Genomic DNA, 121,896 nt, shown 5'->3' with positions numbered 1-121,896 from the left:
GGGGGGGATTTTTGAGTAGGGGATACCAGCTCTGCCTAGGGATATACCTCAGAATAATTCTCCAAATGTAATGTACTTTACACACGCTTCCTGGACACTCCCATTTCTAATCCATAAAATCCCCAAATGCGTGGAAGCGTTTATTTTGTTTTTTAACAATAGCACCCGTGGTGGCACCAGCTGTGGTGGTGACTGGTAAATCTGAAAACACCTTGAACACTCTTTTTCATTAGCTTCGTGTATGACGCAAAACAGAAATATTTCAATTACATGTGACTAAGAGTAAGAAAAATATACAACTATATTTAAAACACTTTAAATTAATGAGATAGTACTTTTCCATTCTAACAAAATATCATACATTCAGTTTAAACAAGAGTTAATATATCCAGACACACTTTTCCAAAATACCTGATGCTAGTTGAAAAGTTGTGACCGTGAGACTTCCCAAGATATTTCTCATTAGCAAAACGTATACAATTTTGAAGACCTGTCTGTTCTTTTCTGGAAGATAGACATTGAATAGACCAATGTGCAAACTCATGTATCTCTCATCAACCTAAGCCTTGTTGCTCCACTTTTCTGAATAACACTTTGGCTGCCAGCAAATCTTACAGCTTCTTCTCCTTTGAAGACAATAATATATAACAACAACACCACCCCTCAGAAGCATCAACTTCTCTTTGTGTGTAATAAACCCTATCTCAGTGTGTTCCTGTCTTTCTGTATTGATTGACCTACACTGAGATTGTTATGAACAGGGAATTAACCAAGTGTAACATGCCTACACTTACACGTGTCCTGAAAGAGAGGCAGACACTTCCACATGTTCTTTCAAAGTCAAAGCTGCTACAATTACAAATATGGGGTGTGGCTTGAAAAATCAAAACCAAAATGCTTCTCCACTGCCTTTTACAGGTGAAGAAGTTGGACCGCAAACCAATACGTCTGTGTGACAATGGCCACCAATCTTATCCTGCCCCCAGAATGAACAATACCCCAGTTCCTCCTCATAACTCCTGGCAGAGGCTCAGGTTCGTAGAGTGTGACTCTGCGTCCCCACTCTAAGGAAACAAGAGAAACAGACCCTACCCATTTCTTTCCTTCGGCCTCCACAAGCCATCACCTAAGGCTCTCTAGATTTGTTCCCACCCAATTAATTCAAAATTCTCAGAAGGGTGGCATACAATTCTCCCCCAAAAAAATTTTTTTTAAAGAATTTGCATATGGTCTCTACATAATACTGTGGATGAAAATGACAACAGGTAGTCCACTGAGGAAGCAAGGCACTTGGGAGCAGGAGACAGCAAAGGGGTCTCCAGGAGGGCAGGGCTCAGTGAGTCAACAATTTCAGGCGAGTAAACCAGCTGACCAGCAGGGACGGTTCTGTGGAAGAGGACTTGGCCCCCGAGGACACGGCTTTCTTTTTGGTCCCTTCCTCCTGGAATGGAATGGTGGCGCTGCTATGGAGATCTGAACTGATGTAGCACCTGCTCCCTCGGATGTAGTCTGCGCCTCGGACCAGCTGCCTCTCCGTTGTGGGCCTTGAGAAGCGGTATGGGGGAGAGGAGCTTTCCTCGATGATCGGAGGGATCCGTTCATTGCTGAAATACCGGCAAAGAGCGTCCTCACCTGTTTTCAGACAAAGCCCATAAGTCCATTAAAATAATCATCCGCCACGCAGCGCTGTTCAGTGAGCAGGCTTCTGATGTCCCCTGAGAGTGGGCACCCAACCCTACCCTCCTCCCGGGGATGGGCTACAAGCTTCGCAGATGGCCAAGCCCACCCCACTAGGTGTTCAGAAAGCAGAAATGGAAGAAGGCCATCATACTTCCAGCTGCTTTCGCACCTGAGAAGTGACACAGGGCAGAGCAGATCAGAGAGCTCGCCCTTCGTTTACCACTGTGAGAATTCTCATAACTTCACTTGAAATCAAAACACAGACAGAAAGCTATATAATTGCATTATTCCTTCCCCATCTATCTTTCTCAGTGCCTGCCACGTTGTAGCACATGCTTCTAGAGCAGTGGTTCTTATCCTGGAGTGTCCCTAAGGACCATTTAGAAAGGTGGGGGTGCCTTCAGTTGTCACCCTGAGTGAAGGCCAGGCACTATTCACCTTTAATGGATGGGGTCCAAGTCCAAAGATTTTAATGCTCTGCAATGCTTGGGACATTTCGGAACAAGGAAGCATGATCCTACCCTAGATGCCAGTAGAACCCCTCGGATGGGGGTGGGGGTGTTTACAAAACTGAATAGAAACCTACAATGCATGGCATTCTTTTGACCCAGAAATCCCACTCCTAAAAATGTACAAAGATCTATGAACAAGGGTGCTTACTAAAGCATTATTTACAATTGGGGGAAAAAACAGAAATAACTGGAATGTCCAACAACAGCAGACTGAATAAATAGGAGCTATACCCATAAGATGGGTCACTAATGCAGCTATTTAAGAAAATGCTCTAGATAATATTCACCTTACATAGTATTGCTGAACATCTGTTTCTTCCATTCTGCACATTTTTTCCAATCAAGTGTATGATATGTACATACAGGAACAACGGGAAGATACACGAAACATTCAGAGTGATTATTTCTACACTGGGGATGCAGATTATAGCTGAATTTTATTTTCTCATACCTTCTGCATGTTTTTCAATGTACTGGTTTGGTTTTGTCATCAAAGAGAAAAAGTTACTTTCAGAAAAGGCCCATTGTCAAAAAGCCACATATTTATATGAAATGTCCAGAATAAGCAAATCCATAGAGACAGAAAGTAGATTAGTGGTTGCCAGGGGCTGAGATAGGAAGGAATGTGGAGTGACTGCTTACCGGTCTGAGATTTCTTTTTGAGAATAAAATGCTCTAGAATTAGATAGTGGTGATGGACACACGACTCTCTGACTATGCTAAAACCACTCAACTGTACACTTTACCAGGGTGAGTTTTATGGTGTGTGAGTTATATCTCCATAAAGCTGTTTATTTTTTTTTTTAAGTGCCCACTGTGCAGACACCTTTTTCATTCTAAAAAGATCATACAAGAAAAATATGGAAAGTAGGACAGGGGCGTCAAATATGTTTCCATTTACTGATTTCACACTCCCCACCCCACTCCCCTCTCTCAATATGTAAAGGAAATGAAAGGCTAAATTGGGGCTTAAAAGGCTAACAGAATGGCAATGAAGAGGTTGACATTTTTAGATCTAAACAAAGGACAGCCCTGCCACCTGCTGACTGCTCCACAGATTTTCACATGCCAACTAGAGGCATCTTGGACCTTAGACACTTGTCTTCTCCCTTTGCCACATTAGCATAGCCCAGGTGACACGGGTACTTGGGTGACAAACTTTATTTACCAAGTCCCAGGGAGATGCCAAGGTTGATCACTTTGGAAGTTGGACCTCCAGAACGTTTTTCTTCTTCCTTTTACTATATGAGGCCTGCTGGACTTGAACTTTTCACCTGCTTTGTGTCAGCACTGCAAAAGCAAAGTTATAATGCCCTGCCAGTGTTGATAATCAAATATAAACTGGCAAAAAAAAATTATAATATTTATAAATTTCCCTCAAGACCAGTGTAATAACCAGTAACTGATTCCAGGGTGAATTAAACACAAATTTCTTTTCCAACAGTAATGACTCTCTAATACAACAAGGATTCGGGAGGGGGAAAAAATCTGTATCTGGTCATAAAAAAAAAAAAAATCAGACTCCAATAATCAGTCACAAAATTTAGGATGAGATGGTTTAATAATTTCTTTCTACTTGCTTAGAAATGGGACCGTTAGTGTCTACGGACTTTTCAAAGCACATAATACTAAATTAGGAGATTTACAATCACTAACTAGGATTGCATAATTGTGCCATTCTAAAAATAAGTAGGATCCAAGAGACCTTCAGCAGATGAGAAGATGGGACTCAGAAAAGCTAAGTCCTCTATCCAGTTATCATACGTTTAGGAACAGGGCTGAAACTAGAGGCTGGGTCTTTCGACGCCTTATATGATGCTATTTGCTTAAACTTACCTTTCTTCCCATGACCTCGAGGTCTGGCGAAAGGGTCCACAATCCCCATCCAGCTCCCATCCGCAGGCATGGACAAAGGCCGGGGCTTGCCTTCAGGGGAGTAGAAAGAAGGTGACAGAGGATGAGTTTGGGGACTTAGAGAATCCTTCCCTTTATTTGTAACTTAGACCGCCACCTCCACCATCTCACACTCACTTAAGCAGAAGCAATAACATATTTTAAAATAAGGAAAGTATTTTAAAGCATCGTATTTCCGTAGCAAGCAGTCAGGACAGGGGCGTGCTGAACTTGAGTTTGTGGGTGTACAGAGCAAAGCAACTCCAAAGTTAAAAACGCAGCCTCTGAAAGTTAAAACTGTAACATGATCTCACCCACGGGGCTTTGGGGCCAGGCAGAGCAATGACTCAACAAGGCTTTGCTTTAGAGAGATGAATAAAGGTCTCATACTTAGAATTTCATTGAGGTTTATGTTTTCCTCGGATTACCCTTGGAGTCTGCCAAATTCATGCAACGATTCCAAATAAGGAAGGGGGTGGGGAAGAAAAGAACAGCAAACAGCAGAACAAAACAAACACTCGGAAACACACCGTAAGATGGTGTTTTCTGCCTCATTTTCGTGAGCAAAACACTGGTTTCCACCGAATAGCCAGGCAATTGATCAGAGTCAGCAATGGTAAATCTCCGTCTTCTACTTTCCTGGTCCAAGAAGGAATTTGGGGACTCCGAACCCTTAGGACCAGGCAATGGTTGTTTACATTTACTGAATCCGCCATAAACAGAACTCCCGTTCTCATCCCTGGAAGACAGTAGGCAGTAATGAAGTAGCTTACAAAGCTCCTCTCCTACTGAAGAATTATAGGAGACATAGACATAAAAGAAAATGTACATCCCCTTTTCCACTGCAGGGAAAAAGCATTACTTTCTAAGTCCCAGTTGCCCCTCAAATACATACAGATCCTCTTAAATAGAACTAAATACCACGATCCTACTGAATTAGGGGAAATGAAATTATTTTCTTATGTGTTCAAATGGTACTAATATGCCTTTAAAAGACATCCCTGGTTTCCCAGTATAGCTGTCCTGAATCAATCGCCTGTTCACTACAACTGAAGGGGTGATCTGTCGAGAGTAGCATCTTTGCCAAGGTCCAGCAAAGAAGACACTTGATGCGTAATGGAGTTGTCAGATCTGAAAATTGTCAAAAAAGACAAAGGGGCCTTTGCAGTCCCCAATGGGGAGTGTCCGTTTTCTGAACTAAGTACGGAAACTGGCAGAAATTGGATCACCCATTCCAACTTCATTCTTTCTAAATGTCAGTTTATAATAAAAAGTTTGAATTAATTTTAGTTGAGTCCAACTTACCAGAGTTAGTACAATTTTCTGCATCTAGTAAATTCCTTTAAATGATCACTGTAACAACTACTAGACAGAACACCGAATCAACTGCGTTCAAAGCAATCGGAAGCTCAGCCTCGCCTGTGTGGTGTTCCCAGCGAGCCGGCTGCCTGCATACCTCTCCCCCTTGAGTGCACCCCCTCCTACACTCTTAAACGTGGCATATGACTTCCCCATTCACAAAGCTTTCATGACTCACCACACGCACTCTGTAACCATTTGCATTTCTCATTGCTCAGAAAATATCCTTCACTAATGTTGTGTGTGTGTGTGTGTGTGTGTATGTGTGTCTCCCCCAGGTAGATAAAAAGCCCCAGTTCTTCTCCCTCACTATGAACATTACCTTTTTTTCTTTACCACTGCTTCTGGGACCCATCACTGAGACCCAAATAAGAATATTCAGGGTTGGGGGATTCTCCCCCCCCCCCCCCGCTACAGTTTCTGATAGAACAACCCACACACTGGTCATTGGTGAAAATGTCTTTTCCATATGAAAAGGCAACTACCTATCACTTTAAACACACTTAAGATCCCATTGCCACATGACTCTGGTCTGTGACCAAGAATGGCCCTGATCACCTACGGTAACTACTCTACACACTGTAATAAGTTCTGGGCAAACCCAAGACTCACAAAAGAAGAAAATGACATTAATTCTTCTTTGTGCCCAGAGCAGAAACACAGTAGAAGCAAACAGTTCAGCTAACAACAAAAACAAATAAAAAACTCCACTATAAAGTGAAACATCATTCTAAGTTCTGCCTGAACTTTGTCTTCTGAAATATTATAGCATAATTACATATTTCTCAATTTATTCTTGACCAGTTGACTAAGACATTGGAAGTTCTCTGGGGGCAAAAACTACATCTGTTTTGTGTAAGATGGTAACCGAGGCCCAACACTAAATAAATGCGTGTTGAATAAATGAGCCAGATTCTCTAGTTTTACCAACATCTGTAAATATGTAAGTTGATATAAATAAGCCTATATTTCATACCTAAACCATCCCTAGGTACAACCATTCTCAGTATATTATATCACATTTAAGATAGCCATTAAGAAAGCAATGGTCTTTAAGAATTTAGAATACACACACATAAATACACATGCATGTACAAATATAGTGCCCCCACACCTACAGTCACATGGTTTTTTTCAGTGCTATGAAGAACACATGTCCTTCAGCAAAATAAAGCCACAACTTTAATCTCCCAAAAATATTTATTATCTTCCTCCCCAGAGATGAATTTACTACGTAGTTCATGAAACTTCAGCTTTAGGGACCCCCAAACAGCCTCTTACAATGTCCGGGAGGAACCAAAACAATTTCCCAAGAGCCTTCTTTGCTTTCGTAAAGAGCCCCTGTAAAGCTGTAAAGCTTCAGGACCCACAAAACCCAGATCTGTTTCCACACTACCCCCTAAAGTATCACCATTTCATCGAGATATAATTGACATAACACTGTATTAGTTTAAGATGTACAACATAGATATGTCATTTAGATATGTATGTATTGCGAAATGGTCACCCCAGTAAGTGAACATCCATCACCTCACATAGTTACAAATTCTTTTTTTCTTGTGATGAGAACTTTTAAGATCTACTCTCTCAGCAAATTTCAAACACAAAAACATGGTATTGCTAACTACAGTCACCATGCTGCCTATTACATTCCCAGAACTCACGAATTGCATAACTGGAAGCCTGTGCCTTGGACCAGCTTCACCCACCCCTTCCACTCCCGCACCCCACTTCAGGATCACACCTTTTAACAGCCATTTCAAGACTCAACCCTGTGACACTGAAATTCAGCAACGTTTCCTCTCAAGATCCTCGTGATCTTCACACCACCCTTAGAATCTCCATGGACAGGAGACGAGCACAGCACGAAAGTGGACAGTGACATACCGGGGAGAGTAGGGAACGGCTGGTGGGGGAGGGATATAAAGATCCAGGATGGCCGGCTTCTCCTTCTTCAGAGAGGTATCCATGGTGCTTTCAGGAGACTGGGTAGTCGTGGGAGGAGGCGAGGTCTGAAACGGGAGCACGTGTGAAAGGGTAGAGGTTACCTCGGAGATTACTCTTGGTGCACGTCTCCCCTTCCCCAAAGCCAGCACCAGCCCTGTGTACACAGGGGGCAAGGTCACGCCCATGTTTATAGCTATTAGCAACAGTCAACTTGTATTCTTCTTTGCGACACTCAGCATTAACTGGGAGTTCTGAAAGACTAGATGCATAGTGAGAAACAGAGGCTTGGGAGCCAGGTGCCCGGTTAAAATTCTAGCTCCAAGCAAGTCATTAAAACACCTGTGCCTCAGTTTCCTCCTCTGCACAGAGCGATACTGACAGTACCTCTTGCATAGGGTCGCAGTGAGGATGAAATGAGTTAGTGTGTACAAATCACTAACCATGCGACCACTGACCAGGAGTGTGGGCTCGGGACTCGGATTGCTGGATGCACTCCTGGCTACGCAGCAGTCCCACTTATATGCAGGGGGTGCATTCCAAGACCCCCAGTAGCTGCCAGAAACCACGGATAGTACTGAACTCTATATACACTATGTTTTTTCATACATATAATCAAGTTTAATTTATAAATAAGGCACAGTAAGAAATTAACAATAGCTAATAATAAAATAGGACAACTGTAACAATATGCTGCTATAAAAATTAAGTGAACGTGGTCTGTCTCTCTCCCTCTCAAAATATCTGATAGCCAATCAGATCACCGAGATGGGTCCCAAGGGACTAAAGGGCGCCTACAACGTGGATACGCCGGACTAAGCGATGTTTCACATCCCAGGCGGGAAGGAGCAGGACAGCAAGAGATTTCACTGCGCTACTCAGAAAGCGAGCAACTTAAAACTGAAGAACTGTTTATTTCTGGAGTGCTTCATTTAATATTTTTGGACCATGGTTGACCACGGGTAACTGAAACCACGAGTAACTAAAACCACGGAAAGTGAAACCGCAGATAAGGGGGAACCACTATACCTCTTACTAGCTGTGTATCTCTGGGTAAATCACTGAACTTCTCTGTGCCTCATCTATAAAATGGGAATAAATGGGGGCAAGCAAAGCACCAACACAGGGTAGCCATGAGAATTAAGGGAGCTAATATACGTAATGGGCTTAGCATACTGCTTGTCACGTATGCTGTTTAATTTTGTATTATATACATATACACATACATACATACAAGTTAATTTTTAAAATATGAAATCCACACAGCTTAATGTTAATTATGTTATTGGTGTCAAAAGACCAATTTTTTAAAATCCCATATGAGAATCTTTTCTGTAGACTCACAAAAACAACGACAAACTTTTTCTGGTTGGCAAAGAAACAGCAAGGGAATCTCAGAGACAAGGCACGAAGATGTTTGGCGAAGGCCAACGGCAGGCACCACATGAGAACCGTGCTAGGCCCTGGGCAGACGTAAAAAGGCACCTCAACCCTATGTAGCCCAGATGGCAACGGATGACCCCAGAGTCTCCCCAAAGTGAGCTAGACTCTAAGGGCTGGAAGGACTGGGATGGCAAGTGCTCACAGAGTGGCAGCCCCATTCTCAGGGGAGACACCGAGGCAGAGAAAAACGGGCTCAGTCTTTCGCCTCCTGTAGCGTAATCACCACATCCGGGATGCTGGCCATCAACTGATGTTCGTCAACTACATATTGAGTACATCATCTGTCACGTGTACTCAATGTGTAATTGATTAACATCTCAATCTGTTAATCTCGAACAATGTCTGAAAACACGGGGCCGGGATCCACGCCCTCAACAAGTAGAAGGAAAGTAAACTGGAGCATTTTCCCAGATCAGACACTCAACAAAAATTTCAACATTGATGATTACTTCTGGATTGACAGCTCATTTACCACGACTGTGACCTAAAAGCAGAACGATGACGGTGGCAGGATAACACTAATGATGTTGACAAGAATTAAAGAAGCTCTCTTTGCTTGAATTTTCCTTTATCACTTCAAACTCAGTGATGCTCAAAAGACCTAGTATCATCTCTGCCTTCCAGATGGCTCTTTTTTGACGTTCGGATATCACCACCCAGGTTCACTGCCACGTTTCACACCTGCTGTGCTTGTTTTCCCCACCCCCCACCCCCCACCCCCTACCCCAGAACCTTTTCTAGCAGTCAACACTAGTAATTAGAAAGATTAAATACCTTGTCTAAGGTCCCACAGCTAATAAGTGGCAGAGCTGGGATTTGAACCAGAGGAGTTGAACTCCGAGCCCCCCTCCCTACCACTATGCTGTGCTGCTTTGTGAGTCTTCTTGACCCGTCTTCTGAATAGCCTCTTGCATTAGTCTTTCACTGCAATCACCCATCACGAGCCTTTTCCAGAACCACATCACACACCAAGTAGACATGCAACAGTTCCTACCTGGTGTTTCTTCTGTTTAGATAGTGTCACCAGCTGAACTGTGACCCACCCCCTACCCCTCAAAATTCCTATGTTAAAGCCCTAACCCCAAGTAGCACAGAATGTAACTGTATTTGGAAATAGGATCTTTAAGACATAATTAACTTACAACGAGGTCATTAGGTTGGGCCCTAATCCAATATAACCAGTGTCCCTATAAGAAGATGACATTAGGACACAGACACACAGAGGAAAGACCATAGGAAGACACGGGGAGAAGGCGGCCATCTGCAAGCCCAGGAGCGAGGCCTCAGGGGAAGCCAATCCTGCCAACATCTTGATCTCAGACTTGCAGCCCCCCAAAATTGTGAGAGAATAAATTTTGTTTTAGTTACCCAGTTTGTGGTTCTTTGTTGTGGCAGCCCTCACCAACTAATTCAGATATTAATGTGAAAAACAACTGTCAACCTATTACCTGTGGAATGAAGTTCATGCTCCTTAGCCTGGTACTCTATATGGTCTTTGCCCACCAGTCTTCTCTCCTACCCTCCGCCCTGGGAGGGTCTCATCTACGTATACCTGCAGTAGGACTGTGGTGCCCATATACCACAGCCCCTCTGCCAGCCAGCGAACCCAGCTGCCATGAGTGTCAGCTGCTGAAAGCTCATAGCTGTCCCCTTCTCTGGAGAATAACCCTCAGCTGACAGCTGCCCTCCTGAGTACAGCTACCGTGTAGCCCCAAAAATAAGACCTAGCCAGACAGCTCTAATGCGTCTTCTGGAGCAAAAATTAATATAAGACCGGAATGTTATATAAGACCCGGTATTATATTATGTTATATAAGACCCGGTATTATATTATGTTATATTATATTATTATTGTATTATATTATACTATATTAGATCCAGTCTTATATTAAAATAAGATGGGGTCTTATATTAATTTTTGCTCCAAAAGGAGCATTAGAGCTGATGGCCCGGCTAGGTCTTATTTTCAGGGAAACTAGGTACGAGAGCCTGTCACTTTGTGGTTAATACCTGTACAACAGGCCAAGGCTAGACTTTACCTAAGACACCACCTCGCTGGCTTCCTCCTCCTTATTCTGCCTCTCTCCCTCCCTTATAAGTTCTACCTGAAGGACACACCCTCAAAAATCATCTTCACAAGAATCTGTGCCACAGCTGCTGCTTCTAGGAAATCTAGCCCAAGACACCGCCCTTCCCTGATGGCAGCGTATAGACAGTTTGCGGGCGTGTGTCTAAAGAACTGAGTCCATCTCCTCTGTGCAGTGCCTTCCCATCTGCCAAATCCCACCCTGCCGTCCAGACTCTAGAGTGGGGATTAGAGCAGGACATCTTTGGGGGGTCACCTCCACGGGAAGAGGCACCTTCACCTACCCAGCTCACCCCTATCACTCCTTTTTCAGAGCCCAACGTTTACCCCATGCGCTGGGTAGCTGGAAGAGCCAGCATGTAGCAGGCACTCCCTCAACTACTGATGATGAAGTAAGACATCTACGATGCTCAGTGACACCTTCTCCCCAATTTTAAAGATGTCACACCTGCACTGAGCAACGCAAACAGAAGTAGCTAGGGCATGATCGACACACACAGTTATTATTTAAGAAAAGTGATTTTAATCCCATGCCCCTCTTTGCTGCACCCTCCACCACTAAGCCACACAGGTAGGCATATTTCTAGTGCTCTGTGCATTAGGAAGTGTCCAAACAGATGGCTTGAGGTTACCCCTGTTCCTTCCATTTGAAGATGGCCAATAAAATCACAGACAGTTACATATAAATTGCAATCTCAATCTTACAAAAGGGCATTAAAATGTCATGGCTTTTCATCCAATGGTTTAGAAAATAAACACTAAGGAACGAAGGTGTAGCAAAGCATTGGTCAGTGAGCATGGTCTACCCAGGTGCAGGCAATAAAGGAGTAGACTGTTTGTAGAGAATTTAAATAACTCACTAAAAGGCAGTCTGTGTTTTATCATCACCCAAGGCTGGCAATTTTAAACAATGTCTAAACAACAGCCATAACAAAGAACCACCTGCTCACCCCTGTGTGGCTTATTCCCACTGTCCCGAGCCCCGCCTCGGTAAACCAGTGCCAAGGCCTCAACCCCACGTAGTCTCTCTAAGGTTAGTGTTCAAAGTGGATACATTTATATATAAGTATGGGTTTGAAATGAAGAAAGAAGGACTAGAATGAACTTTCTGAAGTGATGGCAGCTACTAGCCACATGTGGTTACCAAAGATCTGAAATATGGCCAATGAGAGTGAGGAACGGAGCCTTTCATTTTATTTAAATAGTCACATGTGGCCAGTGGTTACCATACTGTTCAGTGCAAATCTAGAATGTATATTTTCATCTAAGTAGGATAATAGGAAAATTATGCATACACAAACTCCTGAAACCAATCTCCTTCCAATTTTCATCTTTCTTTTTGGAGATCAATCAGACACTTGACATTGTTCGTGCACTGATACCAGAACACTTATACAGATAGTGGAAATAGACCAAATACCTGCACAAGTGGTGGCTTCCACCGTAGGTTTTTCAGGGGAGCAGGAGTGAAGTTGAAAGAACCTGTGGGGCGCTTCTTAAGCAGTAATACAACTCCTGTGGGATTCTCTCTCAATTTTCTCACCAGATTTTTTAGCTGCCATCCCACCTTCAAAGAAAGAAAATGAGGAGAGGGGACTTGCTCATGAATAAGGAAAAATCAAACTTGTGAATGTATCTCAAGGAAATCAGTCGTGAGCAAACAGGTAGACAAATAGACAAATATAATACAAGTATGTTCATCTTAGCACTGCTTAAAATTATGGAAAATTGGATATAAACTGCAAATTTAAAAAATTCAAGCAAAATGGTGTTGGGTTTAGTCAAAAGTTCTCGAGGGGACTATTAGGTTTTAAGTCTCAATCAGAAACTCACCACAGTTTGCCGATTAACCTGAATGACTTCATCGCCAGCATGAATCTTCTGAGATTTGTCTGCAGGAGACTATTAGAAACAAACAGAGAGACCTATCTTAGTTTTTAACCTTCTATTTCTTTCTGCTTCTATTTCTTCTTCCTTCTATCTTCTGTAGACAATGAGCAATGGAATGTAATTTTACTAACAATTGTCACCCCAATAAATTTTAAAAAAAAAGAAATATAATTTTCTCAAGAAATATTACAAAGTGTACATGAGTTCGCTGAGACTACCTAGTTTGTAGAAACCTGTGTTATCTATTTAATTAGTGGTCTGTTATAACAGATAATCTGTCAAGTGGGACAGCCAAGTTCATCTCACCTGTCAGGGAGAGTGGGACACACTGTCGCCAATGATGAACTGAAAAAAGCCACTAGTTCATCTAAAGACACCTTACATGAACCTTATCAAAATTAATCTTACAGAAGCTGACCAACTGTTTAACATGAAAAGACTCACTGTAACTCTGTCATTCCATTTCCTTTTAAGCAATTATTAAAACGATCTTAGTTTTTACTCAACCTTGTTTTTCTTTTATCACAATGCTACTAAAATAGATAGATGGTGAAAATAGAAATTGTATTTCTTTAGAGAAAATGAATGCAAAATTTTTCCATTTCAGGTTGAATTCAAAATAAATGAGTTTTCAGTAACAAAACAAACTTCCAGACTTTGTTTTCCCAAAGAATACTTTGCAACAAATTTGCAAGTAGATGTAGATATAGATATATTCACGTGTGTATATATAGATATATTAATGTATTTGTCAAATATTTTGCCCATAGTATTCTTGTTCATTTAGTCAAACTAGAACTCTTTATGACTAAGATACCCCATCTGAGCAAAAGAGAAGGGAAGGATAAACCTTTGATTTCAAATTATAATCAAATGTTATCTAGGCCAGACTATTTTATTTGGTAACTTACGTAACTGGCTGAATCTTCAATTTACAACTATCCTCAAACAAACAAACAAAAAAGAAAGAAATAGCACCTTTGAACATGTTGAGGGAGGTAGCAATTAAAGCCAAGATACACTTGCTGAATTTTCTCACTCAACTGTTGTGACAGTCTCAACAAGACGTGAGCAAGTGACATTAAACTGTAGAAACATTCCCACTGATTTATCTAGGTCCAACACAAAGCACAGGTGTGACTGTTATTTTTTAAAAACATTTAACCTGCCGCCATAACAACCAGCAGTGCCTCATCTGAGAGACTAGTATCATGGGTGCCGCAGGGCTATGGCCTAACTCAATCTCTCTTAGACACTTAAAAAAAACAAAAACAATGTATCAGTGCTCCTTTTCGATATTGTGTGTCAGATACTTAACCCATAGCTTTCCAGTTAATCTTCCTGGTCTAAGGATTCATTTATGGTTGGCTTCACATTATAAAAGATGGCCCTAAGGCCAGGAAGTCCCCCTATTTACAGATGTGCAATTAAAAAAAAAAAAAAAAAAAAGCCCCAGTGTCCTGAATTGACTTCGTTTCCTAAGGATCCTCATGCATTCATTTCTCAAATGTCCTACCAAGCGATTAAGAGTTGTGCTTGGCAGAACACTGGTAAAGAGAGACCTTGATACCAAAATTCTCCCTAGGGCAGTAGCTCTTGCCTATGTTCACCATGAGCCAGACTACTGAAAAATGATGCTCATTTTGGTTTGGGGCAGAGGGGTGATGACCTGGAGAAGAATGCGGCCATTCTTCAGAGCCTAATCTGATTCCCACCTCATCTTGCGGGTGGAGGATAGCAGGACGGATGGGATCCTGTCGAGATCCTGTCAAGGTCTTATGCATCATCAGAAAAAGAAGCCAGATAGAGGAGAATTTCTAGATACTGTTTAATCTGACGTTGGAATGATCCTAGCTTCTCAGATAACCTCAGAAAAGAACAAAGAAAAAAGCAAAGGACCAGAGGACGGAGATGGCCTCTGGCATTGCTTCAGCCTACAATCCAAGACAGAGGATATGGAGGCAGCTGGCTTGGCAATGCAATGACTGATTTCCCATCCACTACCACCCACCACACTAGGTTTCCACGAAGACATTCTGACTCTGAAGTCTTAGCAACCTTAAATGATAGCTGGAAAGCTTCCCTGGTTCTGGCATTCTCTTTCGTCATTTAAGTGTAAAATATCCAGCATGAAATATAAAACATCCAGGTTAATCCCTGGATAGGCTTAGGTAAGAAGTGGGTTCTTATTTAACTTCCCACCCTCATCTGTGAGACTTAGCAAATGTTCAGCATATTCCGGGTATTTAGTGAACACAGCTGAATGACTGAAAGGATGAGTGACATTTTCCAATGGATTACCAGAGGCAATAAGACAAGTTTTCCTTTTTCTGATCTTTAACTGGATGGGATGACTTATACACAGTCCTTTCTGGGAGTACCAGGGTCAACTACATTCAGGTCAATCACCCAGTCTTTTAAATCTGGTAGGAATTCTAGGAAATGCATCATTACATTTGACAGACATTTCATTTGATTCAAAGCAGCTTGTCTAGTCTCTCATTCAACTCTCATCTTTAAAATAAAATGGGGGGCAGGGGGAGGGATGTTTTGAAGAGGAGAAATCTGTGTGCCTTCTGATAGCTATATTAGTGTTCTACACACTTGCCAAAGACTGAAATTGCTTCAAGAAGACCAGCGAGAATCTAGAACCACAGAGGTCTGCTTATTTATGCAATCACCAAAAATTGCTAGATGCTTATATGCAATCACCAAATTGCTAAATGACATTCACCATCCTTCTGAATCCATCCAACTCCAAAATAATACACTGGGTGGCTACTACGTGTGTATATTCTTGTCATGGCTCAGCTGAAATATATTAAGTCTATGACAAGAATAGGGAATGAACTGTGTAATGCATTATGCATTTTTTCTTTTACACCATCCCCAGCCTAAGAGGCTGTTATTGCCTCTCAGGTGAGGCGATGTAAAATTTCCTGCAGTTCTCAGTGTGTTCTCATTGTTGAACAACAAAGAATGCTTAAAGACACTACCATCTACTCATTTGTCTGCCACAACCACACAACTTATTTATAAGTCATTGATTGCCTTAAGCAATGTCCTTTTTTTCTTACTACAAAAATCAAGTGTGTATAACAAACCCTCAGCAAAGATCATGCCCTTTTATTTTATCAAAAGACCAAGCAGCTGAAGCTCAAAATGCAACACGTATTTCCACCAAACAGATTAGAAAAATAGGTACCAATTTCTTCTATTTTAAGGAACTCTTTCCTCTTGTCTTAGTTGATTAAACAGATTAATTCCACAGACACATGCTTCTTTGACACAGATCCTGGAAACTATTCAAACATTTTAAGCTTCATATCAATGTCATTTAAAAGCTAGCCATCTTGTAAGTTGCAAAAAGAAAGCACTTAATTAGCTCTACTTTTCACAAATTCAAAGAGCCAGGAGAGCAGTTTCCAGGCTCTCGGCCTCACGTGGAAAGGTGCTGGCTCGGTTATTCGAAGGCCATCAACTGTGGCTGGGAGGCATCTGCTGTTGCCGGTTAGCCATGGGCCACTAATACAACTGCCGTGACTACGCTAGTGGGTTGGCTTGGTTGGTTGGCAGAGAAGCAGACTGCAGATCAAAGCTAGTAAGTGCTGTTAGCAAGCAGATTATGGATTGTGGATCGTATTGATCCTACTTCCTGTCTCGCCCAGCTGCCAGCGAGACTGCGGTGCAGGAAGACCCCTTGTTGGGGGACTGGTGGATGTCTGCTTTTGTGTCTCGACCGCCGCCATCGGGAATATAGTGGTATGACTCCCCTATCTGTGGCTCCATTGTTGTTCCTTTTTGAACTCACCATATTCTGTGTCCACCCACCGAGAGCGGGACCAGAGACCCTGCATGACACACACCTTTCGTGTAGCAGAATTTCCAAAAGAAAGATAACAGAGTACAAAGTATCTCACCATAGAAACAGCCCTGCTTTTTCTATTCAGAGGATTAGAGGAGGGAAAAAACTAAATTTCAATATCATGCCAAATATTATGAAATACAACCCTACAAAAAGAATCTATGTCATGCAAAAATCCCAAAATAGTTGCTCCGGTGACACATAAATTCCATGAGACAAACAAACAAAAGATATTTACACATTTGGCTAACAATTACAGTACTTCTAGGAGTGATTCTCAAAGGCAAAGAGATCATTGTTTTTGTATTTATGGATTAACACTTCCCAGACGCAAAAGGAATAATTAACACAAGGGTGGGGGTGAAAAACTAGGCAAGGTGCATGAGCAATAAAGGACAATTTAAATAATAAATTGACAACAGCTGGTGATAAGCAGTGTCCTAGCAACAGAAATAAACAAAACAGGCACCCTTGCTCTCACTAAGGATAATAAAACAGCATGCATACATTTAAATGAAAAGCATGGGGACTCTGTCAAATTTGTTTAAACATCCAATACCTTTTACATTTAACGAACAGGCACTTACATTCTCTGTCGTTCCAGTAATCACGTGCAATCCATCATAGGTTGATTTGATGTACATGCCCTAGAGTGAGTCACAAATATTATTAACTCTTTACACCAACATGTAGAAATACAGCCACCAAGTGAGACTTGAACTTATAAAACATTAAAGGCAGTCCCTGCAGAACAATACTCATTTTTAAGCCTCCTAAAACATTGTGAAACAAGATCCAAAGAGAGGTGAAGGGGAACTCAACAAACCAAAATACTAGTGAAAGAAATCAGAAACGAGATCTCTTTGATATTGTCATTTGTGTGCCAGGCACACCGAATTTTGCCATAACTCTGGGGACTCAGGAGGCATCTTCTCAGCCCTGAAGAATGAATGAGGCCTTTCAAACAAGGACTGTTCTCTTCTGACCATCTCTTTGTCTAGTGACACAATATAATCAGTTAACTTTGGTATCAGCAGTCATTACAGGGTGAGTTATTCAAGCCACTCATAATCCAGACCAGCATGTATGAACGAAGGTTGTTAAATAACACAACATAGGAAATAGATGAGAAACAGGTACTTTTCCCTTTTAAGGGAAGCATAAGAGACATACGCTCCTTCCTAAAAGGCCTGAGAAGCAAACTCAGGGGTGAGTGCCCTATCGTCGAAGAAATATTTCTGTACTCTGGCATATCATGTATGAAAAGTGTTTAATAAATTTTTATAAGATGAGGAAAGATAGCAAAAAGTAGATTGGGCAGAGTAGTTGCTCACCTTGGTATCAATATCACAATAATGCATTCTCCTAAAAAATCATTTTGACACCGAACTTGCCCCTACACCACTCTACAATGAGAATCTCCTCACATACTGACACCTCCAAGGTTCTCCTTCTTCCTCTCCTTTCCGGCTAGAGGGGGGGTTAGGGGGACCACTTCATTGCCAGAGCGATCAGATTCTCCCGCCATGCAGTACTCCCCTACCCCGAGCATTTGCTTGTACAACTTTACCATCCGAAATGGCAACTCCATTTCTGCTCACACAGGCATTTCTCTGCTTCTACGTGACTATAAACTCACCTCCAAAAGCCTTCCCTGTCGAATCTATTATAATCTATCATTTACTTTGAAGCCGAGCAGCCTCCATACGCATTTCTCCACTTACTACGAATGCAGCCTGGTCATCATTTGGTTGCTTTGTTTTCCTGTCTGAGAGCAGAGACTGTCTTGATGTCTCCCCATAGCTACCGACATGCTAGGCACACCCCTCGTCATACCCCTCATCAAAGCAGCTACAGCAGCTGTGGCCACCAATCACTACTGCACATGTCCTGTGCAGTCCCACATCGGCCACTCAGCATCCATCATCTAAATTAACACTTTCAACGACCCTGGGAGACAGTTATTATTATTCATTTTTGACGGATGAGGAAATTGACACATAAAGCGGTTAAGTCACTTGAGGGCTGAGATTTAAACCTTGACTCAACGCCTCTAAGTTTATCAATGGGCCTCGCAGCTTCTTCACTTAAATGTCAGCAAATTCATCTCATTGGCTGCATGCTAGGGACTGGGAGAGCTAGGTGTCTGGGTGCTGATCTAGGTAGTCAGGTATCTACCTACCTGTATGTATTCTCAGGGCTTGTTCTCACAGAGCTCGTACCTCACTAATGAAACATTTCTGAACATTTTTTCAGAATCATGTCTTCCAAGGAGACGCTTCTCATATTCTTCCGAAGTGCTAACAGAGACTTTCAGAGCAGATGTTCTTATGTACCCAGAGACCATGTTTCCTTTGTGTAAATGCTTTATATTTCCTTCCATTGCTAAGTCCTAAAAATAAAACTGTTACGATAATTCCTTCAAGATATGAGTGTACAGTTTTTAAATTGTACTTATTTTTATACTTTGAAGACATAAAATATGTCAACAGTTCAAGATGGTAAATTTCTCACTATATGGTGGAAGACGGCCTAATTTAATGCTATTCAGAATTACAGTGAAAGCAATAAGGAATTATGGGGGGGGAAAAACTTTAATAAATGACGATGTGTTATTATTTGAAAATAAAATATGTGTAGTCAGAATTCTTACCAGGCCTTCACCAGGTTTAATGTTTGGTAAGTGAACTTCCTCCAGACAGGCACACTGGCTCATAACAGGGTCCCTGGTAGAGCGGATTGTTCTGTCACAAATGCCATTTAAAACCTTGACCTAGAGTTGGAGAGGCAAAACGTCAGGAAAGGTTCAATCATTAATGAAGTTTATCTCAAGCTGAATTTTAAAGAAATGCACTTGACCTATAATCTCTAGCTCTGGCTGGCAATCATTTTGATAATACTGCTCAACGAACACATAGCACTTGGACTCCATATTTGTAATCTGTACAAATGGTACCAGGCATTTCAACTTTGTTTAAAACGTGCAACATTTATATTATCTCATTTACAACCACTGAAGAGCACAGGCAGGGGAGAAACAGAAACTTCCTTTTTGACAGTTAAAGAGAATCATGGATTCCCAGCCACCTGTATTTTTTGTAGTGATCACTCATGTTCTCTACATACCAAATATTGACAAGATTATCTTGCCTGCACCTGTCTTTTTTTTTTTCAATAGATTTCATTTTTTAAAGCAGTTTTAGGTTGACAGAGAAAATGAGCAGAAAGTGCAGAGTTCTTATATACTTTCTATCCCACCCAAACACAGTTATAGTATTATAATATAGTTAATAATAACAAGATATTATTAACACCTTGCATTAGTGGTGGTACATTTATTCAAGTTCATAAATCCATATTGAGAGATTATTATTAATTAAAGACCGTAGTTTATATTAGGGTTCTCTTTTGTGGTGTGCAATTCTATGGGTTTTGACAAATGCCTCCTGTCATGTATCCACCACACAATATCATACAGAATAATTCCGACACCTAAAAATCCCACGCTCCCCATGTTCATCTTTCTCCTCCTGCCCCACTGTGAATTCCTTTTTTTTTTTTTTTTTTTGTCTCTGTTATTTTGCCTTTTCCAGAAGGTCAAATAGTTAGAATCATACAGTATGTAGCCTTTTCAGATTGGCTTCTTTCACTTAGTAATATGCATTTAAGTTTCTTCCAGACCTTTTCATGGTTTGAGAGCTCATTTCTTTTTTTTGGTGAATAATATTCCATTGTCTGCATGGACCACAGTTGATTTATCCATCACCTACTGAAGGACATCTTGGTTGCTTCCGAGTTTTGGCAATTATGAATAATCGTGCTATAACACTCTGTGCAAGTTTTTGTGGCTATAAGTTTTCAATTCATTTGGGTAAATACCTAGGAGTGCAACTGCTGGAATGTATGGTAAGAGTATGCTTAGTTTGTAAGAAACTGCCACGCTGTCTTCCAAAGTGTCTGCACCATGTTGCATCCCCACCAGCAACGAATGAGCGTTCGTGTTGCTCTACATCCTTGTCAGCATTTGCTGTTGTCGTGTTTTGAATCTTAGTTATTCTAACAGGAATATAGTGGTACTTGTTGTTTTAATTTATAGCACCTAATGAAACATGATGTTGAACATCTTTTCATATACTTATTTACCAGTTGTATATCTTTTTTTGGTAGTGTCTGTTCAGATCTTTTGCCAACTTTTTAATTAGATTGTTTGTTTTCTTGTTATTGAGTTTCCTGATTATTGAGTTTTATGTATTTTGGACACAAGTCCTTTATCTGATATGTGTTTTGAAAATATTTTCTCCCTGTCTGAGGCTTATTTTTTCCTTCTCTTAATAGTACATTGCATGGAGCCAAGTTTCTAATGTTAATGAAGTCTACCTTACCGATTTTGTTTTTCAATCAATCGTGCTTTTGGTATTGTATCAAAAAACCCATTGCCAAACCTAAGGTCACCTAGAATTTCTCCAATTTTCTTCTAGGAGTTTTACAGTTTTGTGTTTTAAATTTAGGTGTACCATCTTTTCAGTGATGGTGACATTCACATTCTCTGAATGCAAACACTAACAAAGTAAAACCTTAGAAACGATGTGAAGACCCCTATTGAGTAATCTCTGTGTAGAAATCCCAGTGGTTACGTGTGGTTACTTCCGCCAATCAGATTCATCTAACCTTTCAAAATTAAACAACCAAAGAAATCAGGAAATTCCAGAGTGACTTTTTTTTTCCAAGGGGGAGAAACCAAGAAGTGACATTTTGCACATTCCTCCAATTAGTTTAGCCTCCCTATTTATGGAAAATATATTTATAGCAGTTTCATTGCTAAATTCCTCAACATCAGTAGGAGGAAGGCCTTATCAAAAGAGCACAGGCTGGCTTATGTCAAAAGGAGGAAGCGATGATGAATAGTTATAAAATGCCTTTAAACAGTCACAGTACATCTCCCCCTCCATCATAAGGTTTTTGCCAAGAATATTTTTTTAATCAAAATGGTCCTAAAGTGAAATTTGCAGATCAGTTCATCCATTATTAACAGGCTAGGTATCAATTTAAGTATAACGGCACTCTGATGAAATGTTCAGAGGATAAAAAAACCAAAGCAAATGAGAAACCCCAATATATCCAATTTCAGCACAGGAATTTTCACAGTAGTTGGTCTTGTTGTTAAACGACTTTATTCTTCCTTTTCTGTCTAAATTAATAGACCCATATCCCAAAAACCAACATTTCAAAGTATATCCTGAAGTAATTAACCACAGTGAATTTACTTTAAGTAATGTGATTCCCACTGGTTTGGGGAAAGGAATTTTACGATAACTTGCAGAACATATACTTACTATGGTTAGGACTTTCTCTTCCATTTCTGCTACAGGACAATCCTAAAGAAGGGAAGAAGAAAAAAATGAAAACTAAATTTAAAAGCTTAAAACTTCCAAAAATTGTTGGCTTGCCTGTCTGGATATTTCCTGGAGCCCAAGATGGTCCCTGACATACCCCCCACCCCTACCCTGCAGCCTGAACAGTTCTGGATGGAACGAGACCTGGATGGAAAGAGACCTGGACAGAGAGTGCAGCATAAGAATGGAGCCACCATTTAACTCCTCCTGAGGCTCTGCTCAATCCTGACCCCAGGAACTTATCATCCCAGGAACCCATCTGACCAATTATATAATCTGAAAACCTACAAAAATCATCAAGCTGAAATCCACCTACTGTCCAGACTATGCAGAAGGTAGTAAGCCAGAAGTCAAAGTCCAAGAAACCTGACAATGGCTCCCAAATGGGATCCCGGGCTCCACGAGCACTGGGCCAACATGCCAGGCGTCTTTAGCTCTGGACCTGCCTATAAGAATAGCTTTCAAATGAGGGCTTAAATAAGCTCAGCCACAAAAGTTTATTTTAAGCACCACTGAGATTAAATCAGATATTTCAGTCCTTAATAGATGAAAAAGATTCAACAAAACATTCATTTAACACACTGCCAAAAAAGTGGTCTTGAGGTATGCTATTGATGACATTAAATAAAGGGCTGGAACGCAAAGCATTATTTACTCAGCTTAAGAACAAAAGACTGGGAACTGTTAGCTGATTATAGGAATCACCCTTGTCCTGTCTAGAAGCAACCAAAGCAAAACTGCCCCTGTGAAATTCTCACAGTTAACCTAGAACTTGCCTGCAGCAGAAGAAAAGGGAGACCAACCACATTCTTCAGAGTGTTTTTAGCACAGTTAAGTATAATCCTAAACTGGGGCTTTCCAGAGAAACTGCTGATTATTTTATGTACATGAAGGATATCAATCAATTCTGTTGAAATTGTCAGTTTCACTTCAATCAAAAAGTCATTTTAGGTCATGAAGGGGGGTAGAAATAGCTAACACTTTCTACCCTATGTGATTTTTTATAATCAGATTTTCAGTGTCTTTAAATTTTTAAAAAATTTTCTCTACTAGGTAAAAATCTGAGAAACAATTGTAGTTTCTCACCACTCCCAAAATTTACACTGACTCTTAGGAAAAAAGTAGCCAAGTAAGAAAATGCTTAAAAAAAAAAAAAAGAAAAAGTTATAAATTTAAACTACAGGAACAACTTCCATAAAATATGAGTGATTAACGCTCAAAAACATGCTTTCCTTCCTCCAACTTGGCACTAAACCATCAACTACCATGATGGCTCGTCCCTTATTAACACCATCTGAAGGACAAATTTATTAAACAAATGGCAACTTTAGAAAAACAGAACACTAAGGTGGTCCTGTGCTAAAAATAAAACTAATAATTTGTATTTATGATCTTTCATTACAAATCTCTGAATCATATGAGCATTGTCATCATCGTCAGAGAGCTCCAGGGCCCAAGATTCAAGGTGGATGTGTGACCTCACAGTTCCTGATACTTGAGTCTTTGATGGATCCAAATCACTTAGAAAACGGGTTCCTCATTGTGGCGATGGAGGCCCTGGGTGAGGGGAACTCTGCTGCCTCCCTGAGTGGTTCGAGTCAGCATGTGAAAGGGCTCACTTTTTATTTTACCTTCCGCCACCATGAACGTGGAGGTTCCCACACCCATTCCTACCAGCAGGAAGCAGCTGCAGGCGTGACTTAGTGTTGTTTGGCATGAAGGCCATGGAATGGAAAAAAAGGAGCCCTGGAAATAAGTCACCCCCTCATGAGTCAGACGGTAGGAGGAACTTTGCCACATTCCTTGGTCACCCTGATCCGCACACTCAAGCCAGCCTACCTGGCACAGACCTAGCCTGGGCGGCTATCAGGTGCCGCTTCCCTCTGCCGCTGCTCTTCCTTAATCTACCTTCTTACTACCTAAGTAGCCCTGGACAGTCCATTTAACTTCTCCATGCCTCTGCTTCCTTCTCCATAAATCAGGGATGATCAAATCTACCTCAGAAAACTGTTGAGAAGTAAATGTGGTAACACGTGTCAGCACGTAACACATAACTGATTCACAATCGGCACTCACGGCTTTTTCCTCGTCTACTTTCATGGCTATTCTTTCCATTCAGTTTTCGTGGGCTTGACATTGCTCATTGCCCTCATTTCTTTCCACACTAGAATTCAGCACCTGTCACTGTCATTTTGTCTCTTGCCATTGCGATTCCAGTTTTCATGTCATTGCAACTTTAGGAGGAGAGATTAAAGATAGAGACCACAGTCCCTTCCCACCTCGGTTTCCTTCATCTGAAATTATAGCCTGAAATCTGGACAGAATATCAGTCCGTGGACTGAGTGTGAGGCTGTGGCGGAAGCACGGTTAAAAGCAGTGTGCACTTTCCTCACAGGGGAGAAAAGCAGCAAATATTTACCCTTCCAATGGGGAGACTTACATGTTATCAGCAGAGGGAAAGGTGACAAGAAAGTGACAAGAAAGAAGTAGGGGACAGCACCTATGTTCTCTGATTACTACAGAAAACACACATTCACCAAGAGCTAAACATGTTTTTTCAATCTAAGTTCATAAAATGATATTCCCACATACCGTGTTTCCCTGAAAATATCACCCAGCCAGACAATCAGCTCTAATGCATCTTTTGGAGCAAAAATTGATATTCGACCCTGTCTTATATTATATTATATAAGACCCAGTCTTATATTATAGTAAAACAAGACCACGTCTTACATTAATTTTTGCTCCAAAAGACGCATTAGAGCTGATTGTCCGGCTAGGTCTTATTTTCAGGGAAACACAGTATTTTTATATATTGCCAGTCTTAATCCTTAAAAATTGTTCAAATTTACATAAACAACAAAAAAAATACCAGAATGTAAGAGTAACATATTTGTTAACTTCTCCTTAAACCATCAAGTCTGGTTCTAGAAAACTAGTACAAGGCAAGATTTTTATATTCCCTACTATCAGCAACTATTTCACGGTGCTTTGCATATATTATATCATATTTAATCTTCCTAATGATCTTTTGAGGTAGATATTATTTTTTTAAAGTTTATATTACTTCTCTATTTTTAATTTTACATGAATTCATAAATGTGATGATACACACACTTTTTGTAAATGAAAAAACTTTTTTTTTTTTTTTTTTTGGCTTGGTGCTCATGTGCGTGCCTTCCCCACTTCTCTCCCTGCCAAGATAAACTCATTCTTCTTCCAAATTGTCCATTGTACTTATGTATTCCTTTGTGTATAGTTTTTTTTGGATGTATGTGTGTATTACAAAGACTTACATACAAACATTTAATATATTTTTGGTCACCACTTGTCTTCATGTTATACTTTTCTCTCTTTTTTCTTTCTCAACAATAACTTGCAGAAATCCCACCAAATCACCTGGTAAGGTAAATATTAGTATTTCCATTTTATACATGAGAAAATTGAGGCTCATAACTTTTCAGTGGCTTGTCCAAGGTCCCAGGGCTAATTAACGGTAGAGGCAGGATTTGAACCTATGGCTGCCTGTCTCTGAAGCACATGCTCAATGAACACCAAAGGCAAAACAAAAACAAAAAAACCACAAACAAACAAAAAACAGGGTTAAATTTCTCCGAAGAGACAAATTCTCATCAGCGAATTTGTCAAAAGCATTATCTCATTCATTTAAACACATGTTTAAAAATCACCATTAATCATGTGCCAGGTGTCGTGAAGACCCCGTAAGCAGGGGCGTGATGAGATGGTACAGTGGGCACTACGTGACTGGATCCAGATCTCCAACTCCCGGGGGTAGATTTTCTTAATCATTATTCCTAACAATCAACACCTTTATGACGACAAGGAAAACATCACCTGACAGCGCAGTTAAGCCCATTCCTTCGAGACAAGCACTGAGTCACACTGGTCGGATCACTCAACATCACCTTCTCAATGAGGGTTATTCTAGCCACATATCTAAAACTGGATTCCACTCTCGGTACTTCCTGTACCTTCCCTCTTCAGCACTTCTCTAACTTGATACATAGTTTGCTTATTTATCTTTTAATTTTCTCTTTCCCCCAAAGACTGTATGTTCCATGAGGTCAGGGATTTTTTTTTTTTAATCTGTTTATTCACTCTAGAATCCCCACTGCCTAGAAAAGGGGCAGACACATAGTAAGCGCTAAATAAATATTTATGGAAAGAATAGTCCAAATACCTACACAGCCAACATCAACCTGCTTAGGCAAAGCAGACTGATCTTGTGAAAACAAATACTACCACCTCCACCCTGGACTTCATCACTTTCTCCTCCTCTCCCTACACTACAGCAGGAGCAGGCTGAATCAGTCACACGTCTAAAGACCCTTTAAATAACACAGAGAAACACCTGTGAGCAAATCTTGCCCGTTTGCTAATTAACATGTTTAACTCTTATACTGTCATTTTAATTGATTGCAAGTAAATTCTTTTAAAAATCAAAACAGAAGGCAGAAGGAAGAAGAGAAGGAAAGCTCAAGGTATCAGAAAAATAAATGCCTTCCACCACAAGTGCTAGGACTTGGTGGCTGTCTGGTTAATGTGTCACTATTGGTATCAGACGCTTTTGGTGAAATTTCTTTACACATCATAAAAAAAGCAGAAATGCAGATCCACTTTGGTTGCTCTGAGGTTTTTTCTAAGAACATGGCCTCAAAAGCATGTGATGAAGTCACATGTGCCTTAAGTTTGATGGCTGCTCAGGACTGGACCTCAAATAGCTGCCACGTGCAAAGCCAAACTTCACTCTTCATGTTCCAGAAACAGGAGGAAAGCACATGGATTTTCAGAACTGCATGAATTATATGGCATGGTCAGGATTGAGGAAAGGACATTCTTTACTTTTTGCCAAATCAGCAGTGGAAACAAATGTGAGATCACAGAATTTTGGGAGCAAGTGGGATGTGAAAAAAGAACAAGCTCTTCCTTACATTTTATAGCCTCAATTCAATTCAAAACTATTTTACAAGTGTCTGCTAGGTGCCAGGTAATGTGACAGGAAGTGATCTTAGGAGCCGATGGTCTAATAAGAAATATTTTTAAAGTTCAGATGACAGAAACTAGTTAAGTTACAGGTTGACTGATATCAATCTTCCTGGCCCTTACTAAGATACTTGGGGCTGGCCAACGAGCTGCAAGGGAAATTTCCAAACCAGAACATTTGTCAATGTTAGAACCTCCAAGTTTCTTGTCCCTCTGACATGGGGACAGGGAATGAGATACTGGTTGTTCTGTCAGCCTACATCCTAAACAAAGATTATAGTGATATTTAGTTACTCCAGAATGAATTTCTATTAAAACAAAATTAGGTGCTCTTAATATTTTAGAGAAAGTACAGGATGATTAGCTCAACTATTTTAAAACCAAAGAAGGTAATCTTTCAGATAAAGGCCACTGGTCATTTTTCAGAAACCATCTATACAATGCATCTAATTTAAAGCCTTTCCTCTCTCCCGAGTTCTGCTGGGAAGGAAAATGGAGAGAGAGAGAAAGAATGGCACTTCATACCTGCATGTAAACCCTTTGATGAAGAGGAAAAAGGGGAAAAAAGTTCAGGAAGCGACAATAATGCACTCACCTTCTGGACTGTAGTGGTCAGGTCCAAGCAAAGCTGAATGATTTTGTTCTTTGTTACTGAGAAATCAGTGATCCCTGTAAATGGAGCCCTAGAAAGCAACAAAATTCTCTTTAAAAATAAGTGTGAGGGGGTGGAGGAGGAGAACCCATGGGAACGCCACTGTCTGCTGACAAGCACAGCTACACAACAGGCTCATTTAAATTATTTGTTATGTAACTGTTTCCTCTCATGTAACACACAAATGAGGAATCTGAATGAGACAGAAGTGCTAGATTAAAAATTAAAAAAACACATTAAATAAATGAGCCAAGAGAATGAACGTCCCTTCAGGAGCTGACTAACCATCATACAACCAACTAATCATTCACAGTTAACCTCAGTAAAACATCGTTAGCAGCCTTGCTCTTCTCTAAGCTGAGGTTAACTTCTTCCTGCGAGTCACTTCCAAAGAGACCCTACAATCTACCACTGATCCAGAACTACCGGGAAGGCCCCATGGAAGGGACAAGAGACGATGGTTCCTTTTCCTGAGACAAAGTACAGGCCTCTGTGCATCGCGGGCCCTCCTTTCGTGGGACAGTAGAACACGCAGCAACTCACCGGTCCAGCCAAGATAGCAAGGCCTTGGCAGCGTGTATAAGCTCCATCACAGAAGTCAGGAACTCATTGGGGGGCTTGTGGGACGTGTTCCCATCATAAGCCGGACTCTTCCGTCGACTACTTATGTAATTCTGTAAGTTGTGGGAAGATGCTCTCAGTTTCAGAACCAAGTTCTTCATATTATCGGTTTCAAGGCCATAATTCTGTGGGGGTAGGGGGGAAATCAAAGGGGAAAAAATCAAAACAATGTCCAAACTCTCACAATAATTCAAAAATCCCACTGAGTCACTTGAATAACTCCTACAACAGCCACAAAACCCTACATGATTTACCCACAGGGCTGATCTCACCCACTATGGCCACACTGGCCTTCACTCTGTTCCTCCCACAGCCTACTTGTGCCTCAGGGACTTTGTCCTTGTTAGTTCCTCATCCCAAAATGCTCCTCCCACAAATTTTGGTGCAGAAAGCTCCTTCTCATCACTCACATCCTTATTGGTCCAAACATCACCCCTCATCCTTGAGGCTTCCAGGGCCATTTAGAGCAGAGGTTCTCAGCTTGGACCCTACTGACATTGAAAGCTCAATAATTCTTTGTCTGGGTTGTGGGGGGAGGATTCCTGTATGTTGCAGGATGTTTAGCTGCCCTCTACTCATTAGGTATCAGAAGCATCCCCTCCCCAGTATGACAACCAAAAATGCCTCCAGCCATTGCCAAATACCTCCTCCGGTCACTCTTTAGCACCTCACCTATCTGTCATCTCCCTGAACCATCTTGCTTGCTGCTGTCTTCCTCGCTGGGATGCAAGGTCTGTGAGGGCGGGGCACTGCACACTGCTCACAGCTGCATCTCCAACACAGCAGACAATAAAATAGTGATTGAATAGATGGATTTCCATCGGATGCGATTCACACAGAAACAGAGCAGAAGTGACTACACATCAATTCACCTAAAATGTAATTTCCGTCTTGGGAGCTTCTAACCTGTGTTCTTTCTGAATAATGTTCAACTTACTTGGGTGCTTCCAAAAAACCAATTTCATGTGACAATATTGCCTAGACTCACTTTCAGATAAAGAACAAATCCCAGGAAACGACACATAGATCTAAGATGACTTTTACGGAAGGCAGGAGGTGAATTTCTGTGTTATCATCTGTTTTATCATTTTAACAAAAAGTGAAGCTATTTCTGGGGTATATTATACTGTGTTGGTAGCACCCCAAGGCAAGAATGTGGTACCATTTTAAAACTGGGAATAAGATAGTGGCCCACATGACTGAACACGTCCTCTATGCCGGGAAATGGGTTAAGTGCTGGACAAGCATTATCTCAGGTAAATAGCCTGTGAAGCTCATAATGATATTATCTCATTTTATAGGTGAAAAATCTGAGACACAGAGACATTAAATAAATTCTCCAGACTTACACAGCTAATCAGTGATACGGGTGGGGTTCTAATCAAAGCAACCTGCACTGAGGGCACGAGCTTTGGCTCACAATGCTATATGTCCCTCCTTCCACACTCCCTGCCCAAGGAAGGGCAACATGATAAGACAGAAACCAGGGTGGGCAGTAGACAAGAAAAAGAAAAGTGGCCAGTGAGCCTGGATCTAGCTTAAACCAACAAGCTGGTTAACTTCCCCAAATTCCATGCTGACCTGCTCCATGCCCTGTGAAGTGTTAGCAGCTTCTTTCAGCTGTCTGTAGCCATCCAGACCTCATTTCTGAGAGGCCAGTAGGTCATGTTTAGATCTGAGCACTGCTTTTGTCCCCTGCATCTAGCCTGTCCCTTAGCCCTTCCTTTCTCACAGCCCCCATCTCTAATGCCCCAGGGAGGGTGAGCCATGTCCCAAAATCAAGATACATAAAGCATATCAACCTGAAACATAAATATAAATATACCATGAATATAGGGAGTTTGGGAGAACTTTTTTGGGTAGGAAGGGGCAAGATGTTAAGTAATAATAACATGTTAGCCCTAATGAAAACCATCCTCACTTTACTAGATTTTATCTGAAGTTTAAATTTATGTTGTTTCCTAGCATAATAAAAAATCTTTTTTAAAAAATTTAGATAGACATTTTTTACAGTTAAGTTAGTATAAATATTAATAAAATCTTCCCAGATCTATTAACTGAAAAATGTTTTCTTCAAGCTTTAAAAAGGAATTTCATTAAAAAAATGAGTGTCCTGTATGTATGTTCTATCTAAACCTTACATTTCTTTTTTTTTCTCACTGTCACTTTCTAGAGATTAAAATATAGTATTGTCCTCCAATACAGAGGCAAAAATTTTAAAAAATGGATTTTCATCATGGCTTTTTCAATTCAGAGAATCAAAGACTCACGAGTGAATGGCTAAAGGGCCATGTGACACAGCTTGCTCTAAAAGACTGGTGCTATGATTAAAAGGAACTGGCCCCTCCTTCAGTATCACGCAGCCTGTCAACTTACATCAAGAGTTCTGAACTAAAAGCAGGAAAGTCAGCTTTCTAGATAGTCAACGTCACCATAAATTACTTGGAACTTTCATTGCTATACACGTTTACTTCTTGAACTCAAGTAGGATTACATGCCTGTCAGTGTTGCTAGAACGTTTAAACTTCAATCTACAAACCCACCACTTTTAATATTAAAATAAAGGGGAGTGTAGCTTCTTATTAACTGGTTCTTTTCATTTCCACTCAATTTGCTCTGATTCTTTTTATTTTCCCCCCAAAACAAATCATGGGACTGGAAAGATGGATAGATATAACTCTAATAAAGAATAATTTTTAAAAGGAGGAAGGAAGGAGCAAAGTAAGGAAGGAAAATTCCTTACCCTTGCACCCCGTTCCACAATAACAAGGGAACAAGAAACTGATTATATTAGCTCAAATAAACCTCTACTGTAGAAACATAATCAGGAAAGGATTATTGACTTAAGTGCCCCACAATGAAAGACAGAAAAGGAATAATTTCTCAGGCCAGATTTGATTATTTTCACTCATCTTTTCCCTTCTGTCTCCTTCAGAAATTGCTTTAGGATAAGGTATCAAGAAAATACAAACTAGGTAAGAAATGAAGTGAGTCTCCAAAAATCTACAAACATACGAAAAATTTTCCACCGAGATCTCACTTCATGAGAAGTCGGCCATCAGCGGTCATATCCCGGTCTAGTAGAGAAACAACACAGGGGACAGGAGAAAAGGAAACATAGATTCTCCCCGTTCTGGTGCCTTCAATTGTACACATTTCAGCTGAGGACGAATCTGACACAACTTCTCTTGTACCTTCTTTTCCCATTCCTCCTAGTTCTGTTCATTATCTAATATATGCAGTTAAGGAATGTCAGAGACACATAATCAAAACCATCTTATCGACTTGGGTCAATTAAGTTGCAACCTAAGAAATACACTTCACAGTTTCCCTAAAGGCATTTAATAAGCTCATAAGCAAGATCCAGTTAAACACAAATTGCCAGCAAAGATTACTCCTCCTGCATGGTGTCTCCCCGTAAGAAAAAAAGGGTAACAGTTTTCAATGATTTGCCATGTGGGTAAATGATGAACAGTGAATACTCTTAGGGGTACAGAGTGTACAGAAGTACTCTGGGCAGGTGGATACATTATAGGTGTTTCATTTAATCACACATTTAGGTGGCATCACTTAACACATGGACTGATTCAACCTTGTTCACTTTCTTAGACTACTTCAACCTGAAAAACACATCTGCCCCTGCCTTGGTCTTCAGGTAACTAGGGTCTCATTGATTTGGCAAAGAAAACAGGTGACAATCATACTTTCTTAAATCTCAACCACATCGCCTAGACCAATGCTGTTCCCCAGACCTTGCTGCTCTGACGAACACATTCTCTATTTGCACTGTCCAAATATGGCAGTCAGTAGCCACAGGAGCTACTGAACACTTGAAATGTCGCTACTGTGACTGAGGAACTGAGTTTTATTTCATTTGAATGTAAATAGTCATATGTGGCAGATAGCTCTCCTACTGGACAGAACAACTCTTGAGTCTGTCCCAGCTGGCCACTGCCCCAGAGATAGAGGGGAAAACACTGGGCTCTGACTCTGAATTTAATACCGGGAAGCAGTCTTGGTTCTGCCTCATCATGCAAGTGACTGTGTTAAGCCACCACTCCAGCCCTCCAAGGTCAACATTCACCAAAGGCAGCTTCTCTCCTTGCTCTCCATCCACGCGTACCCAGCTATCTGTGGTCCATCTGCTCACTGGTTTTGGAGTCTTAACCAATACCCAGCCCCTCTTTTAGGTTCCTATGCATTCTATCTGTCCTTTTCTTTCCAAAACTTTCCAATGGTTTTGTTTTTCCCTCCCCCTTCCTTACTTCTAACTCTATTCATTTCCTGTCCATCATAAAATTAACATCCGCTAAATTCAGTTTACATAAAAACCTCTTTTATGACACCAGGACCAACTGCAATACACATTAACTAGCCAGGGGATGGACTGTTCAAGGCAAAAAACTTATCACACACACAAAAAAAATTACCAACTTACATATACAAAGATCTATGTGATCTAAGTGGATCAAAGAGACAGTGTAATTAATATATACATTATAATAAGACAATTTTAAAAGGAGATTAGATCAAGACAAAAAGCTATTTTAGTAAAACTCTCTAAAATCCTCCCCAGCCCAGAAAAGGAGTCTTCGTTTGTGAACCCTCCCGTCGTGACCCTCCTGTCAGATGCATTCACTGGCACTCTCCTGCACAAAGCATGTCCAGAACGAGTCTGAGGTCAAAACTTTGTCTACAAAGGAAATGAGAAGGAAATTGTAGGAGATAAAACACAGCTTTAGGTTCTGGCGTTGGTCCAGCTTTGTTCATTTTAGTTCTAATATTTTAAGAGGTAGGGAAGGGGGAAAGCAAAGAGAGGCAGCTGTTACATGTATTATCCCACTCGCTGTACACAGCATGCCTCCTGTCTGCCCTTCCTCCTCACCTATTGTGGATTTCAAAGTGATTTACCTGTCCTCAGAGTCCTAGCGCAAAGTTCAAAGAGACGATTCAAATTAGCAGAAAAGACCAAAAGGCGTTGTTCCCAGGGAGCATAATAAAAGTCAACTCAAACACGTTTCACTGTATAAAAGAACATACAGTTTTAAGAATACACTGGACTCTTAGACATCTTCTGGGCAGTGCAAAACACTTGCACGCTAATACACGGCCACTTCCAGGGGAACGTTACTGTACAGATGAGGAAAACAGACACTACCGTTGCCCTGGAGGTCGCAGAGTGAAAAGCGTGTAGCAGAGCCAGGATGAGAAGGCAGAAAGCCTGCCTCCAGGGCCAGCACTCACACCACTTGGCCACGGCGTCTCCCCTGTGGCAGCTCATTTATCAACCACAAATAATTTCCCCATTACTTTCCTAAACAAGAGCAGCGCATCTCAGAGCCAAAGACAAGCCTCTGTCCATTTTAAGAAAAAGAACAGGCACAATGCAGCAAGTGTTATACAATCAATGGAACGCAGACCAGCAATGGCAGAATAATCGGGAGTGCATTCTTTCCCACCATTCTCAGTGATGTATTGTCTAGACCCCTGGCTCAGGTTCATGGCGTTACTAACCCAGCTTGAATGCTGCCCAGTCTGTCCAAATCCTGACAGTTTAGGAAACTCCATCCTTAGCATGGCACCATGACAGGTAGAGTGGATCCCACCGTATGCCAACCAGTTTATAAACACAATGCCCTTACAGGTGTTTTTTAGCCCACACCTACAAGAGCTCCCCCTACAGCCACAGGTGTTCATACACGAGTCAGCATCTGGCAGGGTTTAACTTAGTCCCAGTCAAGCCAAAGCTCAGACATCTGCGAAATGGAACTGAGTTCACATTTTTCCCCATTGAGCTACCATTTCATAGGTTATTTCAAGCATGAGCATCAGTTATTTAAATATCACAAATAGCTGTGAAACATAAAAACGCTTTTTATAGTAACAAAAACGGACACGAAACTCAGAACCCATTTCTCACCTCAATTTAGAGGATATTTTCATTCAGGACTAGTTCCACCTTTTTAATTTTTATAAAAGATAAAGAAGACTAACACAGGCTTCGTCCATAAGAGGCAAACTTTAACCACTAAGGGCAAGATAGTAAGCATTTTAGGCTTTAGGAGACCATAGAGCCCTGGTACAAACTACTCAATTCTGCCATTGTGACAAAAAGCAGCCACAGACAACATGTAAATGAATGGGCATGGCAGTGTCCCAATAAAACTTTATTTACAAAAACAGTGGGCCAGATTTAATCACAGGCCACAGTTTGCCAAGTCTTAATCTAGAAAATGCTTTCTTTTCTTCCCTTTCTATGTTGTCTTCAGCTCACTTCAATGGATCATTAAGAAAACGACGATACGTTAAATTGCAAACGATGATTTAAGAGCAAAAGTTCTAAAGCACGTCATCATGGTACAGCTCCCCTTGTCCTGAACTAACCAGTGCACAGAGAAGGTCGACGGCCTCCAACACAAGTTCCTGGTGTCCAATTCGTGTGACACCCAGCATCTCAAGATCCTGATGGGAAATCTGCAGCAGCTGCTCTCCATTTATCTTCTCCCGTTCAAACTTGTGGACATACTGCTGCAGGCAATCATCTAACCCTACCAAAAAAGCAAAAAAGGCCATTATTGTCATTTTGTTCCTTTACTCACAAAACTGCCCACATTTCAGTCAACCTAAGAAATCACCAATTACGTTCCACTCTTTGAGAGTCTGCATAACACGTATCCCACTTGATGGACACCATTCAAGTGTGTCCTCATCGTTTCATCTCATACAGATTTTAAATGTGCAGCTTAAAATTTCCAAATGGATCTGGCAGTTTCGTGAGTTACCGTCCCATTCCCTTTTAGCTAAATGAATAAACACCAAACCCCTGTGGACTTGAAATGCTAGTTTTCTGTACTAGACATAGATGGCTGTTTGCTAAGCAACTTTTCCTTTGGGAAACCATCCCTCTCCCAGCCCATGTGATCCCAGTGGGCCTACCGTCAAGATGCTTTGCCACAGTGGTTCCCCCAATATTTCATCTACCAGACAGTACTAGGTTCTGGGTTGACTATGTGACTCAAGCAGGACCAATTAATATCTTCTTGATATTTGATATATGGACACAGGAAGACAGAGGGTCTTCCTTTCCAAATGGAAGTCACAAGGACACAACCTTGGCAATGCTGGCAGTCATTTTTCTGATCAGTTTTCTGAATATAAATCCGTTTGAGAGAGAGAAAAAAAAGCCCCAGTAATGTCCTCTATGCCTGTCCCTTGCACCTGAAAAATTTCTAATGAACACAGAATCTAAAAGAGAAGGTACCAGCAGCAGTACCAGAGAAAGACAACATTAAATGGGTTAGCTTGTGGGATTTTTCCAGGCCACATACTACTGCCAACAGTGTTGCATTCTGGTGTTCCTACACAATGATTAAAATAGGACAGCCACAAACAACTTAGGAATCTGTATTCCTGACCAGGGAACTCTCTGGTCAACTTGTTTTAATGGTTTTGCTGGAATAAAATTTTATCTGAATTAATTGAACTATTGAAGCCAAAAATAAAAGCCATCATAGTGTTTTAAACGACTAGATTTATACAAATCAATCCCAACACAAAGGATAAAAACACAATTTAACTAGAACAATGTATGTAGAAGGCATGCTGTTGTATCCTCCCCGCCTCAAACACACACACACACACACACACACACACACACACACACACACACACTCTCTAACACTCTATCTACCCCGCTGCTATGTGGGTACCCTCTGGACTAGGAAACGTAGACACAAGTCTAGCACTTACTTCTGGCAATACTGAAGTCCACGGATCTTAAAATCTGATGCTAGGCTAAACGACATCTCTGTCCCACAAACCTTCCGCATTTGCCTCCTGGTAAGATATAGCAAGAGGAGCAATTTCCTGATAACCATTTGGGGCTATTAAATATCGGAAGAGGAGGTAAGAAATAACTGTATGGTAACCAGATGAATTGGAACCAACTCATGTTCCCTGAAGTGACATCTGTCTAGCAGAGGGGCTCTGTCAGACACTCAGCACGTGAGGTTGGGGACATTGATATAAACCCAGCTCCACTTTGATGGCCTTGAGCCACAAGTGAATTCTATGGCACAGGAGTCAGGCAGGCACTGGAGGCCACACAAGTCAGCAAGTATTGACAGCAATGCCCCATGTGGGCTGCAGAAGCTGGGTCTCAGCACCCGGAGCCAACCAGGGTGTCTGCAGAGGGCCAGTAGCCATCTGCGCAGGTAATAGTGACAACGGCCAAGAGCCAAGGCGAGCCTCCTAACAACTCTATTCCTACTTCATAGATGACTGAATTAGGGCTACATAACCTGTCCACATTCAGAGCTTGCAAAATGCTAAGAGAAGGATGTTTATAGCCGTTTTCTTCCGCTTGATAAGGAAGAAAAGAGATCGAATCCAAATCAAGGTCTATCTGACACAAGTCCTGCTCGTTTGCATCCCAGCTGGCAAGCACAGGATTATGAAAATGCCTCTCCAAGCATCTCCCTAAACAAGCAGTAAGGTCTAATTATAAAAGTTATTAAAACAGAATCATGGAATCTTAGAGGTATTTAGAAGGTACTTCAGATCTCACTGAGTCCAAAAAATTGGGCAAGTACGGACAAAAGACTAATTACTGTAAATTTTACCCTGCAACACTTAGGCAGTTCTGAGCCAGATCACAACAATACCCTATAGTCTCCCCGCCCTCAGGATGTTGTCTTCCCTTGCCTACTTTTAACCCTTGTTATGGCTGAATTGTGCCTCCCCAAGATTCAAATGTTGAAGTCCTAACCCCCAGTAGCTCAGAACATGACTTCTGGAAATAGCATCTTTAAAGAGAAGATTAAGTTAAAATGAGGTCACATGGGTGGACCCGAATCCAATATGGCTGGTTTCCTTATAAGAAGAGGAGACACACAACGAGGGAAGACCATGTGAAGACACAGGGAGAAGACGGCCATCACAAGCCAAGGAGAGAGGCCTCAGAAGAAACCAACCTTGCCGACACTGTGATCTCAAACCTCTGATTTCCAGAACTGCAGAAAATACATTTCTGTTGTTTCAGCCACCCAGTCTGTGGGACTTGGTTATGGCAACCCTAGCAAACCAACATAAACCTAATAACATTTTATTTCATATTCATCCACATGTGATAAACTCTTTCCTAAACAAAATAAACAAGGCCCAATGACCAACTTAACTGAAATTCATGTTCCCTATGCCAAGCAAGTTCATTGCTCAAAATATAAACATAAAACTAAGAGACCCATATTAGCTTTCATGGGCAGAATAAATTAGTCCATTAAAATTAAAGTGAAGAAACCATGCACAGTGGATGTTCATTAAACTTCATCCCTTTATAATAAGTAGAAATAAAGATGAGGCCGGATTTCTCTTTTAACTAACTGGGGAAAGTTTCACCGAAGAAGCAGGATTTCAGAAGTAGCTTTACAGCATTAAGGAATTATTTTAGACAGACAGAAAAAGGTTGAGATGGGAGGTCTGGTGAGGATTCTACATAGAATGAAGGGTGAAAAATTATCAGAGATTGAAAACTGAAGAATACAGAACATTTCCCCGAAAAAGAGGCCACAATCTCCTTGAGGATTCTGAGGGAATATAAATGATCTAACCTCAAATAATCAAAAGATCCCTGAGATGTAGAGGAATTATCAAGCAGAAATATCCTGGTGCTACCTAACTCAAAACAGAATCCAGAGTGGCTTTTTAAAGACTTTCCCCTCAAGGGACACATATATTGAGTATGCTAAGTTTTAAATAGTATTGCTCCTAGTTTTATTATTCCAATACATTATGGTCCATTGTTCAGTTATCCTATTGTTTAGAATACAATTAAAAATTTATAAACAGCTAAATCAAACTATTATGCAGTCCCACAAAGGAGGGGGAAAAAATTGCCAATTTCAAGAAAGCCAGTTTTAGAATTTGCAATAAACCAAACACTTTTAACTATTTGTCAAATAGTTAAAATAGTGCCTATTTGCCAGTTCTTTGCTTCAAGGGGAACTTACAGAAAGTCTAGCAGGACCAAGAGAAAAACGAAATGAAATCAAATGAGATTTAACACATTCCATTTACACAAATTAAGTTAAATAAATAATTCAATGTGAAAAGAATTGTGGAGGAAAAGGAGAGGGGGCTCCCACAGAATGGGAGCCAGAGAAACAGAGGGCACAAACTCCCTCCACTGTCACCAAATCGGGCTGTAAATAATCCTAAACTTTCAAAGAAATCCCAAATGCAAAAAGGATAAAAAGAAATCTTTTATGGTTTTAAAAAAATACTGTTTTATGATTTATATCAGAAAGTGGCCGGGCAGTGGCTAAGAGCCTGAGTTCCAATGCCAGTCTTAATTTTTACTAACTGTGCACCTACATAGGGCAAGTCACTCATTTGTGGCCCTGGCTGATCCCAGCATGTAAAGGAACCCCATAACCTCTGCCCTCCCTGTGCGTCCTGTTGGCTCCCTTCACAGGACTCAGCAAATGTGTGAGTATTTGTTCATGATCCTGTATGTGCCTCTCCCTTTCTCTAATACATAGGACTGCAACCATGCCTGTCTTGATTATTTGTCATTACACTTTGTACATTACAAGGCACAGAGGAGGCACTCAAATACAAGTTGGATGAGAGAGAAAAAAAGAAGGAAAACCCAGTTGAGGTTGAAGACTATAGTTTAGAAGCTATAAATCGATGAGGTTGTATGATCCCCCCCTCAACCTGTCAGAATTCTTCCTAGTGAAGCTGTCCAACTCTCACCTTCTCCCTTTGTTTCATTAACCCTGTGACAAGAACTGTGGACATTCGCAATGGGAAATTAGGAAGGAAGGTCCCAGCCCTCGCAGCTTCGGTGTACGCAGTGTCAGGGGAAGAGTCATTTACATTCCTCAACACAAAATTCCCACAAGGTTGACATAATCATATCTTGATAGGACATCAGCTCTCATTTCTGGAGTGATTAAAGTGAAGCTTTTCCCTGATTTTCCAGAAAACCCAGGCTTTACTACACTCTAGGGGCCAACACATGCCCAATGTCCTATGCTACTTGAGTGACATTACTCTCACAGGTTCTCTCCTCTCATAAAGTCACCTTTATATTGTGCAGGAGGAAGAAGAGCATGGGGGCCTATAGCTCGAATTCTTTCCAGCTATGTGACCTCAAGCAGGTGACTTCACCTGTTCACTAAAGTATGAAATGCGGGGGCTAGGAAGTTGATCCCATAGTCCCACCAGTGCAACATTTCTATGATGCTGCAATCTCAGGGTACTTACTACCTTCTTCCCATCTTCAAATTAATAAGACACCACAGTCACCCAAATCCCTGTGAACAGAAAGGTCAAGGGCTCAAATATGAAAGCCAGTTTCCATCAACAGGGCAGGTAATTGGCACTAGATATGTATAGTCACTGACATGTAAAAACTAGGACTTCTGAGGTTATACATTATAAGATCGTAAAGGCCCAGGATTAGAGCAGAATTTTAAAGATCATACTCTTGCTTTTTGTATCATACTTAACAGAAAACCAGGTCTTCTGCTGACTCAGCAGGGACTGACTCAGGACGCAGAGCCATCGGAAGAGCAGATGAGGAGATGTCCGGAGAGCTTTCTGAGCCACTCAAAAGAAAAAAAAAAAGTTCTACATGCACAAACATTGCCATTGACATACAGTACAAAGTATAGACCTTCTAAGTACACTAAAGAAAGTCACAGGCCTGAATGAACGACAAAGCCTAAGCTGCCAACATCCTTGCCTGAGTGCTATCATCGTACAGGAGCAAATTCAGGTGAAAAACCACCAAGAGTTCCTCATTGGGTGAAAAAAACACGAGCGTTTTGGTCTTAGACCTGCAAAATTGATGGCTTCAAATACATTCTAACATCTTTAATGCGAAAATCAATAGGATTGATAGAGTGTACAAAATACTATGGATAAGAAGAAATCACTTATATGTGGGATATAAAACTGAAAGCAACAACCAAATCAGATAAACAAACAAGCAAAAACTCATAGACACAGACAACAGTTCAGTGGCTACCAGAGGGTAAGGGGGAAGCGGGGGTGGTAGATGAGGGTAAATGGGGTCACATGTGGTCATGGGAGGAGAACTGTCTCTGGGTGGTGAACACAATGCAATATATAGATGATACGTTATAGAATTGTACACTTGAAACCGTTACAATTTTACTAACCAATGTCCCCCCAATAAATTTAATAAAAATTTTTAGAAAAGAAAGAAATCAAGTTTTCTGTGATATAAACTTAATAAACTAGAATATAAACTAGGGGAAAACAAAAATGTAAAATGACACACATAATAATAGCAAACGGTTAAATGTTACTTACTACATAGCAGGCACCTGTCCAAAACTGAACATAAACGCCTTAATCTTCCTAATGTCTCCAGGAACATGTACTATAAGGTCCCGCACTGGAGATGAAGGGCTGAGGCACAGAGAGGGGACGTGACTGGCCCAAGGCCACACAGGCCAGGGCTCACACCCAAGGGGACTGGCGCCGGCGTCTCCGCTCTTCACCACCAGATACTGCCTCTCCATCCTCCATTGCAGAATGTTCCCAGATGTCCCTTGAACTCATCTAAGGAAAGTACGGTTTTATATAACAGGAAATTACACAAGTCATTAAGCTGACTTAGTTAATGGCCTATGGTTGCCCTCAGACATTTTAATGGCCATGTAAACACCAATGGCTCTCCCACCCAGATGGGTCAAATGAGAAAATTAAAGCACTGGGGACACAACTGCTACACTCAGGTCGTATATTATCAACAAGTTGTCTGCAGGAGTTGGTGGCCCACGTTTCTTAGTAACACTCTGAAGTATAGGTGAGATGGATTATTTTTCTTTTTCCCCCAAGAAATCTGAATAGAATTCTTCTCTAACTCTTTCTCTTTTGAATGTGCCTCTAGAAACTGGTCCTTTGGGCCAGTGGAGACCACATAGGGTAGCGATACACCAATGAAATTGGCTGCCTTTAAAGGATTGAATATCTGTGGAATTCATAAAACTCGCTACCCACATTTCCCAAAGTTATTTTTTAAAAACTGGAATTTAGAAAAAGACAAGTTTTCTGTATGCCATTAGCATCCTAGCAAAAGATGGAGGCAGAGAGAGAAAATACTACAAAAAAAAAAAAAAAAGACAGAGAAAATGAGAAGTAGCTGACAGCGCAGGTCCACACCTATCTGTATATCCTGAGGCTACAGGGGGGAAAAAAAGAAACAAACAAACCCTGTCTGTGGTTTGCTGCCTAAGCAGAGAACAGTCCAGTTCCTGCAGCTCATGTACCAACTTGCATTTTACCACAAACAAAAACAAAGGACGCACCTGCCCTCCAGGAGCACACATAAGCACCAGCAAGGAGGCTGCAAAACTGGGAAACCGCATAAAACTGCAGGATTCACTCTGCCACGGTCTGAGACCCAGGTTTTGCCCTCAGAGAAAGAACTGAGAACTCCCTGAAAGAAAACTTGTGCGGGGAAAGGGAGAGGAAGGGCGAGTGAAGAAAGCTGTCTTAAGCTTTTCTCCTCCACTTGTTTGTTTTGTTTTGTTTTGTTTTTTTACAGAGGGGAAGTCAATGTGGGAGGGCTGCTCTATGAAAAAGAGTTAACCAGAGAGAACAAACAGGGTAAGAAGGTAGGAAGCAGGTACAGAACAGCGAGGAGGGAGGTAAAGCTTTGGGGAGAGTAAAGGCAGACTAGATGGCTACTCTGTTTCCTCTGAGAACCCAGACAATCATTACCAAGACCAGTCCTGAAGTGAAACAGCTACTGAAGCCTTTGCCATGGAACCTCCTACCTACCCTCACCAAACACGACCACCACCACCCCACAACTCACTGGTATCTGCCTCAAATCACCCCCATCCTTTTCTCTGTTTCTTATTTTGGAGAAGCACGGCACCGTCAACAAAACAAAAGCTTTCTGGTCGGGAGTTCTGAAGAAAAGCGACATTTTCCCCATAATAAAGAATTCATTCCATCTGAACCAACTTCAATATATTTATTTAGCACCAACCAGACGCTGCCCTGCAGCACTTGTGTGTTTGGGGTGGGAAGACTTACAAAGGGCCGACAGCTGAAAATGCCGTCTTCTTCTTATGATCATCAAAACATCTTATGACCTAGAAGAAACCATAGGTCATATTCCTAAGAGGTAACCTCTCAAAGTAATTTTGCATGAGGCTTATGCCTGATAGGAAAAGCACACATCTAGAGTGATATTTTTCTACTGAAAAAGAAGTATTTAATTTGAAATTTATTTTTATATTATTTATACTATATGTAATATAGTATACGTGTATATAGATACACACCACACCACACACACACACACACACACACACACACTCTCAAAAAGTAGAAAATGACATGTGTATACAGAAGACCAGAACAATGGTTTAAACTCAAGTCTCAAAATTTGATCCTGTAAGGAACACTGGATGTGCTGAGGGTATGCACTACACTGTATGTCCATCTTCCTAGAAAAGTCTTCAGCTAGATCTTTGCCTGGCTGACTTCCTCAAGTACATCTAAAAAAAGTCCATCTATATATCAACCAATGATTGTTGGCACCAATTCAGTGCCAACAGGAATCCCCAATTTGAGGTGCGGTGCAGAAGGGAACTTCATTCAGTAGAGACAGCATTTAAGTGTGCTACAGGAGAACTGTGAGAGTTGTAACACTATTGAACTGTTCCCTAGCAGTGCTGTTCCCTAGCAGTGCAGGAGGCAAGGCAATTCCGTGCAAGCAGCAAGCAGACAGTTTAGTGTAGGCTTCTCCCTAAAGTGTGGCTTGCTTGAGAGGTCCGTTTAGAAACAGCTGCTAGGCTCTGTTGTTAAATTTGAGCCAAGTTAGCCACCAGGAACCCTTCTTAGTAGCTATCTTGTTTATTGGGGTCCACATGTATCACATTCACTTCTATCAAACCACCTTCTAATCTCCCTCTTAAAGGAAATTACTATTTGAAATTACCTTGCTTATTACACTATTATCCTCCTGTCTGTCACCTCCCTCTAAACCAGGGGTGTCAAAACTGCAGCCCAAGGGCAACTGTGGTCCGCAATCCATTGTTAATTGGCCCGCAGCAAATTCCAAAAATATATTTAGTTTACTTAAATAAACCAGGTGAGGCAATATGTTCTTCACCTTGAGTGAGTGGCCGGCTTTTTGTGTATTTTACCGCATATGGCCCTTGGTGAAAACCGTTGAAAAAAGTTTGGACAGCCCTGCTCTAAACTGTCTGCAGCGTAAGAGTGAAGGGTCCTCATCTATCTTATCACCTTCATATCTCCAGCTCCGTGAACCGATTCTGGCTCATAGGAGGCACTCAGGAAGTAACTGTTCAATGAATGAAGAATGAATGGATCCACACCCTCCAAAACAACCAGAGGGCAGATGACAGAATGACAATCAGGTAGATGTGGCATCAACAACCTGGTTTAAAATCCAGCTTGACTTCTTAATTTCCTGTGCTTCTAGGGACAATGACTTACTTTTAGACCTCAGTTTCCTTAGCTTTAAACTAAGATGACGTGAAGGACTGTGTTTGAGGGTGCTTTTTAAATTATGAAGTATTTATTGTTGCTATTAAAGATATCTTGAGTCAATATTTGTAAGTGGCATCAATGAAAAGGTAAACTGGAATACAGCCTTAAGTAAGTGCAGTCATCTGGCGAGAGTCAACTTTCTCATCTTCAACCCCATTCTGCAACTCTGACCTTGGTCAGCTACCTCTCAACTGTGTGACAACTTGTTTACAAATTATTGTAGAAAGCGTAGTATAAAGATCCAGGTTCAAGGCCATACTCTATCATTCAATTTCTTTCAGTCTCCACCTCCTCTCTTACATACGAGTAACCCACATACCTTAGAGTGCTAGTGCGAAGATAAAAACGTACAGTTATGCTTTGCACAGCAGGTCAGAGCCTACCCATATCAGTCTGTTAGACTCTGGTTCCAAAGGCCACGTGGCACCATGGGGAAAAGCACGATCCTGATAGCAAAGGGGCAATGGCAGGAGTCCCATTCCATTGGCAGTGGTGACACCGCCACGTAAAGCCTTCTCTGACAAATCACACGTTTTTATGCTGCCTGATTTTTTTATTAAGACATAATTCCTATACCATAAAATTCACCCTTTTAAAGTGTATAATTCAGTGATTTTCAGTATTTTCACAAAGTTGTGTGACCACCATCTAATTTGAGGACATTTCTATCATCCCAAAAGAAACCTCAAACCACTGAGAGTCATTCTCCATTCCCCACTCTACCCAACCCTACAATAATTAATCTACCTTCTCTCTCACTGGACTTGCTCATTCTAGACATTTTCTATAAACGGAATCATACAATATGTGGCCTTTTGTGTCTGGCTTATTTCACTCAGCATAATGTTGTAGTACATATTAGTACTTCATTCTTTTCTATGGCTGATATCTGTTGTGTGGGTCTACATTTGTTATTCCCTTCATCAGCTGATAGACACTTGGGTTATTTCAATCTTTGGGCTTTTATAAATAATGATGCTGTGAGCATTTCTGTACAGGGTTTTATGTGACCATGTTTTCAATTATCTTGAGTATATACCTAGGAGTAGAACTGTTGAGTCAAATGGTAACTCTATGTTTAACTTTTTGGGGAACTGCCAAACTATTTCCCAAAGGGACTGCACCATTTTTCATTCTTACCAGCAATTTATGAGGGTTCCAACTTCTCTATATCTTCACCAACACTTGTTATTATCCATCTTTTTTCTATTAGAGCCATGCTAGTGGGTGTGAAGTAATATTTTATTATTATCAGATTTTAGCAACCAAATTTTAAATAGGTCCTCAGAAATAGAAACCAAATGCCAGCTAGCAGGAAAAAAAATCCAGTTACCAAAGCATTATTCCCAAACTGCAGTTATTCCAGAACTACCTTTATGATTTTTCCAAATTTGAGTGTCATTTCTACTATACTTAGTTTTTAAAAATCAATTCAATTTTAAAATCATTTTTGAAAGGATCTTTAAATCATGGCTAAAAGTAGTATCTTGCCGTAAATAGCATGTATCATGAACATAAATATAGTGAAAACAAAGCAAAGTGAGCTAGATATAATTGTCTCCCAGGGCCTGCTTCTTCCTGTTAAAAGAAAAATCACAAGTGACAGGTGTGGAACAAATGCTAGCTACAAGCAGTCTTCCCTTGACCTAGTCAGATAACCTAAAACCAACTCTAGTTCTATCACAGGCTGCTCACTTTGGAAGTCCCTACTATAACATTTTAGGACATACTCTTCCTGAAAGAGGTCAGAAAATGAATTCCATAGTGATGATTATACTGGGGGGTTTCAAAGGACAATGCCCTAAGCAGCTGTCCTATGTTGGTAGCCTGTTACACTTGGCTGAGGGGCGTCCCTTCCTCATGTTCAAATTTCCAATAAGTCAGTCCATACTCTAGCTGCAAGCACCTGGCCCTTCAAGTTTCAACAAAAACAACTTTCAGAGCAAATATATGTAATACAAATTAAAATAAAGAGCACCTGCCTTTGGGTAGGCAAGCCCAGACAACACGACCTGTAATGTGACAAAGTGCCTGGATGGGCCTGACTGACAGCACTGGCCCCGAGTGTAATAAAAAAAACAAACAAAAAAAAAAAAAAAAACAATGCCTGATTGTGCTCAAATACTTTCAGCCTCCCTCACCCAGCCCAACACACATACTATTTGTATACAAGTTAGATAAAAACAATCAGTGACAGCATATTTGGGCCTCTCCAGAGTTGAAGACTAGTTATCATCTGTCATCATCCCAGCTTAGTAAAATACTAAATAGGGTCTTACATTAAGAGAAAAGGGGTGAGTATTAAATCTGAAGGTATTCTACTGCCTCTTTATTTGGGCACTCCCACTCAGCCCTCAGCTCTTGGTTCAAACATCCCTTCCAATGGGAATACTTCCTGGCTCTCAACACCCCTTATTGTGTATCTCATGGCACCTATGCTTTCCCTTCATAACATGTCTTGCTTTATGATTTAATATTTTTATGGTTGGTGTGTGTTTCCCCAACACAGCAAGCTCCATGAAAACCACAACCGGGTTGGTTTTGTCTATCATCATACCCTCAACAGCTAGGTCAGTTCTTGGCACAGAGCAGGTATTCAAGAATGATTTGCTGAATGAATTAATTCAAAGGATGTCTAATTGTATTATACAGTATAAGGGTTGGCCATGGTTATGGTTAGAACGACTACCAAGAGTACATTTCAAAAAAGGCAAGAGCCACAGGGCAAGGCTCTTCCACTTCATGAGTTTCCTGCTAATGGACCACAATCCAATATAACAGAAGCCTCCCTTTCTTCCACGTAACTTCCAAAGAACCAAGTAAGACACTTGAGTCTATTGATGAGCTTTTATGGAGAGTCTGCTGATTAGTGGAGGAGTTGGTGACAATGGAGCGGGAAAGGAAAGAAAACTAAAGTTTACTGAGTGCTTAGAATGTGTCACATAGTCCTTATTTAATCCACAGAAACCCTTTTTTATCACCAGGATACAAATGAGACTTGTAAAATTTAGTGGCTTGCTCAAAGCCACACAGATAGTAAGTGATCAAACAGGAAAAAGTATCTGGTTCTTTGTGAGTTGAAGAAATTACACAAATGCCGTAGAGACAGACAAGTTGGAATGGAACAGACAAGCTTAAAAGAACAGACAAAAGTGAGCTGAAAGAGGCAGGGGAGGGCGTTGTAACGCAACCACTTATAAAAGCCCGTGTTCATTGACCATTTTCCATACGTTAGACACAGAACTAAACCATCTGACGTGCTTCATATAAACTCTTTGAGGTGATCATTGCTATTATCCCCATTTTGCAGAGCAAAACTGTGGCTTAAGAGAAGCAGATCAATGGTAAGTGTCTGCGAGCTGAACCCCAGGCTGCATTAGTCACAGGCGAGCACTTACCCCTTCCTCCACCTCCCACCATGAACTAGGGTTCAGAGGAGGGATGAGGAAGTTATGCAGTGCATACATTCAGTTAAGTGTGTGCTGCAGGTCAAGACGAGGCACGGAGTGTGGTGAGCAGAGAGGAAGGGCATCGCCCCTGCCCTCTAAGAGTTTATATGGATGAAAGACAAGAAAGACAGAGCAGGTCTTAAGAGTGTAGGGTCTGGAGCCAGGCTGCCTGCGTTCAAACATTGATTAGTTGTGTACAACCTTGGGCAATCACTTAATTCCCGTGTGCCTCAGTTTCCTCCACTACAAAATGGCAAGAATAATAGTACCTCATGGGCTGTTACAGAGAAAAACGGGCTAACACAAATAAAGGCCTTAACACGTACCCGGCACACAATAAGCACAAATAAACGTTTCCTATTACTAGGCTCAGAACTAATGAGAAACAGGGTTAAATGGAACAGGTATGGCCAAGTCAAAGGAGTATGCAAGGAGAGAGGCGTTCTGTCGTATCTGAAGAATGTGCAAGATGGACGGGAGCTAACTAAAGTCACAGACTCCCTCAGGAGAGCTCTGAGCAATCCTTTCATGAAGTGATGTGAGCCCAGCGCAGATGGCATCACAAGAGAAAGCAATGAACAGGATCAGATGACAAACTAGAAACGTCACATGAAAGGCAAAACTTAATCAAAGACAACAGCAAGAGTTTGAACTAAGTTGATTGTGAGAATTCAAACTCTAACCAGACAGAAAACGGCAACATAAAAGGGTGAACATATCTGAAAGGGAAGTGTAGGAAGAAGATGAGGTCATGCATTTCCTCCTGCACCTGCTGAGCTGACTGTACCTTTAAGTGAGTCAGTCAGTGGGCACAGCCTGTGGGCATCACAGACTCCAGACAGGGGCTCTGAGTGAGAGCCAGTCCAAGGAAATTACCATTTACCGAGCATATACTAGATTTATATAGTGCATGGTCAAATACAAGTCTCATTTATTTTTCTGAAGAGTCCACAAGATCAGTCTTATTATCTCCGTGCCTTTTATGAGGGAGTTGATGTAAGAGGGACTAAGAAAATTGGTATAGATGACACCACTAGAAAGTAGTAGAACTGGTCTTGAACTCCAAGTTCATCCAACTCCAGAACCCATTGTCTTCCCACCAGGAGGCTCAGAGAGAGAAGCCGGGTGGATGACCATGCTTTCTTGAGAGCAGAAGAGATCAGAGTTACAACACACACCTGGCCCTTTCCCTCCTCTCCCATCCTCAGCATTATTCTCCTCTTGGTCAGCCCTCCCACACCTTCTCTAACACAGCAATTGCACTCTTCAGACAAGATTCAACACTAATCCTTCCCACTTCATGAACCGCCCATAGCCACGTGGAAGTGATCACCTGTCCCGACTCCCACTGTCCACCCCACCCTTCTGACATGCACAGACAAGTTTTAACTTAGGTTTGCTGATCTGGCCACCATGTGCTACACCTCTGACGAACAGAACTGACTGCACTGGGGCACCTTCCCTGGGGTCTCTTCCTCTCAGTGGCATCTGCATTATCTTGGAAGCTGTCCCCTCAATCCAAGGTCAACCTCCCAAAGGAAGAGACTCCTGTTCAGCCATGGGCATCCTTAGGGCTGCACTGCTCTCCTGCGCCTCTGACAAATTCCAAGTACTGTAGCTTTCTCCTCCACTACTTCCTCTTCCAAACTAGAACTTGAATTTTTAGGAAGAAGCCATTTCCTGTGTTGTTCACAATGCCTTACATGTGGTAGCTGCCCAATGAACAATCGTATTGTAAAAGATGGTGAAAAACCACCTTCAGTATAGTAACACCTCCAGCAAGCTCACCTCACACACCTTGGAAGCCAAAAAGGTAAGGGAAGAGCCATCTAGACAAACAGTATGAGAGGCTTGGGGACTTCTTTTTCTTTTCACTCTGCACACCCAGCAGCATGCTCAGTAGAAATAATGATATTATAATCTTTTTTTTTTTTCAGCTATGGATGCTTTAATATTAAGAAGATTTGAAAAATGTAAAATGAGTCCTCTTTCTTTGAAATGTTAAAATATAACAAATTCTATGTGATCAAGTTCATTTGTCTTACACAGGATGTCTCATATAGAGACTCACCCAAAGCCTATTTACTCTCCTTTTTTTTTCAATTAAAGTTTATTGGGGTGACAATGGTTAGTAAAGTTACATAGACTTCAGGTGTACAATTCTGTAATACATCATCTATAAATCCCATTGTGTGTTCACCACCCAGAGTCAGTTCTCCTTCCATCACCATATATTTGATCCCCTTTACCCTCATCTACTACTCCCCACCGCCCTACTCTCCTTTTAGAAAGCAAATAAGCTACTATGTTTCCCAGCCTCCAAAAAGACAAACTGAGTAAATTCAAGAAAGGTACACCGCTGGTAGAAGCATCTGCTACCTAAAAACCAGGGGCATTCTGGGCTCACTCCCCAAGAAAGTCACAAGTATCAATAGCTTACACACTAATATCAAATGGAATAAGGCATATCTTGATACTATATAGAGTCCTCCTTTGAATGAAGATTTTAAAAAAGTATAAGGAAAAATTTTGGAAGGCACATGTTTAACTCAAATGCAGGTTCCCCTTCCCCTTATCAGAAGCCAGATAAATATAAAACAGAAGGGTTAAAATTCCCACCTCCTCCGTTTTTGTTTTTTACAACAGTTATGTCTATTGTGATCATCTAGTCATTTTTTTTTCTATTTATTATGAACACATTACTTCAATAATACAGGACGCAGATATCCTACAGATAACTGAACAAAGCGTTTTCTTTTAAAAAAAAAAAAGCCTTACATTTAAGTTTAAAATTAAGGGTTTAGGTTAAGATGATTAAGTCTTAAAGTAATAAAGTTTGGCTATCAAGAAAATGTATATATGTGGAACAGTTCATTCCTTCATCAAGCCCAGTAAACAAGATGAGATACCATATCAGTTCTCTCAAAAAATTTCCAGAATGTCCACTTTCTCATCTTTCTTAATTTTGTAGACAGCTTAACTGCAAGACGCAAATAGCTATGAGGTCAGCTGTCTTGAAGCCTATGAAAACCTATTTTTACGTAAAGAACCCATTCTATATCAAAGCATTCCATGCATTTCAAAGAAAGATAATTCATTAAGATTTCTCAAATCTTTCTATTACTCAACTAATCAATAAACGAAGAAAATGACTACAGTCACAGGCCACTTAACAGTGAGATACGCGCTGAGAAATGCACCGTTAGGCCATTTCATCACTGTGAGAACGTCGTAGAGTGCACTTACACAGTCCTGGAAGGCATGGCACCACACACCTAGGCTATGTGCTACAGCGTATTGCTCCTAGACACAAGCCTGTGCAGCACGTCACTGTACAAAACAACCGGAGATTAAATCAAGGACAAGGGACAATGATACATTCAACAGATGTGGTAAACAGGAGATAGATGTATGTGAGGCTGCTGCCGGCATAACACAGCATACTGTGTTAGAGCAAACATTTTTTATCTGAGTAGAAACAGTCGCATTCTAAAAGAATGTTAAAAAGTATAGTATAGTGAATATACAAATCAGTAACATGGTCATTTATCACCATGTTGAGTATTATGTTCTATACGTAACATCTATACTTTTATACGACTGGCAGCGCAGTAAGTTTCTGTACACCAGCATCACAAACACGTAATACATTGCCCTACAATGTTACAACAGCTATGACGTCACAAGGTGACAGGTCACTGCAGCATATGTGGCCTGTCGTTGACTGAAATGTCGTTACATGGTGCAGGACTGCATAACATCATGACATCATGACATCTACTGGAATGCCTGGGGAGCTATTGGCTTTGTCGGGCAGGATAAACAAATTCTCGGAGCGTCTCTGTAATTTCCAGTAGTTTTAAAACACCTCCAGTAGAATGGGATTGATACGAGCTATTGAACATGAACCAGGTAAACAAAGCTTGGGCCCATCCACCACTGTCCGAGGAGCAGAACCACTGATATGCTCCCTTCCCTTGCCGTCCACACGCACCACGGAGCTCCCGCCCTAAAGACCTGTCGTCAGCTCTGCGTGTCAATCACACTGCTCATTCCAACACCCAAATACACTCATGTGACCCCCACCTCGATTTAGCACTCAGAGGATCAGGTCCAAACTCTGTAATGTCACTCAATGCCAGACACTGTTTGAGGCACTGGGGATACAGCCAGACCCGAAGAAAGTCTGTGCTCTCGTGGGTCTTCCACCCTAATGACAAGACACGGGCATCAAACAGACTAACCTGTAAAAGATCAGGTGCTAAGTGTTATAGGAAGAAAGCTCAAGCAGGGAAAGGACATAAGGAAAGATTCTAATCAGAGAAGACCTCTCAACTGAGGGGAGTGAGGTCTGAAGGAAATAGCATGACCATGTGGCATGCAAAGGCCCCCCAAAGTTGGCCACAGGCTACCTGGCCAAGCTCCTCACCTGCCTGCCTTTTTGCCTCCTGCATCCTACAGCTCCTCTGCATTAGGATTCATTCTCCTCACACACCGTGCTGCTTCCCACTTTCATGCTTTTGCATTTGCTTTTCTTCTGCCTGCAACACCTCCCACACTCCTGTCTGACCTGGCAAACTCCTCCTGTTCCTCCGAGACTCACCTGAAGCTTGTCCCCCTTCAGGAGGCCTTCTCTGCACACCGGCCACACACCACTCCCCACCTCAGCCCTGCTTTCTGCCACGTGGGCCGTGTGCTTTTATTCACGTCTCTGACTCCTTGGGAACACGGAGCTCCCTAAAGGTGGAACGTGAGTCTCGTCCCTGTGTCCCCAGCACATGGTCCTTCAAGACAGCGTCAGTTAATGAATGATGAAGTGCACGTCCTCTTTTTCTAATGCCATCTTTGAGAAGACCTGCCCATGAAGAAAGCATAAACCCATGAATGCCCTTTTATTTAAAACTCTCTTTGTAAAACTGACTCTTTTTTTTTTTCCTGAAGGCTGCATGCATGTTTTAAAAGTCTTTTTGAGTGTTTTTCCCCCTATAAAATTATCTTGACACCTAGCCATGTGTCATGGAAGCAGCTATAACTCTGCAGTTGGAAAAACACTGTGCTGGGAAGGAAGAAACCTTATCTTCCAAGACACTAAAAGGATTGCTCAAGATATAATGAAATGTAGTGCTGGACGCAATGAAAGCAGCTTATACTCTCTTTTTATGGTCTGGGATCATTTTCACAAAACTTTCTTTTTTAGGAGGATAAATTGTTTAAAAGCGGGGAGGAACACACTCGTTTTTGGCTTTTCTTTTTCTACAGCTGAACTCTGGACCTTTAACAACTCAGCCTACACCTTTCCCATCCTCATGGGACTCAAGCAGAAGAGCAGTCAAAGAAGAAAAAGAGAATGAAAAAAAAAAAAAAAAAATAGCAGAAACCAGGACACAAGACATATGGGTCTCAATAAAAGAAACAAATTCGGGGTAAGAAATTCTTCCTTCAGGACCGAGTTCTCTACCATTATTTTATTTTGTTTTCAGTGTTGGGCAAGTCAAAGTTTTGGAAGGGGGAGCCTCCGCAGTGGGAAGATGCTGGGTTCTCAGTCAGGTTTTAACTACAGGAATATGTGAGAGCTCGTGAGGACCAGCCTGGGCCATGCTGCCAGCTGTCCCTCCTCAAGCCCAAACTAGAGTTCTGAAACTGAAGATCCTTTAAAAATAACAAAGGAAAAATTCAGCTGCTCCATCCAAACTCCGGCACAAAAGAAAGAGGGGGGAAAATCGTTTCCATATTTCACATAAACACAGATCTTACTGCAGCAGCAAGGAATGCATGAGTCAAACAAGGGCTGACAACGATTACCGCACAAATCGAGCCCCTGCTACAAATTAATACAGGAATGTGCAACGTAGAACTATAACGATGGTCAACCCTACTGTGAAATGTTTGTGTTTACGTATTTCAAAATGGCTGTTTTCTTTTTTTTTTTTTTTTTTAGTAACGTGTCCTTTCCCATGGAATTCTAACTCTTCTGTTCAAGAGGAAGCACCTGGGAGAGACTTTCAAATGTAAAACTGGTGCCAAAGTAATTTGAGATTTTGTACTTGGAACTTACTGTAACTGTATCTTGTTGCTGCTCCCCCTCCCGTCCACCCGCCTCCTTCACACTGTGGTCAAGATTCGTTCTGCCTTTGAACAGATCTGGGTTTACGGCCGTGCAGTGGTCATGATGGGGGAGGAATGGAGGCAAATAAATCAGAGAATGGCTGCAACTCCAGAAGGGTAGTTTTCGGAGAAAGTAACTCTCTCTTTGTTGGCTGTCAGCAACAGAAAGTTATTCCTGGTGAACAGTGTTGAGAACCAAGCACCAGCACGTCTGGGGCTGGGCCATCTCATTTCACGAATAGGAATACAAAAGAAAAAGAAATAAATGCATCACAACTCCCATTTCCTGAGCCGTTCTGTACTCCATAACATGAGCTGGGCACTCACTCCCAGTGTGTCACTAACCTTCATAATAACCATATGATGTATCATTATCCCCATTTTGCAGATGGGGAAGCAAGCGCTGAAGGGCTAAGAGCTCAAGGTCATACCACCAGTAAGCAATGGAGTGAGAACTCCATGGTTTTCTACTCTGCCCAGGGCAGGCTCTGCCTTCTCGCTACTGCAGGTGAAGCCATTATGCCCCAGTTTTCTTGAATGCCAGATTGAAATAATGGACTGTGTATATGGCATCATATCCAGACATGATGACTTCTTTATAAAGCCATGATAGTGATAGGCCCACACCCGCAAGAAATTGGAAGTTCCTTCTACGGCTTATTTGATAACAGTTCCAATAAAAGTCCATCTCCTCTCTAGAATTTTCCTCTTTAAGGCAGCAACTGCCTTAAATGCGAAATATAAGAGACCTGATGCCTTCCAGAACAGGGGAGATTGGGAAAATCATCACATATTGCCCTGTGGCCTTCATATTTTCTTTTTGTTTTTGTTTTAGATTTTACGATTTTGTGCACTTTTAAAAGAGATCTGAAGACCAGGTTCTGGTCATTTTCAAAGCACTAAAGATAAAGAATGTCAGCAGGTGACTGGCATATTGTCAAACCATTAAGGCATCTTCCCCCTTTGTCTAAACAGTATGTACTGAGGTCATAATGACAGCATTCCAACAGCAATTGCTGTTCCTGAGACAACTGCTATCGCACTTGGGGAAGTAGCTTCAAATGCCCATGGTCTGTTGGGGTTTGGTAAGCTCAGACACACAATACGATTTTAGCAAGTTGTCATCAAATGCTTCCCATGATGTCAGCAGGCCATGAATGTATCAAAACAATGGCCTGACCCATTTCCTCTTCCAAAGGGTCCTCTTATCAATTCTGGGTCCCACTTCTCTACGTTAAAATTCAAAGTCACCTTGTTCTTTGAGTCAAAAATCGATCAGTCTCTCTCAGACTTCGCAAAATTATGAAGCAGGCTTTGGAGAAAGATACAAGTCCCACATTCTCCCTACATCACAGAGGTCTCAAAAATTTTATACGACAGGCCTCTCCCTTTGATATGATCCTGGCATAAGGAAAGGCTAAATGTCCGTTTGAAGCAGAACTGGTGACCCAGTAATAAGCTCTCATAGCAAGAGATGAGTTCTCCCTTGTCAGGCTGGCCCGAGGTCCTCTGCCAGGGCCCAGCCCGCCTGCATTCTCAGTCTGCTATTGAGCGGGCGAACGGCAGAACAGCCAGGTGGGTGGAGCAGGACACGCTCCTGTTCCTAAAACGCCCCCAGATTTTCATACAGCCATTCCTAAATTCCTGGTAAAGTCAATTATGTCTGATTGTATAAAAATCATTTGTAAAATGTTTGAGGCTTAAGTAACTAGAGTGATGTGGAGACATCCTTAAGGCAGTGTTAAACGTAAAAAAAAAAAAAAAAAAACTATGGATCAGATTCAAGCCATGCATGAATCCATTTACATAAATGAAAATAATTATATGTGAATATGTATAAACTTTTATGCAAATGCTTAGGAAGGGTTCTGGGAGATGCTCACACTCAACTCTGAAAAAGGAGAAGGGTTTAGCCAGGGAAGAAACAATTAGGTAATTAATTACCTAAAGTTATAATGTTTAAATTTTTTCACCAAAAAAATGTATTTCTGTATTACTGAACAAATAAAACTAAAATCTGCAGGCAACGGAAAGACAATGAGGAGAGAGGTAAGTACATGAAAACAAATCATATTCCATAGCTCCCGAATGTTTAATCAGAGAGGACTTTCCATTAATATTCTTGTGATGACCACGTTGCTCCATGAGGCTGCATTCATTTCCGCCTGCCACGTGAGGTGCAGCTGTTTCCTATCCTTCCTTATCTGTTTCCTCCAAGGCCATGAAAACTGAAAGGCAGTTCTGTCTGGTTCCAGAAACTGAACATGTAAATCTGCATCCACACCTTCTCCCCAATGGCATCCTGGAGGAAAGGCAGGAAGGCTTCAGACACAACCTACTGCCTTTATATTTCTGAGGCCACGGCAAGGCATTATTCCTGAACCTTCCTCCTTGACACCATCTGAGTCACGGAGCCCCCAGGCACCTGACCATCCACACTCATCAGGACCTCTGCATAGTCACACCAGCCATCATATTCAAAGACATTAATGTCCTTTACCCTACAAGAAAACAGAGGCTCACTGACGCACTTTTGACACGACACCTCTCTCCATTCCGAAGCAGGCTGGAGACGGTAAGCAGGCTGGAGACAACGTAAGTACAACCTATTGATTTCTGCAACTGGAAGGGTTTCCACTACCAGCTTCCCCTCCCGGCACTGCTGGTGGACTGTTTGGTTGCCTAGGTCTCTTCACCTAGAGGGCCGCACCCTCAACTCCCATCTGGTTGGCAAACGCCCCTTTATCCTTTCAAACCATCCTCAAACAACTGTCCCCTGAACTACACACGCACACACACACTGCATTCTGTGCTCCTCTGAACAGCTCCTAGACCTGTAAACACGTCCACTACTGAATGGAACACACCATATTGTGTAGTAATTACATAGTGTTGGCATCTCCCTGCTAGACAGATTGAAAGCTCCTGATTGCTAGATCCCCAAAAGCTGACAGTGAGTCGCGTACGTCACAGATGGCTACCACAGGCTTATGTCTGGACTGCAGCACGGACGCGAAAAGGGCTGTGATGCCCACACTACTGCTGGTGAGGGGGACCAAAAAGGCCATAAATTTTAGAGGATTTGGGGGAGAGGGGCCATGATGGCGAGGCTGGGAAAACAGTATAATCAGAAACATTCAGAACTGGGAGTCTGGAGAGTTCAGATCTAATCTAGGTCCTGCCACTGCATCTTAGCCATGGAACTCTCTCTGGGCCAGTTTCTTTAACTAAAAGAAAAAAAAAAAAAGGAAATAATTTATTCACTCAAAAGAACATTTATTTGGACTGCACGATCTCCAGTTTTCACCAACCCTCAAAATTACAGTTAGTGATGGGAAAAGACATGGAAATCACAGCACTTGAACCACAGTCCTAATAGAAGTCAAGAAACACCCCAATTTTCCTAATACGCAGGCCATCTTCTTGTTCACAAACCTGAACAGGAGTAAACTCTGAGCAGTGCCAACCACCTAATGTTCCTACACTGTAAGGATCCCCCTGGTCTCCCCGATCTCAAACCTAATATGACTTTTCCCTACAACCTCCCCCAAATAAAAGGAACAAAAATGTGAAAACTAAGTTATTACCTTAATTGAGGCAAAGGCATCTGTTGCAAATTTAAGCATCGAAGGCCACTGACAGCACACGCTGGGTGCTTTAGGTTTGTGAACAGGTGGTACTCGGGCAGCCCTGGCCCCGTGGCTGCTCCTGACCCGACTGCTTCAGGCCTTCGGAGGCGGGACTTTTAGCTTGGCTCATCACCCCTGCTTTCTTAGAAAGCAAACCTGCCAGTCCCACTGAAGACCGTGCTGCCGATTAGCTTGGATTTTTAACTCTCTCCTTATGGAATTTATGGATTTTTTTTTTTTTTTAATTCAGTGTAGCAATTCGTTTTTGGTTTTTTTTTTCCAGTTTGAAAATTAATAGCATCTAAAATATACAGTGCCCTTAATCCATTCCTTATGGATCATATCTCTCTCTACGGAGTTCTAAATCTATAATGTTGTGAGAGGGAGGGTATAGATCTCTTACAATTGTAGTTTTTAAAAGTAATGCATAAGCTGATTAGGCAAATAGGTGACATTGGAAACTGATCTAGAGGAAATTGGGTGCCAGTTTCTCAAGGGGGAAAGGATCTTCTTCGGCTAATACAGATTTATCAAGTTTTACGGCAACTTTCCTACATCGTTACTGCTGAAATCCTACTCCAAAAGCAGGCACACATGGACTAAACTATAAAAACTCCCCTCTCCATCCCCACCACACACACATAAAGGTGCTTTACAAAAAGTCGATAAATCAGGTAAATGCTTCAGCTTTTTATTTAACCCCTCCCCATGCCACCCGGCATAACCACCAGGTGTGATGTGTCTTGCTCATCACCCAGGTCTTCTCTGAGCACTGAGAAGACCGGTAGGTAGGCATGTCTCAGGTAGGTAGGTAGGCAGGTGCCTGCCTACCTGCCCAGGTGCCTCTTTGAGACCTGATGGGGATCATTCTTTCTCCGCTTTGCTCCTGTAACCTAAAGTCCTCTGAGGAGTTTGCAACTTTCTGTGACTTTAAAACCGAGGGAAGAGACTCTAGTAACTAAAGAACAGAAGTAATCCCCATTCTGATAGCTATTCCCACAGTGCTTACAGGAGCAGCTATTACGAAATAACTTCTTGGCTCCCAAGAAGAAACCAGACGGATTTCCATAATTGGGCTCGGTGAGACCGAGAGTCTTCCACGTGGGGCTGATGGGCCAGATGATGACAGCAGAGTATTACTCAGTGGAATACTGTGGGCACACCCAAGTTTGATTGTCACACCCACCAGTTATCAAAAGCCACAGTAAAGCAGGAAATGTGACAAGTGGTGGAAATTAACTGTGATAAAACAAGAAATATGACCTTGAAGGGCCTGCCTTGGTGACAACCTCCCCTCTGGCTTTCAAGACTATACAGATCACTGTTTACATCTGTCAAGTCTCAGAGCACTGTTCGTGGATTTAAGAAATCGTCCACATCTGGAAATTTATCAGGTAGAGTTGACATCTCTGGTCAATGTCGTTTTATATGAACACACTCCCCAAAGCATTTGATCCAGTCTTCTCTTTACCATTCTTTGCACCAACTAGTAATTTACCACTTGTAAAAGGCAGGGTATCTTTGTTTAATTTGAAACTATTCTGTTGGAAATATGAATTCCTCCCCACCCCCAGAATATCCCTATAATCTATACAACAAAACAACAGCTAGGGTTTTATTAAGCACTTACATTTACTGCGGTAAATGTTTCACCTGTATTCTCTCACTTAATCCTCAACATAAACCCTAAAAGTTTCGTAATAGCATGACTCCAAATTTCAAAATAAGCTAGCTGACTAAACAATGTACAAATTGGCCAACATCACACATTTACTAGTAAGTAATAATAAAGAATCCAAACTTACCCCAGTCTTAACCACAATGTAATACTATAGGCCTAAACTAAAGGTTTAGATTGAGGAATGGCCCACACACAAACACACAAATGTATACAAGCATAACAAAGACAGACAGACACACCATTTATGAATGGATACATGAATACATTTTCTTTCCAGGCAAAATCCTTAAGAGTAGAACAATTATTCCTCTGTTTCAGGCAATTAACTTTAGGCATATGCTCCTACCTTCATCCAAAGCTGATACATTCCACTGAAAGCCATAATTTTTAAATGCTGATTTCAACTTTGTCAGAGAGTCATTCAGGTTTTACCTTCCTCCCTACCAAGTATCTACCCAAGACCTTTACTGCATAGCCTAGCCTTGATTTGAGTAGATAAAACAGACACCATCTGACCATCTCAAGTGCAAATGTTAATCCTATCATTTGGCTTTGCGATAAAAATGATCTTTTTAAAAAGAGATAAAAAATGTTAACTACAAGAAACAAACAAAAAAAAACAACAACAAAAAACCAAAACTCTATTCCTTACATCTCATTGCAACAATATGTCACTTTCATTATAACTTTGGATCTGTAAAAAGCAAATAAAACCAACAATTACAGTAATACACAGTTTGCTTTTATAAGAAAAATAGTTTTATGTCTTTGTAACATTATAGTTACATAGTTATCTCCAGGGATGATAATTACCTACCTACCTTAACCTACAAAATTGTTTTCATATCTTGTGATGACAATTAAAGTCATTACAAAAGACTGGTTTCCCTTCATTTATCACTTCCAGGAAGTCTACCACAATTGCATTTAATAAGATAGATTTTTCTCGGATCCTTAAACCTCTCCCTGAATTCCTAACATTGCTTATAGGCATTTATACGTTGTTGTTTTTCCCTTTTGTTTATTAATTAGTCTTAGAAAAATGTTCCTTTTCTCCTTGATTCATTAGAACATGATTTTAGGAGACTGAATTTCTATGGCAGAACTGGAACAAGATTTATTACCTACTGCAAATAAAAGTTAACTATAAAATCAGAAAATAGACAAAGGTACCAATAGGAATGTTACCTTAATAAAAATATTTTTGCAATATCCATTCTGGGTCTTTTTAAGAAAAGATGAAGAAAAAAAAACACCCTCAGGATGTGAAACAAGCCCACTGAAAGAAAAAGTTACAAAACAGAATTTCAAATTACTTCAATATACAGAGAAGGGTATTAAATTGATGAAGGTAACAGCTATAATTGTCCCCAAGGGATCACATACTCTGAAATCATGGGGTGGGGGAGGGCGGAAAACTGGCTTTTTTTTTTTTAATGGTAACTATCAAAAACTAAAATTTTACCATGTTCAATTATTTTAAAAGCCACATTCCTCTGAATTATAATTGTGGACTGCGGAAGATGGAAGCGTTCCCAGACTATGTGTTTGACCCTGGGAATGATGTGGCAATGTCAACCACCCACAACCAGATGGGAAACAATGCAAAGCAAGGGAGAGGGCAGCCACACCCCACAGAGGTGGGTCCTCATTTTGTTGCTTTTCATCCTACCATAATCAAGCTCCATTAGTTTTAAGTATAATCTGTGTGTTCTTCCCGAGTTCAGGACCTCAGAAATGAATACCCACGTGGCTGCTTCTGGAGCTGGTATAGCAAGTATGAGTCAGCTGGGCCTGGGTCTGAAATGTTCCCTGGTATGTGTTCTCAAGATTTATGAAGAAATTGCACCAAGCTAAAAGTGGAAATGGGGGGGCGGGGGGCAGTATGTCTTATGCTTGCTCAGAAGTCCTTCTGGGGTTGGGGGATGGAGAGGCCTCCTAACCCTTGAATGGTATTTCTGACCACTTCTAGAGAATAAATTCCTACAAAGGCTAAGCTACGCTCTAGTTCACCCGGCTAGAGTAACGACTCTGAACACATAAAGACGACATTATATGCAGAGCTAGAAACAGTGATTAATGATTAATCAGCTACGGGGAGCAGATTACAGGTGATAACACACAGAACACCCACAGCTCAAGGTGTGACCTGCAGGCTGCACCCCCCTCACATTGATTGCCTCAGTCCTCTGTCCTCCCTCTCCCCGGGCTCTGCTCCTCTCACTGCCTTCCTTTCTCTCCCACTCACTACCTGGCAGCCCAGCTCCAATCTCCTTTTCAACTCCAGTCAATGTTTTAGTAGTTGCTTCTTTTTTTAATGAAAAGTTTTTATGTTTCCTTGTGCTAAAAGTCCTATCAGTGTCACATTTCACAGATCAAAGGAAATAAATACACAGGAAGTCAAGTTAATTTTTGCTCAGAGCCTTTAACTATTTCTCTTGAGATTCAGAGGCTCCCCTGCAGTAGTGACAAGTTCACTCTGGGTTTAAAACCCCGCAATGCTGTGTTCCACAAAGAGTGACACAATGCATCACTAACAGACTCCTGAATCACGTAACATATGGGAACCTTCAAAAATGCATACACATATATGTATAGTTATATGTATGTGTGTGTCTGAGTGTGTGTGTGTGTGTGTGTATACATACATACATATACACATACTGGGGGTGCCAAAAAAACGTATACAAGTGGACACTTTGGTCAACGTTGCTCAAGCAGCAGTTCGCCATAATCTGAAGTGTCTGGACACTGATGGTAACCACTCTGAGCACCTCTTGTAATTGCAGAAGTCAAACGTGACTTGTTTTCATCTTTTGCTATCAGTATACATTGAGTATTACAATTTTAATAGTTTTCCTTTCTTAAAATGTGTATACATGTTTTTGGCACCCTCTGTATATGTATATATTACGTACACACACATATACTTCCTCCACATAGGAAGGCCACTCAAAGATATGTCCTTCATTGGTTTCCAACTGTTCAGAGGCACCAACAGGGCCCTGGTGATCTAGCCTCCTCCCCACACACCATCTCTCCAGCCTCATCTCTGTTCATGCCACCTCATGATAAATTTAGCATAATCAAGTTCTTTCAGTTGCTAACAGGCCATGCTCTCTCTTGCCTCCCAGTTTTCTGACCAATATGTTATTTCCCCTACTCTATGCCTGACTTCCTCCTGCTCATCCGATAGGCCACAATTTGGATGTCGCTTCCTCCAAGAAGCCCTCCAGGCTGTGCCCTTTTAAATCTGAGTTAAATATTCCTCTGCTGCACTTCTCAGATGCCCTGCAGCTTAAACACCTGTGGATGTGTCTGTGTACTCCACTGGAGAGAAGGTGCCAAAGACACAGGGACCCTGTCTTGTTCACTGCACCTGGAAAAGACATTACAAATGGTAGGTGCTCAATAAATATTTGATGATTTATAAGGAGTTGGATCCATCCATAACAAGTCTTTTCTACCCAAGTGGGTAAACTATGGGATAGCACAGAATTCAGATAGAGGTTGGTTTACTCTCATTTCCAAAAGAAGAAAACTGTAGTAGAGGGAGAGAATTTCTGCTGTATAACTCTTCTCTGTAGAAACCACCAGTGCACAGTCATTCATTAAATGAATGGCTTTGTTAGTATTAAAATAAGAGATTGCATAATCTCCAGTATACTGTTACCCAGTTCAGGGAGGGTGTAACATGTCCAAATTTATCAAATATTTAATTGCCAAACAGTTATCTATTTCAAAAGTTGACTAGCGATCTTAAGCAACTAAAGTAAAAGGCACTCAGTACTTAAGTCCTACTGAGAATAAAACAGTGCCATCTGTGTCCCTTCACAGATATGCTTTAACACTGGGTGGCCTCTTGGAACATCAATTCCTCTTCTCCCATTTGCTCTTGAATTTACTTACTTCGTCCCCTGCAACCCACCAAAACTACCCTGTCAAGTTCACCAATGTCCTCCACACAGCTCAACGCAATGGCCCATTCTCAGCCCTCTCCTTATGGCCTAACAGAGTATTCGGCCGGTTGATCACTCCTCCTTCTAAGGACCACAGTTTGAGAGAACCACTGACTTGTAAGAAGCTTATGCTTAATTCACTGAATTTTAGGGAAATAATATAGGGGTTTAAAAGGAGGCATATTGCTACAGAACTGTGGAAAGTGGGGCGCAGTGATTACAGGCTGAGAGACCAGCTCTAGGAAGCATTTGGGGTGGTCTTTCCGTGGGAGTTGAAGAGGCCTAAGCTATAGCAGAGGCCTTGGGAAAGAGAGGAGAGAGGAAATGCTGAGAGGCAGCCTTTGCAGGGTCTTAATGTCCAGCGTTTGTGCCTCAGTGTCTTAGCACGACAGCACCATTACAAAAGTGTTGAATTTTGGGAGGAGCTGTTTTGCGGGTTCAGGAATGGGCACAACTATAGATACCAACATCAAAAGCTGGTCTAGTTTGTAGACGATACATCTTACATGGTACCAACATCTTGCATGATTTAAACACTTTAAAAAAACACCCTTTAGAAAGTGCCTTCTCTGACTGCAGCAGTATAATTGTCTCATGTTTTAATGAGGTGCAAATATCATGCAGTTTGGCACATGAAATGTGTTAAAATAGGATGGTGTTAGATGAAATCCAGGTCCTCACCCTTGAGTGTGAAATGATGCAATATACATGAATATGACACCCAGAATTATTTCCCCATAGCGCTTTCTAAGCCATAGAACATAAAATAAAATGGAGAGGATTGGAGTCCTACAGGATAGCGTGTAAGTGGAGATAGAAAATCAGTGCTGATAAATGCAAAATGCATCTTGGAATAAGCCCTGGAGTCTTGTCCGGTGCTTGAGGAGATAAGCAGTCCTGGCTTGCAGGTCTGGCTACAATTGCTATGTGGGTGGGTGAACCGGTTCCCTGAGATTAGTGCCTCCTTGGGTTGCCAAAGCAAGCGGGAGAGTAGAAGGACAGACCGGTAGAGTGCCAAGGGTGTGTAGGGCTCTTCATGGGCTTGGCATGAAAGGGAGGGGGTGGCAGGTCCTTCCTGAACAGCCATGACGTGGCCCATTTTCTTATTCATCACTGGCCCAACCAACCCTTAGAAGGAGATGCGGGTTCTCCTGTGAGTTCCCTTAGGTCAAGTGAACCTGATTCTTTCATTCACAGTAACAGGATTCTTTATTCAATAGGCTCCGCTATAAAATGATAGATTATTTTTCTCAAAAAAATCTTCCGCAGTGCTCTGCATGGTGATATTTCTATTACAACTTGCTAATTTTTCGTCTATAATTTTTAAATCAGTAGTAACTCCATATACCTGGTATTCTGAAGTAATGCCACTTGCCTTCCACACTGATTCTAGCCCTGGAAAGGAAGTTTTCCAGGAAGCACTGTATCCCAGGCCCCATTAGGAGAAATAGAACTAACTCTTTGCAACTCTCAGTCTGTTCAATAGAAAGACTCGTTAACCGTCCCCTCTGCCAAGACTGGTGAGGGTCGGTAGTTGCCATGCCTTCATTCAATAGGTATTTGTTAAGTGCCTACTGTGTGCCAGGCACTGTCCCAAGAGCTGATAAAACAGCCGTGAATCAAACCAGAAATAGTCCTGATCTTCCTGGTACTGATATTCTGGTGGGGGCAGCCAGACAGTGAGTAAAATTCATAGCACACAGGAAGGATCTGTGCTGTGGGGACAGGCCACGGGTGGGTGCAGGAAGGGAGTGGGGATGCAGTTTGGGTGGGAAAGAGTTCAGTGAGCAAAGCGGCTGACATGTGGAAGAGTGTTCTTGGCAGATGGAGCAGCAAGTGCAAATGCTCTGAGACAGGAGATGCCTGACACACCGAAGGAGCAAGGAGGCCAGTATGGCTGGAGCGAGTGACCAAAGGGAAGGGCAGCAGGAGAAGAGATGGAAGAGGAGAGGGAGATCAGACAATGCAGAGGTTTTGGGCTCTGCTATGTATTTTGGCTCTCATTTCGTGTTTTGGGGATCTGCTGGAGGGTTTTGAGACGAGGGGTGATACCAGATTTATATTTTAAGATTACAGTGGTTGCTGTGTTGAGAAGACTGAGGGGGCAAAGGAGGAATCAGGGAACTGGTCAAGGTGCTGTATCAATAATCATATGAAAAGTGACACATCGGACCAGGCGGTAGCTGTGGCCACTGTGGCCACATGTTCTGAAAGGCCAATAGTATTTACCAAGAGATTAGATATTGCTGAGAGGATACCCACAAAGGGTCTGGTCTGGGGAGCTGGAAGGATAGACTTGCCATGTACAGAGAGATGGAACAGTGTGGGAGGAGGAAGTTAAGGGAACATCTGGATTTTAAATTTGCAATGCCTGTTAGTCCACCGAGTAAAGTTTTATAGGTTGTATATTGGAGTGAGTACGGCACTCCAGTTTCAGTGCTTTTCTTGTTTGTTTTGTTTCCCAAGTCAGAGCAGCAAGAAGACAGGAAGACCTGAGTCAACTGGTAACTTACTAAATCAAACAGAACCCCACAAATTAGCACAGGAATTTGGAACATCTACCCTAATTTCAGTTACACGTGAAATCTTTCTGTTACAAACAGAACAGTTCTGCCAGGGGCCAATACCACACAACCAATGGCAAAGTAAACTCAATCAAGAGAAGACTGTTTCTACACTGAAAACTAAGTACCCAATGGTCTGCTGGGTTCATCGACATAGATGAGTATTTCTGCCTTAACAGCACCTGCATGGAATTATATATTGCAGTTTCAGAAATAATGGAATTAAACAGCAAAATGAAATTATAGACAGCAAACAGATTTCCTAAATAGTTGATGAATTACTACACAGCTCTTTAGCTCTTTGTAGTCATAAAGAGGTATCTTTATAGGTATGTTTCTCTCTTGGACAACTAACACCTAACTGTGGCTGTCCATAGAAGGAACTGCAAACTGGCCCACAGATATATTTGTTTTATGCAAAAAAAAAAAAAAAAAAAAAAAGAAAGAAAGAAAAAACTTGACGGTTTTCTAAAAACTGGGAAATGTCACATAGAAATCCAGATTTCCAACTTCATTTGAAAACAGCAACAAACAAAAAGCTGAAGACCTGGAAACGGTAGGTCCACCAGAGCAGAAACTGAGCAATAAACATGTACAAGAGTATTTGCCACAGTTCTCGCCATTCCCTGTTGTCTCTAATGCCCCACATTTAAATTCCTGACATCGCCTGCCTGGCCACTGAGTGTGCAACTCTTGTTGCAAGTCTTGATGCCATTCCTGGTCTTCAGCACTGACTTCTGTAAGCCTCTTTTTTTATTTTAGACTTTCTTGGCTTTTGCCAACTGCAGAGGGGGGGTTCAGGGCGGTCTCAAGCACCATCTGCACTGATCCAACGTCCATATACTAAAAAAAAAGAGCTGTCACCTTGAGCTGCAATATACTGTGTTTTCCCGAAAATAAGACCTAGCTGGACCATCAGCTCTAATGCGTCTTTTGGGGCAAAAATTAATATAAGACTCGGTATTATATTATATTATATTATATTATATCATATTATATTATATAAGACCTAATCTTATATTATATAAGACCTGGCCTTATATAGTACCATATAAGGCCAGGTCTTATATAATAGTAAAATCAGACCGGGTCTTATATTAATTTTTGCTCCAAAAGACGCATTAGAGCTGATGGTCTGGCTCAGTCTTATTTTCGGGGAAACATGGTATTTGCCACTGAGTACTTCTCTTTCCTGTTTTTTCTTTCCCTCACTTCTCTTTGCATCTGCATGCATTGTTCAAAGCCAAAACCTGAGTGCTGGTGAGAGAGAACTATCCACCCTCTCTCAAAATGGAACGGGGGAGAGGGTGTTACATTCTGCTCCTCTGCTAGACCAAAGTCTGGAAATTCCACACAAAACCTAAACAGATCGCTTCAGACCCTGAAACATTCCCCTCCTTCTGTGTTTTCCTGAGGCTGAACACTCACAGAAGAACACAACCAGAGGACCCAGGGCCTGGGGTGGAACAGCTAGCTAGGAGCCCCTGGGGGGTGACAGCTTTAACTCCTACCTGCCTGCTTTGTGGAGAGGGCACTTACAAACAGGTGCATTAACTCATCCACTGAAATACAGAACAGCTGTCCCTAATGGAAAAGTCCTTACTAATCAACCATTACACATTAGCTAAAATCCAACTCTCGACAGGAATTATGGGGGACAGTCTGACTTATACCATTTATTTTTGTACAGTCCACATGAAGTATAAGCCAGTGGTTCTCGTATGTTAGCCAGTACCAGAATCAGCTGAGGGACCTGTTAAAACACAGTGTCCTGTGTCCCACCCCCAGTTTCTGATTCTGCGAGCCTGGGGTGGGGCCCAAGAATTTACATGTCTGAGTTCCAGGGTAATCCTGATGCTGAAAAACTAAGTTCAAGAACAACAGTGACAAGATGTTGGGAGGCCCCACATATAAGTGGATGGGAAGGGACCTCTTGAAAATCTCAGTTTAAAAATATCAGGAGTCGGGTACAACAGTCGTATCTTTACAGGTGCTCATTAAACATCCCCATCAGACGGTGCCAAGTAAGAAGGAAGAATCTCTCCACCTCCAACAAGGGTCTTTCTTTACAGATCAGCTTTTTATGATTCTCCAACTTGGCCTAGGGGTGCTTACACCCAAACCACTTCATACTATATATCTCTAGACGTCTTGCTAACAGGGAATATTTATGGTTTTTTAAATACTTACTATGAACAATTTTAGACTTCAGTGTTGTCAGTCATTTTTCACAAGTGCTACTCACAGTCGTGTCATCTGCCCATGGTTAGTGTAAGACTCCAGCTGGAACTCGTGTTAAGACAGTGCTGACAACTTGAACAGGTGGTACCTTACATGAAGTCTGGTCTACTTTACATAGTAGGCTAGTTTTCGTCTATGTCAAAGATCATGCTCCGATTAGTCTTTGAGACATTGTCATATAAAATTACTCTGAGAACATAAAGGACTGTTCGATTAACACAGGTTAAAGGTGGAAACACACACACACACACACACACACACACACACACACACATCCACTCCTAAACCCAAAAGCACTGAATTTCCCCTCTGCTGCAAATCTCTGAAAATAGGAAATAGAATGTTTCCTTTCACTAAAAAGGTTTTCCTCAGGAAAGCATGATTCAGATTATCATACTCACTGCCTTTGCTGACAGATAACACGTAGGGGTTTTCCTCTACGAGGGCTGACAGATATTATTCTTAAGGGGGGGAGGGGCTAGGTGTGTGTACTGAGAGAAAGCTTCCGGGTTATTCTAAGCCTACCCACCTTCAATTCTTCCCCGCTCCCTCCTCCCCTGTTGAGAAGTGATGCATTGTTTAAAAAATGTGTGCAACTCTGACTTATTGAAAATTTCTCCAAATACCAAAAGTATTGTGGTTCTATTTCCTAAGGCAAAATTAAGACAGTCTGTTAGTGGAATAAACTATTTCAAATCAGATCTATCGATCGGTTCCTTTGACTCACATGTCTTTTAAGTTTTCATATAGAAAAAGTTTTCTGATGTTCCCAACCTACGGACTGTATTCTAAGGACCTGTTTTGTTCCAATAAACACAACTGCATTTGCCCTTGTGATCCCAGGTTAAAACACTGTTCAATCAGCCATTTGCTGTCAAAGAAAACAAACTAGGCTAAGTCCACTTTCACAAAAACCCTATTCATAGATGAATAAACAGCTTCAGAAACTGTAGCTCCCAGTAAAATGTGCCAGAAAAGAACAATGACGTGAACAAAGCATGTGAATGCAAAAAGACAGATTGCCGCTCTCCGTTTTAAATGACGAGAGTATCAGGATGAGGGGAGGACGGCAGGGAGCTCTCTTAACCCTGGCAGAGAAAGAACAAATCTATACACACGTAGCTCCATCCCCATCGCAAATATAATTTGTATAATTCCTTGGATGCAAAGCGACCCAGGAGCCAACTGTACTTAGAACTTGACTTCTCAGATGCTGGCGCCATCACTACCTTAGACCCCGATAGCATCACCTCCAGAAGACTGCAGTGCCTTCCTGCAGGACTTCCTGAATTCATTTCTGCCCCAAGAATCCAAGTCAGATCGTGTCATTCCCCTGCTTTCCAAAACAACTAAAAAAATAATAATAATTGCAAATGCCTGACCAAGACTTGGAAGACCTCACACGATCTGGCCTCTGTGTGTCTGTCTCATCTCCACCCACCACGACCCACGTCCTTGCTCTTCATGCCTCTGCCACCGTTCCTGTCCTCAAACACTCCAGGCTCATTCTCACCTCAGGGCCTTTGCACTAGCTGTTCCTTCTGCCTACCATGCTCTTCCCCCTCATTTTCTGATGGCTGGTTCCGTCATTCATGCCTTAATGTCCTCTTCTCAGAGAAGCTTCCCTCATGACACCATCCAAGAAGCACCCCCACCCAGTCATGCACCTTCACATCTCTGCTTTACTTTCTTCTTCACGCTTAACCGTAGCAGGTATTTTCTTGTGCATTTGTTTTGTTGTGGTGGTTATTGTTTTTGTAGTTTGTCATCCCCACATCTACCATAATAAAGCAGAGGTCCAGCTGGTCCCCTGCACCTAGAACACAGCTAGATTTCCAGCACCCAGGATGATACCTGGAACTCAGTAGGTCCTCAGTAATTATTTGTTGAGTGACTGAAATTCTCTTCTTACTACAGAGTGGAATTTGTCATCAACGTAAGTGTTCCTCCTAAGCCCTTTCCAAGAAAGCTACCACTAAACCTTTCTGCAACTCGACCTTCATCTAAAACATACAAGGTCCTTAATGGAAGTGAGAGGAAAGTGTCAAACGCTGAGAAACACAGAAAATGAAGTTTGATTTAACTTACCACCTATATACTAATAAAAGGGAGGAGAGAATTGTCATAAAGTTTTAGGAAGCATGTGAAAGGTGACGATCAGCCAAAACAGTGTTAAATATTTAAGGAAGAATAATCCAGTTATACTATATATTAACTTGGAGTTATTGTGAATTAATCAATAATTAGTTTGTGAACATTTATATGCTGTGCATTATGCAAAATGCTGCCCCTGTATTACCTCTTTCAATTCTCACTAAAACCCTGTGAGTTGGTTATAATCAGTCCCATTTTACAGATGAGAAAACTAAGGGAGGTTTGAAGACGATGTTACCCAAGCTTTCAAACCAGTTAGTGTCAGATATAGAATTTGAATCCAGATCGATTTTATTCCAAAGCCTATATATTGTTCACTATAGCTGCCTGAACTTCTCTCCCAAACAGTTAAAATGAAGACGTTATGAAGAATCAAAGGCAAGCAGGAAATAGGGCCATAAAAATTGCAGGTGTTGTTTAAGAAAGTTAAATGTATTTGTGTGTGTGTGTGTGTGTGTGTGTGTGTGATTCTACTAAACAGAAATGTTAATTATAGCAGAGAAAAAATTATAATCTGACACTCAAAAATAAAAATTAGATCGAGTCAAAATGATAAATAATTCATTCCATTACTGAGTTGCATTCTGAAACAATTAAAACACAACAGGCTACAATAAAAACAAATAATTGGCAGACAGTATCTCAAATGCTAAAAGGTCGGGTCCAAAATATGCAGGGTCCTGCTGAATAATTTAAAAAAAGAAAAAAAGAAAGAAATATAAAAGAAAGAAAAGGTATGAGTCCCATGAGTATAAATCCTGAAGAAATACTCAGGAAAGACAAAAGTCTGAAGTTCTTTAAAGTTGCCCTCTCCCACACTTGTCCATTACGAGAGAACTGAATGCACCCACCTCACCCAGAGGAAGACCCAGGAGCTGGACAGAACAACAGAACAGAAGCCTGTGGACTCTGGTCCCAACTCCTGGCCTTTGACCTTGGACAACTTATTTAACCTCCAAAAGCTTCAATACCCTCATCTGCAATGGAGATGCATCTCTTGGGCTTATGAAAAGAGTCAAACGGGAACAAATATGAAAGACCTCTACAGAGCGCATATAAACAAAACTGGCTTTATTCATTAACAGTCTAGATTATGGCTAGCTAAGCCAGTGGTGAAAACTGCAGAAATGGCATGAAATGAGAGTAAAGAGGGAAAACAAGGTGTGAACATGAATGTCCCAGAGCTAGAACACAACAGGCCAAACATGGTCAAAAATCGAAGCAGCGACACACAAATAGTGAGACAGCAAAGAGAAGCCCTCACAGCTCTATGCAATGAGGTGAACACCAAAGGGAGGCATACAGGTAAAGCCTGAGCATGAAGAGGTCACCTCCCAATCTCCAAGGACAGACAACTGAGACACCTGGCCTCTCGGTACAATTTGTTCTTTCACATTTTGAAAACTGCCCTGGCTATTTATTCCTGAAATGACATTCAGTGTCATTTTCCATCATCAATGAAATCTCCCCCCAAATCAGCTAAGTGTGGAGAACCCCACATAGTCACAGGAGAGTGTGACTGGCCAAAATCCCATCTCATCCTCCAAAGTCGACCTGAAGACCCTGAGACTGAACTTCAACTGCAGTGACCATCCCACAAAACACCCTTCTTACTATGTGTCTTTAAAAAAAAAAGAATAAAAAAAAAGAATGGTTGTTATAAGAATACTCCAAGTCCCAACAAATATGTAAGAAAAATCTCAAGGGAACTGTCTCATTTAGTTTGCTGAGAATTACCTGATACTGTGATACTGTTGCTAGGTGGTGCTTATAAATATAAGCACACACCCTCAGATTGCCTCTTTGCTTTTATTAGTGGCTAAGTCAAGCATCTTCAAATTAAGTGTTGTCACTGGAGAACTTAAATAGATTGCACCCATGTCATTCATACCAGATAGCAGGACCTACCAACAAAGTGTGAAAACCTGTTCGCAGCTGTGTGCTAGAGCAGTGCTTCTCAAACTGTAATGAGCACACAGATCGCTTGGGATCTGGTTAAAATGCAGATTCTGGCTCAGCTGGCCTATAATTCTGCATTTCTAACTATCTCCCAGGTGACACAGATGCCCAGTCATGGACCAGGTGCCAGACAGGGGTCAGCCATCGACAGCAAGAGCCAGTCCTAATGCCATGCTCCCTGAAAGTCCAGTTACGATAAGAAGAAAGTTGAGAAAATAAGGTTTAAATTTATTTACGCAAAGAAGGTTCATGAGGGGCAGCCAGATGGCTCAGTTGGTTCGAGCACGAGCTTTCAACAACAGCACCGCCTACAACTAAGACTGAAAACGGCAACTGGACTTGGAGCTGAGCTGCACCCTCCACAACTAGATTGAAGGATGACTTGACTTGGAGCTGATGGGCCCTGGAGAGACACACTGTTCCCCAATATTCCCCAATTTTTAAAAAAAAGAAAGTTCATGATATTAGCAACAGGCCTGTCACTGAGCTAACCAAGAACCCTCCTGACCAGCCCCTCTGAGTGGCAGGAAATCTCCTCGGCACTCACTGGTGCCCCTGAATGGTAGGAATCAACCTTATGACAGACCTGACTGCTGGGAGAGAATAATGTATGTCCTGGAGCTTTAAGATAAAAGAGGAGAGGAACCAATAAAAATAAGGAGTGGTAATTTATTAACAGCTTACATAAGATCGCACAGTCAGGGGTGACACTGGGATATAAACCCAGAGTCTGCTTCCAGAGGCCACATTCTCACCACCAAGTTCCACTGCCTGGTACAGGCCATGGAAACAACGAGGTGACAGAGAGGACGAGAGCATTTAAGAGCTGCATCGCTTATAAATATGGAACGCTGAGACATTTTCTCTCGCTTGCTCTCCTTTAGTTTGTTTTTAATACAGGCTCATAATGGTTCGTACACCTCATTGGGTTTTCTGAGAATTAAATGAAGAAGTTTAAACAAAGCACTTAGCCCAGTGTCTGACACATAATAAATGCTCAGTGAACGTTTTTCAATTTTTATAATTAGGAAAATTCTGTGGATGGAGCCTAGGAGATAGAATAGAACTGGGAACAGGGTGAAATAAAAAGAAGAGTTCTTGACCTATGGCCAAACGGTGGATCTAAAACTGAAAAAGACCTTCCTTTTTCAGTGACTATAAAGAGGAAAGGAAAAAATATAACCTAACTGGAATCAGGATGACAGAAAGAACCAGCCTCCATATGGATGACGGCAGGAAGGGCGCAGGAGCGAGGTGATACACTGCAACTGACCTGCAGCGTATCAGATTTCTATAGTTAACATGGAAATTCAAGCCCCTCCATGACCAAATACTGAGGCTGCTGACATGCCCCAAAGTCACAGACATGACATGGCCAGACTACAGAGAATGGGCAAATACCCTGAATCGCATAGGCACACACCTTTACTCTTGGTTGGTGATGGGGAAATGGTACCCACGTTAGCAGCGCTAGAAGCTGGTCTGAGAGACTTCTGTTCTGGGACTAAAGCCGGTTTTATAGACATGTTCACTTAACACAGTTACCAAGAGCCTGCCCATTCCAGACAAAAAGCAGGATGGATGGGGCTATTGAGACAAACCAGTAGCCTTTCCTCCTTGTAGAACACACTCCCCAGTGGCCTGAAAGTAGAAACACAACTTGGGTAGCTGCATTTTACAATGCAACTTCTAATATTTAAATCAAGCTTAGACACGACGACCTCATATAAGTTATGGTTTTGACCTGAGAATGAGAATAGAACACTATTTCTAAAACAGAACAGGACTGACCATAGGCTTGATGTAAGTAGGAAAATGTGACGTGTTCAACTTCGAGAAGTAATCTGAATATCAGTACCTGCAAACTACTGAGTGTCAGACACTACTGGCTGCCTATGGATATCTAGTCTCCCCTTTTTCCTCACTGAACAAACTCCAATGTTTTTCAGGGCCACAGTGTACCCAACTTAAAAAAAAAAAATTGCAGCATGAGATGACCATGTGACAGCTCTGGCAACTAAAATGTGAGTCAAGTCACTTGATGGAATTTCTAGGACTCTTTAAAGGGGAGACGTGGCTGCCCCCAATTCTTTTGTCTTCTCTGGGTCTCCTTTCTCCTGCCTGGAACAGGAAGTGATCCTGGAGGGGGAGCAGCCATCCTGCCTGGAGGCATCACTATAAAGATGAATACCACATGCCAAGTAGGGCTGAACAGGAGACGGAAGGAGCTCAGGGCCCTGACAGCACCAGAGTCCCCACATCGTCCTGAATTCCCAATTTCCAGACTACTTTTACAAGAAAAATCAACACTCCCATTTGGTTAATCCACTGTAAACAGCATTGTCTGTCATGTACAGCTGCCCCTACTCTTACCTGATACATATGATAAGAGACTATCTGCTGTGCAAAAGCCTTTACTGAATTACTTGAATGGCAAGGCACTATGAACTATGACTTAATTTAATTTACAAACAACTTTCCTGACATATACCAAATATAGCGGACGACTCTCCTCCACTAACCCATGGTATTAACAACTCATATCATGGGAATCCTGAGGGTCTATTCATCAATGTGGTGAAGATTCTGAGTCTTCTAGGCGTGACCCTGGTAAGAACCTCCTGAGAAGATGGAATGGAGTGAAGCCAAAGATCCTGACGTCAAATGCTGCTCTGTCACTTCTCAGCTGTGTGACATTGGTCAAGGTACTTAACCTTGCTGTGCCTCAATTGTGAATTGGAAATAGTTCCTAGCTCAAAGGGTGGTGGTGCATATTAAATGAGCTAATACTGGAACAATGCTTAGACCTGTGCCTGATACATTGCTAATAGTTAGTGAGGATCTACTAGTTATGATAAATTGGTAACAGTATAGCTAAAGACTAACACATATAAATCATAATATGAATAGTAAAAGTCAGAGGAATTAATTTATTCTATGTAATTAAAAGGTTACACATCAACCTTTTTCCTATTGCAAGCATCTACCTAACATCAACATGAGAGCAAGCTGTAGACTGTGGTCAGATTCGGATAGTTCTAAATTGAAGCCTTTCTACAGCGCTCGTAATCACCACAGCCATACTCGGGCGATACCGAGAGTGGCAAAGTCTACATGAAGAGCTGCTTATCAGTAGGATGTATTTATAAAATGCGGGTTGAGTATCGAGGTTAGCAAAGACCGCTAAAAATAGTCCTATAAGCAAACAAGTTTGCATACGTCAGCAGTTAATGTAAAAGTCAATACTTTCACATCATTACTATGAGAAATATTCAAGTAATGTATCATGCAACATGGGAGCATGTCGCCTCTTGTCATCTAAGAGTTAGCCATGAACTTGCTCCTTTTATCTTTTCTAGATTCTAACACAGAAAGTATCCAGGTCATTCTATGAGGCGGTACGTAAGGGTCCAAAAGGGCACGAGCCTTCAGTATAAAGTTGCCACGTGCTAACCACAGGTATGTAACCTAATCAGTATCCTGTGCTCCGGGCACCAAGATACGGAACCACCAGTAATCGCTCTGTCAGGTCAGTAGGAAACTTTCCCTGATGAAAGAATCTTGGCCAAGTCATAACATCAAGGCAACTGGACACCAAAAACATTTTAATCTGCTCTTCCTTTTAAATGCTAAGCAAACAGAACAGGATATGAATTTACATTTCTCTCCCAATCTCAAGAGGGCCCTCTCCCCCCCCAAAAAAAAAAACAGACAAATCTTAAGGGTGTGAAGATCTCACTCCATAATCTTCCTGTGTGCCTGTTACCATTTTTCTGGTTGTACATTATCAGGTAGGCGGGCAGAGGTTCAGGAAAGCCAAAGTGATAAGCTGTAACCCTTTCTTTTACTGGGAAGCAGTACACTGCAATAGCAGTGTAAGCCACCAATGTGCGCCACAGGTGTAACTTTTGACTTTTTTAGGAGCCACATTTATGAAAGTGAAAATAAACAGGTGAAGTTCATTTTAGTAATAAACTTTATTTACCCCAGTATGTCCAAAATACTATCATGTCAACATGTAGTAGTATAAAAATGTACTAAGGGGATAGTTTACATGCATGTCCCATGTGTACTTTACACTTACAGAACATCACAACTCTGACCAGCCACTTTCCAAGGACGCAAGAGCCGCGTGTGGCTGCCATAGTGGGCAGAGCAACTCTCAAGGCCAAAGATTGCAGAAATCATCAGTTTCTTAGGTTGCTTCCACGATGGGCTTACAGGTACAATAGATCAACAAACTCAGTCTGGACAAGTCCCTAGATGGGGACCTGGTAGTATCTTGAATGGGAGAACAAACCCCATTTCAAAATAGGGCCTGGGTATTTATAGCTGAAGTTAATGTTTTGTACCAAGCACTGACAATGCTATTAACATCTACTGTTTTACCCAATGTACAAGTTTCATTTTTTCATCTTCATTTTAAGCAAGAGACCTGGAAATGTTGGTCCCTGGACAAACCTCTTCTCAGGAGAGAGTGTATCCCTTCCCTTTCCTTTCACATCGTGTAATGACGTGAGGAGCAGGAAATGGTCAGACATGCCCCACAGACATGTCCCATCCATCCCATTCCATCTGGGCTATGGGTACCGCAGGCAACAGAAAGGAGATGCAGAGATGATCAGTTATGCTCCAGCCAATGGTGAGACAGTTTGACAGATGATCTCATCTTACCAGTATTACCTACCTCCCAGGCTCACTGTGATGACCAAGGGCAATAACAGAGAGAGAGTTCTTAGCAAACTGTAAAGCGCTACACAATTTTAGTTACTATTATTGAGAAAGAACATCATTCCTCACCTGGAAGAGCAGACAGAAGAAAGAAAAAAAGCAGTAACTTGAAACAGAGATGCTGAGCTGAGGGGGATGGGGTAAGGGACCCATGAAAATATTGGTTGTTCTTGGTGGACTTCATTCACTTGGATGCTTATAAAGAGGTTTGAGGAACCTCTATGCCCTTTCCCTGAAAATCTTGGGAAGGAGTAAAAAGTAAGGGCGACAGCTGGGCACAAGCTTCTACCCCTGCCCAATCACCCATTACCACCCCATCCCACTGCTTTTCCTCGTCCCAAACACAGCAGAACTCAGGATAGTTGGTTCCAAATAGTAAGAGTTCTCCCTCCCAGGGTTTCAATGTGGCCTAAAAATGCAGCGCCACTAGGGGTACTGGCGCCTTCCCGGAGCAAAAGTCACCAAGTCCCGGGGATTCTGGCTCAGGGTTTCTCGCCGGCGCGAGAGCCTCAATGTTTGGCTCTTGTGCTGCCCTCTCGCCTTCTCCAACAAAAACAGAGAGGCTGGGCGAGCCGCCGGAGTCTCCCTTTACCTGTCCAACCGCCCCGTCATGCCTGCGACTACTCTGGGCAGGCGGCATTTACGAGGTCCGAGGGGAGTCACCCACACAAAGGCGCCTTGTGCCTCTGCGCTCCAGGACCGGCAGCCGGAGCGTCGGGCACCGCACCCCCGCAGGGTAGGGAGAGCGACCCCCCAATCCCGAGACCAGCACCCCCAACCCTCACCCTCCACAGGGAGGCCATCCCCACTCCCGGGTTTAAGGATAGGGCTCGTCTTGGCTTGCCACAACCCGCACCCTCGGAAGCAGGCACAAGAACTAGGGGCGCACAGACCACTCCGAGGAAGTTAGCGTTATCAGCGCGCTGCGCTCTCAATGCTTCTCGCCTGCAGGAGGGGCTGAGCACCCCCTACCCCAGCTCTCCGCCTGCTCCATCCCCGGGGCTGGAGACACCGGCCCCCAGGCTCACTCACCTCTAGTCCAGTCCACCACTTGTTTGGGGCTCCATTTGGTCACGGGTTCCATGGTAAATGGCTTCGCTCCCAGCTGGGCTAGAGTCGGAGGTAAAGTCCTGCTGCCTGCGTCTGCTGTCCTTCCCGGGAGGGTGCGTCCCGTCAAGGCTGCATGGCCGCAGTCAGCGGGTCACCCAGCGCGGCTCAGCGGGGCAGCGCGGCCCTCTCCCGGCGCACCGGACCGCCGTGCGGCGCCTCCTCCAGCTGCCACCGTCCAGCTGCGGCTCCTCCTCTCCAGCCGCCGCCAGGAGCCCGACACAGCTGCTGCTCTTGGGCGATCGCAGCTGCGGGGAATCGGGGTTGCGACCCCAGTCCTCTCGGTCTCGGCTCGGGACCCTCCCGGCCCGGCTGCTCCCAGCCGCTCCTCTGCTCTCACGGCCGGGACCACTTCTTCCAGTTCTCCCGCCGCGCGCTCCGCTCCCGCTCCAGCCCCTCCTCTTCGCGGCGTGCTCTCCCGGGGTCCCCGCTCCGCGTGCGCTGGCGTCCCCAAGCGTTCCTGCCCGCAGGTCCCACCTCCTGCGCCTCCCTCTCTGCCGCGCCGGGGCTGGGAGCAGGGCAGAGTCAGCGCGCTCGGGTTACAAAGTTTCAGCTCCCGTTGCTGCTCAAGGAATAAAAGAGGGGGCGGGGTCGAGGACCAGTGAAACTCGTGGAAGGGGGTGGGTCCTCCCGAAACGGGCGACTCCGGTTACTTTCCCTCTCTAAGCCCTGAACTCACACACCCGGAGCGTCCCGAGCCGTACTTTCCTTTTTAAGGGGCGGGTTGCAGATCGTGCGTTCATCCCAGGGAGCCCGCTGGCTTGGGTGAGGCCCGGCTCCTATTGGTAACAGAACAGTCTGTCTCGGTGTGAGCAACCAAACACTTGAAAAAGAAAAGAAAAAAAGGATCTGCATGTTCTGTTTTTAATGGCTTTGTATCGCTATTACTCTGCAATGAAGCCTTCCTTATTTTAAATTTCGTAAGGTAAAATTATATTACTTTATATTTTGGATGACAGTGGCACAATTTAACTCACTTCTCTTTGAATGCTATGGCAATATCTCAACTTCGCCAACAAAATGAATCATAATAAAGTGGTAGCTTTTAGCGTTATATATTGCCATATTATAGTATTCATATTTGCAAAGTGAGCTAATGCTCATTTGGAAGTCGTTAGCCACATACTCCCCGCCAAAAAAAAAAACGCGTGTGCACAATTTCAGTGACTGACAGGAGGCGGGCCTTTCCACATTTCACGGGGCTCTATGTGGGGACAGAGTTACCTTTGATCTGGGGGGGAATCCTAAATTGGAGTATCTACCGCTCCTCCTTCAAGCCTCCTCTGCATCCGCTCTCTAGCCCCAGGGAGTTTTGCCTCCCCGTCATAGTTAAAGATTCTTTTGGCACTTATGAATGATTCCTACTTCCAGTCATGGTTATTTATTTACATCTTCCCCTTGGACGCTGTTAACCCCTTGAGGGCAGACCCTACCTGATACAGAACTTTCTCTCCTCTCCCTCTTCCTACCACCTAGCTGGTAGCACCTAGTACAACTCAAAGGGCGTGATTGGTGCTTATTCATTCGATAAATAACTGTGAATGCCTCCTATGTGTCAGCCATTGTACTCATTAAATATTTGAGTTAACTGCGATAGGTACTGTTTATACATGTCTGTTTAGATGCACATGTTGGAAAGATCGCTAGCAGCAGTGCTAAGCGTCTGTTGTATAGTGTGATGAGCTAGATAGAGGAAACAAGAAGGAACATTTTTAAAAGTAAAAGAACATCACACCCACCTTCCATGCAACTTATCTACAGGACTGTCTATGTCCAGGAACCAAGACAACAGAGATATATGCAGTTATCAAATACAATGATTTTTGTTGGTTTGTTTTTTGTGGTTTTGTTTGTTTGTTTGAGCAAGGCTGAGAAATTTAGCACAAGCAATGACAAAATTCCTGATAGAGCGGTTGTCCTTTAAAAAAAAAAGACCTTTTAAACTTAATAACATCAATGGTTAACCATCTTTATGGCAGTAAGTAGTGAGAAGGACCTTGACATTTGTCATTGGATCCCCCGGAAAAAGTAACCAATCTTACCCACACCTTTAGTTTCAGCAATCACTGTATGTTGTATCACTTTTTATTATGATTAGAGCAACCACATCATTTATCTCCAAACCAAGATATTCCTGAATGTGAAAGGGGATCTATCAACAGATTTGAAAAACATGAATAAACTGGGCTGTTCGGTCCCTGTAACTATGAAGACAGGTCAAGTGCTCATAATTGTGCCATAGAATTTTACTTGATGTTTTCACAATACTTTCAAATGCATTTGCATTAGCCATTACGAGAGAGTTCAAAGCCAATATTCTGGGAGTCAAGCAAGAGTTTGCAAAATTTCATCCCAATGAGTTAATACACTGTACTCAGTACAAAAAATACATCATAGCTAAAAAGGAAGGCCACGCTAAGATTTCTAAACAGAAGACCAATTAACTATCTAAATGAATTAGTGTTCTGTTTACACTTCAAGTCCTGAAGGCTAATTACTATTTAAATAAAGCCTTCTACCTTAATTACAGCTGTTAGCATGTGAAAGTTTTAGGGAGGCCTGCCTCCCTATCTGAAAGGCAAACTTGAAGACATCCAAAGTTACTGATTGCATATAAAGGCAGAATCTTAGTAAACAGCCTTGGAAATTAGAGTGGATACAAAATGATCATTTATAATTTTGCTAAATTTTCTTCTCTGCTAGCTGTAATCTGTAACAATACTGTTACATTGCATATGCTTGCATAATATGCCAAACTGTTACCAAACTGCAGCTATGCCACCTCCTTCAGACACAGACCTCATTGGTTGGTACCTTGATGTTTATCACAGTTCCTGACACATAACAAGTTGCTGAATAAATCCTTTTAAAAATTGCACTGAATTTGTAGAACTGCTACTACAGCCCAGGTCTAGATTTCTCTTTCCAGCTCCTTTCTTTTTCTTACTTTGGGTCTCCTTGCACATTTAAGTCATTTATTCAATCAATGAAATATTTATTCAGTATTTGTAAGGCACTAAACTAGGCACAAGGGGGATTCAGAACAGACAAGGGAACTTTAATGATTGATGTGATATTCACCTTTTGAGCCAGTCCATATTTTACTAACTTTTTTTTATTTGAGAACTTGGGACGGAGCATTTTGGATTAGTGGTTATGACTATAATTTACTCAATAAACACAGGAGCAGCAAAATAAGCAAACTTTTAAACAAATTATTAATCTGTAAAGACCCAGTCTCCTTCTGCAGTCCAAAACAATGTTTTCCAAAATGAAAGAAAAAAATGAATAAATAAAAGAAGATGCTCCAAGTATTAAACTTTATCTCATAATCTAAGATTATTTTCTTCCCATCATATAGGTTTTTACTATTTTCAGAACATTCAAAATTACTTAATATTTTCTTCACATATAATTAATTGTCTCATGTATGTCTCTTATGCCATCTTTTATCTTGATATAAGCATTCTTATCTAGACATTACCTCACTGCAAAGTCATCAGTTAACTAAATTATCCAGGCTGCTGTTGATCTTGTCTTTCATTTAATTCCATTTGGTCTGAATTCTTCACACCACAGTAATGTAGTTATCTTTCTAAATATGTCAGGTTTCCCATCAGATAATTTAAAGTAGTAAATCCGCAATTTTTGTGTTTGTTTTCTTAAGTCTTACAAGTGCTGCCCTACTTATTCTAAGTCTTTTGATCATTCAGTCACATTAATGACGTCATCCTACTATGGGAAAGCTGATATTTGGCGTGGTTTTATTTTGTTTTGTTTTTTTTGTTTTTTTTTGTGTGTGTGTTTTTTTTTCCTGAGCCCTATCTGCAACTCAGAGATCAATGTCAGTTGGGTAATTGTTCAAAAATCTCACAAGTTACGTTAAATCAGATTTGGAGAACTGATTAAACTTTTCTAACACAAAAGGGAAACATTGACACCATTAAATCCCATTTTCCAGGATTTGTAGCTATATTTTTGAAGAGTTGTCACATAAGGCAACACTCACAGAAGAGTGGAGCTCCCTTACCTGCAAGTGCTGGAAGAGCTAAAAAGGCACATGCTGTAGGCAAAGAAGGAACAATCAATCCCACGTTTTCCCCAGGATTTATGATCCTTTGTGTTCCAGCTCTCAAGTTACAGAGTGACCAAAAAGAACCCAACGCCATTTACACCAGTTGTTCTTAGTTTCCTTTTCACTTCATGGGATGCATGCTCTGCAAACAAGTAAATGTAATACCAAGAGCTTCAGACTCAGCAATTTTTGGTTCCGACAGAAGTTCCATGTTGATAATGACAGACAGAAAAAAGATTAATGTAAGTCATTCTAAACCTCAAAGTAAAACTGTAATTGAATTAGGCCAAGTAAACTTTTAACATTAGAAATAGAACACAGTTTTGGCTATCATAAACACAGTAAGCTGAAATTTTATAAAATTCTCTAATATGTTAACAAGAGGAACATAAAAATACTTGTTTATTTACTGTTTGTATTTTTTGAATTTGAATTTGGCATAACTGAAATATATATGCAAATGCTCCCAACTATAATTAAGCAGCTTTAATGAACTTTGGGTTCAGTCTAAAAGGTCTTTACTCTTTTATTACTTAGCTACAATTTCGTAAAGAGAAGGAAACTTTCTCCTCGTTTGCATCTAGGAAGGGTATTTGAATTCTGCAGCCACAGCTAATCAACACAGCCAGATTTTCAGTAAAAGCACATTCCTGCCTCCCAATTGAGATCCTCGGACATTTGAGCTTGTAATAGGACCCTATCCCTTAATTTTCCACAACTAGACCCTTGTATTTGGAAATACTATAATCATTTGGGAAGTGGGAAAGGTGGAAAGAAAAAGAACATATGAGAAAAGCAGGAAGTGTTTCAGTCCACTTCAACATCAAAAGGGAAAGGATGAAAATTAATACCAATCAATGTTTTCCTGGAGGGAGTCAGATGATTCCATAGAATTTTAAGATTACTCCCAAAGGCCTAATCGAAGAGGAAAACTCACACTTGCTGCCAAAAAGTCAGCAAAATGGTTGTGAAAACCCACAACCAGCTCACAAATGATAGCAACAGTAACTGTTTTACAGCACGCATTCCACTCTGGGAAAAAAACTCTCAGATCGAATCTCTTTTTTTCCATTTGAGTTCCATATACGTTTTGCTTTCAGTTACAGAGGAATTGGGTTGCAGCCATTCCTTTTCCACTTTTTTCTCCTCCTGAGCTTAGTCTCAGAGAAGCACCTGTGGAGTGGTGGAGGGGGAGATTCCAGGAGCCTCAATTTAGAGGCCAAGAGAAGGCCTTTTGGTGGTTAAACTGAAACCCAAATCCCAGAAACTCCCTCCCGCTGGATGGAATGAAACAAAGGGGGTACCTGCATGACACTGGAGAGGTAAACCAGCAGGCCTCCCTTCTGTTCTGTTCCAACTGACATCCCCTGTGGATGCCACACAGTGGCCAGCCCAGTGGAGAAGGCAGCAAGATCGGGAGAAATGCAGTTATAATGGTGGCCTCACTCCGAGGACCCAGGCTACACAGTAAAGGAAGCCAGGTTGGCCTTGGGTATCACCTCCCCTTCCAGGATTTCTTCCTCCCTCTTTGTGCCCATCTCCTCTGGTTACATAACTTCATCTTCACTTAGGGGTTGGTCTAAGATAGTCCTGTTCTCAGAGAATTCATGTTTTAAAGCTGAACTCCATGGTCCCAACTAACTTTATTATCCCAGTCTCTTAACCAGCCTAATGTGAGCCATGTAACCTTGAGCAAGTCAGCCTCTTTGGGACCAGATATTTACGATTTGGGTCCAAAGGAACTTTAGGGATTCTTTGAGCTTCAAAATTCTCCTTTCTACTAGTGAGATATCAGTTGCTGAGTACAGAAGAAGGGGAAGTAGGTTTTACAGGAGGGGCTTGACGGATTTCTTCCCGGTCTGTTGTAACTCTGCAGGGCTCCTCATGGTTGTTGTATAGCCTCACGGGATTGCCTTTGAAAATAGGAAATGGAGCAGTAATGGGGAAAAGAGGAGGAGATTCAGAATTGTGTGTTTTGTTTATAGATTTTAACATAGAATGAAGATATCCAATTTGCCAGAATCTATCAATAATGTAACGATAGCAAATTATACTTTGGTTGTCAAACAGGGTTTCACTTATGTCAGTATTGAATTAAAATAAAGAAAAACATTAAATGTACAGAAAAGCATTCATGACTATTACTAGCCAGCTCTGGTTCCTCCTTGAGGGTCTGGCTCGCCAAGAAAAAAATGTCATCTGGAATGAAGGGAGGTGCCCTAATTTCATTTAGGACCCAAGCTACTAAGTCACTTCCAGTCCCATACACTTTACGTTCCCCTCCACCCAGGAGAACTCATAAACAAACGTTATTTGAAAATTAATTTCACTGGATTTTTTTTTTCACATCTTATATTCTATTTAGTTCTGTGGCACTTATCCCCCCACCCCTTTTGTTCTCAGATGAAAGCATATCCACAAAATGACCTCCAATTAAATTACTGTTTTACAAAGAGTAAAAATCAGTGGTTTTGTGTTTTCAAAAAAAAGGAAAAATGTACTGGAAGTTTCTAGCATTAGCTTCACCCACATCCCTTCACCAAGTAATGATTCACCAAATCATTTCATCTCTCTGGGATCAGAACCAAATCATCTACAAAGTGCCTCTCAGTTCTATGTCATCATAAATTTAACCTTTGCAACACTGCTTAACATTGTTTAAAAATCAGTGTAAATACATCTGAGGTTTGCCTCCTCCTACCCAAAAGAATTTTCAGATACGAATATGGTTTTAATCAGCACTTGATTTTTTTTTTTCATTTCACACTCACTGTGTAAAATATGATGCCTTCCTAAGTCAATGAGTTTCGTTCCAGCCCCCTCAATATGCATCTCTGTATAACTAGCTGTATCTCAGGTATTTGTGATGCTAAACTCCCCAGCAATGCAATGGATGGGGAAAAAAGTGCCTCTCCTATGCCCCCTTTTCTCTTTAACATCAGGCTCCATCAACAGCTTCTTCTATTTAGGGCAAGATCTAGTAGAGATGAAATCTCCGCATAACTGACAAAGTCTGAAATTTGAATACTTTTTCTATAATTATTTTCTTATTTCTTCTTCTGATGGCATTTGTTTCTATAGTTATTTGCCGTAAAAGTGGGAACAATTCAAACAATGGCATTCTCTTTAGTTACTAATTAATTTACTAAGAAATTTAAAAGCATTCCCTTCTGGGTAAGGGGGGTCTTATATAGTTGGCAAGAGTCCTTTATCTTCAAAGGTTCAGAGGCTAAATTAGGGTCAACATCCTGTAAAGCTGCCGTACTTTCAAAGGTTCCCTAAAGGCTTTCACATGGAAGACTGCCCAAAGGGGAAATCCAGTCATGAAGAAAAGTTAAACTTGATGAATTCCAAATTTACCATTTCAGTCATTAAGAGATAGCCCTGGAACTGTCACCATACATAGGTCACAAAGGGAAGACTCTCATGTGTTCTCATGGCAAATATGATCGCCAAATAGCCAAAGAATTACTCCTCCACCCTTGTTTCTCTCTCTCTCTCTCTCTCTCTCTCTCTCTCTCTCTCTCTCTCTCTCTCTCTCTCTCTCTCTCTCTCTCTCTCTCTCTCTCTCTCTCTCTCTCTCTCTCTCTCTCTCTCTCTCTCTCTCTCTCTCTCTCTCTCTCTCTCTCTCTCTCTCTCTATCATATATATCCTCTGAATAACCATACAGTTTCTCACCAGGTTTCCAGGCTAAAGTGTAGCTGACCGCTACACTGACCGCGATTTTAAATTTTAAATTTTCATCCCATTGTACCACATTTCTGTACAGGCAAGCCTAGTGGGTTCCACACAGAAGCTACATTTCTATGAAGTATAGGTGTCCAACCAAAAGTAACTTATTTAGAACCAAAGGGATTTTTCTCTCATTCCTGGGCCGTGTAATTTCAGTCTCCCAATCATTTAGACAAATCATGTCCAATACAAGTGTTAAGTAATAATAAATAATCTTAAATTCATCAACTAATACCAGAAAATTTTTTAAAGACTCAAATGTTTTCATTCAAGGAACCCTAAACAGTGTTGACACCACAGCTGCAAAGCAACCAAAGCAGTAAGAAAGGAATAAAGCTCAAGAAACCTAAATTTCCAATGGTTCGCTGTCCAAAAATAATACTAATACATAATAAAACAACAGTTGTAAAACAAGGCATTATATACTAACAAATAATGTGTATAAAACAAGGCATAACTCATCTTAAAATATCTCTGAAATATACCATTTAATTTGTTTAATTTGTTCTTAAATGTGTCAGAGTAACTATGGTGGTTTTTAAAAATATCTGCAAATTCTTTGATATCTCCCCTTCAAGAGACAGAACTTAATTCCCATCCGCTTGAGCAAGTGAGTCACTTCTAACAGAACACGGCAGAAATGAAACTACGTATGTGATTTTGAGACGATGTCTTAAAGATCATGTGACTTCTGCCTCTTTCTCTTGGGTCACTCCCCCTGGGGTAAGCCAGCCTCCATGTTGTGAGAACACCCAGGCAGCCCTGGGGAGTGGTCCACATGGTGAAGAATTGAGGCCCCTGTCGAAGCCCAGCAGTAACTTGTCAGCCATCGGAGTCAGAAGCAATGCTTAAACCCTCATCAGCTTTCAGGTAAGTGCAACTTTGACCAACATCTTGATTGCAATTTCGTGCAAGACCCTGAGCTGCACCATTAGCTAAGCTGATCACGGATCCCTGACTCATGGAAACTGGGTGAGATACTAGACACTTATTTTCTCAAGCTGCGAAATTTGGGGGGTAAGTTCTGCAGCAATAGACAACTAATATATAATAGAATATTTGAACCATTTCTACAATTAAGATTTCTATCACATAAATGTATATTACACCACTATCTCAAACATTATTAACTTACCCATTGTCAATCGCATCCCACTAGAATGGGTGAACTGCAAAGAAAAAATTTGTTTTGTTTAGTGCTTCACACTTACAGTGAAAAATGGTGCATGACACAGGGTACGTGCTCAGTAAACATTTCTTGAGTGTCTGAATCATTTGATGAGTTTGTTATAATTTCTATTAGATAAAAGAGTAGAGGATTAAAAACTTTTCAACCATTGTTTCATCAAGAGTAAACTAAAAAAACTTCAGCAAAGGGGATAAATATTAATGACATTTTTAGTAAAGGTAGAGTAGTAACTTTTCTAATGTAATGTTAAGATAATTTTATGTAGATACAGTTATCTGTGAAATCTATTTGTTGACAAAAAAAGAAAAGACTCAAATGGAGATAAAATTCTATAATCTCCACATCGTGTTAATGAACAAACAAGTATGAGACGAGAGAGTTCTATAGAAAATCAAACAAAAATCCAAATACACACACACACACACACACACACACACACACAAAAACACACACACACACCAGAATGGGGAAGAATAGACTAAAAGTTCTCAAAAGCATGTGATTAACTCTACCAATAACTAGAAAATGTTGAGCAATTGTAACATGCATACAATGTGGTAAGTCTTCTGAGAGCCAAAATGAATAGTACGATTTTCACTTTCAGCACTTACAAAGCTGGTGTCTGTCACTTGGTTTTCGTTGTTCCAGCAGGTTTCTTATTTGCATCTAAAGATGCATATAATCAATCTCATTATTTTGCACCCATGTCCAGCTAAATCCTTCTCTACTAAATTGACTCTTTGTTCATGTCATACAATTCCTCTGTGCTCTTCCATGGCACTCATTGTGTCTTTCGCTTTCTTTGTACTCACTGGACATTAAAGAAATGCTTAGTAAATGACTATACTGTATTTCACCATTCAGGTCTAAGACAGCTTTAACAAGTCTGGGATTATCTTGTTATCAAGTCAACAAGGAGTTGAGTATCTACCACAAGCTCCTACTGTTCAAGCTGAGGTAAATGAAATAACATTTTTAAAAATTAGATAACCTTTTCTAAAAGAAAATATAGCCCACCCCCCCAAAAGTGTTACCATAGTAGACAAAATCATCACAATAGCTTTATGTTAGGCAACTGGGGGAATTGTGTATTAATTCAGCTTTCTGGCTGAATTGTGTCCCAGAGATGGAAATGATGGAAGTTCAATGAAGTCAGAAGCAGGTAAACATTTCAGAAAGAGAAAAGTTTAATGCCAGGTCTTGTATTGGTGCTTTGAGCTAAAACCAGATTGGCTTACATGTCCTGACGAAACTAATTCTAGAAAATAAAAAGAGAAAAGGGGAATGAACAAAAATAATAATAATAATAGTGCACAAGTAAATCAGTCATATAGAACTGACTTAATAATGGGTTTCCATCTTTAACAGAAAAATGATGATTGATTCTTTATGAATTATTGGTCCCTAGAGAAAAAACTAAGTCATTGGATAATCTTATGTTTGAAAGAGGAGAGAGCAGGGAGGACGAGAAGGGGTATGATGGGCCCAGGGGGGCAACATCCACATTTCTCCCTGGGTCAATTATTGTGGAAATTTAAATACTGATAAACGTCATGAGGCAAGTATACACAGCTCTCACATAATCATAATACTAGTGGGAAGAAAAATCACAGGAAAACGAAATAAGATGCTGAAATGCAGCATCATAAGTAATCTGAAATTTGCCTCCTAACCCCTCCCCTGCCCCATGAGTGCTGCCATCCTTTGCTCTCTTATCTTCCACGTCCCCAACACCACTGCTCACGTGTGCACACGTCAGGCCCTGCCTGTGTTGGCCTGGGCATACAGCAGTCAACTGAACAGATACAAATCTCCGTCCTCTTGGAGCTTACTTTTTAATATGGAGAAAACAGACAATAAATATATACAGAATGAAAAACATATATATACAGAGGGTACCAAAAAAATGTATACACGTGACTTGCATTCATCTTTTATCAGTATACATTGAGTATTACAATTTTAACACGGTTTTTTCCTTAAAGTGAGTATACATTTTTTTGGCACCCTCTGTATATATATATATATGATAAGTCAGTGTTAATTTTTTCACATTAAACAAATATCTTTTAATGAAATTTTAAAATAAGGGGGAGAAAGTCTCTGATATTAATTCACATATTTACCCTCACCTCAGAATTTTTTCTCACAAGGAGTGAGAGAACAGAGGCATTTTTGTCCCAATCATCCTCAGTCATGGGTTGAGAGCTGTTCTCAGAGGAGTGTCAAGTCCCTGACACAGAACAGGCTCCTTGGGCAAGAGAAAGCCATCAAATGGATGTAGATGCTGGCGGTAGGTCAGAGGCCCAGCTTGCTCTGGAATGCTAAAGGCTGGGGAAAGAGTGGGCCTGAGTTTGCTACCCTTTATAATTATATATGCTACATTACAAAGTGCATTAGTTAAGAAAGAAAAAGAGAGAGAGAGAGAGAGAAACAAGAAATGGAGTGCATTACTAATAGGCACACTTCCTGGGCCTCTGTGGTCCCCCTCTGGCTTTGGCCCTCCCTACAAGGGGAAGGCATCTACGCAGCTAAGAGGTCATGACCATCTGGAACCCATGCAACCCCTTCTAGACCACACTCTAAGTAGCTAGAATTCCAGAAGTCCTGCCTGGGAAGGGTAGAATTGTGTCCCCCAACTAAAAATATGTTGAGGTCCTAGTCCTCAGTACCTCAGAATGTAACTTTATTTGGAGATATGGTTTTTATATAGATAATCAAGTTTAAATGTTGTCATTGGAGTAGGCCCCACTCCAATATGACTGATGTCCTTATAAAAGGGGAAATTTGGACACGGAGGCAGACACAGTAGAGGGAAGATGATATGAGAAGACCCAAGTAGAAGATGGCCACCCTCTAAGTATGCTGTCTCAACCAGACCCGTCTCCGCTAGAAAACACAGTATTTCACATGTACCAGAGACTATTTCTATGTTCTCCATTGTTCATCAAGCCAACTAATTTGCTGTTCATATAAACTGATACGTTATTGGGGTAGGAATCTTTAGATTTGTTAGGCACCAAGAAGTAGCAGCTAAAGCTCAGACTGACACTTGTGAAGGGGCCATCAAGGATCAAACCCAAAGGCCAGGGTGGAAAGCACTCAGGAAATTATCATATGCACATTGCATTAAGCAGGAAGTGAGTCGTGCTTCAGTACAGGAAGCACACAGAATCAACAGCAGAGGAGTCAGAACGTGGAAATTTATCCTCACCGAGCAGAATAATCAAGAAGTAAGAGGTTTGCTAAAAATAGATGATTCCAAATTCAATACAGGAATGTCGGGGTAGAATGAAGCACATTCAAGCATAAAATAGGCAAAAGGCCAAGTCAGACTGCTGGCCTAGAGCTCAGGATTCTGCCTCAGGGTGAAGGAGCCATGAACCTTTGAGTCAGACCTGGGTTAAGTTGAGCTAGGACAGGTGTGAGGTACAGAAGTGCGATTATGGAAGTCTAGCATGAATGATGTTAGGCAGAAAAATAAGCAAATGCAGTCAGAAAAAAGATAGAATAATCTAGATGTTTAAACAACCACTCAATGGCAGATTGTGATTATAATGGCATTACCACAGTCGTCTAATAAAACTTCAGAATCACTCAATAAAAGGAGAATTAAAGAATGATTATTAACTTTCAAAATAAGCCTTTGATTTATAAAGTGATGACAATTATGATTAAAAATAAATAAGACATATGTTTCTATGGGCCAAGAACAAGCTATTATTTTATTTTTTAATTTAATAATCACACTAATCTTATGAGGTAAATACTATCAATAACCTCAATTTACAGGTGAAAAAAATGGATATTTAACAGGTCAAGTAATTAGGCCCAGGTTAGTAGGTACTAAGTGGCTGACTAAGGATCTAACCTAAATCTTTCTGATTCTAAAGGTTTTGTTGTTTTTTTCCTTTTGTTATTAACTACGTATTTTAATTGAGAAACTAATACATGCAAATCATGAACTATAAGGGGTTTGACAACAAATCATGAGCCATAAGTGGGTGATAGCCATTCTTTTTTACTCCAGATATTCTGCTCCCCAGTCCTCACTCCAAAAGGAACCACTATTACCAATTTTTTAATATATTCTCCTAGACATCTCTGACTCCATTTTTAACGCACATGATAACACAGTACTCTGCACCTCGTAAAGCTATTTTTCTGGACCACTACACTATATTGTTTATTTCCATATGTTAATTTATTCGGATGATATGTAAATGACGGGATTTACCCCTCCCCCAAAAAAATAATCATATACGCTCGTATGAATGCTCTTAGTAGCATCGTCCCGAAAAAACAATCTGCAAGTATACCTGTAGATAACCAACATTTTGGGGTGGTTTCAGTGTGACCGTGCCTATTAGCAGAAGCCTCTCAGTCTCCTTGAAGCCTGATGGTAATGATTTCGTGTAGCAATTATCAAAATGTGGTTTGGGAACATGTCATGGTCCCTAACACCCTCTCGGGTGCTCCACGAGGTCAAAATTATTTTCATAGTAAAACTAAGATGTTGTTTGTCTTTTTTGCAGTGGAGTTTTCCAGAGGCTACATGATGTGGAATAGTGCAACCGACTGCATGCGGAAACAGATATGAGAATTCAGCTGTCTTCTATTAAGCCAGACATTGAAGACATCTGCAAAAACGTGTTATAAAACAATGCCGTTCTTCTCATAAATTATTTTTGTTTGGGACAGTTATGTTTTATCTAAAAAGTATGTTATTTGAGCCACCACTATTAATGCTATTTTAAATGAATTATAAAGAACTGGTTCACAATTTTCTTAGTTTTAATTTCTATGATGGGTGCATACACCTCACATAAACCCACATAAGAAACCCCTGGCGTTCTTGATAATTTTTAAGAGGGTAAAGAGATCCTAAGACTAAACAGTTTGAGAACTACTGATTTGGACATTTAGAGACCCGCTTGCTGCTACATTATAAATATCGTAAACCTGGCTCCACAGGTAGAAAAATGATCTCAACATGTAAGTCGCAAGGCGAGAGGAAGAAACAAGAAGCAGGAAAAGGCCACCAGAACAACAACTCTAACTGCTAAGTGTGGGCTAAGAGTATCTTGTCACCTAAAAGCAACAGGTTTCTTTTATCTCATTTAAAACTTCTTATTTTAGAATTAGAAAAGAGCAGGATGAGCAGCGAAGCAGTTCCAAACTTAATCATCTATAGAAGAAGATAAAACAACAGAACTCAGCTATTCCAAGAGAAAGACAGCTTCCTGAGATTTCTCATACAAGCAACATTTGATGCCGGATGTAAGCGCCGTTGAAGGATTTTCATGGTCCCTTCAAATTGATTATAAGTGGAATTTGATAATATGACTAGAATGAAAACTGTAGGTAGGGATTTCCAAAAATAGGATAGGTTTCTTTCAGGTTTTCGAAATTGTAGCTAAGAAGTCTTGCTGATATGAAACAGTAGACCCTCAAGGGGCCCAATCACCTTTGTGCATAGCTCTGAGCTGACTGCACAGAAGAGCAGATAAACCCAGTCCAGCACTACGAAATGGGCATGGGGGGGCAAGTGTGACTTCCAGGGCTCCCATCTGCCCTTTTCTCTTTCTTCACCTTCACAGCATCAACCCTCCACTCTCCTCCCATTTCTACCCTGAGTTCACTGCTTTATGTCCAGTGTGCTCTGCTTTCTTGACATGAGCCAGTGTTCAGAGCTAGATGTGGGATGTCTCCTCTCTGGGCCTCAATGTACCCATTTTAAAATGGGTATAATTGAAATTTGCTAAGATAGAAGAGCCTAAATGTTCTCACCAAGGGGGAAAACATAAATATGTGACTTGATAGAGGTGTTAATTAACTAGATGGGGGGAATTCTTTCACAGTGTATCACATATCGAATCACCACGATGTATATTTTAAATAACTTACAATTATATGTCATTTATACCTCAGCAAAGCTGAAATTTTAAAAAATTATTTTTAAAAGGAGAATGCTAAATAATGCCTAAAACATAGGGTTATTAGAGTTAAATGAGAACATTTCATAAATTATAAAGCTCCAAACAATATTAGCTTATTATTGTTATTAATACCCTAAAAGTCACATCAATGTAGACTATTCATAGTAGGCATAGTAGGCACACCCCACACTAGCTGGGGGTGTCAGATGCCCCTAATACCCTGTGTGTCTTGAAGGGGACCCAGGTTAGAAGTCTTTGGCTTCAGGAGGGTGGGTGGAAATACTGTGTTTCGCTGAAAATAAGACCTAACTAGAAAATAAGCCCTAACATGATTTTTCAGGGTGACATCCCCTGAACATAAGCCCTAATGTGTCTTTTGGAGCAAAAATGAATATAAGACCCAGTTTTATTTTCGGGGAAACATGGTAGGTACTTGGGATGGGCCCTCCCCTTTCTTCTTTACTCCTCTCCTTCCACACAGCTGATCGATACTCAGGGATTCAGGGGAGCCAGCCCTTAATCTCAATGGATCCTTCGACTCCTGAATGACTGGCCCTGAGCTTTGGCCTCCCTTCCCTTCAAATTGCTATCTTCTTACCCACCCACTGTTGGGATCCACAGCCCTCCGACCTCATGCTCACTCTCTTGCACCCGGGGGCTGGCAGCACCGTGTGGGAGGATGGAGGAAACAGGGCAAAAAACAGGGAGGACTTCACACTCTCTTGGGGGATCTAGGAGGAAAGCCATGGAAGGCAAAGGAATCCCAAGTACTCAGAGGAAATGCAGTGAGATTTGGTGACGATGATGTCAGAGAAGAATGGGAGGATTCACAGGGAACATTCTGGACTGATTACAAATATGCCAAAGCAAGAACTTAAAAATATGTGTTTTTTGTAAAACTATAATTATAGCAATTATATAAAATGCTAAACATTTGTGCTTAATTACCATGCATCTCTGTGATGATTATGTTTATTGCTGGGTCTGTGTGAGCTCACCTGTATTGTTGTCTTTGATAATGACAGCACACAGCTGGGGTGCCATGCGGGGTGGTCAACAGTCCCCTGCCCTGAGCAAGAACAACAAGGCCCATAAAACACCAGCTGAGCCTGCAGGACAGTCACAGAGGCAGCTCCTTGTAAGTGTGTGTGTGTGTGTGTATGTGTGTGTGTGTGTGTATTTTCCTCCTTCTCTGTGTCTCCCATCTCTCCCTTTTAAAGACCTGCTTCAGTTTAAAGAAGAGCAAAGGTTGGCAAGTCTTGAATACTTGCTCACAGTAACTGCGTCTGGAGTCATGATTTAAGAGGTTTTTTAATGGCAGCAGCAAACTAAAACATTCAAACAAAAGGTCCTTGTGTGATTTTTAGCTGTAAAGGAATCTAGAGAGACTATCCTGATTTTATATCTCTTATGTCTTCCCCAATCTCTTATGCTATTGAAATGAATAACTAATAGGCATAAATTAAACTTTATTTCTTTCTGGAAGGTCTATGCTAACAATGACCTTATTTTTTGTAAATCATCTTCCAGGAAAAAAAGCAGTGATGAGAAGTATTTTTCCCTATTAATTTATGTGACAAGTTAAGAGCCGGGGGGAAATACAAAAATAAATAAAATCCAGCCCTTATTTCAAAGGCATTACAACATAGTACAAGTATGGATACTGTAATATAAGAAGTTATAACCTTTGCCCATTTAACAATTTACTAGGAAACTAGTAGAACAAATTTTTATATTTTCATTAAGGTTTTAGGTTTTGGGGGCAAATAAAAGAGGACAAAAATGCTTAGATTACAAAATATTATCATAATCTGCTGAACAGATGTAGCAATAATCAATGATAATTTTTTAAGTAGCAAATCCTGTATTAAGAAGCTAATCTGTGAAACAAGGATTTTTGTTGTTGTGTGCATTTATTTGTTCATTCACTTTTAGCTTTTAAATAACACATTAACCAACCACGCATTCCCTTATGCCATTTTCTGATACAGTGGATTTACTTTCATACGACATTTAGATGACAGCAAAAATTGATACTGTATACATGAATTATAAAACATTGTTTTGGAAATAATTAGAAAAGTAGATACTATAAATTAGGAATAGAAAAAAAGGGAAATAAGAAGCCGAGGTTTTTGTAAGAAAGCCCTGTACAGATCATGGATGTAATTCAGGAAAGCAAAGCTGATATCAGAATTGTCCTGAGAGCAGTTGGCAAGAGGTGATCGTGGGCAGAGCTAAGGTTACACAACCTTGAGTCCTGGTAGCAGTGAGGACAGGGGTTTAGGAAACTGAGAAATGCTTACCTATATCAAGTAGCTTAAGAAAAGTTTTCTCTGAACTTTTTCCATTGCAAGCATTCAGGTGTGCCCCTCCTGGGACCATGCTGGAACCTAGGAGACCCAAATGAACAGCTCTGGGTCATAGACCCAGAGAGGCAAGAACGTGTGGATGGAGAACGGGAAAGGGGGAAAACTACTCTTAGGGTCTATTACGTTGTAAGGTGAAAATACTTTATATAAGAGCTTAGAGAAGTGGAGAAAGAAAACCTCTGGCTGTAGTATATGACAAGGAATGGTTCCTTACTCATTATTATTACTTAAACATGTCGAAGTTATGAAAAAACATTTTTATTTAGTGTATTCATTTTATTAAATGTAAAAATATGCATAAGGGACTTTGTAAAGGCTAAATATACTTTTATCACACAAAGACTGTTACTTAATTGGATCTTTGTCAGCTTTATACAGAATTAGTGATGCTCTATGCAGAAAAGCTGTTTCTGGGACTCTCCTATAGAGATGGCAAGCACGGACTTTCCAGTTTTAACACAATAGTGGTGAAAATGCCTACACTGTTTAAGTTGAAAGCAGAATGTCAATACTTAGCTCCTTTGCTCAGTATCAGAGATATAGGACTGTATATAGGACTCTATATATATTAGTACTATAAAGACACACACACACACTCTACATATATATGTATTAGTATATATATGTATATATGTATAAAATATATATGTATATATATTTTCTAAGTGCTAGAAAATATCATATATGTGTATTTTAAGTCAAGAGAGGTACCCTGCTTCTGTGATCACAACCCTATAGAATTAGAATAACCTAAGAGTGAGCTCCGTAATCATGAGACCTGCCCAAGTTATGATCCAGGGACCAGGGAAAATACTCCCATTGAATACATTTTAAGAGACAAGTGGAAGACAAAAATAAAGTTGTATTTTTGAATACATTCTATGGTCCATATACTAATCTTCATTGTTTTGAAACTGTAAGTAAATTGGCCAGGCATGAAAAGTTTCTCATGATGATCCAAATTTGTCCACTTGAAGCATAGAAGAATTAATATTTTCACACATAACACAATATTTTAGAGAACAAAATTCATTTCATAATAACTGTCTTGGGCGGCCACATGGCTCAGTTGTTTAGAGCGCGAGTTCTTAGCAACAGGGTTCCCGGTTCGATTCCCACATAGGCCAGTGAGTTGGGCCCGCCACAACTAGATTGAAAACAACAGCTTGAGCTTGGAGCTGAGCCACCGGTGGGTGGCTGGTTGTCTCAGTGGTTAGAGCACGGTGCTCATAACACCAAGGTCGCTGGTTCTAGTCCCACATGGACCAGTGAGCTGTGCCCTCCACAACTAGATTGAAAATGACTTGACTTGGAGCTGAGCTGCACCCCCCCCACAACTACACTGAAAAACAATGACTTGACATGGAGCTAATGGGTCCTGGCAAAACCCACTGTTCCCCAATGTTCCCCAATAAAAGAAAATTACTGTCTCCTTGATACTAAAAACTGGGAACAAAGCTTGACTAATCCATGATTCTAATGTGCTTGGCTGATGTGGTAGGTTCCCCTTCGTGTATTCTTCACACACCTAGGCCTCTTCCTTGGCTTTTATAGATCTTTCCTCTATTACAATGAAAGTTCTTTATGATTTTGAGGCCAGGAACCACATCTTAATCATCTGTAGAGATGATGCCCATATTACGTGGTACAAAGTGCTGTGTAGTCAATTTTAACAACATTTCGCTACATGAATTTTCTTTAATAAGTTGTTTTGAGTGTTTATCACTCAAAAGTGTTATGTGCTATTACTCTCCTATTTCACAGATGAGGAAACTGAGACTCAGAGAGGCTGAGTAACTAAAGCAAGTTCCCACAGTAAGAGTTGAGCCAAAATTCACACCAAAGTGGGGGTAACTCCAGAGCCTGTGCTCGTCTTAATGACTTCACTGTATGCCTGTCTCACTGGTTTATTCAAATGAAAATACGTAGCGGGCCTACTGTGTGCCAAACTCTGTTCCAGATGTTGGAGACAGAGCAGCAACCCGAGAGCCCAGGCCTGGACTCTCATGGAGATTACTCCCTAGTGTGGAGCGTCTGGAAGAATGGAATTGCCTAATCAGATGGTAACTAGGTTTAACCACTTAAGGAAGGCCAGTGGTTTTCCAAAGCAGCTTTTGCATTCCTCCAACAATATATGTGGGTTCCAGTTTCTCTACTTCCTCACCAACATTTGTTATTATCTGAATTTCGTTTTTAATTATAGCCATGACGAGCCTCATTTCTAATTTCTGACATGATTACTTCTAAAAGACAACCATTGGATGTCACAAATCAAATAGATTAAGAAAAAAAGAAAGTCTTAAATTTTTGGAGTCCCACTTAAGCTCAACAACCAGAAACAGAACTCCTGTGTGTTACCGTAAGGACAATGGTTGCCCAGGCACGCAGTGTCCAGGACACTCACCAGCTTTTTGATGCAAGTTTCCCAGATGGCCGTGAAATGATCAGTCAGGCTTCTCTTCATCATTGCAAGACCCTTCCTCACATATCTTCCTCTCTGCTGTGGCCATGAAAAACCAGGTAAAACACTCACTCTTTTATACAGTTAACAGAAAGCAATCTGAGAGGTATGTGCTCATTTTCTTTCTTTTCTACAAATTTACATTTCACAAGGGTCACATTTCATGAAGACAAGAGTAGATTACCAGTACATTAGATCTTTACCAGAAAAAGAAACTCACCTCTTTTTAAGTGGCTTAAATCAGATCTGGGGTTATTTTTAAATTAAAGAAACATAAAATAATAAATTGTTGTATATTGGGAGTATATTTTACATCCTAAATGCAATTTTTACTTTTTAAAGGACAAGTTCCAACTTTGGGGAATATTTATGTTAAAACATGCCCTAGAACAAATAAACCATCTGTGAAAAGTAAGTGGTTCCTCCATTTAGCAATTAAGTTGCGTAAAGTACAAAATGTAACTCTAATATCTAAAACCCCAGCGTAGCAACCTCACCCCATATATATTCCTGCAGAAAGATTGCTACAGGCAAAACTGTGGATTTGTAATAGGAATATAAAATGACTATACATTTGGACTTCCCCATTTTTCTTTGTTATGATTAAAGAACTGCCTTTAACTTAATAAACAACCAAGTATATTGTATTAAAGGTTAAGAAAAGAGAAAAATGGGATTAAAACCATGGCTTCATGCCATTTTAACTATGAAAGCACATCGATAAAATGGAACTGAAAAATTCTCACCTGAAGAATTCTATAGCGATAATAGTTATATGAAATTCTTGTTTCGTGGTTTTTCGCTTAGTGCTTTGATCTTACAACAAAGTTTTCCCATTGGGAACTCGAACTGACTCCAATTTAAATAAATAGGATTTGTTTTGAGATCAGCTTCCACGGGAAGGTACTACTGAGAAGCCCAAAATGCACTCAGTCTAGTAAAGTTCTGCCACATTTTCTTTTTTCCAGATATGTAGACTATCTTGCATTCCTTTTGCAACAACATCGGTGACTTTCCACATAATACAATGTGAAAATCAGACTAAAATAACTTGTGTCTTTCACTGAAGAGCTCACGTGATTCCATGGACACACCTCTTGGCCCCATCCCTTCCAAGTGTCATAAAAGCATAAACTTTCATTTGCTGAGAAGGTTAAAGTGAGAAGGTGCAGAATTTTTCGTGCAGAAAAAGACCTTTAAGATGGTCTCCAGGTCACTAGTTCTCAAAATGTGGTTCTCAAACCACCTGCAAACTTATTAAAATGGACATTCTCAGGCCCCTCCTTGACCTATTAAACCAGAAACTTGGGGATTGGGCCCAGACAATGGATTGTTAACAAGTCTTCTGGGTGATTCTAATGCTCGGTAAAGTTTGAGAACCACAGATTTAAGCCAACTCACTTATTTTATAATTGAGAGTTCAGTTCTAGTTCTGTCTCCAAACAGCTGAGTGTCCTCAGACAAATCACCTCCTTTCTCTTCTGCTTCCATTGCTACAAAAATAAGAGAGTTGTATGTGATTGTATTAGAATTTAAGATTCTCTATAGCTCAGAAATTTCAGGATACTCTGACGCTGACTTCTAAACAAATTTTCTCATTGTCACTGTGCCACATGGAAAAAAATCCATTCCCTTGTGATCAGAAAATCTGAATTCCCAATGCTTTTAGTTAACTTTTCCTCCATCATAAGCCTATGTTCTTTGAAATACATAACTGCTATCATTGTTCAAATATCAAACTACATGAGGTCTGACAATTAAGTTCACAAACTCATCCTAGAAAAAGTGCTACATACTTCATTGCTGAATATCACCACAGTCACCTTCAAAGTACTCCCCTTGGGAAGCTATGCACTGACACCAGTGTCTAGTCCACCCTTCAAAGCAATTTTGGAACTCTTTTTCTGGAATGGCCATCAGAGCTGTCATCGTATTTATTACCCAAATGTCTTCTTTTCAATATTTCCTTTATTTTGGGGTAAAGAAAGAAATCATTGGGGCCCAGATCAGGTGAGTAGGGAGGATGTTCCAATACAGTTACTTGTTTACTAACTAAAAACTCCCTCACTGTGGGAGCTGGTGCATTGTTGTGATGCAAGAGCCATGAATTGTTGGCGAAACGTCCAGGTCGTCTAACTTTTTCATGCAGCCCTTTCAACACTTCCAAATACTACACTTGGTTAACCATTTGTCCAGTTGGTACAAATGCATGATGAATAATCCCTCTGATATCAAAAAAGTTTAGCAACATCAGTGCAACAAGTACGTGAACTTAATTGTCCAACCTCATAGGTTGGTTGTGATCATTAAAGCAGAATTTAAAGAATGAATAAGATATAAAACTAATCAAGAGGATAAAACCCACCAAAAATACTGGCTATTTTAACATTCCCAAGAATGGAAATTTAACATGCACCAAAGTAAATTTGTATAGTTTACTTTGTGGAATTGACCACAGCCCAAAAATAATACTTTAATACTTAAAGCAAATAGTGTTACACTGTAGGTTAAAACATTGGTAATTGACAAAGTCAGCTGCTTTTCATTTGCTCATGTGGTATCATATATTTATAGTCATGGTATTCAATACATATGTGCCATTATACATCTATACAAAACAATTTACAACTTCACTTAAAATGAAGAGGAATAGTCCAGAAGAGTCATAGTACCAGTGAGAGGGGGTTATAGGACCCAAGGACTGCAATTACACTGATCTCTGATCATATTTGCAAACCAACAGTCTGTACAGGATATCAGCATGTGGAGTGCTGATGGATTTCGTAGACCTTAAATCAGAGAGATAGCATCATCAATGCCCATAAAGGGTCTTCTCATTTCCTTATGATTATCCTAATAGTTGCTATTTAACAGGAAAAAGTCACTTTTCAAGAAAGGCCAAAGAGAGCTGCATTGGTGAAGAACTTTTTTCCTACCCATCAGCAGTAGCTTTTGCTTCCTAACTTAAACACAAGTCTAAAGTGATGAATTCGTTCTAGATTTTACATTTCTGTGTAAGAAAGCTTTTTAAAGGATAAGAACCTTAGCAGTTAGATTCCAAAATAAAGAAGTTGCAAGCATCTAAATTACATTTGAAAGTGCGTGAGAAAAAAAGAAGGGAAGGAAAAATAACAGTACTTCAGGAAATTTCACAAGTTCTTTAATTAAAGCAAGCTACAGCAATTTATAGAAAAGAAAAACTGTGAAATCAGTATCACAAAGAATTAAATTATTTCATTAATAGCTCCATGAAAATACTTGCACATTTTATTTTATTTTCATATATAAAGAAAACAAGAAGTAGAAAAGAAGTTTAATTCACTTAATAACTTCCTCCAAAGATAGTGAACATTTAAAAAATTAATTTAAAAAAGCGCAATATTTTAATGGTGATATTTCAAACATTCGTAGACAAAGGAAATTAGCTAGAAAGGAAATTGTAAGTAAGTCATTTTTTAGGATAGAAAGGAACATTATTTGCTTTAAAACTATGTTTTTAAATGAAAAAAAAATGAACTGGGTATTTACATCCATCAAAATATTGGGGCCGGCCCGGTGGCTCAGGCAGTTGGAGCTCCGTGCTCCTAACTCCAAAGGCTGCCGGTTTGATTCCCACATGGGCCAGTGGGCTCTCAACCACAAGGTTGCCAGATCAACTCCTCGAGTCCCGCAAGGGATGGTGGGCTCTGCCCTTTGCAACTAAGATTGAATACGGCACCTTGAGTTGAGCTGCCGTTCAGCTCCCAGATGGCTCAGTTTGTTGGAGCGCTTCCTCTCAACCACAAGGTTGCTAGTTCAACTCCTTGACTCCCGCAAGGGATGGTGGGCTGTGCCCCCTGCAACTAGCAACGGCAACTGGACCTGGAGCTGAGCTGCTCCCTCCATAACTAAGACTGAAAGGACAACTTGACTCGGAAAAAAAAAAAATCCTGGAAGTACACACTGTTCCCCAATAAAGTCCTGTTCCCCTTCCCCAATAAAATCATATATATATATATATATATATATATATATATATATATATATATACCCTAATTGGACCTTGTGCTATATAAGTTATATATCAAAACATTGTATATCATGCCTATTCTTTACTCTCTCTTGTTGGATGTAACCAAAACCCATGGCTTTCTGTAAAGGAAACCCACATATGGATTGAACCTGGAAGTAAACTGTCATAGGCTCCACCGCCACCACCCCAATGCCTTGTCTCCCAAAGTAAGGTCAATTTAGCACCTTCAGACTGGAGCAGACCGAGGTCAGTTGGGGGGATGGACAGGACAACATCACTAAAGGAAGCTCCTCCCAAGCATATGCTGGGACAGCTCCCTTGGGTACTGTTTCCTGTCAAGTCTTATAATTGCAATGTGGCTTCTGTTTTTCTTGGACTCAGTACAGAGAGAGTTCAGTTTGGGATGAAACCGTTGGCTTAAAAAAATACCTCAGGGGGAAAAGATGTCACTGAACCAGAGTTAGCAAGGACCTTAGAAGTCATAGTTCCCCACCGGTTCAGCCTCCTCAGTGGCAGCTTTCTAAATGTTGTCTTGCTCCTGCCCTCAGGCCCTTGTTCTCAGGGAATTCCCTCTCCGTGTCACAAGGACAATACTCTGTATAGGGAGGGAGGCCCTGCTGCTTCCTCTGCCCTGATTCAAAGTCTTTCTCTCTCCCCGTGTGCACAGTCTACTGGCTACCTTCCTGCTACGGTGCCAGGCATTGCACCAGGCCCTCAGTGCATAGGGGCTGATGTCATCCCAAGCACAACTCTCTACTTTACAAAAAAGGCTCAAAGACATTCAGAAATTGGCCAAAGTCATGGAATGGTTCTTCAATCCTATGTTCCTCTTCTATGTTCCCCCAAAAGAAGCACCTCATAGTTGATCACACTGTTTAAAATAGAAATTTGCTAAGAGAACAGAACTGAAATGTTCTCACAGAAAAACACCACAGAAAGAGTCAATACACGAGGTGAGAGATGTGATGTGTTAACTAATTCAATGGGGACTCTTTTCACAAGGTATATGTATATTATATCGTCACTTTGTACACTTTACGTTACATTTTATTTGTCAATTATACTTCAGTGACGCTGGGGAAAAGTAAAATAAAAAGAAACATCCCTATGAAATCTTGCACACACACCCCTGTGCTGACTCCCACATGGCCCACCCCTTCGGGAGACGTCTCTATCAACTACTCCTATGACTTCCCTTTTATTCCCAACCAGCCTTTCCTTTAACCTCCTGTGATGGTTCATTTTCTGCATCCGCTTAACTGGGCTGAGGGATGCCCGGATAACTGGTAAGACATTGTTTCTGGGTGTGTCTGTGAGGGCAAATTCTTACTCTCTCTACTTGAGCTGAAACATCCATATTCTCTTGCTATCAGACATTTGAACTTCTGGTTCTGCAGCTTTTGGACTCAGACCAGGGCTTAAACCAGTGCAAGGATTCCCCCTTCCTTCACCTCTTTTGTTCCATTAGGCTCCCAATGGATTGGATGATGTCTGCCCACCCTGGAAAGGGAAGATCTCTTTACTCAGTCTACTGACTCAAATGCTAATCTCTTCTAGAAACATCCTGCAGGGAGGGCTGCTCATCTGGACCTTTGTGTGGCTGTCTCCTTCTCTCTAGTTAGAACTCAGCACAAGTGTCCACTGCACAGAGGTCCTGACCTGTAGATCAACACCCAGTTTGTATGTTGTTTATAGCATTTCCCAACATAGGAAAAATTTTATGTATGTTCTAAGTTTGTCTCCACCCACTAGAATGAGGCCCCACTGAGGGTAGGTTTTATTCACCGCTCCATTGCCCTCCCCTACCCCTAGTAACAGTGTCTACACAGAATATTTACTCAATAGACATTGAGTAAAATAATGCAATTAACCCATTGGCTTATTCCTCTCAGCTTACACACACGCGCATGTTTCCCTAAGACATGCCTTCATTATGAACTCCACTGAGCTCCACTGTTTTCTTGCATTTCACCACAAATTTTCTTGAAAGAACTTTCTCCCTTTCTTCCAGTCACAGCTCAGCTACTGCAGCTTTACCTCTGATCCCATCACTTTTATTAACACTACACAGTACCTTCCAGGTGGCAAAATCCAGGGGCCTTTTGAAATTCACATCCTATCCAACTTGCGTCTTTTCATCTTTGTATCTCCAGAGCCTAATTCTATACCAGGCACATGATAAGTGCTTAGTATTTGTTGAATGAATTAATAATTGATAATTTGACACAGATGATCAACAGACTCTTTCTTGAAACTCTGTCTTCATTTGCCTTCCACAACACTGTCTTGCTTCTTCCCTGTTGGCCACTTTACTAACACTTTTCTTTCTCAGTCTTTCTCTTTTTTTATCATTTTTTTTTTTTTCAGTTACAGTGGGTTCAATATCCAAAAATCAATTACTGTGATACACCACATAAACAAAATGAAGGATAAAAACCATATGATCATATCAATAGATGCAGAAAAAGCATTTGACAAAATCTAACATCTATTTCTGATAAAAACTCTCAGCAAAGTGGGACTGGAGGGAACATCCCACAACATAATAAAGGCCAAATATGACAAACCCACAGCTAACATCATACTCAATGGGGAAACGCTAAAGTGTCTCCTTAAGATCAGGAACGAGAAAAGGATGTCCACTTTCACCATTTTCTCCGTCTTTTTCACTGGCCATTTTCTTCACCAATATATGCTCTTCTGACTATTCGCCAAGGTCGAGATCTTAGCCATCTCAATCGTGTCATTTATCATTCATATCGAACACTCTCCAGTCTATACCTCCTGTCCCAATTTCTTGCTTAAGCTCCAAGTATATATCCCCAACTTTCCAAATATATCTTGATATTGATAATTCACAATTACATCAAGTTAAACTTGACCAAAGTGAAGCTCACAATCATGTTCCCAGCTTGTCACTCCAATCTCAGGTGTTGGCTCAACAGGCTCATTCAATCAATTGCCCAAATTTGGAACCTCAAAACATTGTCTTCTGTTCTCCACTGACTTTGTAAAATATCAGAAGCAACAGAAAGGGGAAAAGAGGAAAAGAGGAAAAGGGGACTGATAATTTTGTATTCTAACGTATACCCTTGCTCTTCTTCAAGCTTTACAAATACAGGAAACATGCAATATGTTTCACAGACTCCCACTGAAATGTGCAGAAAAATGTAATTTCTGGTCTTTTTCCTAAGTTGGGTTAATAGAAAACCAAATTAAGTTCATGTTCAAGTTTGTTGAAAGCATAGTCCAGTCCAGTCTGGTAATTTAAACAGACCATTTAGGAAATACCAAGTCTGCTGGAAAAGAAAACAGTCTGTCTAGGTGCCTCCCCTCTTCTGCTTCTTTCTTTAAATGTTATCCAGGTTGTTGACGTAAGAAACGTCCAAACCTGTAGAGAATTTGTAGAAGAGTTTATTTGAGCCAAACTGATGACATATGCTGGAGAACAAGATCTCCAATGCTCCAGAAAATAACAGCTTTGCACTTTCTTTTATATATTTGAAATTAAGGAGGGGCTGACAAAGATGATACGGAGGTAGCAGAAAGCAAGGCGGAAACTGGATTACAGGATAGTTAACAACGTTATGTGTTTTCTCAACGGTTGTTATTTCAAAGGTTGTTAACTGAGATGCACAGACAAAGTGGACAGGGCTGGCTTAAAGCAAAGACAAACCTTTAACTGAAGAAGTTGTGTGTGCCTGGGGCATGAGGACCCACTATCATGTGCCCAGTTAGGAATGTATGATCAGATCACCCTGTGAGGTTACTTTCCATAGACCTCCCTTTTTTATCCACAAGGTGTATTGGAACACAGGTGTGGAATAGATGTGTCTCTGAGGTTTGGGGGAGAGATACACTGGGTTTCTCAGATCTACACAGTATGATCCAGAGTTCCTCGTCATCCCAGGTGTTGTTGGAACCTGTGATCAGGTCCTCTCAGCGCCATCAGGATGAGAAGGGCTCGGTGGCTGCCTCCACCTCACTTGTTGCCTTGAGCTGAGTGCCCTGGGCTCCATCTTGCCCTGCCACAGGTTGTCTTGCCATGCCCCAGAAGGCCCCATGGCTGACTTAACTTTGTTCCCACATGGAAACTGAGGCTGAACCTGAGAAGGTATCCAACTGCCATATTTTTCTGAGGCCGCCGCCTAGGGTGGCTGTGGCAATGGCTCCTCTCGCCCTGGGTGTATGTTTTCTACTGATTTAATGGGCCCCCGCCCTCTCAAACTGACTTTTGGTTCTCCTCACTCTCTTTCCCCTTCACACAAACACTCTCTGTCTCTCTTCTCCATCCTGCCAGCCCAGGACCAGAAAACGAGTAGATGTTTCTTTTACTTCCCTCATGTCCTGCCTTCCTCCTTGCTGACTCCATCTCTAATTGGGGACAGGAGTCGCTCCCTCCTCTATACTGTGGGAGAATTCTATAAGCCCATTTCTCCATGCTAAGTCGTTGGTATGCTAAAAAAAGGAATTAAAAGAATTTGGAAAATGTTTTCTCAAGATAGCCTGGCAGGTCTGATATAAATTAAAGCTGATGCAGTGAACTTTATCCAGCAGGTTGAGGAATTTTGATTGATCCTAAGGCAATATGAGGAGCCGCTGACTGTTGTAAATGTGATAATATTTTTTTTTTCTTTCAAAGATCACTTTGGCTGCAGTGTAGAGAGTGAATTAGATGCTAGTGCTTCCCAAATTTCACACCCATGATGCACATGGAAAACGGTAATATTGCCAGGCACAACGGGGAACAGAAAGATGTGGCCCCAAGCCCTGCCCAGTTGCCATAAGAGCTGAGGGGATGAACACACCTGGAGTCCATTTGTAGTTACCCATTGATAAAGTACGATGTGTAAGTCTCAAAGGCAGGAAGGTCAGTAAACGACAATTGCAATACATGCAAGCGATGATAATTGTCTCAACACTAGTTATTCATAGCAGTGGGTATGGAGAGAAATGAATGGATTTGAAAGATATCAATGCAATAGTAGGACGTTTTGTCTGATTGGACAGCTGGGTGAAAGGTCATCCAAGTTCATGACGTTTGGAAGGAGTTTCCAAAGCAATGGGGAAGAGGTTGATGTTATACAAAGTCTGAAGCAAGGAAGATAGTATTATAGGGCAAAGGTGTTGCTGATAACATTACATAGAATTTTTTCTAAGTTATACAAGACTCTGGACATCATGCCACCCCACCTGCCCATTACACAGATAATAATAGTCTTGCTGTTTACTGAGTACCTCTTACTTTTCAGGCCATGATCCCGTTGCATTACAAATGTCGTGTTATTAGTTCACAGGTAACACTGTGAGGTAGCTGTTACTATTTAAGAGTGAGGGCCTGGAATCCCTAAGAGATAACTAACTTGCCTGGACAATTCAGAAATTCAGGCACATGGCCAAGATTGCTATCTTGACCTGTCAGTTGCCCAAACCAGTTATTTTCCCACTATCCTATACCTCATCAAAGAGAATTTGATGTATTTTTTAAAGTAGCAAATCTACGTATGTTTTACAACTTCTAAAATGCTTCCATTTTATGCCCAAAGTTATAGAGCCAGTTAATTGTAAGCCAGGATTAGACCCGTGATCCTGCCCCACCTTCCAGTTTTTTTCCGTGCCCCATCACATTCCTTTCCTGAGCAAAGTGCATATCAGAAAAAATGAGACTGCATTTTGTTTGTGAGCCATGGAGGCTCAACATTTTTCACTTTACAGCTACCTGTGTACCTCTAGAACTTCCCCACTTCCACCATATTACCATGCTATCTCCACCGAGACTTTGGGATTCTCAGCTTCAGCACCCCTCTTTGTCATAGAATTCCCATATCTAGTGGTGTTTAAAGTATCATCTGCAGGTAAAGAATGGGGAAAGAGGGACAGCTTCCGACCTCCCCTGAACCAGTTCACACACACATTACGATTCTTTAAGTTCAGTTCTATAAGCACAGTTTTAAGACTTAGAAAATAATGTGCATTTCACTCAATGTAAACCTGATGTCTTTTCCTTCTCGTGGTGAAAGATACAAGATAAATTACTAACAATTGTCACCCCAATAAACTTTAATTTAAAAAAAAAAAAAGATACAAGATAACTCTCCCCATTCTTAAGGATGCAACATACATTACACATGCAGTCAATTGCCCAAAGTCAGGATGATGTCATTTCCATGTTCAACTTAACCGTGCCCTAGCCCAAGGGGAATGACTCCTTTTACTCATTATGAAAAGTCAGAGCTTTGTACCTGGGTTAAGATATGCTTGGTGATATGATTTGACTTTTGAACCGTGACATTTTTAATGCATTAGGCTTAGGCTAACTTAAGCTTCTCAGTCATGTATGTTTGGGGTACAAACAAATGCCAACCTTACCACCAGCACTGTCAAATTCCTTAGATGCCTCAGCACAATTAACAGAACTAAGTTGCGGCAAGGTAATTGTATGGATTAATGTGAAATCCTAAAGAGCAGTACACCCCTGACAAACATGAACTCCCCCTTTGCTACTATGGGGGAGAGTAGTCACATGGGTCTGGGGGTGGGGGGCGGAGATTCCAAAGCTAGGCTTTTGCCTATGTGACCAGTTAGGCTTGGGTGACCAGTTAGTGTTTTGGTAACCGAGGGTTTCTAACATACCTGAATTCTTAAGCTGCAGCTGAAATGCCCTGAGAAACCCATTCAATCCATCCCCAGGCCTGGCACCATGCCAAAAGTGTTTTTCCGAGAGAAGAGAAGAGATGGGTATCCTTATGAAATTTCTTCTTGGCTATAAACTGGCAATTTCTCCTACAGTTACCACTATTTATTTTCTGGGGAAAAGAAAGTTTTCATTTTTTTTTTTTTTTTAATTTGAGTCAAATTTTTATTGCTGGTAATGAAGGAAACTTGCATAATTAATCTTTTAGATAGCCTGGAAAGAATATGACTGTCTCAAGAAGTGTGAGTCAAATCAATCTAGATTATAAGGGTGAGGCAGAATCTTGAGCTTATAATCATGCAGTAATTGAAGACATTGCTGGTCTTCATATCTAGAAGGCTGCATCCTTCCCTCTCAACCACCTCATTTTTTTTTTAAATTTGTCTTTCATATGGGAAAAAAAAAATGATTCATTAATATTCTGACCATGTATATGGTCAGCAAATCAGAGTAAAATAGTTATAATTTTTGCTCTGATTAAAATATTTTCTACGTTTTACTACTATGTAAGGATGTTATAAGGTAAAATTGAAAAAAGCATTCCTCACTTTTAAAGGCAAGGGAATGTGAGGGCAAAAACAATTATCAATATGCAAAACAGATCATCAGCCTTCCAGAATAACCATCTGAAAACTTACATCTGTGTGCCCCATTAGAATTTTTAGGACCCTATAGAAGAAAATGTCTGTAGATGCTAGGCCCAGATTGTAGTTCAAATGAGTATGCGATTTCCCTACTCATTGTAGGTCCCTTCGATGGTAAATATTTTTAATAAAAAGCAGCATGAATTTTAGAAACATAAAGTTGAATGCAAAAGTCTTCATACAGTAAATAAGAAATCATTTTTGTTAAGGTTTCCAACAAGCAAACCAAACAATATTTTATTAGAGGTACCTATTTGTGAAGTAAACTGATAAAAAGGTTTTTAAATAGCAAGGACATGCATATACAGTATCCCTCTTTCTGAAGTTGGGAGACAGGATCTGTGGGGGTACACACAGTAATTTCAATGGTATTTGTGAAGTTTTAGTTCTTACACTGAGCAGCAGTTTCATTGTTCATTTTGTTAAATCAGAATATCTAGGTGTGGGTCCCGCCACTGGTATTAAAAAAAACACAAAAAACTAAAAACTCCCCAGTGGTTCCAATACACAGTCAAGTTTGAGAACCACTGAGCTAAACTAGTCCCACCTGGCCTTTGTTACCATCAAGTCCATTGCCTGGGAGGTAGAGGCCAACCAGGCTTAAAGCTGTAGAGACTGGCCCTTCAGCCTTGGCCCAGGGCCCCAGTGGAAAGGTTCTCTGCTCATCAGAAGGTTTTCAGACACACCTGGCTAAGTTCATACTTGCAGCAAAGACCCTCATTGTTTTTTCCCCATCATGTGGCTAAAAGTGAGGTCTTATGGGAGGAGGGGGGATGGGACATGTTGGTGGGCCATGTCCTCAGGAGCAATGTATAGAAGTGTCATGTCAGGAGGGAGCCAGCAAAGATGACCATGACCATGCAAGTTTTGTGAGAGTCATCCTATTTCCTCACAGGGACTAGCAGCAAAATCCCGAAACAGAAAACTGTCTGTAGACCTGTCTTCAGGCAGCAAAAGTGGGGCTGGGGTGTTTCCTTTGGGCTCAGCAGCTTGTCGTAGAGGAAGAAGAAAGTCAAGGCAGAGAATGAGTTGGGGTGAGCGCTTTTAAAAGATAAGAAAAACATGCCGGTTCCCCGGGGGGTGTTTGGGTGGGAGCGGAGGGGCTTACCAATGGACAGGCCATGGGTGGCCGACAGACAGTATCTTCTGGGGCTGATCATGTTTCCTGAGCATGCCTGTCACTCTCCTGCTCCTCTGAGGACAGCACCCTTACCCCACCTGGCATGGCCAATCGGGGTCTCCTGGAAAGCTACACATCCAGCATTCTCCAGTGGGAATGGAGGACAGCTGGAACACCCCTCAAGTCACCCAAGCTCTCCTCATTCTCCTGCCCTAAGGGTCTAGCTGTAACCAGGCAAGCAGCCATCGTGGAAATGAGCCAAGATCTCAATTTGTCAGACATGGAGAAAAGGCATTTTGAAACATTGGGACAGGTTTAAAACCAAAAGCCATACTAGGTTCACATATTCACTACAACGAACTGCTGCCAAGTACTAGGGAAACGCTCAAGGAAAGCAGATTTGTCCTTTTCGGGTTTCCTCATTTACTAGCTTCACTGCATCAGTATGTGTATTTATTTATCCCTTCATGACCTAACTCCTGCTCACCTCTCCAGGTTCACCTTTTGCCACCAGCTATGGGCACACAGACTGCTTGAAAATTTCCAAAGACCTCTCCCTTGTCCCCTCCTGTCACTCTGGCCATTGCTAAGTGGTTCAGTAAGGCTCACCTCCCATGTGACACCCTCCAGAAGGCTGTGCCGGACCACCAAGCCAAGTCCGGAGCCCGTCCTACATCTTCCTGCATGCTCTGTATTTGGTGAATCAACTATATGAACGTGCACATCTCTTGCCTTCATCAGCCGGCTTTTTGACAAATAGCTCCTTAAAACCCAGGGACTGGCTGTCGTTCACTGTATCTATGGTATCCAGCAATGTGGTAAGTGTTCAAGAGTATTTGCCTTCACAAATGACTCAATGAAGTTCCTTCTTGTGAGCAGCAGTTTGCAAATGAGGAGTATGGCGTGTGTGGATTGAGCGTTGGCTAGATCAGTGATGAGCACCTACAGCCTGTAGGTCAAGATCAACCATGTCACCTGTGTTGAAAGCGGTGGAAACACAACTCTCAAAACCTTGCTGGGAAAAGAAGATTTTTAATGGCTCTCCTGGTCCTAGAGGAGGAAGCCTGAAGGGTGAGTCTGGACTCACCAATGACTAAAATAAGAGATTCCAACAGAGAATTCCCATCCATTCTATCTGTCTATCTATCTATCTATCTATCTATCTATCTATCTATTTATCTATCTATCTATCATCTATCTAGCTAGCTAGCTAGCTAGCTCTAGCTATCAACCTATCTATCTATCTAGCTGTCATTTATCGCTCATCTCTGCTCTGGATAAAACAGATAGGCTTTCTCCAAATGTTGAGAGAAACAGAAACAACCACCAGAAACACTGAACTCACGTGCTCCCAGCTTCATGAGGAAAGCCATCTCCTTGTCTTTGTCCCCATTTTATCCTGGGCAGGGGCCATCTTCTGGCTCAGGTCACCTGTTTCCCTGCATTTACTGTGCTGAGCACTTAACAGGCCTCTTGTTTTCTTAATATTCCACATGCCCCTCTGTGGGGACAGAGCCCCAGAGAGCAGTTGCCAGGCTCTCAGCCTCATATGGAGGAGTGCTGGTTCGGGTGGTCAATGGCCGTCAGCTGTGGCTAGTTGGCTGTCAGCTGTAACCATTGAGTCATTGGCCACTAATATAACTGCTGCGGCTATGGAGGGAAGAAGAGCAGAGTCGAGGAGAGTGGAGGAGAGTCGTTGGTTGGTTGGCAGAAAAGCGGACAGCAGGTCGCACGTCATGTGAACCCAGCCTCCAGTGAGACTATAGTGGTATGACTTCCATACCTATGTCTCCGTGGGTGTTCCTTTTGGGCCTAGCCACATCCTGCGTTCTTAGGTGGGGAGCAGGAGCAGAGACCCCGCATGACACTCTGCACGACACTCTCCTCCCTCCTGTTTTCTCCATTCTCTCATTCTGGGACAATTGATTGATTGTCTCATTTGTTTTACATTTTTTTTCTCCCATTTCCTATCCCAATGTCCTCTTTTTTCTACTTTTGGGGAGGTTTTTCTCAGAATTTCATCTTTCATAACTTCTGTTTAATTTTTTAGTTATGCCATCTTCGTTTTAATAACTAGGAGGCTCTTTTTAGTTCTCTGAATGTTACTTTTTAAAAAACTCTCATTCTTATAAGAAATTTGCCTCTCCTCTTCTCTGAGGATATTAAGTAATAGTGTGTGGTTTGTTTGCTTGTTTTTATTTGTTTGTTTTTGCTATTTTCTTCTGTTTCCTCCAAGTTGCTCTTATTTGGGATCTCTTGCATCTTAGAGGTTACCCTCAGATGCCTGGCCATTCCTGACTATCTGTTTATATTCAGGCATAAAACACTAAAATGCTGCTTATAAGTTCTGAGTGCTGGTAGACTTCACTACAGGGTGGCTATGATGGTTAGTTTTATGTGTCAACTTGGTCAAACACTACTCTGGGTGTTTCTTGAGGGTGTTTTTAAATGAGATTAACATTGAAACGGACAGACTGAGTAAAGCAGATTGCGCTCTCTAACGTGGGTGAGTCTCATCCAATCCGTTGAAGGACGGAATACAACAAAAAGGCTGACCCTCTCCCAAGCAGGAGTGGATTTCTCCTGCCTGACTGCTTTCAGCTGAGATATTGTTTTTTTCCCCCTCCCCTCAGACTCAAACTGAAACATTATTCCTTTAAAAGTGTTTCAACCAACTCCCCAGTAATCAGAGTCTACCCTGCAGCTCCACTCAATACCTCTGCTTTCAGGTTGGAGATGCCTCAAATCTCTGAGCCTTTCTGGGGTTCTGTAGGGTAAATTAACTCATTACTGATCAGCTGCCGCATGACACCTGCCACCCCCGGCAGGCACTTAGCTTTCAACGTTTTCCAGTCTACATCAGTTACAACTTGTCCTTTCACAGTTCAGTTTCCAAAATCTTATTCGAGTCACTTGCTGTTATCTCTTTTTTTTGTCCTTGAGTTTTATGTGTTTTATTTTTTTTAATTTATTGTTATTTTAGTGGGGCTTTGGGAAGAAGCAGAGATAAACACAAGTATTAATCTGCTGGGTTTCAGCAGAATTTCCACGGTTACAATCACATACAAAAGACTACCCACGGACTACAAATGGGTGTGAGGTTTCTTTAGGAGTGATGATGAAATATCCTAAACTTCATTGCAGTTATAGATGCACAAGTCTGTGAACATACTGAAAATCATTGAATTATACACTTTAAATAGGCAAACTGTATGGTATTTAAATTACATCTCAATAAAGCTGTTCTTTAAAAAACGAGACTGTGCAGTATAAGTCCTTGATATTACTAGAATCAAGAAGCAAAGCGCTATACACCAAGTTCAGACATGGGTCATGGATGAGTGGGTAAATTAATGAATCTGTGAGAAATTATAATTCAAAATTTCTTCTAAAATCCATCATAACTCCCATGAAAAGCACAATCAAGCATTTCTATAGACTCTTGTGCTTGTAATACAACAAAAATATTTCGGTTTGAAAGTGTGAACTCATAAACAATAAATCAAGTCAGGTAAGGCAATTTCGTACAGTCCATTAATTAAAAAATATAAAATTTAAGGTGTTGGAGTAGGTTCACTTTTGCGGCTTATGTCTTAAACAGCTGTCAAAATAACATTTTGTGGTGGACACTTTTACGAATAAACTATTATTCAATGAAATTTTCAGGGTTTTCTGTGCATGCCAGCTGTTAGCTTTGGGGGAAAAGCATCTTGTAATTTGAGGACACGTCAAAACCAGAAGGCATGTTCAGTTCATATTTCTGCATCAATTAAATTGCTGCCAGGAAGCAGAAGACCATCCAGGAAAACTTCAATCAGGTACCAAAAATCTACAGGGATAGCTTTGTGTTTCAGTAACCGCTTTGTGGATACAATGAGGGGAAATGACCCACTGGAAGAACAACATCTGGAGTTGTCCAAATGCATCACTCCAGATCTGGTCAGTTTAAATGTCACGAGACCAATGATCCCCTCATTTTAAAATGTTTCTGTTGAAGTGCCAGATGAGGTTGGACCCAGTATTATTCTGTGTGGCATGGACCATTTGCTCTCCTAACAGCCTGGAAAATTATATGTATTTTCTAGTTTGTGTTTTTATGACTGGCTGAGACAAGGTGTGATCAAACAGTGCGATGAGTGTTTCAATAAAAAAAATTATTACAGTAAAACTTACTGTAATAAAAAATTTACTTTGTGGGCCACAAATTCATCTTCAAGAAAGGAAATAAAAACCCTCATTCCCAGCACTGAACAGACCAGCAGGCCGTGTGTCTAATGGAAAGTGAACTGAGGCAGACTCATGTGACCTGGCTCCCAGCTGATAGCACATCTGCTACATATGGGAACTAATGTGGTCACAAGACCTCTGACCTTGAGTGTCTTCATTTGTTACGTGGGGATAATCATGCCAGCCTGACCCACAGGATGAGGGTGAGGAGCATTAAGATAGCATCCTCGTATGTGACTACAAAGTGTTACCAGACTGAGTTATCATTTTAAGTGGATAGGGATATGTAAGAGAGAGAAAAAAAGGAGAAATAAGAAGTGGGACCTCTCTAATAAAGGAAATGTTCAGCTCTAATTCTAACAGTTTTAAAATCAAAGGGATATTTGGATAGCATCTATTAGGAAACCCCCCTTGAGTCAGACAACAGTGACTCTCCCGTACTGTTTCAAACACACACCAAAGCCATTTCTCAAATGCAGGTAGCTTCACAGTCCACCAAAAAAGCACTTGCTAATCTTTAGAGATAATTCAACCATGACCTCAACAAATAACTCAACGTAGAGAAAATGCCGTAGAAATTAATTTTACTTGCCCAGTTCTGAACTACCCACACAGTTCTCTCAGGAGCCTGTTGAGAAAACGAAGAGCTTCCCATTTGCTGAGAGTTTAGGTACCTCAGCCATCTGAGAAAATGTTGCCTGAGTCAACAACTGACAGGGTGGGCAGGATAAGAAGTGAGGGGTTGCTCAGACCTGGGCGACATGGCTACCCAGTTTCTGATTAGGCACTAGAGGACAGATCTTAAATTCTGCAGAGACACACAAAAGGTTTGCTTTATTGGGTACAATCGTAGTCAAGCAAGAATGATATTTAATTCTCATTTGCCTTTCGATAACTTAAACGTAATACCTTCAGCCACGGTGGAATTATTTAATTGATCACACTGACCCCTTGATAGCACCCTTTAGGAAACGGGAGAAATACAGGCATCATTAGATTCTGTGCCTGCTGCTGGAGGCAGAGGTGAGTTAGTGGAGGAGGTAGACCTAGGATATAGCTGATCAGAGAGAAGACCCGTGGCCCCTTCATTTAAAGGACCCATGCCCTCCTGGAGGAACCCAACTTTAGGGTGGGGGAAGGAGATCAGAAGAAGATGACAAAATCAATACAGTAAAATATTAATAACAAATAGTTGTCTGAATACTAATTCTAACTCTCGCACTCTCACTTACAACTCAGTCTCCCACTGTCTTCTCCCTGCTCCCTTCCCCCACTATTAATTACTACCTCTGATTTGAACAAGACTTCACCAGGATAAAAATGTCAATGATGGAGATAAGAGGCCTCCCACACAGTATTGGCTTTTGGGAGGCTTTGGGGGGAATGTGGGTTCCTTGGCTGTCTTATGAAGATTTTGTGTAGTTAAGAAAAAGACTGCATGGATTCAAATCCCATGTATTGAAATCCCATCTTCCTCATTTCCACTTATTATTCAGATAATCTTGAGCAAGTCACTTAACCTCTCCAAGCTTCACTTTTATTATCTATAAGTAATAGTCTGCAAATAACAGTATTCATCTTAGAGTATGTGTGTGTGCACGTGCACACGTGTGTGTGTGTGTGTGAACATTAAATGAGATAATAAATAATGTATAAGGCAAGTACTCATTAAGAATTATTATTGTTCTTGGATTTACTGATGTGCTTTGTGTTTGGAGGTCATTCTTTCAGGAAAAAAAATCAAACAGGGCATTTGTAGAGATGGTTTTCAAAGCTTCAAGCAAAGTGCTGTATTAGAAGAGGGGGGAAAACCAATGTTAGCTTTGTAGAGAGCCCTGTATCTCAATCAGCTTCTTGATGATTGTCAAGTTCAATAAAAGTGTGCAAAGTTCTAGAAGCCTGATAATAATTAATAACTAAGACTATTCACAAGCTTCTTCCTAAGGCCCCTTTTAATCATTGACTCAATATTTGGTGGTCTTTCAATTGGCTGCTTTTATTATTTTATATCCCCTCTCATTCTCCATCTGGGTTACGTGCAAAAAATTTCTAAACTAGAACATTTGCTGCAACAGTTGTCCTTCTTTCATGTTCCGGTTTTAATAATTTAATAACAATTATTCTAGAGAAACGTTTTTTAAGCTGAATATTGTGTCAAAATCTGCTTATTTACATGTCTCATGGACCACACGGTGTTTGGTAGGAAACAGCTGTCTTTGGGGTGTTCGTCACTGAGAAGCAGTTCGTCACCACAGGGCATGGCACACCTGCATGCACACAGGTAAGTCCCCAACAGGGATTGGCACAGGCACACATGTCCACAGTGACATCCACAGCCGTATCCTCAGCTGAACGCTCATGCCCTGAGCAGAGGTCATATAAAAGTGTGGTCCGAGTGGAAATGCCCCCAGAACTTCCACGGGGAATGTGTGTGTAATCAGGGGCAAACCGGTTGCTAAGACAAAGTCTTCAATGTAACAGCTCTTATCAAACTGAACGCTGGTCCTTTGAGGGACATGTATTGTGGGAAGAGCTAAGTAATCAGACTATTAATGTTGCTTTGGCAGCTCTTTTTCATGGGACTCTTGTATGAGAAGATTAAATCAGACCATGTATGTAAAGGATCTGATGATTCATAATAGAGTCTGGAAAATAGATTATTACTATTATTATTATCATCATATGGATCACATGATAAAAACACTACGATTTATGTCTTTTGTGTAAACCGCAGAAAGTATCAGCATAGCACACACAGAATTGAAGCTAAGTAAATAAACTGAAAGGAGCTTGTAAATTGAACAGACAAACTAGTTCAGTCCAATTATCCCAAGACTTGTATTTAGTACAGAGGGTGCGAAAAAAAATATATACACATTTTAAGAAAGGAAAAAACTATTAAAATTGTAATACTCAATATATACTGATAACAAAAGATGAATACAAGTCACGTGTGACTTCTGCAATAACGAGGCGCTCAAAGTGGTTACCATCAGCGTCTAGACACTTCTGACTACGGCAAACTACTGCTTGAGCAACCCTGATACATCGATAACATCTCTTAGAATGTGTATACATTTTTTTGGCACCCCCAGTATGTGTAAGAGACTACTGGAGGTTGAGAGAAGGGACACCACAGAAAGTAATAGTCACCAGCATGTGGATGATTTCTCGGAAAAGTGTTTCTTTCCAGATCTCTTGTTTGAAGAGAGGTTGGACTGACAATGAAATACAGATGCTGAAGCCTCAAACCTAGGACTAAGATTCTACAAGGTCTGATCCCAAAAAGAGAAGCGTGTTTTGAAGATCCAGCAAGAAGTTCTTGTTAGTACAGGAACACATGCCTACCATCTGTCACGGGAGGCTACAATCGCCTCCTCGACTCCCACACAGCAGGCAGAGCTGTAATCATCTGTTACTAGGCCACAGAGATCACAGGAGCAAGCATACCCTCTTAGCCCCAGGTCTGGCACCACCCTGCAAGGTAAGTACTTCCCAGATGTGTCCGTGTCTAATACAGGTTGGTGAGTTCGAGACAAGTACACAGGGACCTCCCCACAACCCAGAGAAGGATGTCAGCCCCTGACAGAAGCTCCCATACCAGTGAAGGGAAGCTGGGTACCATGGGCACTTACCTACTGTCTCTTGGGCACCAAACTTAATCACATGTAGATTAAACTGCAAGCAATGACTACAAATCTGCAAGGGAAGTAAAAACTGGAAACAGTATTGAAAGCAAAAGCTTATTATTATAGTCTGATCAGAAAAAGTAGCAAAGCATATATTACATTCAGAGGTCCAGGCCAAAGGTCTACAGACTTCAGGCTTTGGACCCTTCCAACAGGCCACCCACCCAACTCATCATCGCTTATCTTAACAGCGATATATACATGCACAAGGTGCTATGTGGTGGACAAAGCATTCTGACATACATGATTTCATTGTAAGCTTCATAGCAACCCTTGAACAAGGCTATCAGTGTCCTTGTTTTAGAGTGGAGGTCATTGAGCCTCAAGAAAAGAAAAAATCAGTTGGTTCATCCAGACCCCACATGAAATTGATTGTGAGTTAGGGATTTGAAACTGTGACTCCTGACACAAAGTGTTTTTGTGCGTGTAGTTAAACATTCTGTAGAGTCTCAGATCCCTAATTTCTGAATGTCGTCCCACAACGGTATTGCAGCTGTCTGGAGTGCGACGACATGCATTTTACCTGTGGCTCTGGACTGAGGCTGCATTGAAGAGCAGGTAGCTCAGAGAAACAGTCCAAACAAGTCAAGTGGTCATCAACCTGAAACTCAAGTTGCCAAACCTAAGGAAGTATGTTCTGAAAGTGGGATGTTGGCCAAACCAGTCATTTCCCAAAAGCCAATGTGATCATGGGCAACTGAGCTCAGTGAGAGAGCAGGCTTCTTCCTCTCTTTCAGTAAAGCTCGCAGCGTGGGTTGAGCAATATTATAATATTTGAAGTTCTCTTTGACCCTACTGATTGAATTGAAGCAAACTATACAAACTTTGCTAGAAGGTCTAGTCTTCAACTTTGGTCATACATTTCCTCAGAGTAAAGTCTTATAAATATGGAATCTTGACCAAAAGTTTTGAATGGACACTTTTGCTCCCATTTTATAAACTCTAAAATGCTCATAACCTGTTTTACTAGTTAACAGAAATGCGTGATGTGGAAACTATCTTAACAATTTAAGGAATGTATGGACATTTCCTTTGGTGGCCACAGTTTCTCTGCCATGAACCTTAAAAAACCTGTAAGCTCCATGAGAGCAGGGATTCTTGTCTCATGTATCAGTCAATATCTTCAAAACCTGGCACATATTGGAAGTTGAATGAATGAACAAATTGTGATGACATGCGGACATTTTATGTTGCCTTTTGGCAGAAAGAGTCATTTATTTGGAAGGCGAACTAAAAATAGATGCTCTCATAAAATACCATAATTATCTTGATGAAAGAATATTATCTTCCCTAATACAATAGTCATAGCTAAGACATAACTTATTTTTTGCATTTCCAATAGCATGTAGGCTTCAAAATTACCACATGGTTATGCGTGCAACAGATAAAATACATGAAGTATAAAAGATACTAATTATGTCAGCCATGGCTTCCAATCAGGGCCAAGGATGGCACACCATAATCCTACACAAGGGATTGTGGGCTCATATCTTATATAACTTTTCTGTAAGAAGAAAACCTGTCTATATTATCTGAGTCCAGAATCTAACTCCATTTTAATTCCAAACACAAAGTATTTTTGTTCTATTTTAATATATACAGAATCCTCTAGAAATGCATATGTTGTATAATTTGAAGGAAGACTAAGACTTGTTTTGTTTAGAAATTTACCAAAAGTACTTCAATTGACTATTGAAGAAAATTACCCTCGACAAATGCTCATAGTATTAGAGGCATCAATAAGAGGGCACCTATGTCTGTTTGTTTTTGTATCTGCTGCACTCACAGTGATATTAAATTAACATTAAAATATATGTATTTAGACTTTCACTTCCATATATGAAGTACGAATGGCTACAGGAATTATTCTGCTGCCATGCATGCACAAATTGAAAACTGAACAAAATAATGAAACTACAGTTTTCAGACATTGGAAAGCTGCCAGCACTGGCCAGATTGTGATCCCTGAATTGAAAGCTCAAATGAGGTGAGTGCCAAAGTTTCCCCAGCTTACTGCCTGGAGACAGTTTCCAAGCCACAGCACAGAGACTAGCAGTCTCACTGAGTTAGGGAGACAAAGATCAGAATTAAGGAGGCCACAGTGGCTAGAATTTGTGAGGCAAAGGACTGGCAAGGAGGAAGTAGCACAGAGAGAGAGAGAGAGAGAGAGAAAGAGAGAGAAAGAGAGAGAGAGAGAGAGAGAGAGAGAGAGAGAGAGAGAGAGCTGCTGACACCTGCCAAAGGGTTTTCTCAAATCTTTAACTAAGTACTGATGACAAATATGAAAACTGAAAGGAAAACATACTAGATGGGATTAATAGCAGATTAGACATTGCAGAGGAAAGATCACTAAACTTTAAGCAATAGAATCTCTCCAAAGTGAAGCATAAAAAGAAGAAAAACTATTTAAAAAATTTAAAAAGAGCATCAATGACATGTGGAACAACATCAAGTGGTCTAAAACATGTATAACTGGAGTACCAGATAGAATGGGCAGGAGGAACACAAAAATACTTAAAGAAATGGTGGCTGAAATTGTCAGTTTAATGAAAGATATAAACTCTCACATTCAGGATCCTCAAACAACTCAAATAAGAATAAACACAAAGAAACCAAACCAAGGATCATTACAAAATCAGTGATAAAGAGAAAAATCTTTAAGTCTCAGGGACAGGAAGTGTGGGGACACATTATATAGAGAACAAAAATAAAAATGATAGCAGACTTCTCATCAGAAACTTTGCAGGCCAGAGGCAATGGGGCAACATCTTTAAAGAACTATAATGAAGAAAAAGCTTTCTATGTAGAATTCTATACCCAGAAAAAATAGCTTTGGAAGATAAAAACAAAATAAAGACTTATTTAGGTATACAAAATCTTAATAAATTAATCACCAGAAGAATGCACTACAAATAGCATGAAAGGAAGTCTTTCAGACAGAAGGAAAATAATACCAAATGGAAATTCAGATCTACACAAGGGATTGAAAAGCATGGAAATGATAGATGTGTGGGAACACGTTAAAAGATGGGTTTTTTTTCTCATTTTAAATCTCTTTAAAAGACATTTTAATCAAAATGTTTTTAAAAGACGATTATTTCAAGCAACAATAATATCATGTATTATGGTGCATGTATGATGACAAAAATAGCACAATGTATTACAACAATGTAATAAACAATAGGGCAAAGACAGGCAGAAAAGAATGGAAATACACTATTGTAATGTGCTTACATTATATATATAGCAGTATAATGTTATCTGAAGGTAGATTGTGATAAGTTAAAGATGTGCATTGCAAACCTGGGAACACCCACCAAAAAAGTAAAACAAAATGTATAGCTGATCAGTCAATAGTGAGGAAAAAATAGTCATTTTTAAAACCCCAATTAATCCAAAAGAAAAGAAGAAGCAAGAAAAAGGAGGAACAGAAACCAAATTGGACAAATAGAAAATAACTAGCAAAATGATAGATTTCATCCAAACCACATCAGTATTTACATTAAATGCAAATAATTTAAACACTCCAATTCAAAGACAAAGCTTGTCAGGATTTTAAAAAGCAAGATCTAACTACAGTGCTGTCTGTGAGAAAAACACTTTAAATATAAAGAAACAGATAAATTAAAGGGATGGGAAAAGATAAACCATAAAACATTAAGCAGATTTTCTGGTCAGGATGGCAGAGTAGGTAAACGCTGTGCTTACCTGCTCTCACAACCACATCAAAATTCCAATTAAACTACAGAACAAGCATCATTGAGAATCACCTAAAGTCTTGCTGGACAGAAGTCCCACAACTGCGGACATACAGAAGAAGCCACCTTGAGACTGGTAGGATGGGCAGAGATGCAAAACGGGCTGGTCCCACACCCATGTGCGACCATTAAAAATCAGGAGGGACATCTTGGCTGTGGAGATCCCACCCCCCTCCCCAAGGAGTGAGGGGTCCCAACCCACACCAGGCTCCCCATCCCAGGGTTCCAGTGCCGGGGAGAGAAGTCCCCATAATTTCTGGTTGTGAAAACGAGCAGAGATTGTGGCTGAGTGGGACCAAGAACGGCTACACTCCAAGGTGCTCCTTTTGGAGGGCCCATGCACACACTTACTCACTGACGGACTTTCTTGCTCTGAGGTCCGATGCTGGGGCAGCAACTTGAAAGGCAAAAGGGTCATACAGAAAGGAACTGAGTTGTCTGGCTGCAGGACAAGGGCTGGAGGGACCGCATTCTCCCAGCCGGAGTAGCTAATGGAAGC

General features: G+C 41.1%; 1 protein-coding gene and 1 long non-coding RNA gene across 3 annotated transcripts; one reads left to right on the top strand and one right to left on the bottom strand.

Moving 5' to 3' along the window:
* Positions 1-277: 277 nt before the first annotated feature.
* Positions 278-78,152, bottom strand: CNKSR3 (CNKSR family member 3). 2 transcript variants are annotated; one of them, XM_019749254.3, is made up of 13 exons: positions 77,411-78,152; positions 34,727-34,890; positions 28,265-28,467; positions 27,665-27,752; positions 22,006-22,047; positions 19,326-19,445; positions 17,260-17,319; positions 12,751-12,819; positions 12,338-12,484; positions 7,332-7,456; positions 4,616-4,824; positions 4,029-4,118; positions 278-1,632 (listed from the first exon to the last, which is right to left on the bottom strand). In XM_019749254.3, exons 1-13 carry the CDS (start codon positions 77,460-77,462, stop codon positions 1,334-1,336), a joined length of 1,668 nt encoding a protein of 555 aa, XP_019604813.1. In that variant the 5' UTR covers positions 77,463-78,152; the 3' UTR covers positions 278-1,333. The 2 variants fall into 2 exon arrangements, with proteins under 2 accessions (XP_019604813.1, XP_088651489.1); XM_088795363.1 differs by lacking the exon at positions 77,411-78,152 and adding an exon at positions 36,092-36,110.
* A 7,034-nt stretch (positions 78,153-85,186) lies between these two features.
* Positions 85,187-93,330, top strand: LOC141571727 (uncharacterized). The gene is made up of 3 exons (XR_012496803.2): positions 85,187-86,162; positions 87,346-87,438; positions 91,017-93,330. It is a non-coding gene; the product is annotated as an uncharacterized LOC141571727 (long non-coding RNA).
* Positions 93,331-121,896: the final 28,566 nt, after the last annotated feature.

This window comes from Rhinolophus sinicus, chromosome 2 (assembly GCF_057876585.1).
Source record: "Rhinolophus sinicus isolate RSI-liver-muscle chromosome 2, RSI-T2T, whole genome shotgun sequence".
NCBI lineage: Eukaryota > Metazoa > Chordata > Mammalia > Chiroptera > Rhinolophidae > Rhinolophus > Rhinolophus sinicus.
Note: the sequence above shows the minus strand (reverse complement) of the source record. Positions and strands in the feature narration are given on the sequence as shown.

Bases quoted from the DNA above. Each gene is read 5' to 3' on its own strand.
- CNKSR3 (XM_019749254.3), bottom strand. From the start codon at position 77,462: ATGGAACCCGTGACCAAATGGAGCCCCAAACAAGTGGTGGACTGGACT. The intron at 22,048-27,664 runs GTGAGTGCATTA...TCCCTTCTTTAG, and splicing joins TGACCACTACAGTCCAGAAG to GATTGTCCTGTAGCAGAAAT. The intron at 4,825-7,331 runs GTATGTCACTGT...ACTGTCTTCCAG, and splicing joins GCCGTTCCCTACTCTCCCCG to GGATGAGAACGGGAGTTCTG.